The sequence below is a fragment of the Corapipo altera genome, unplaced genomic scaffold, assembly GCF_003945725.1.
Source record: "Corapipo altera isolate COAL_440 unplaced genomic scaffold, ASM394572v1 53, whole genome shotgun sequence".
NCBI classification, from domain to species: Eukaryota; Metazoa; Chordata; class Aves; order Passeriformes; family Pipridae; genus Corapipo; species Corapipo altera.
Genome location: NW_020884900.1, coordinates 1152017 through 1296195, shown reverse-complemented (window position 1 = coordinate 1296195; position 144179 = coordinate 1152017). Strand labels below are relative to the sequence as shown.

At 41.0% G+C, this 144179-nt stretch overlaps 2 protein-coding genes across 7 annotated transcripts; one reads left to right on the top strand and one right to left on the bottom strand.

The window, feature by feature from the left end:
* The first annotated feature begins 32582 nt into the window (after window positions 1–32582).
* PHYHIPL (phytanoyl-CoA 2-hydroxylase interacting protein like) lies at window positions 32583–91211 on the top strand. Of its 4 annotated transcripts, none has more exons than XM_027649570.1 (5): window positions 32583–32915; window positions 80589–80785; window positions 85649–85823; window positions 86297–86414; window positions 89923–91211. In XM_027649570.1, exons 2-5 carry the CDS (start codon window positions 80621–80623, stop codon window positions 90455–90457), a joined length of 993 nt encoding a protein of 330 aa, XP_027505371.1. In that variant the 5' UTR covers window positions 32583–32915; window positions 80589–80620; the 3' UTR covers window positions 90458–91211. The 4 variants fall into 4 exon arrangements, with proteins under 4 accessions (XP_027505371.1, XP_027505368.1, XP_027505370.1 ...); XM_027649567.1 differs by lacking the exon at window positions 32583–32915 and adding an exon at window positions 47836–48139 and having other exon boundaries at window positions 89923–90988; XM_027649569.1 differs by lacking the exon at window positions 32583–32915 and adding an exon at window positions 55746–56006.
* Window positions 90973–142376, bottom strand: FAM13C (family with sequence similarity 13 member C). 3 transcript variants are annotated; one of them, XM_027649564.1, is made up of 16 exons: window positions 141270–142376; window positions 136321–136377; window positions 134385–134583; window positions 128401–128522; window positions 120879–120942; window positions 115214–115367; window positions 114765–114830; window positions 109480–109690; window positions 108408–108546; window positions 106967–107048; window positions 104330–104541; window positions 99068–99151; window positions 96677–96772; window positions 95217–95416; window positions 93657–93758; window positions 90973–92871 (listed from the first exon to the last, which is right to left on the bottom strand). In XM_027649564.1, exons 1-16 carry the CDS (start codon window positions 141329–141331, stop codon window positions 92748–92750), a joined length of 1974 nt encoding a protein of 657 aa, XP_027505365.1. In that variant the 5' UTR covers window positions 141332–142376; the 3' UTR covers window positions 90973–92747. The 3 variants fall into 3 exon arrangements, with proteins under 3 accessions (XP_027505365.1, XP_027505362.1, XP_027505363.1); XM_027649561.1 differs by lacking the exon at window positions 99068–99151; XM_027649562.1 differs by lacking the exons at window positions 99068–99151; window positions 136321–136377.
* Window positions 142377–144179: the final 1803 nt, after the last annotated feature.

Genomic DNA, 144179 nt, shown 5'->3' with positions numbered 1-144179 from the left:
AAAATCAACTGAAAACCAGCTACATAAGCAAGCATATGCTATAGTTTCTTTTGATACTACTGTATTTTATACTACTGTAATTTTTTACTTCATTTTATTTAATTAATACATATTACTGTTGTTTTTAACAAATTGTTCAAAATTTAACTTCATTTACTTTGAGTATGATTTTACTATTCTTACTTCAAGTTCTTTTTAAATTGAAGTACCTTTCTATAACAAAGGAAAGAAAACCATTTGGCTTGCTATCTACCAGTCATCCCCTAGAAATTACACTAGTGTTTTCTGAATAGATACTGTGGAAGTAAGTATTCAAAGTAAACCTCTCCAATGATTATTTTCAGGTTGCCAGGGACCACGCTACTAATTACTTTTCTTTTGCTATCAAAGCTGTATCTGAAAATTGAGCAGTGTATTTATAGAGGTGTTTTTCTCCCCACCGTACGACTACATGAAAATACACCATAATTTGCGAAGGACAATTACCATGCAGGGAATCACCTTTCCCTGTGTTAGTACAGTGCTCAGAACAATTATGCACCTGAGCGCTACTATAGCCACAGGAGCGATAAGTAGCCCATTAAAATGACAATCGATGCCATATGAATAATTTCCTTCTCATTTGTCGCCAGTCATTGCAGGAACTTTTCTGTAAAGGCACGGCAGCAGCTGCCCCACATCCCCCAACACTGCTGTGCCAACCTGCCCCCTTGGGTGATCTTCTCTCTCAGGGGTTTTGGTGGCACTTCCGAATGCAGCCTTGGCTCAGCCCACTTCTGTCCCAGCACACGTATTTGTGCGTCTGTAAAAAACGCTGTTGTGGGTGGAAGAAAGGGATGTGCGATTTTGTGAGGAAGATGCCGGCTCTGGGAACAGTTTGCTGACCTGGGATTTGTAAAAAAGCAAGAAAAAAGATGGAGGTAGCTTAGTGTAAGTCAAGTAAGCCTAGTTTACAGCCCCTTTGCCTAGGCAGAGATGACGCCCTTTTTTCTGTGCCCTTCTGCACATCTCGACGCCGTCCCGGGCTCAGCGCGGTGCCCGAGGGCTCTGCCCTGTCTCCTGTGCTGTCGGAGACTGCTGGGCTTTCAGCAGTGCTGGGAGCAGCCTGGAGGTGTGTGCTGTACCAGCAGCACTCAGCTGCTGCACGGGCAGCTGCTCCAGCCCAGCAGCTCCTTGTATTGCCGGGGGCATGTTCCTAAAAGCAAGGCTGGTGAAAACGCAATTAGAACTCCACGGCACTGTAAGATCTTCGGCTCGTTTCCCTCTGTGAGTTGGGTGTCGTGCTTCTTCCCACTGCAGTTAGGCTGGCACAGGTAGGGATGGGAGCAGGAGCCGTGGTGGGATTAAGAGACAGTCCCTCTGACTGTGCTTGGTCCTGGTGGAGTCTCAGCACAGCATATGCCGAGACCTACAGGGGGAAAATGGTTAGTACGTTACATTCCTGACTTGTATAAAAACAACTTGGATATAAGAACCAAGCTGTAAGGACAGCCTGACTCTCCACAGTGGTTAGGATAATTTTGGAAGAAGTGGAGACCTTGCTCCAGCTGCTGTTTGACATCGTAGCTCATCAGAAGATCTCAACATCCAGGGCTTAGCAGGACCCTGGCTTCAGCTGCCCAGCCCCACATGCTCTCTGCTGAATAATTGCCCAATGGGGCCTCCCCTGCACTCACCCCAACATGTCAGACCATGCTCAGCAGGTGTAAGATACTGAGGCCATGCAGCCTGGGAAGCCTCTGGGTTGCATTTAATCCGAATAGATATATTTTAGCTCAGGGAATCAGCGCTTATCTATTGATTACAGCTCAGCAGCAGACACTTTCTCAGCCATAATGAAGCTATGGATGCATGCTGCTTGATTTAAAGTTTAAAAGCAATTGGCTCTGAAGCCTACACCCATATTTTGCAGAAATTAAGCACCTTTCTTGTCAGAGTTCTTCCAAAGGGTCTAATGGCGTCATTTGCCCAGAGTTACACAACATTAACAGTGTATGTTTTTTCCAGAAATGAGGGGTAATTATGTGAACATCTGATGCAATTAATTGATATAAACATGCCTTGTGGCGATAAAGAAAACCAAATAACATTCTTCCTTAATGTAATGAATCAGTTAAGAAATTGTAAAGCAAAAAATGTATCAGACTTTGAATTTAAGAGGACATACTGGGAAAGATGAGGCTGTTGAAGCCACAGTTCTAGAAATGTTACTTTTTTTTCTGAGATAGCAACAGAAAAAGAGGAAACTCAACTAAAAATAGAATAATCTGAATATCAACATGTTTCATACCTGATAATTAAGAAATCAGTAACAATATTCAATGATATGCCAGGCTCAGCTGCTTTTGACATTTCTAGGACCTAAACCTCCAAACTTTTATGTAAACAGGGGATTTTATTCATATGAGCATTGTCGTTGTTGTCAGGGAGACAGTCACTCGTCTGCCGTTGCCACACACAGCATTTTAATCATCCCTTCTCCAGTCAGAATTCCTGCTTTTAAAGTAGCAGACAAAGGTTCCTTTTCTCACTTGATTTGCATCTAGATATTGCAGCTAGACAAATCCTGTATCAGATCATGTGCAAAAAAGGGAAAGTCATTTCAGAGAGAAAAGAGGCACCTATTATTAGTGTTCCCAGATCCACTGTTGTAAGACAAAAAAAATTGATTTTTTTCATCCCTAATGTGCTCTCTGCCAATGCCTGTTATTTTTGCTGTTAGCTTTTCACATTTGCTTGACTGTTGTGTTACCTTTTTTTTAAAAGCAATGACCATCTCTCACAAAAACCCAAAGCAAAACAAAACAAAAAAAACCCCTTACTGGTAGGAAGACTTTTAAATCTCTTTTTGAATTCAATAGAAAATACCAAGTACTAGAATGCCATAGAATTGCAGGAGCCCTGACTGCTGCTCCTGTGTTTTTAGTATTACTGAATAATTTATATTTTGAGGGAAAATGTGCAGTCTTTGTCACCTTTTATTTTTGTCTTCTCTATAAATTTAAGTTACTCAATGAGACAGTGTGGAACTGCCAGAAACATAATATGAATTGTACCATAATTTCAACTCTCATAATTTAAAATTGGTGTCTGCCAGTGCAGAATAATTGCTTCTCCAAAGACTATCACAATTCACCTACAAGTTCAGCTGCTTAACCCTACCGCTGGCTCCCAATGGCACGTGGGCTGTGATGCAGGCTGTGCGTAATTCGGGGCTAAAATAAACACACAGGAAATATTCCAAAGGGTGGATTCACACATCCCTCTGACCTGTGTCACTGCTGCCACCACGGCGTGTCCTCACCCTGCGCTGAGCCCTCGGGTGACACCTGGCTGGGTCTGTGTGCCTGTGGTGCTGCAAGGACCCTGCACGGGCGGGACAGGGATGTTGTAATGGCAATTGTGCTACCAAAAGACGGGTGAGAGCTGGTCTCTCTGTGCTGATTGCCCCACCTTAACTCCTGTTGACCCACAAAAGAGATATGAGTCTTTGTTGTGAGCGTAAATAAATAAATAAGGGGCTCCTGGTGAATGGAGCTGGGAAATTCAGAGGTTTTGTTGGGTTTTGCAGCTTGTCTTCCTAGTGGCCACTGGCAAGTCAGACATCCTGTTTCCTACCTCTGTCTGCAAAGACCATCTATTACTTGCCTTGTGGGCACATTAGGAGGGTTGTTTAGCTAATACTTGTGAAATGCTTTGAATGGGAAGTGTGTTGGACAAGACTCTGTTCCTTTCTCAGCTCTGCTTTTGGAGATAACTCTAAGCAGGTATTGGAGTGGTTTTTCAGAGCTATGCAGTTAGAACAGGCAGCTGGTTTGTGGAGCAGCATTTACACTTTGTGGCTTTTTTTGTTTCTGTTTCTGCCCCAAGTTATTTGAGTAAGTTCTCCAGTAAGAGGACAAAGCAGGAGAATTGAGAGTCTCACAGGAAAAGCTTGCAAAAACAATAGGGAAACTGGGCTAAACCTTGGTATTAGTGTCAATATTTCTTTTTAAAATTGTGTTGGAAAGCAGTAATTCCAAGGATAAATTATTTAATTTTTCTTTCAGAGATGAATCTATGAAAAAAATTGTTTACTGCCTCAAAAGTATAAATTGTATTATCTTAAACTCATATGCAATGCTGCTCTGTAGACCACACCAGAGAGAGAGACTTGGCTGATACACTGAACTGGATCTGGGGCACTGTGGAACTTGGCCCTGTGGAATGTGCAAGTTCTCTGAGATCAGTTCCCCATATAAAGTAATCCTTTTTTCTTGTGTCCATTGTGTTTATCAGGCTGTAAGATTTTTGTGATGCAGGCTCCGTTTTTGCCTGTTTGGATTTAAAATTATAATTCTACTACCCAATAACAAATGTTCATCTCTGCTCACCTACCTTTGATGTGAAAAATTGGTGCCACAATTAATACCAGGTCACCATTATAATCTGTGCAAGTATATTCCAGCATTCATAGCAGATGGAACCCCTTTTCCCTTGACGGTAGACTCCCTAGGCAGTAAAACTAGGGTCAGAAAAAAACCTCACAGTTGTGCATAAACAAAGTTGTCTCCATATTTAGTCTGGATTTGATTCCTTGGGAAAATATATGTAAGGAGGGTTATGGACTGAGACTATACAAGTAAAATGAATTATTATCATTCTCTTAGGGAAGTGTTCAAATGAAAGGCAAGGAAAGATCTGATAAGAAATGAAAGCTTAATATTCAGGTGGAACAAACATTTCATATTACCTGACCAGGCAAGTATCAAAACCAAAAGATGCTTCTCTTCACTGTTCTCTACTTTTTATTTTTCTATTTTACCTTCATCTGGAAAGAAAATTTCCATCCTGTGGCACTCTGGCCATGACTTTTGCACTGTATACATTTTGATTATCACCTCTGGGGAGACTTGTGCCCAGGTTTCAGGAGCAATTTATTGCTCAAGGAAACAAAAGAAACTCGTGCTGTTTGCAAACTGCACAGCTTTAGTTATCCTGAGTGTAATTCATCTCACTCTAAGGCAAAACTTTCATGATGCAATTCTGAAATTAATAATATAGTCACTAAAATGTCTTCAAAAGTGCATGCAGTGGCAAATGTCTCTGTAGATTTAATATAAACTGAGCCTACTTTCAATAAAAAGCCACCAGAATTTTCCAGGCCAGTGGGGACCCACATACTGTGTAAAAGTGTAGAGCGTCAATAAAATAAACTTGGCAGGACCATTACTTTCCATTCCAGTATAAAATCCATTTTTGCTGATTATGGAGGTCAATAAGGAATTCTGAAGTCTCCAAACAATTGTATTTTTTTGCCTTTGCTGTTTGTTCTGAGTTGGTAAGACTGGCAGAGTAGGAAAGCAATGCTACCTGTAACTCATCATGTAACTGTATTTTACCGTGCAGTGTAATCACTAACTTTTAAAGTCAGGCTAAATTCTCCTCCTAATTACACTGGCATAAACAGTTGTAGCTTAATTGAATTATGTTGAATTGAATAATTGCTGTGAGAAGAAAGTAGATCTGGTTGAAGTCACAGTCCCAATTAATGTTTAAAAACAAACGTAGTACACTCAGAAGCTTTGCAAAGTGCTAAATGTTGTGAGTTCCTGAAGAAGTTCAAAAGACACTTGCATTACATTGGTGACAAATCCTCATTTGGAGCACATTAATAACTTGTTAATTCAACAATGCATTTTTGTGTGATGTCCTATAAGCAATAGAGATGTATAAAGTTTATAAATCAGATTAATTTGCTCATCTAACAACAGAATCTACTCCCCTTAATTATTCTGAGAAGCACATTAGCCCATGCACTGCTTTCAGGAGGGCTTAAGGCATAAAGTGTGCAGCTGAGACCTGATCCTGGGGCAGCCAGTTTTGGATATGAACCCACCCACTGCTTTCAGGAGGACTTCTTGGAATAAAACACATCTCAGTGAAAGCCAGCACAGTGTGGTGACAGACACACAGCAAAAATGCATTATCAGTCAAATGGAAAAGGAGTAGCAGACAAATCTTTCATTCAAAGTACTTTAAAAATACTAGCTCAGACTTGCAGCCTCCTTGATGAGTGAGGAAATATAATCATGTTAGAGACAGTTGTTTCTTGTTTAGGCTCATACACAAAGGGGTACAGTGGGGACTGGGAGTTGGAAACCCCAAGTACCCAGAAGGTTTGAGGATATTCCTGGTGAAACAGCAGTGAATCTCACCTAATTTAAGGAGAAAAAAAAAATCAGTCCAATACCACAGAGACATCTGAATGACTTTTTAAAGTTCCCTGGAGATGCCTCAGGGTCACTTTTAAAGATAGATATGGTATGACCAAACTCAATACCTTTAGTGAGGACCTGTTAGTTCCTCCTTAACAGGCTCAACTGAAGCATCAGGAAGAGCTATGAAGCTGCTGAGTTGCTGAAGGAATCTGGTGTGCTATCCCAGCACACATCTAGTTATGGATGTTCCCCTAAAGAAAGCTCATCAATAGGCACTGTGTTCCCTTCCCAGCTGTTGCACAGCAGCAGCAGTAGCCAGGATTCCTGTCACATGGCTGCTGCAAATCCTTTCTGGGGCTATACATACTCTGCATGCAATCAGCTGCCATTCAAGTTCTCTCATATGACATCCCCTGTGGAAATAAACAGATAAATTATTTACTGTGCAGGCAAGATGATACTGAATAGTATGGCAGCTAAATATTGTAGTTACACTAAGTTCCTGTGAACGGGACATAACTTATTCATGGTCAGAAAGCAGAAGAACTCTTCCACAAGCTAGATTTTTGTCAGTCATGATGATTTTCCATGTGTTCTGTACTATAGGAAGATCTCTTTTAAAAGTGGACAGTAAATTATTAACTGTGCAGGGATGATGATCCTAAATGGTACAGCAGAGAAATCATGTAACTGCAGTGGCTTCTCATGAGCATGATGTGCTGTTCATGAACCATTTATTGGACCAGACTTCCATGCTTAAGCTAGTGATTCCCAACAGCCCACATGTGCTTTTCAGCTGTGAAACAGAGCTGTCTTCTGGGGAGCAGGCACAGGTTAGCCCTTAGAGATCTGCAGCACCTTCACACCTGCCCAAGCCTGAGTAAATCCACAAGAGGTATCTAAGTCATTACGGTGTCTCTGGGTAGTGCTCTGCCTTTTTAATTTGGTGTCATCCGGGGCCAGACCCTGCCTCTGGTGGGTAGAGACTGAATCATCTCTCTGCCAGGTTGTGTATGTGCTGCTGAGTGCTGGCTGCAGGACGTGGTGCTCTCGGGGGTTGTTTTGAGGTGGAATTGCACCCTGCAGCTCATGTACAGCACTCTGTGTACAGGGTATAGTCTGCCATAGACGCTGATATAAGGTGGCATATCATTAACCAGAATTACTGCTTACAAAGGGAGAGAGAGGAGAAAAATACCAGCAAAGACAGCAGATGGCATCTTGAATACTGAAGTAAGTGGACTCAAGTGCTCATCCGCTGTAATGGCAGAATATTCATTTTGAACCCCAGACCATCTTTGAAAGGCTGCAAAGGCCTGTTGTCATCAAAAAGAATTTTCCTTTGTTTCATACAGAAGCATTTTGAGGTGTCTGTGATGATTGTTGTGGTTCCTGCACCATGTTTAGGGCACATGGAGCCTGGTTCACGGAGGGCACACTGCAGCCCCTAAGTCTGTGCTTTTGTCCCTTAATAGGGAAAGAATATGAAATATCACTGATCACAGAATTCTTAAGGAATGAAACAAGGAGGGAAATTCACTTTCTCATGCCTGTCCTTAGAGCTCCTTAGATGCTTATCTCTGTCTTAAGGACCTTGGCATCTCCTGCCTGCAGTCTGTGGTGTGGTGGTACTGATTTCCTCGGGGGGGCTGAGAGCTCCCATCTCTCACGCACAGATGAAAGAGGTAGCACCGTGAAGCTGAGCAACAGTTTGTGAGTATCTCTGGTGACTGGAGAAACCTCCTTTCCTGCTGTAGTGCTGCTGAGGAAAAGGACTCCTCATCCTCCTTATAATTTTATGTAGATATAACAGCATGAGAATCAGTGTGAATGCAAATTGGAGAACATTTACCTGCAGAGAGTTAAAATCTGCTTGTCCCATTCAGTCATGTAAGCCTACATATGTGTGTTTATTGAAGATAAATTAGCTATCATAGTTAATTTATTCTGCATGCTTCTTATTAGCTATGTTAATTCCCTTAACTCACCCCACCACATTTCTCCTCTTTGCAACAATTCTGTTCTGATTCTGTTAGCACTGGTTAGAATAGGTTTTACAACATGACTGCTGTGTTAAAATAATTTCCAGAAACAACCCTGTGCTTATCCTTGCTTGTGTAGCATTGCTGTCTTACAGCATTGGAGGTTTTGTGGTTTGTTTTCACTTTATGGACCCTCTTGCAAACACAATGGCTTTTTGGTTTTGCCTTGTTGCACTTCATAATTTCCGTAAGCACATGTATTTTCTTGCTTGTCACCTACTTTTGTACAGTGAAACTTCCCCTTTATTAAAGCCTGCACTGAAGCCCTGAGCCCAGCTTAGAGGGACTGTGCAGGCCTTCCTAGGATGCTGCAGGAAGACCTGTGCCTTGCTGTATATTTGTTAAGAGATGATGCCATTTCAAGTAGAATAGAAGACTGTGTAAAACAATGTTGAAGTCATTTTGTAAGAAGTGCTACAAAAACACTCCACACCATGCAGTACATGGAGGGAAACAGCATTCCTTTCCTGCTTTGGAAGTTGTAAACTGATTTTGCAAGTGTGCTTGTTCGGTTTGTGACTGATTGCCTTGTGGAAGCATATTTTCCCCGGACATTTCTGAGGAACTCTGTGCTGCTCGTTCGCCTTTGGGTGCTCCTTTATGGGTGTTCGTGCGTGGTTTACATCCTGACTCTGCACCTGAGAGCTTTGTCTGCTTTCCCATGGGACTGGAAACTCCATTTTGACTGTGAGGCTGCTTCCTATTTCTTAGGGAGCTCGCTGAAGCCTTGCAGTATGGAGTTGTTGGCCAAGTGCTGTACTGTCAGAATCTAATTGCTGTAACCAGTGAGAGTTAAACCGTGGCTCTCCTGACAGACGCTGGGCTGCTGGGGAGGAGGTCACCCTGGCAACGCCACTCGTGGGTTGCCTGCTGAGGGTGGCTGATGAGAGCTCATCAGGGAGCTCTTGCTGAGCAGCAATGGGTTTTTGGTCGTTCAGGCTATATCCAGCAGCTCAGAGAGAAACTCGGAGAGCCAAAGGAAATCCTGCTTTACTTAAGACTGTCAGACCCTCAGGGACTAGGAAAGGAGAGTTAGTGATAACCATTGCTTCTCCAAAGAGTGTCGTTTCTGTGATGGCCTGCCACTCCTTTGGTAAAAGCTGTGACACATTCAAAATGCCATGAAAAGTATTTTAGTTCTCAGCTATTACAAACTTACTGCAGATTTAGCTGGAAACCAAAATTATCCTCCAGTGGGAAGAGGGTGTTAAAGCCTAGCAGGAGTCTGAGGCTCAGCTGGGACACAGCTGTCTGGGAGTGCAGCAGCCCAGCACCTCACAGCAGTTTGGTGAGTGGCCAATGTGAAATGCACAGCCAGTGCCACCATAGCAGCACGTGCACATCTCTCGGTTCAACACCTGGACAGCCTGACATTTATGAACTGTAGTTTAGGATTTTGTAACTGTATTTCAGAAGTTTTGTTTTGCCTTTCTTCTTGTTTATAGCCACATAGGTGCTTGTCTCACATTCTTGCACAGTTTTCTATTCAGGTAAACATTATCCTTTTGGTGAAAGCTTGACTCTTCTGTAGTGCAAAGCTGTTAACCATGATCATTCCATGAAGGACACTAGACAGTCTTTCAGCCAAGAAAAGCTTTGAGCTATTTCTCTAGAAACAGTTAAACCAGTGCAGACTCTCAGCATCAAAATGGGGTATCTGCATAGCTGCTGTTTCAAAAGCATCTCCAGCTTCAGAGCAGAGATCACAGATGGCCCAGTGAGACACTTCAAGGAAAATCCACACTGTGGAGCAAAGCCCTCCTCCTCCTTCAGATCTTCTTTGTCGGGAATCTGCCCCTCCTTCAAGTCTGTTCTTACAATAAGTTAGAAAAGGCTGGTTGGGATGTCAATTCATATTTGCAAAATATTTCCATGAGAGACAAAAACAACCCAGGAAAACAAGCAGAACTTAAATCATTCCTGTGCCTATCTGGTGCCTGTCCCATCTGCTGCCTGAGTGAGCAGGTTGGGTGAGGAGAAGCCAGGGCTGGAGGGAAACTTTCACAGGTACAATGTCACACGTGCTTAGCTGGCAGGTGCAGGTGGGCATCTCTTGCCATTTGCCTGTTCTGAACACGGATCTAAAATCTCTAGCTGTGTTTAATTTGCAAAACTCTCTGCTGATATTATCCCCAGATGCTTCTAATGGAATTACTTAAGCTTCAGTTTCTCAGGTTGTTCTCTGTCTGTAGAAATGCAGCTTGAGAGAGAATTTTCCAACAAACCTACTGGTTTGATTCTGACATTTCTAAGCAAAGTGAATGGCACTAACAGCTCTGATCTATATAGTCCTTCATTTAAACACCCTCAAAGGTAAACTTTGATATGTAGGTGATGAATGACAAGTGCCATATTTTAATGAGTTTGCAAGGTAGAATTAAGGACCATTTGGGTAAACTGGAAGTTATTGTGTGCATAAAAAGCATGAGCGGATGAATCAAAAAGGATTTTTTTTTTATGAGATCAAAACCAATGTATGCCAGAGGCCTCTGACTTCACTGAAGAAACAAATTTTCATGCAGTAGTGATTTGCCACATCTCTTCTTAAAAGGCTAGGGTTTTACTCTAATTTTCATCAGACCTACAGCAGCAAAGTATTTGCCACATGGATGTTTGGAAAGGTTGTATTCCAGTAGTAAAACACTTCACAGGACATAGTATTAATGATACCTTTATTCCTCAGAAAGTTTACAATAGCATACCTTTCAGTAATTGAATATTTATCTGGACAAGGTTATGCACAGGCCCCAGCACAATAACTCTCTTCTGTCATGATAAAAAAGGAAAATAAATCCGTTGTTTGCTTTGATTCATGGGCACAGTGGGAAAGTTCCAAAGCAGGCACAAAGCATTGCAAAAATGTAAATTGAGAGCATTGCTTTGCAGGCTCCAGTTTTCACAAACAACACAAACTAGTGAGTTAGAGCAATTAGTAGCTGTGTGAGGGTGTCCTCATCTTTAATGAATCTCTGATAGCTGAGGCTTCTCCACAAGACCTCATTAAAGCCGTGTAGATTTGGAGCTAGGAAGAGATTGGCTTTTTGGATTGGAGTCCTTGCCAGATGACCGGCTGGTCACACCCCAGTAAAACAAATTCTCATTCACAGACAGAATGAACTAAACAGAACAGGGGGGTACCACCAACACACTGCAGAGACCTGCCAAAAGGGAACATAAGAGAACAGAAGAACAATGATTTTGGGGGCAAGGCATTTACCAGAACATTTTCAAGATGTGCAAAAACCATTTTCTTTCCCTTGTGGGTGCGAAACAAATTTATTTGTGTTACTAACACAGCTGGGTTTTTTTTACTGTTGTGTAATAAGGGGCTTTTTCAGAAAGTCCTTTTCTGCTGTCCATCAGGAGCAGGAATTTGGTCCTGTTCCTTGCAATCAGTGCTAAGTGGTCGTGCCTGCAGCTTGTGAAAGCAAATCAGCCTTTTCTGGTCATGGTAATTCTCCAGACATGGAGGAGGTGGGGATACAAGACATCCTGCTTAAAGGTTGTCATATCAGTTGAAAGTGTCCAATTCAATTTGAAAAATCATTGGCTGAAAAATTTCTGCAACAGCCAAAAGTAACAAGGGCCTTGGAAATAACCCGTGTAGCTTCTTGTTGCAGGGAGTGACTGTGAGCAATAGAGAAGAGTGATGTTTCAACTAGTCACTGACTTCAAAAAGGAAATATGCTTTGAGTAGTGCCAATTGCAGCACAGAGATTTCATCCTGCGTTTTGATCAGAGCATATATTAAAAGAAAAAAAACAACACATTTATTTCACCTTGGGTCTTCTCTCTGGCTAATACATAAACAAGGTTTGGAAAAACCGGGGGTTTAAAAATTGGATCAGATGTCTTTCTGCTCCAGCACATACATTTTGCTGAGCTCTGTTTCTTAGAACTTCCGATTTGTTGCTTTGGCACGAGTGCTTCACATTTTTATTGAATTGAATTGTGGTTTCCCAGCTAAAATGCAGACAGTACAGCAGGGTGAAAAATACACAAGAAGCTCTTTGCTGCAGCTTTCCGTGGCATACAAGAGTAGAAAACTTGATTTACTTGTCCAGGCATGGAGTCATTTGTCAACGTCCTTTCCTCATGATTCCTGGTGCAGGGCAAAGTGCTGATACAGTGATACAATGTTTTCCTACCCAATGTCTAGGATACTTCCTGTGGTATTCCCATGGCTGCTTTATTCGCCAATGTATTTTATTTACACACTTTTTAAGTAATATCATTTTAGTGCTTGCTTCCTTCCTTTGGCAGTTTTTGCTTCCAACCTCGTCCTGCAGGCAGGATCATTAATCTTGCATCAGGTGCCTGTACCTCTCTTGTCATGGCTCTCAGTGAGTTCAGCGAGTCTGCAGTCACAGTCACTGGTCTTGTGTTCCCTCACTGCTTTTTCTGCTTCAGTGCAGATGCTACTTCCTCTTCATTGTTAGCTACAGTAAAATTATCTGTCCCCCATAATGTTTTTATTATGGGTTTTCTGCTATTTCTTTGCCTTATTTTCCTTTTGTGCTGTCAGTTTAACCAGTGACGATAATCCCATGGCTTGGCTTGATGAGACCTGCCCTTGTCTGAAGGGCTGATGGAAGCTCTCTGGTCATATCAAGTGTTCTGAAATAATGTCCTAGTTGGTCCAGTCTCTGGAAAAACAGGCACATCATGTTTTATGTGCACCCTACTGCCTGTCTCGTCTGAAAAGGGGGTGGGTTTTGGTGCATATTTTTTGTACTTAACCACTAAGTTGCTTTCACTCACCTGGGTCTCAGAGCACACACTGATTTTCACTAAACATCCTTCTCTCCTGTTCAGTGCATTCCTTAGCTGCTGGGCTGGGGCATACTTGTAGTAAGGCTGGACTTTTGAAAATAATTAACTAGTTATTTTATGCTGGCAATTAGCAACGTAAAGGAGCTGGGAGTGCCACACCTTTTAAATGCAAGACTGCTTTCTCCAGGCTGTGAGATGGTTTTCATTCTCCCATGTTGACCTTGAGAGCTCATGGCATCTGGCTGAAGTAGGGGAGAAGCTGCTGCTCCAAGAGGGCTCCGGAGCTGTGTGTTACCACACCATTTGTGCTGATCAAAACACTCCTCCTGCACGTTAGTGATGAGGCCCCAACAACTGCCAGCACAGTGTTGGGAAAAGTCAGGGAGCTGACTGTTACAAATTAACTGTGATTGCCAAGGGTATTGTTTTTAATAGGACTGTTTTGTCAGGGACTTGGTAGTTAGGTTCGGTACATCAGAGAATTGATTGGGTTTCAAAAGGACGTTAAAGATCATCTAGTTCCAGCCCCCCTGCCATGAGCAGGGATGCCATTCCCTAGACTGGGCTGCTCAGGGTCCCATCCAACCTTGCCTTGAACATTTCAGGGGATGGGGCATCCACAGCTTCCCCAGACAACCTGTTCCTATGCCTCAGCACCCTCTGAGTAAAGAATTTCTTTCTAACATCTAATATAAACCTGCACTCTTTCAGTTGAAATCCTTTGCTCCTTGTCCTGTCACTATCTGTCCTATAAATAGTCCCTCTCCCTCCTTTTTATAATCCCCTTTAGGGTACTGGAAGATCACAGTGAAGTCTCCCAGAGCCTTCACTTCTCCGGGCTGAACAACCCCAGCTCTCTCAGGTTGTCTGTATAGGAGAGGTGCTTCAGCCCTCTCACCATCTTCACGGCCTCCTCTGGATCTGCTCCAGCAGGTCCACATCTTTCTTGTGCTGAGAACCCCAGAGCTGGATGCAGTGCTGCTCATGGGGTCTCACGAGGGCAGAGCTGAGGGGCAGCATCCCCTCCCTTGGCCCCACCTCTCCTGGTGCAGCCCAGGATGCACTTGGCTGTCTGGGCTGCAAGTGCAAACTGTTGGCTCTTGTATTCCTTTCTCTCTCCAACTCACATTCATCAGGTCTCTCCATACACTTAGTGTCACTCAGCACTGAGAATAAAAGAAGGCAATTACAGGCAAAAATTACCTTGCTAATAGGTAGTAGATCATGTTGTCTCCTGATCTTACCGTTACAGACTGATCTGAGCCTCCCTCTCCTCTTCGTTAGCTCTTCCCTGCTATCACTGTTTCCCTTGTTGATCTTCCAGAAAAACCTGCTTGAAAACTCAGTTTTCTCGTGTTGTATGTAAAGCTGTACCAACACACTTATATAATCTGTCAGCTGAAACAAGGAATAAAAATAGCAATAGTCATGCAACGTGTTAGTCACTCATAAAATGAACTACGCAGCTTTGCACCTGGGGATGGCATAGGAAAAGATAAATCCTCTGAAGGGTTCTGGCTTAGCAGTCGCACCTCCCTTGTTCAAAAAGCACTGAGCAGAGGTTGGGGGATGGCTGCAGATACCCAGCAGACAGCTGTGCTGCCAAGGAGGGCTGTGCTGGGACACACAGCAGCTGCATAAAAAACCCCAAATGCACAAATAACCAGGAGACCCGATTCTAGCTGCTACAATTGACACACATGGATTTCCTCCAGAAAAACAGTTAGATTCTACAGTAATCTAACACAACTTTCAAACTACGATAAACAGCTTATCTTTTTCTTCTATGACAGTGTCTCTAAGTCATTTGGATTTTTCAGATAGGGTTTTAAGCCATGAAGAATGGAGCAATCTGTACTAAGGTAACTGGAACCATTTAATTTGCCAAGTTTATCAAAAGGCTTTGGTCTGCACAGAATTCAGGTAATATTTAGTGAAAATTAGGAACCTGGAAGGGAATGAATCTGAATTAGTTTTCTGATGATGCATGTGTCTGTTACCTGGAGTATTATAGAGACCCTTGGTTGTATTAATTACACTGGCCAATGAGAACAGATTGGTTCTGATTCAAATGCATTACTGCTGCAAAGCACAGCAGAAGGTACTGGTGGAGAACCTTTTGTGCATCCTAAATAAAATGGGAGAACATGATACATAATTTCCTAGGTTACTCTCCAAAATGTGGCAAAAAAATCAGAGCTTACAGGAGAAGGTCAGTTTGACCCTTAAGCTCATATATCAAAGTTCTTAGGCACCCAAAGTGGAGCATTATTAAAGTTCCCAATTCTAAAGCCACAATTTCTATTTCAGAATTCCTGCTCTTTATACACAGTAGGTGAACTTTGAGTTTAATTTATAAGGAGTGAAAGGATTTGCTTCGTGGTCCAGAAATCAGTGTTTACTTACACAGAAGCTGATGATCATGCCCTGATTACATCAGTAATGGATGGGATCCAATGGAGAGAGGACCTGTCCCAATCACTGTTGTCTATGGTGACTGATTTCCAAGGTCTGTTTTATCAGAGCTGAACAAAAATAATGACAAATATGACATAAATACAAAAATGTCAAAGAAATCTCAAAGATTTCTAAGATTTTTCTACATGGCCAAAAAGCCAGTATTCCTTGGCTATATGAAAATATTGTTTTGGCTAAAAGCATGTCCTACTTTAGGAGAAAATTAAGTAAGGAATTAGAAATACAGAATGTAAAAAGTGGAGAAAAATCAAACAGCATACATTAAAAGTTTTGAAATGCAAAAGAGGAGCAGAAAAAAAATTAAGAATATCACCATCATTCTGGAAGGGGGGGGGGATTTGCTTAATGACATTTCCAAAAAATAGAGTAGTTCTCATTTTGTATAGAAAAGCAAGAAAAATCTTCAGAACAGAAAATTCTGACTGAGAGAACAGAAGTATAAAAGTGTATTTATTGTGGTCAGACAAAGCTGATTTCAGCCTCTGAGTTAAGGTTGCTTTTTGACCACGATGCGCTTTTCAATCAGCCTTGCAAAATAAAATCTGTAAAGTGCACTTTACAGACTCAGTTGGAGGTGCAGTTTCTCCATAATCTGAGAGTAAGCTTTAAAAATGGGATAACACAGTGGTTGGTAGAATATTAAATAACAGGATAAGTAGGGTATCAGAGATATCTGAGCCACTTCCTAAACTGATTAACTGATTCACTGGAAGAATTCATCTTCAGGAACAAGGATTGCCAGCTACATGTATGGAAAGGGGTGCTATGTCTATTGCTGAATATGACAGGCCACTAAGACAATATTCCATATGCAACTCCTAACATACATTCAGCACTGGGAAAAAAAAATCCAGAGATGGCTAAATGAGGCATAACAAATAGGAAAAAAAAAAAGTGTGATACAGTTTTGTATACTTTGGTAAATTGGTATTGGGTAAGATGGTCTGATCATGGTTTTAAAATAGGACAAATGAAAAAAAAAAAAAAAAAGCAGCAGTCAGGAAACAAGCAGAGAGTGGTAAAAAATTCCCAAACTGATTAGAGGGCTGGAAGTAATACCTTCCAGAGAGAAGTTTTTAAGGAGCTCAATCTATTTAGTGTATCAGGAAGAGGCTTGAGGGGCAACTTGATTACCACATGTAAAAAACTTCAATGTGTTCTAATGGGCTCTTGGATCTAGTGGAGAAAGGCATGAGAAGGATCATCAGCTGGAGGCTGCAGCCAGATGTGTGCAAATAGTAAGACAGGGATGTTTGACAGTAACAGTGACTTGCAAATGCAAGAGGATGTCAAAGAAAGTGATATATTCTGCTGAACTATCCAGTTCCTTACTGGCTGCCTTTCATCATAACATCCTTTAGTCTGACAAAAATTCACTGCATTCAGTTCTGAAGCTTTTAATAAGCAGGTCTGGCTACATCTGCTTGTTTCTCTTCTGGCTCTCTGTTTATATCTTTCTAGTATAGATGCATTCATATATTGAGTAAAGAACACTGGAAACCTCACTGTTTGGGTATAATGATGAACTCCAGCAATACAATATTGCTATATTCTGTTATTGTATAGCAAGATGAACTGGCTGAAACATGATTTTATTTTCTGGGAAAAGAAATATTGTCGTTAGAAAAATTTAGACCTTCCTTTAGACATTATTTTGATAAATTCCTTCTCCCTCTTAAAAGCTGTGATTAAAATGGGGTGACATCTGATGATGTATGCTTAGATTTATTTTTTTTTTAAATATTTTCAGAGCAAAGACACTGAGTAGGATTTTGAGTGTGCGTTGGAGAATCTCAGATAGCTCCTGATGCAGCTGTGCCATATGGCAAAAGATACTCGTGATGTGTCAGTTTTCAGGATTTGTGTATTCTGAAAGGTCCTGGTCTTCAACTCCAGATCACCTGAGTTATGTGTGTTTGCAGAGCAGCTGCTCTGAGTTAGCAATACTGTAGGTTTTCCAGTGGTTCCATCCTGACCACAATAAACCATCCACTGCACTGAGGATGTGTTACAGTTCCAGAACCAGTCACTGGCTACTGCAGGAACTGGCGAGGCAGGCAATAATTCATGATAATTATGATAGATTTCTGTGTCAGTATTTTAAAATAAGTGGTCTCAAATGTGCTGCATCTTGCATAAGCCACACAGGATATATGCAGACTGGGGGCTGCACCTTGCTGCAGGCTGGGAGCTCTGTGCTGTCCCCATCCCTTTCCTTTGCCCATCTCTCAGGAGCACCACAGCACTGCAGTGTGCAGCCCTCACATCTCAGTAAATGTAGCATTTTTGCTACATGCACTGTGAAGAGGGATGCCTGCCACTATGAACACACTGAAAAATTGTTCATCCACACCAGCCGCGCTGAGTTAAAAGGCTCCGTGTTATTGTCCTGGGTTAGCTCACTACAAAATGTGTTTGCCAGAGCACGCCTGTGAATGTGGGGACAGTCAGTCCACAGGCTCAAGTCCATCCAAAAATGAATTCTGCTTTTGTTCAGAAAAACCTGAACTCTGTTATTATAAGCCAGACGTATATTAATTTACCAGCCATTCATCTTACCCAAACTTACAACCAAAGTCTGCCTTAAAATGTGAACAGGGAAACACTGTTCCTGGATAAATCAGTGTCAGAAATCCACGTGCCTAAAGGCTGAAATGGATCCCCTCTGAATAGGATTGGAACATGCTCCTAAAACCTGTTGATGTTTCATTGCAAGGCTCACTTTGGTAGCTGGAGGTCAGCCTGTTTGCAAAGCATGGTACTAAATTTGCTAAGATTTATCTAAGTAAATGAAAATGAGTGTAAAAATTGATGGAGTTTGAACATTAGGTAAAATCTTCCTGCTAGTGAAATTAATGGTGAATAGTTAGCTTGTGCATGAAAATACACGTTAAAGCAATTATAGGACAGTAAAGTAAATGTTTACAGAGGTTGCCGGAAAAATCTGGCAGTAACATCGTGCTCTGCAGAACAGAGATTCATGGCAAAACTGTGTAGCAAAGTGATCTATTTAACCTGATTTATAAGTACTTTTCTGCTTTAAAAAGCAATCAAACAAACTATGAATATGATTAGAATCAAAATAAATGCTAAAAGGGCAAATATTTATATGGGCTTCAAGTCAGAATTTTAGCTGTGATGAGGCCAAAATGAACACGGTCTGAGAGCCAGAAATCTCCGATTGTATTTAGAACAATAGTTTTAAACAAAATAATCCGATCAATTTACTGTAAAAAAGCCCTCAGGATCTATCAGTGCCAACATTTTATGCTTGAAGAGACAGCATGTTTTCAAAGTACTAAATAATGGAGAGTTTTTCAAAAACATCCTAATAGTGAAAATGAGGACACAGAGCTGTCCCTTTGCAGGCAGAGGAAGGAACTCAGCAGCATTTAGGATGAATCAACCACAGCTGAACTCTAGAAACCCAGCAGCTCTGGCTGTGCTGGGGGGTGCAGAAAATGCCTCCCTGGGTGCATTAGGCACCTCTTGCACACAAACGGGGCTTTAGATGAAAGATTTTGAGGACAAGGTAGAATTCTGTCATTCTTCCCATGCACAGTCTTTTTCTTTTTTGTTGGAGCACAGCCACGGAGGGACATGGCCTGGTATCCAGGAGCTGCAACTGAAGAAGTACAAATACTCAAAACAAGAAAGCACAAAACCCAATTTTGTCATCAGAGTAGTTAGCCTTGTTGTGAACCTGACTGAACCTACAAAGCTTTTTGAACACCCCATGATCTGTGGCGAGAGGTGAATCTTCTCTTTTTAATCTTACTTTGGTTTTTGTTGTTATAATGAACAAAGCACATCTTGGTAGGGCTAAATTTTCAGGTTAGGCTGGTTAAGGGCTGTCAATTCTGGGACTTTCTCCAGCACATAAGCCAAAGTTCTGTCTTGGTGAAGGCAAAAAAGGAGATATTGGGCTCTTTCACCTGTAGGTGCTGCCCTGACAGCCTTACAGCTGTCCCCTGTCTCCCCAGCAGCAAAGTAGCAGCTCTGCCTGAGCTCCTGCACCTTTAAACACATTTCCGATATGTGTTTGTTTAAGATTCTCTTTAAACACTGCAGTATTTCTTTCCTGGGTCATTTCTGAAGGGCTGTGCTATCCTTACTGTTAGAAACATTTTTATTTCTTTATTTGTAAGGTGGTGAGGAAAACGTTGCAAGTGAAGTGACTAAAGGTGGCTTCTGACACAATTTTCCTCGTAATGTATTTGCACCTTGTTTGATATAAGAACACAGAATATCATTCCAGGATTTGAGGGTCATTCCTCAACAATCTCAAGCCAGCAAGAAAGGCAATTTCAGAGCAGGAATAAAGCCTGTCTTTGGCTCAGGTTTCCTGTCCCATGTCTGAATAACTACAAATCAAAATTCACATGCTCCTGGTGCAAAAATACAAACCACAAATAGCAACATGCAGGCATTTTGTTACTGTATGGGAAAAAAATGCCACAATGCCCTCAGTGGTTTTGGGCTTTTTTCCTAGTTCTGCCTCATGATAAAGGCCTCGTATATTAAAACTGACACATACCTTTTCATCTGCAGTTTTCTTCTTGTAGACTATGGCAACATTTTCAGGCTGAGCAGTGATTTCTTGCCAGAAAAGCAGCCAAAGTTAGGCTTAAGCTTGCATGGCTTGTCTGTTCCTATTTTCCACCAGTTGCTTGAAACTGTAACAAAACTACTGACCACACAACTTGAATATTTCTAGGACTGCTGTGCCTTTAAAAAACAACGTTAATAGCACTTTATGTAAATCACAGTTTAGTAACTGCTTTTTTTTAGACCGCATGTATAAAACATTTTGACCTCACAACATCCTCTATCAGCATCTGGCTTTTTCATACAAATTATCTCCTATTATGTTGTGTGAGAGGCGAAGAGGTCATAAACAGACATTGTAAGCACAGGGCTTAAAAGGCTGGGAGTGCCCTACAGGTAACTTCAGCTCTAAATCATTTCTTTGGGTCTGCTCAAGCTCAGCAGGTAGTGCAGCTTCTTCGGTAGGTTATGCGCAGTAACATGCTCCATGATGTACCATTCCACACAGTTCTGCCATAAGCCATGAGCAGGGAGAAGTGCTTCAGAAAAGTTTCATGTTGAGGTGGGTTTCAGTGTACCTTCAAGTGGGCAGATGGATTATACAGCACCATGACATCCTTGCCTGCCAGTTGATGTGGATTGGGGCACTGCCCTCCCCTTCTGCCTTTCTGAGTGTCCCCAGGAGCTGCCCCACCCTAGAGAAGTATTTCCAGGCACAGGGATTGGCTGTTTTTGTGGTCTCATCGAGAAGCTTGTACACATTGGCAGTTGAATGGTCCTTTTAACACTGCAGAGCATGTTAAATATCTTCCAAACCCTTTGTGATAAGAGATACCATATAACTGTAGTGGAATAGTGTGGAAAAATTCATATCCACGCTTCCTGTAGAGGTCTAATTCTTCTTTCTTAGTGAGTTCTCCAACTCCAGTAGGAGCAGGGCAGGACACTACTTTTGAGGAAGGTATTTGTGGTCCGTAGTGCTTGTGGAATGACACTGTTTTGACCTGCTCCGTTTGTGAAAACAAATAGTATGTTTCACCTTTATTCATTTGCTCCGAAAATTCCTTTTCTTGACCTTAGCAATGCACAATGATTTTAATATCCCAAGTACTGCTGCCTTTGCACTAAATCTTGCCCTGGATGTGGACTTGGACATGGATGATTCCCTTCCGAGTCCCACACTGTGATTGTCCTTACACAGCAGTTGGGATTCTTTTCAGCTACCGGCTTTTCTTCCCCCTTTCTTAGCTATGTGTTTTGTATATCCTCTTGTCTCTATCCTGTCACAACACCACCACAGAGCTGAGGGCAGCTTTTACATCTGAATGCTTTCCTCAAACAACTGGGCACTGTTTTCCCTCCCGATTCCACGAATTGGTACAATAAACTTTATCAAGCACTATAGATAATGATTTCCTTTTAAATGGCAAAATGTTTTTCCTGGCTCTTGTTTGTGTTACTCCTGGTGACTGAAAGATCTGTTAAGCCACTTCCCCTGCCAGGCTGGCTCTCGGTGGGACACTCCAGCATCCTGCAGTTTGGATGCATGTGAACAGACATGTGCTGTTTTCCAAGGCAAGCAACCATTTGTTAGGGAGAGCTGCTCACACTCTCCTCTCTACGGGAGTCCTTCCCCACTGAACTTTTGAACCACCAAAGCAAATCGAATTATGTAGCTCTACAAAATGGAAACCAGCATTTGAGCTGTGTGAGGGAAGTGTTCCAGCTTCAGCACAGTTGCCCAGGGAAGCAAAGCCAACAGAGAAACATTGTCCTGGATGACTAAAGAATAAGGGCCTGTTAAACGAGTTTTGTCTGGAGAGTTTGTATTATCTTTCTTGTGTCATCTCTTAGGCAAGACTGCGTATGCAAGGTGATAAATTTTTGCAAGACTTTTCCTGTTTGGCTGCAAGTGATGTAATCTGTGCAGTATCTGCTAATAGGGTTTCCAGGGTTGGTGAGACAGTGGGAACCAGTGCCAGAAATAACAGCTCTAAATTCATAAAGGCCATACCTACCTTCAGTCTTGTGACAAGGGAATTACATTCCTACATATGAAATACAGTTCCTACAAATGGGATACCTCTAGACCTCTGTGCTTCCCAAGCTCCCTACACACCAGCATTCCCCAGGAAATGATGGGTGATTCCATGAGCCTTCAAGTAGCTCCTCTGGATGCATCGGGCCACATGTGGAGACATGTCCAGCAGCCACAGAGAGGAGCAGGGATCTTGGAGCAAAGGGCTTGGTGGCAGGGTATCCATGGGCTCCCAGAGTAGTTCTTCTTCTCCCCTGGCAGTCCAAGCAGCAAGTATGGCTGAGCAGAGGAGGACAGGGGCAGTGGCAGGTACCCAGCCTGTGACAGCAGTGCTGAGCAGAGGTGGTGAGTGGTGATTCATACAAGCACACGTCGGTCCTGACAGGTCAAGTTCAGTGAAAAATGAAAGCAGAGGAAAACAAAAAGCTTTCCCTTTAAGCCTGCAAATAATAATTGAAGAAATCGATTGTTGAAACAAATTCTTAAAAATATTACCGTGAAACAAACTGCCCTTTGGTGTGTTTCAGACCTATCACTTCCCTAAAACGGGTTTGGAATGACCACACCTGCCCTCTGGAATGCTGCATAACTGGAGTCATAGTTCAAAAAGAAATACTAACCAGAGGTATTTCCGTGGCCAGGCTGAATTGTGTATTGAAGTAAAGAATACTTCTTAGCTGATATTTGGTGGATTTCTTTTCCAGCAACACAGTAGCTCGAATCTTGTTGCATTTCAAGTCTATCCTCCTCAGAACTATGTTCTCAAGCTTGAGAGGACAGCACTGATTCGAGTGGGCTTATCTCAAATGCCTTCATCTTTCACGCAAAGATGCTTACAAGCTTACACAACAGCAGTGAGTCACTCACACAGGATCATGGTTTTATTCACCCAGCAAAAGTAAAACTGCTGTTCTCTGTCCCCAGCTCTAGCATTGCTAATTTACAGGACACATATAATGGATGTGCTTTATGCCCTGGAAAAAATGGATTATTAGTGGGTGATGACATCTCCAAGTGGACAATTATGCTGTCATTCGTAAGTATTAAGTTATTTTCCATATACCTTTTCCTTGTTTCCAAGTGGAAATAAATATGAATTATATTTCTGCACTTCAAGGAAAGGAGCAGGAAAGATCAAAGGTGCTAAAATCCCCCCTCTCATATGTTAGAGGCGCTACAGCTGTCAGTTTGCTCTTTGTCCTTAATACTGTTAAGGATGGCATGTAATTCATATAAGCTTTAACAAGTGAACATCATTTTATCTTTAAGACTGAGGGCATGATTCAGCAAGTCCCCTGCATTTGCCTGACAGTAGGAATGCTCTAATCTCACGGAAGTCAGCTGTAATGCGTCACTGAAGAGAGGTATTGGGGCTGGGTCACACCGGGGAAATTAAGCAAAGATTATTTTAAGTAAAACCATCAGCTTTCACTGTATTTGTTCTGTATTTGGCTTTACACATTTCAGGTATGTAGCCAAGGTCAGCCATGTAGGTGGAGCTGGTCGCTGAAGTGGATCCCAAGCTGAGGATGGGTAGAGTGAGGTGCCTTTGCTACTTGCATTGTCTATAGAGGGAGCCTAGATAGTTGTTAGACTAAATCTCTAACATGTACATGCTTGTACTTGGCCAGTGAGGTGAATCCTACCTAATTCCTGACTCTAGTGATAAGTTCATGTCAGATGTACAATCAGACCATGTTGTTTAGGAAAAACAAGAAGAATAAGGCATATTGAGCAAAGGATATATGGGAGCAGAGTATGTGGGCTTTTTATTTTTTTAACCACCTCTTTGCTTGTTTCAGCTAATTATCAACACCACAAGTTAAATTAGCTTTTATTTTAAATTATTTTTAAATATCTAGAAATAGGACATCTTGTTTAAGTCAGGCAAGCAACCATGTCATAAACCCCCAGAGAGCAAGGACATTCAGATTCCATGATTTTTAAGGCTCTAACTTAGACATCTTTACATACTACAAAACTTGAAGACAATATAAAATAAATGTTTTGTGCCAATATCGTTGCTTAATCATGTTCCTGGTGTTACTCTGTTTTTGTTCTAAGTGACATTTGGATCTACAGATCTGCTGCATTGACTGTAGACAGCACAGAAAACACGTGTGCTCAAATTTGATACACAAATCAATAAATCGTATGTCCCTTTAAATATAATGAAAGTAAAGGCTCACATTGATCTACATCAACTCTGATTAGAGCTGTGTGGTATTCTCTTCTGAACAAAAAGCAAAAGAGCTGCTGATGAGTGAACTGTAGGTGTCAGATGTTACAAAGCTGGCTCTCACTGCAGTCAGGCAGAGGAACCAAAATGAGCAGGGAGCCACAGGACTTGACCTGGCTTCTATAAAATGGTGTCTGTTTAAAAGTAGGTTTTAACGGTGTGTTCTCTACAGCTCAAGGGTTCATTGCACTTTTCGTTGGTAAGAAAAATTAAGAAAATTTAAAAAAAATAGAAGGGAAACCCATCTCTGAGCTGTCGAAATATTGGCATACTTTGCCCATTGATTTAAGGTTTTGATTTTAGGAAAGCTTGCTAAGTGCACAGTAACAGGGCCCATGCTGCCAACATATTCTGAGCAGAAGAAAAACTCGGTTCCCAAGGTACATCTATCTTCACTTTTCTGTGACACATAAATTTTGAAATAAGGTATCCAAGTGCTTTGCACACTTACATACTCTAGTTTTCTGAAAGGTGGTGCTGGTTTTGCCCATGGGTGCTGCCAGTACCTGCCCTCCACAGCTTTCCTTCAGCTTCCCCTGTGCAGGACAGTCTGTGTGGGTAAGGCAGCCTCCTCAGCTCAAAAGCTTATCAGGTGCCAAGATATCCAGAAAGGCAGAAAGTCAGAAATCCTCTTTGGCTTCCTTCACAGCTTGTTAACTCATACTTCATTTTTATTTGTGCCTTTGGCTTGAACATCTTGTATATCCAGATTGTCTGGGTCAGGAGCACTTTATCATCAAAACTTGCTATTGGCAAGTGTTACTTTGCCCTTGACTGTAGGTTTGATTGTTGTCCCACAGTTTGTACAGTGTGTTTTCCAAAGTGATGCTACAAAGAGGACTGAGGAACAGAGAGAAGCCAGTTGTCAGACCTGTGGGGCTCCTGGCATACCGTCCTGTGTGAGAAGGGTCTCTGGAGCTGGGGATGCAGGGCACAGTGGAAGCCCTCTCTGTGGGCTTAGAGTGCTTCCTTACCTGGGAAATTCTGCAACTTCTGTATCCCAAAGAATCTGCAAATGCCCTCGTGCATGTTCTCCTCAAAACGGATATTTTGTTCCTAAGACAAGGAGAGGGTCCACTTTCAAAGTATAAACAAAAGCTTGGGGAGAAAAATGGGGAAGACAGGGGTTGAGTAGCACTTTTTTCCCTCTTCATTTTCTTTTTCTTGAAAAGTAACAAACCTTAGCTATGGAAGTGAGTGCTGCACTGACTTCATGAATAAGCTGAGTTAGCAATGTACAGCAATACTAGCATTCCCCAAAAATGGAAGACTGTGCCTCTTCCCCCAGACCAAACTTCTCCAAATCTCATCTAAGAGATTTCAAAGAACCTTTTCAAAGAACATGAAACAAGTCTGTAAGACGAGACTTGTGGGTAGAAATCAGATGAATAGCAAAGCAGATCTGCCTACAAATTCAGAAACCCCCACAACCTTTCCTTTGGAAGAAAACTACCAGAACCAAGCACTTCTCTTGAGTATTCTACCTGACCCTGAAGAAGATTAAGTGTTGCTTTCCCCTGCCATTGGATGAAGCAAGTTGCTGCAATAAGCTCAGCCTCTCCCCACTTCTTCTGTGTTTTTCTCTCTCACCCCTTCTCTTGCTGAAAGTTTAGAGAAGCAGTAGATTACTGTCACATGTAGAACCCTCACTGCAAGGGCTGTGCCAGGGGCCTTAGGCTCTCTCCCAGCCCTGGTCTGTCACACGAATTCTTACCATGGCTCAGTGCAAAGTAAGTGCTGCACTGGGTTAACTGTTGTGCCACCAGTGCATCTTGCTCTTGTTGATTCCTGTGGAAGCTCTGATTTCATATTGCTTGATATCAGGGTCATCATTTACACACCACCTTTTCACAAGTTAAATCTGTTCATTCCTCAAAAGAGGAGCAGAAAGCGTGTTTCCTTGACACATCCCAGCAAAACTGCCTTCCTGATATGGTGTAGGGCTACTAAAGGCATTTGTAAGGGTGGAACTGTACATTGCTATATTTTATTGGCTTATTTGGAGCTTTAAATGTAGAAGCGTGCAGGAAAGTGGGACACCAGTGGCTAAATGCTCCTGACATTTATACAGAAAAACACTCAGGGATTTACTTTAGGAATGGAGTGTGCGAGTAGGTCTCTTCTGTGTCCCTGAGAGTAGCTGAGGAACGCTGTACTGTTCATTTGCCACATCTTCAGATTTTACACATAATCCTCTAAAAAATGTGGGCAAATTGATTAATAAAAGCTGCACTTTGGAAACAGTACATCTTCTCTTCCTTATCAGAGAGAATTTTGTGTGCCATACCTTCAAATGTACTAGAAAATCCCTGCCTTTATAATGTTACTCACTGTTTGTGTTTATTATTGAGTTTCTTTTCACACCAATTACAAGGTGCTGGCTGCCCACAAAAGATTAAGAATCCATGTAGGTTGTTTATCTGAGCTCAAATCTTGTATACAAAAAAAATCCCTCTGCAGTTTTATTTACGCTTTGAAATTCAAATGGTTAAGAGAAAAGCTCCTTGAGCAGATTGCAAGTAGTTAGGTATGTTATTGTATATAAACTGTAAATGCATGCTTACAGACAGATATGCATAATGTGATAGTGGAGTTTGCTTTTCAGAGTCATGGGTGGATTTAAAAAGTCCCCAGTTCAAAACTAGCCGAAAGTTGCACAGGATCTCTCCCTCTGCTGCAGATAAGATCTGTATTTTGGCCTTGTTCTTGAGAAATCACAGATGCTCAGTGTTTGTTTAAACTCATGTACAGAGGCTGTGTTTCACATGTCATAGACTTCAGAGCAGCACACTGAAGTTAAGATATGGAATGCTACTGAAATTCAATAGGAACTGGGCAGCTAGCTCTTTCAGACCCCTTGGAAAATCCCTGTCCAAATGTGGAGGAGGAAAAAGACAGCTGCAAAATAGATTAGAACCTTACTTGGAACAACTTTTATGAACATCTGAATGTGAAATATTCTTAAGGCCCTTCCTGTCCCAACTCTCCCCTCTCATTCATTACTAAACTCATCCTCAGCTCTGTGGAGCAAGATGCTGTGCTTTAAAAGCCAACACGTTTCAATGTATAGAAAAGCTATTTTTACTTGGCCCAGGATTGAAACTAACTTCTCTTGGGCTTTGAAGCAGGTTTAGTTTTCAAGAAAAGTTCTATATTTTAATGTAGACAGCAGGCTGGAAATGCCAGCTGTCTGAACTTGTTCAGCAGTGTAAAATTTCAGAATAAGTCCCAAGACAGAATGGTTACTGGCCAGAGAATAGAATAGCTAATTTAAGGTGTTTAATAGGTGCATTTAACAAATAGCTCTGTGGTTTATCACATAGTTCTGCAGTTTATCACAGGAATATCACTTCCAGTCATTCCTGGCTGTATGTAAAATATTCATGCTAGCCCTAGTTGTTTTTTTCCTGCTTGAATATAATGTTTCATGGGAACAATAAAACCTATAAAAGTCAGAGATCAAAACTGAATGTTATTTCCAAAATACCAATGATACACAGAATGCTGTCATGGAAACCTTCCTTACAGAGCCCTTGGCATTATTGGCCATCATCCCACACTGTGCTGTGGAGGTAATTCATCTGTCACACATCGGAATATGTCGTCCATAAAGTGTAGTCACAATAAAAATACAGATGTCAGCCAATGATACTGCTTTTCATGGACAGATGGCAAAGCCTGCTTTTCATACCTGAATATCTGTCTGTCCGTTGCAAAGCCGTGTGGGATCAGATGAGCTTTGTTTCCTTAAGAAAACTGGAATTTCCTCTTTCCTCTGAAACCCATGTTAATATTAAAGGTTATGAACACTTTTTAGCTTAGGGTACAGCTCCTACTTGGTCATGTCCCATCAAAATCAACATTTCATTGCCACTCACAGGTGGTTTTGTTTATCCTTCACAGAATCCTTGGCATTATTAGTTATATTTCCTGAAGTAATTTATCCTTTTTCCAGACCATAACTAGAGAGACCATACCAAATTTCCAGGCAATACGACAAGCAACAGTTTCTTGTCTTTATCAAGTGCAAAGTATAGACAATTTAACCCATTACAAAGATAGAACATGACAGCAATATTTAGACTTGAGGGTGAGAGGCAGAAGTAGCAGAGCTTCTGTATTTATATGAAAGATGAGATGAAGTTTTGTAATTACATAACAAAAGGGATTATATTGTGCCATATTCATTTCCAAGCCACATCTCAGAGAAAATCCACATTTTTGAATGAGAGACCACAAAGCTGTGCAGATGGATAAGCAATGAGAATGCAGTATGAGCTTCCTTTGGGTTTGGTACCTTTAAGTGAAGTAGACAATGCATTCTGGCTTTGTCTCAGTACGGTTTTAGTTGCATCCTCAATTTTCAGGTGGAATACAAAGACTAATTCAGGACATTTGGAATTTATTACAGAGAGGAAAGAGGTAAATCATTGATCTTATCTTGATTTGTGTTTGGATTGTTCCCAGTAGCTGATTCCTACAATATGTAAGTGAAATTATTCTTTTTTGCCTTCCACTGCATGTGGGTCTGTGCCTAAAGGGCATCAATAAATATTTAAACAGATTGCACTAATGAAAATATATGTTAAACACAAACCCCAAAACCCTCAAAATTTGCATGATGGAAATATAGTGATTCATAAGTCTTAGTTATCATAAACATGATCAAAGAAAAATAGAAATATATATGCTCCTCTATGCCCACATGGACTCTGGAGTTAATCTCTGTCTCTTACAGAAACTGTATCTTCTCAAACAGTCGTAGGAAATGCTACAAGTCATTCCAACCTAAGTCATTCCTTACTGAGATTATCCATTATTGTAGGTCTACCTTTAAACAAAAAGCCAACAGAAGGTCAAACATTCGCTTTCTTATGCTGCATGTTCACAATCAAGTGTTAGAAATTAAGTCCTACAAAGTACATGGTTTGGTGAGGGGCTTTCCTAGTTCTCACTGCACTGTAAATAAAATTACAAGAAAATAATGAGATGGGCTCACAAAAATGATGATCATATAAGATCCTAACACAAACAAGAAATGAGTGTTCTGGGAGTTGTGCTCCAAAGAATAATGAGCTAAGGGTAGGAGACAATGGGCTTGGGAAATCTCTCAGAAGTTAATGGTACTTGTAGCACTGTGGTGTCAGCTAAGCTCTGTGGCCTTTTGTAGAAATTGTCACAACACCACAGGAGGGACAAGGCATCTGCACATGGAGTAGTGGGAACCACAACAAAGTCTACTTTTCATCTTGGATTCTTTTTTCCTGACACAGCATTTGAACAGATTTTGGGTGAATGAATGCTATTAAGTTTTATGCCAAAACTGTTAGGGGATGAGTTTTCCCTGTGTTTCTATAAAAGTTAAAGTAAGTGAATCTTGAAAAAAAGAAAACTCTTAATTTATTTTCAGGCTGAATAGACATACTTGCTCTGTTCTCACTCCATTCTGTGTTGCTTACTCCCAAGCACAAACCATTTCCAATCACGCAGCTTGAAAGATCTCACTATACTGACTGACTGCTGTCCCATATTCTCACCTTCTGTTTTAGTTGTGTTGTGATAACTGCAAGAAGAGGAATTTGTATGAGTTTCTCCTGCCAGATTTTTGAGGCTTTCCTCATTGTATCAGAGAAAATACTTGTCTTAACTGACTTAAAGGTGTACATGGGGTGTATTGGGAAAGAATGTCTCTTTCTCAGATCATTTTCCCCCTAAAAAGATCCCAAATATGAGTTTCTGACTTTCTAGCCAATATATAATTACTCAGAAGTTCCAGTAATTTTTGGAAGAGGTCTTCTGCCTTCTGCTTTCATTTCCTCCCTTTTATTAGGAAACTCTTTGTTTCTGCATCTGAAAGTGAAGAAAAGTACACTTCATTAAGTCTACAATTGTTTAGAACTCAGAAGTGTAGATTGATTAGCACATACTCTACAATAGCTCTTATAATTAACAGCTTTAAATAAATGGGTTTTAAACTATTCTTACAGTTTCTAGTGCTTTTTATACAGTCTAAACATGCTGTGTACACTATTCTTTGACTCTGCTGTGTTCCTGGAGGGGAATGAATCAGAATATTCTGAATGCCTTATGTAACGTATTTAGAGAACGTTTTTTTCGTGTCTTTGTTTGAATTTCTTGGACGGAATTAATTAATGGCAAAGTATAAAGGCCAACTTTGAAATCCCAGCTGACTTATACACTAGAGCTCAATTTGTATTCTACATCAAGGAAATGTTTGGATTTGAAAGGACACCATTATCAAAAAGATTTCTGTAGATGACTCTGTTCATCAGAGCACCATCTCTTTGCCACAGAAGTGCAATTTTAAAATTTGGGTAACTCAAAAAGAAATGGATTTTCTGATCAGAGTACATATATTTAATTTCTTATTAAAAATTAAATGCAGAACAGGAAATAGTAACTGAATTGGGATATGAAAAAAAATTTAAAGGTTGGCTTTGTTTAAAACAATATTAATTTCAGACAAACAGTAGAGAGAATAAAGTCTGTAGTCTGCACTTTTATAGTCCAGTGGAAACCTGGTGGGGATAACAGCTTTTAGGAAAGAGAGAGATTCTTTTTCTTTTCATACTCATGTTTGCATTTGTAACTGTATTTCTTTGTACAGTAGTACACTACTGCAATAATATGTAAGAATTTTTAGTTTCTTAGTATAAATTTGTCTGACTTCAGTGAAGGCAGTGCAATAAAGATAATTTGCATCAGTTTCCAAAGAGTTTGATCAGTGGATCACTGCAGCACCAGGGAAGTCGGCGGGAAAATCCTGCTTTTGTCTTTGTGGGAAAGGGGCTATTCATGAAATGCCGCTTTTTGATTTAGATGAGTAAAGCAGTAGCTGATAGTATATTGCTGTGTGCACTTCATCCCTCTGCCAGCTCCAACGTGGGACGGGCAAAGGAGAACAGACACGTCCTGCTCACACACTTACGCCTTCCCAGACTCCAGGTTCTACATACAGGGAGGGCATTCCTTGTAGGCAAAGCAGCTCTGCCAAAGTGCTAAGAGAGGAAATGAAAAAAACATCATTTGGGGCTATAACACAGTCACCAGCTTCTGGTGAAGCTGCTGGAATTTCCCCCGAGTTCACTGTAGGAGCAACATCAGCTCTTGGTCTGTAGGTGGTGTGGCCTGGGGGAAGTCGGACACCCCGAGTTTGTGGCAAACGAGGCCAGTGCCTGTGTTAGAGCTGCAGGAGGCAGAACACTCAGCAAGGAAGGGCCAGAGGGCTTCCAGTTCATGTGTTAAGTTCGGGAAGTACAGGGGAATGTTTTCCAGTCTAGAGGTCTCAAAGCTTGGAAGAACCAAACTTGCTGATTTTTACTGATCTATTTGTTATGTTCTCAGGCCTCAAAGTTTGTGTGGTCACGCAAATCTGTGCGAAGTCAGTGAAATGGTCCAGTAGCTCCTATACAGTGCCCAGCACTAGGGTGTTAAGACTTCTAGGTAGATGGAAGATCTTGTCTTTATGTTTTCCAGGATTATTCTCCCTGTCAAAGAGAAACTGGACAGGAGGGACTAGAGTTTTGATAACATCTTCTATGCTTTTAAATATTTGTAGTGTGGAAAAAGGGTTGATTGGGATAGTGTTTTCTGGTTTTAAGATAATTTTTCTTCTCACATTAGCAACTCTCTATTTTTCTTCTCAAACATTATCTATTTTCTGACTCAATTATTTATCTCTGTGGCACCTTGACGTGGTCTTGAGAAATGTTAAGCACTGTCCTGTGTTTAAACACTTCACAGTGGAGCATTAAAGACAACTTTGTAGCTTCGAGCTCTGAATGAGAATACTTATTGCAGTCCCATCATAATACCTTGTCCTATTTCTCTGATACCAGCAAACTTCCACATTCCTTCAAGAGACAGGGAGCTGGGATTGGAACAGTAGCTGGTGTACAGAAAGTAGCCCAGCTTCTCTGGCCTGTTTGACACTGGGCGATCATGGATTTCCTCCAGGGCTGTTGAGAGCGCTGTGGACAAGCCTGTGTTTATACTCCTGCAGTACAATGTGAGCAGTGGCACAGAAATGCTGCTGGGCTCCTGCCAGAGGGCCACACAAAGGCAGCCAGATCATGTCCCTGCAATGCAAATGCGATGACAGTGGCAGCACGGGAAGTCTGGTGGCGCAGCCACCTCCTCCTCTCTCCTGCTCACCCTCCCCAGTTCTGGTACTGGGAGAGCATACTGCTGAGGGGGAGGTTACCAGGAGCCCTGGCTGCAGAGGGATTTTGGTAGGCAGACTGCCTTCAGAACTCCAAGTTCGTGCCCATCTGGCTTTGGGATGGGACTAATTATATGCCAGGACTCTTATTGACCCTGCACTTCAGGTGTCTTTGAAGTCTGGCTGGTGGCCAGAGTGGGCAGGACTATTCCCTCATGAGGCCCCAACACAACTTCCAACAAAACCTCTCTTCTCTGTGCCCGAATGAGGGGACTGGCAGGAGCCAGAGGAGGAGCCCTGGGAGGGCAGTGCGGAGCCCTCAGTGAGGGGAAGGGCCCTCGGAGAAGTTCCATCTCCAGCGGGAGCAAGGGTGGCTCCTCCAGCAAGGATCCCTGCCGGGCACCCTAAGCACGAGGTACAGCACTCCTGGGGCACAGGGAGATTGGAAAGAGGGAGAGGAGGGAACTGGAAAAGAGTTGAGCAACTAGGAGAGGAAGGGAATAAAGAGAGCAGAGAAATGAGGATGAAGGGGCTTGGAAGAACATCACCTACTGCCTGCAGGAAAATAAGATTCATTGAGAGGCTCAGATATGCAGAAAGTAGGAAGTATTGGTGCTATGGGGAGCAGAAGGAGAAATTACTGTACAATTAATGGTTTGATGAGATCCTGAGTATGCAACGGCTGAGTAGTTTGAGTGGGAAGACCCACGTTATGTGGACAAATCTGACACGCATTTTTACATTTTTACTTTGCTTACATTTTTTGTCTGGTTCCCACGTCTCCAGAATTTATCAACATACAATTGTATTCTTCTACATTGCTGATCTTCTCCTAAGCTATGAAGTTGTAAAACTGTCTAAAAACAACTTTCAAAACCAGAATTTTCCTTCCTGAAATCAGCACATAAGGTATTCACTACATCTCAGTCCATCAGGTTTCCCATCTGTTCAAAAGGACATGGTTACTTCTGTGAAATGAATACTTTTCAAAATTTGTTTTTGGAGGAGGGGAGTACATGTATACGTTTTGGGAATAAGATGTAAGAGATGGTGCCCTCTTCTGAAGGGATGGTTAGACCTGCTCTTTAGCATGTGACAAAGCTCAAATATGGTTTGTTTTCTTGGTTTTGAATGCCTTTGGATCCCAGATGCTCAAGGATAAAGATTTACTTGTTTGTTTATTGCTTGTTTTCTGAGTGAAGTTTTATTTATTTATATTTGTGCAGAATGCTCTATTCTACTGGGTGGCATGTCAGACTGTTTCTTTTGGCACCTATTTTAAAAAATAGGTGCTTTTACTGTGCAGCTGGAGTGGTTTTGCTTCAGGTCCCCTTGTAGTAAACCCCACTGGAGTAGTGGCTCACTACAAAATGGAAAGTGAACAGTATTTGGCTTTATAAATTTCATGCATATAGCCTTCCATTTTCATGCCTCTCATATGGGCCAGCATGCTTGGATTTACTGATTTATTTTTTGCATTTTAATTCAAATTGGAAAGTTAGTTATGTAGGGTGTTAAGTTCCAGCTGTCCTTATTTTGATATAAGATTATTTACTGCTTGATTAAGAAAACTCGTCCAGAATAACACTGTGTATGTCACAGCGGTGTACTTTCTATACAAAATATAATTTTACAGTTTTTTCCTACTGACATTCCTCCTAAGACTTGTTTGGTATTTGGAAGGCACGCTGAGGACATTCCCAAGCTGGCCAGTACAGCTGTGGCTTAAGCCTTATCCTGTCATTACTAAATACACAAACTACACACCACACACAGGATGGATCTCCATCCATGGTTGGTTACAAGCCAGGCCTAAGTCACTAGGTAGGATTTGCTCAAAAAGAGAAGCCAGAGTTGGAAGCAGCAGGTACAGGGATGGATCTCAGCCATCTCTGGGAATGTCTGTGTGCACACGGTCCGGGCTCTCTCATGGGGCTCTCTCGTGTCCTCGGGACACTGGGAATGCCAAGGGAGAGAACAAGTCCCTGCAATTTCTCTGCTGTGGAGCCAGTCTGGTGATGGCAGCACGAGACTCTTCTTTCACCTCTCTGGTAAATACAAACGAGACAGCGCCACAACACAGCCTTGGTGACCCACTGGAAGAGCAGTGGGGACTCTGCAGAGGGGTCGGGCTCCCCACTCCTCTGTCCTTCACATGTCTGGCCCATCCCTGTGAGCTCTTCACTCCTCTCAGGTGATGGGCTGACCCCACACTGGCAGGAAAATGTTACACCCACCTCTGCCTTAGCTTTTCTTGGCCACCTGCTGCTAAAATCAGCCTGCTGATGTCTCACCTTCTGGAGCAACACTTCAAGATCTTCATTTTCATTCAGAAGGTGCAATTTTATGTTTTGAGTTGTGCTGTGAGGGAATGTTGCTATTTGATATTTCTCTACAGATATAAATTTCAAGCTTTAAGGCTTAAGACGTACGGTGGAGAAAGTATCTAGCTTTTTTCGTGCTTATGCCAATAACTGTGATGTAAATAACTACATTAATGAGGCTTATTGGAAGCATTTTATTAGGGAATGTGAAAGTCAGTATTTTTTCAGTACGAAAGTGTAAATGACCCTTCTTATATTTGCATTGGAAACTATGAAACTTAATTTCTGTGCATAGAAGAGCATTTTTGTCCATCACAGTAGCCAAAGCACTTCAGTAAGTCATTGTAGTTTGAAGTAGCACTGTCATTTAGCACTGTCATTTTTTCCTCCATGGCCTTACATTCCCAAATTCTTTTGTAAAAGACTTCGTGAATGTAAAATTAAATGTTTTTGTGAATGTAAAATTAAAAGCACAAGTGATGTTCTCTGGGTAGAATCCTTATTTTGGCAGCTGTTTGGGGAATGAATAGGCATCATTACTACTAAATGGAAAATTTCCTTTACCTGAGTAGCCAGCTGGTTTTGCTAGTGGTTTGGTAGGACATTTGTTTTAGAACTCCCAAGTGTTAAAATCCTGCTTACTCTGTGGGTTCTGTTCATGCCAGCAGCAAGATACTGGTGGACACTGTAGAAAGACATACAAATAAGGAATTGATTAACTTAAGGTGTTTTCATAGGTCTTAAAAATAATCAACAATTTATATCTTAAAAAATCTAGTGTGTTCATTTTGAGTTAAATAGACTAACAGATCAAGCCAAATATTATAGTATATATTTTGAGTTTGCTCCAGTTCTGTTTGCTGCTATTTGCATCTATAAATGAAGCTTTTTGAAGTTTCACAGACAAAATCTCTTGAAAATCTCAGTGGGTTTGGCTCTTCAAAATGGTGATGTTTCAGCTGGTGATGTCATGATAGATTTTTATTATAGAGAACCTTCTTCTAAGGGAATGCATCTGGCACAAGTATAGCGCTATGGGAATTATTGGAAGTTAGTAATTGTGTAAGGATAACACTCAGAAGAGTAGGAATGCTGGACCAAGGCATGGAAAGAAGGCCCTTTGAAGAAGGTTGAGAAAGAAGGGGTAGGCACACTCACAGAGAGGTGTGTTGTGGCAAAACGGAAACAGAACATGACTAGAAGACAGAAACCTAACACTAGATTTTTATTCCCTATTAAACAGTGTAGTGAATTGTTGTGTAGGGATTGTAGAAAATCCACAGGAGGAAACCTCCTACCAAGAAACAGTTGCAGAAACATACCCCTCCAAGGTCTAGTACCATCTTTATCTACGACATCGTTTCTGTTGTTTAACTCCAGTAGTTACAAAGTGTGTCAAATTCATGTGGAACAGAATCAATTTCCGTGGTCCTAAAATAATAATTTTAACATCCTTCTCATTTCTAACAGCAACAGCAAAAACAACAAAAGTTGGGAATAATTAAAGTGCTTCCCTTCTGTGGATGCACACATATATAGCACACAGAGTCCAAGTCACAGAGTAACCACAACTGTCACATGCACTGGACAACAGCAGGTCTGTGTGTTTTTCCTTAAGGCCTGAATCAGCTGAGAAGTGCCATGTTGAGCAGTACACTGCTTTTCTCTGGACAATTCAATGTGTGAATTATTTGACTATTATTTCAGTGTTTCCCTATGCACTAGATTTCAAAAAAAGCAATTTTATGCATAGAGTATTTATAAATACTTAAGGCCTGCTCAGATTTGCTGGGATTACACATAAAATCCTGCCATGGATGCAGAGAATACTCAGCTTCTCCCTCCAAAAGGCTAATCATGCCTTCACATATGAGGAGTTATTTATTGAGTGCAATGATAACAGCGACCATATTGCTGTACTCCCACATTGACACAAATGTTGGCAAAAGCTACTGTGCCAGCTGCCCACTTTACACACTCTAGTGGCACCTTTTCTCTTCCTCAAATCCATAAATTGCCATTATCATACCATTAATGCTCCAACATTGACAGTTTTTTTTCTGCCTCACATATTTCTCAGAAAATAAAAGATGAACATGGATACCCAGGAGTCTGTAAAACCAGACCAAACCCAGCAGTTAAGAATTGTTCAATGCCAGAAAATGCCCTGGAGTCCTCTGTGGGAACATTATTGTAGAGAACCAATGATTAATGCAGAGATTGAGGAGATTAAACCTTAATTAAAATGAGCACTTGTATGCACTACATACAGCAGACAACTATTCCTTTGGCTATAGTGGAGCAGGAGTCTTCCTGCAGTTACACAGGTCATACATCCCGTCCTTCCCAAGGAGTGGCTTCCTGCAGTGGCTGCAGTAGGTCAGTACAGGAACACACAGCTACAGAAGACTCCTCATGGCACAGTGGTTCTCTGGAACAAGATGAGGTGACTTCCATAGTCAGCATTTATGTCTGAACTGTACACATGGGTTCAGCCCTTCTGTTCATGGACTGTGCTGCTCCAGCCCCTAATAGTATGTTCACTATCAAGTCAAAACCTGAGAGCTGCATTTCCCACTTGAGTACACAGAACTGGAGGTGATGATCATTTCTGTTAAGTTTTCATCTTTAGAAGTATTTATTTCAGATCTAAGATAGTCTCTGCCTGCTGGCCTCCAAAATAGGCTGTAAGGGCATATTCAAGACTTGAATTTGTGTCCCTTTTCACTTCTAAGTATGTTGACATAATTTTCTAATGCAGTAACCTTTTTCATATTTAAAAACGAAATAAATCAAGATAATTTGGTGCATACCATTTTTATGATTGCATAATAATTTTTCTCTGTTCATGAGGGATTTTATACTCTGTACACTTGTGATGAACAAGAGGCATGTAAAGATCAAACTGTCATTTATTGATCATTGAAACAGGAGGAAAAAACCTGCAACGTTTTAGGTACATCCTTTCAGAACTCCAAGTTCTGAACTCCAAGTCACTTCAAGTATTTTGAAATAGAAACAGGGAATATAAAAATATATCTAAATGATGTGCCAACATCTTTCCAAAATACCACCAGTACTGTTCTTATCTGGAGTTTGTGTAAAGTCAAGAGGGATTCACTGTTTGAATGTTTTCAAAACTCCTCATGTTGTAGTCCCCTGTTATCCAATATTTTATTATTCTCAGTAGGACATTTAGCAGAGAGATGAAACCCGAGTAGGCCATAATGAATGCTTTCAGCAGTTCTCCTTGCATATTCACAGCTGTGTGGAACTAGTTACTCCTCAGTGGAAACCTTAAGGATCTCCACGTTGTGATGGTGTTTGCCAGTGTCCTCTTCTGACCTAGCCAGTGCTTTGGTGTAATGTTATTTTTGGGACATGTTTGATAGCTTAGAAGCAAAGTCTAGAAATAGACATCCACATGTACATCTCTTAAAGTATCAGGGCTTCTGCTGATCAGACTCTCTGATAACTTCCTTCCTTTACTTCATTTAGAGTTTGCTGCACTTAAAGCATTCCTCAGGATTGTTGTCAAATTATTTGTTTGTAGTTTCAGGGCATATTAGTTTTAAATTACTTGAGATGGTGTCATAACAGGTTTAAAGTAATCATTCTAAGCTATAATTAATTATTGATTTATTTTTTATTATTATTATTAATAATAATAATCTGTTGAAATACAGTGCCATCAAGTTCCATATCTCTTTTTAGAATGTTTTCCTGTGAAAATCCTTCTCTGCTGGTCCACTGAGGCTGTTTGGGCTGAGTTGCTCTGCTTGAACCCTTGTGTTGAAGTCAGTGAACTTCCTTCTTGGTATTACTCTGGGAAGAAAGAACATAATATCTGTTTTAGGCAACTTCATAAGAGATTTCATCCTTACAGTTTTCCTTACTCTCTATTTCTTACTTGGAAGATACAGAGGTGTTATATATAAATAAACAATAAATATATTGTATATGCTGTGTTATTAGGTGAGCAAATGAAAAAGGCAACTTGGCAAAAGAGGGTTGAGAGGAGAAGAACCATGGGTTTGGTGCAGAAGGAGAAGCAAAGGGTTTGCAGAAGCAGAGAAAAGATGTTTCTTCAGAATCCTAATAAGCAGTATTAGTGACTTTTAAAATAATAGTGTTTGCTGGGGCTTGTACAGAGGAGCACTAAGTAAGCCCAGCTATCTGGTGACCACCAAAAGTGGCTCCGCAGGCACTGCCTCCAACACAAACAGCCCAGCTCCATTTAAATGTCCCTGCTGGAGGCAATCAATCACATACGCAACAGAGCAGTGATAAATAAGGTCTGCCATTCATATACGTCCAGTTATTTTTGCAACTAAGCTATATTGTGTCCAAAAGAAATATTTGGATGGCTGAATGTCTCCCTCCCAGGATCAGACTGAAAAAAAGAGTGCACACTGTCAGCATAGGTCAAGAAACAAGTGAAACTCAGAACTGCATGCCTGGCTGCATTTTGTCTTCCAAACCAGAGCGGTGCCACCCTGGGCAACCTTTCGGGAGACGTTGGTGCCTTAGGCTTAAGTACTTCATGTCAGAGTGAATGAAGAGATCCAGACAGCCAGCTTACTGCTTAGGATGGAAAACAATGCACCAAATGGAAGGAGGAGGAGCACTCTAAGAACGTTATGAAAATTGCAGAGATAGTTTATAGAAAAGTGTTAATACAAAAGATATCTTTGAGCAGAAAGCTTCTTGAAATCCCCCTGGCTCTGTGTTTCTCAGTGTGATGACAGCAAAATAGTTGAAAAACATTGGAGTTTGTGGTTTGGGTTTGTTGGGGTTTTTTGTTTGTTCGTTTGTTTGTTTTTTGCTGTCACTGCCTGCCCCACAAAGAACATTTGTTTTAGAAATTCCAGTCAAGTATGTATCTGCACATTGTGAGTTACCAGCTCTCCAGGACTGTCCCGAGGAATCTGTCTGAAGTACGGTGAGCTCAACTGGAGATGTAGCACCAGTGGGAGACACAGATTCAGTCACTTGGTGGGCACAGGGCAGCAAAGCAGGAGACTTGCAGCTGGTGTGTGCAGCATCAGAGGCACAGAGCTCAGTGGGGCTCATGTCACCAGCTCACATTTAGGAATTCAGTAATAAATATGGGAAAGTCTCATTTTCTTAATTGACTGGATCTAGAGATGATCAGTATGTCATTCCTGGTTTTCCCCCATGAAACAAGAACATGCAATATACCTTCCCCTAGTCTTGAGGGTTTTATCTCCTTTCTCTCTCTCTTTTTGGACATTCTCTCTACCAGAGCCATTCTGGTAGGGTTTAGGGGAAGATGGGTGCATCTGTGGTGTTTGGATTTGTTATGCCTATGATTTTTCATTGTAAAGCCAATGTTAGGAGCTTTAACAATTTTTTCCTCGAGTTTGGCCTTGATCTTACTGCCAAGGAAATGTACATCAAGCAAGATTTTGCATTTTAAGGAGAAAAGCACAAACAGAAAAAAATTTGTCAAGTTTTTGATAAAATATGCATGTTCAGGCTGTTTTCCATTTGAGAGGCTGATGAAGACCAGCAGGAAAAACATTTAAATATTAACTAATTTCAGAATTACAGCTTTTTGAAGAGGACCAAAAGATCCCAGATATTCCTTCTCTTTATAACTAGTGTAGCAACAGGGCAGAGGTGAAATTTCCTTGCTTGTTTGTCTTTTAAGAATTCAGTCTTTACCAGTGCATTATTCCAAATCCTTTACTGAATAATCTTCATAATGATTTCAGTTTCTGTGAGTCTCATCACCAGCATATTTGTTCATTAGAATGTCTATGAAGGACAAACAAGGCTGAACTGAATTCATTAAAAAGTTTGAGCAAATGCTGGTGGGTTTTTTCACAGTATTTTCTCATCTCTGTTAAGAGCTGATACAAATCTCATCTCAATGCAGTGAAAAACCTCCATCACTTACCTAGTTTTGTACATCTGTGAGCCCTCTCTACCTCAGAAGTAAAGACAGGATAAACCCTCTCCTGATTGTGACCTTTTTTCTGTAGGTATGAAACCTCTCCCATTACTACAAACAGCCTCTACCCGTGAACACTGTTAATCTCTATGGCATGTTAAGGTCTTGCATGTGTTGGCTTTTTGCCATTTTATCTGAGCACAATGTTCTCAAAGCTTGCAGTATGACACATGATACAGCAAAGAAAGATAAGGAAAGGAACAGAGCAGACAGTAATCGATAGGAATGAAAAGGACAAAAGAGCCTCTCAGCATTTTCCATCCATTCTGCTACTTTTACTTCTTTTCCCTTCTCTTTATCTGTTGTGGGTTTTTTTTACCTTCTCCCCTCTCAAGATTTTAAGCATTTTAAGTCAGTCCCTATGTCTTTACTACGAGCATAAATTATGAGGAGTGAGCAAAAGGAGCTACAAGCAATACACTTACAGCAGGAGCTGCTGACTCAGCACATGAGGAGCCTGAATGGAGCAGCGCAGCTCAGAATCATAAATCAGCATGCAAAAACTGTCAGACAGCCATGTCACCATGAGGTGGCTGGTTAGGAAGAACAACATGTTTTTCCCTAACCTAAACCTACCCTAGGAACAAAGCATTTGCAGTCTCTAAGGTCCAGTTCTTGAAGCTTTTTGTTCAGGTGTTGTTGTTGTTGTTGTTGTTGTTGTTCATGTTTGGTTTTTTCACTTTTACTTACAGTTAAAATTTACTTTCTTAGTTATCTCCCATTTCATTCACTGAACATCTGATTAGCTGAATACCAGGCAGGAGATTATCACACAAGATTCTGTGGTGAGGTGCAACTCTTGTTTAAAAACTTCTTATGTAGATTTATAAGAGAGGGAACTTTATTTCTGTTGGCTTTTTATTAGCTTTGGATAGTCAGAAAAGACTTTTGAGATGACAACATTTGAGTTAAGCTCCAGATCCACTGCTGTTTTAATGTTCAAATTCTGCACTTCACATGTTTTCTTCCCCAGTCTTATGTAAGAAGATTACATAACAGAAGACTGTAATCTCCAAAATCATTTACCATATTAAATAGCAACTACCATCAATGGATCTTTATCAGCTGCCTGGAGCACAAGGGAGACACGTGGCTGTACATTTGGAAACTGGTCACTCACAGTACTCATCAATGTTTGCTGCCAGTCGTGGGCAGATGTCATCAACAGTCATTATGCAGCTCTGAAAATAGAATCAAACTTGACCTGGACAGGTCCTCAAACAATTGATAAACTGCCTCTGAATGATGGAAATGTATGGAGTCCATTCTCTCCACCAGCCTCCTGCTGCTCAGTGATCCTGCAGAGCTGGTGCTAGGGCAGCGTGGGGAGGGGGCACTCAGGATGTACAAGTCAAGATGAATTCTTCTGACCCCTAAGACTCATGGTTTCTCTAGAGGTCCCTGATCTGTCCTCATGGGGAGGAGCATCACCACCATGTGCCTGCTGATCCCTGCAGCAATGCTGTGCCATCTCTGGAAATGGAAAGTTTTATTTGCCCCTTGTTCTTCCTTTTTGTCTTTTCCCTCAGAACCACTGGTAGCAAAGACAGTGAGTGGGAGAAGCAACTTTGGGGAAGAGAAGGGCAAACTGGTTCTGGGAACACCTCTGCCATGTGTGTGCTTCTTTGGATGTCCCAGGCACTGTGCTGTGCCTTGGGAAAGGGGGAAGCATTATCAGGATGCAGAGGGATTCCTGTGCTGTCGTTTTGCCCACTTTCCCCAACTGTGTGCACTCTGCAACAAGAGCTGGATCATGGCACACACTCCCTCACTTGCTGTGTTGTGTGGAAGGTGACAACCTGCCATGGTGTCATATTCATACATTTTCCTACATCTTGTTTCCTCTGCTTAGCTCCCACCAGAGGATAAAGAGTACAGGGGGAGGCTTCCTTCCCCCTTCCTTCCCTGCCCTCACACAAGGCTTGGAGGAACACTGCCTTCTCCTTTCCTTTGAGAAGTGCTGGCGAGCACAGGCTGTTACAGTCGCTGCACACAGTCCTTGGCACCGGACGTGGTCAGCTGCTCCCGTGCTCCTGTTTGCTTGCTGGTGTGTGGCAGAGGGCATGACAGGAAGGCAGGCAATGCTGTACTCCTGAAATGAGGCATAGCAAGCACTGGGTGCCTGCAGCCCCAGCCAGCCTGCCAGTGCTTGTCTGCTCATTAGTTAGCAGGTAGAACATTACAAGTGACTTGCACTTAGTTGCTCCCCTGTGCAAGCCCCTCTGATCTCCAGCAGGCCTGGAAGACATGATTTAAGGCAGCGAGGAATGTGTTGCTGCTAGAGTTTGCACAGCTAGAGTTTGTGTGGTAATGCTACCTTTGAAAATAAAAGACTGCTTTGTAAAGGCTACCAATACTGCTAAATGTGATGACAGGAAAAAAATAATTTTTAAGATGTCTCTGCCAAGAATGAGAATCTGTTTGTCAGAAATAGCCACCAGCACTCCCTGAATGGAAGGGGAGGAGATCTCTTTGCTATTTGCTTCTCCTCCTTTACAGTCTCTAGAAGGGTGTATGCAAAGGGACTTTTCTCTTTGTCTGCTGTCCCAAAACGAGGAGGACACCACAGCAATAATCTTTTGGTGACAGAAATGACTGAATCAAAGTTTGTTATGAGCTATAAAGCAGAACATACTATTACACTTTATCTGTGCAGGGAGTGATCTCTTTATTTAGCAGCAGTTGCAGCAACAGAAATTCTTCTGACTACGGGTTTTGTTTTTATGCCTTTCCAAGCGTTCTCCCTTTTGGTTGAAGTTGTGACATAAGATCAGGGAAGCTTAAGAGCTTAAGTGACTTCTTAGCGTACCATCATTTCGAGATGAATAAGCATTCAGGAAGACAGCCTGTGGGAAGCGAATTGATGTACTATTTGAATACCCTGACTTTATAATTCATACAAAACTCTCTCTGCAGGAGTGTGCCCAGTGCCGAAAACTTTGCCTTAGGGTTCAGATGGATCAAGCAGTAATAAGACTCCATGGCCAGTTGAGGGGGAGGAAGAGGGGGAAACAGTTTAAAAGAAGTGAAAGAAGATACCCATGGTCATTGTTGTAGCAAAGCTTTTGCTCTCACAGCCTGTGGAAGCACCACACAATAGGCTGGAGAACTGACCCTGCTCTCAGTTCCCTGCCTGTGGGATTACAACCTCGGTTTGGGAACAGCTGGCTCAAGCAGAGGCAGCTGGCTGCTCTGCTCAGCTGTGTTTTGAGATGAGCAATTTTCTGTTGAGGTCAGGGAGAGTTTGACAGTAAAAGGAGTTCAGACCACCATCCCTAGAGAGGGTGGAGAAACCTAAAATGAGAAAATAGGGATAAGTCTATATGTTCTCTCTAAAGCTGGCTGCATGATCTATTCCAAGCTGGATATATTTGTTGATGAAGTGTTTTTCCCAGCAAGATACAGGAAGGAGGTTTTACTCCAAGATGAATTCACAGTTTGCATAATATTTCCATTTAGCCCTGAAGACATCTCAGGAGTACCTGCCTGTGTTTTGTCCCTGAATTATTTGCTGTCACATTTTTGCTGGACATCATTGCTTCCATGTTGGCAGCAAGAAGGTCGGTTTGCAATTCAGGTAGAGGCCAGTCATGTGCATTTTGGATATTTGTCATAGCTGTGTAATTAACTCCTGAGGGCATAAGATTAGTGGTCAGGCTATAGATAGCCTATGGATCTGATAGCTGCTAATCTCATTAACCCTTGAATTTAGTTTGATTTATATTTCATTCGCTTCACCTAGTTTATTATATATTACTCAACTTCAAGGAAAAAAATGTGAAAAAGTGGTAATGGAGCATTTTTGCTCAAGCCTCAAACTCTCTGCAGGCAGTGGAGGGTATGGATATAATTTAGTGTCAGTGGCACTCATTTCTATTGCACTAGTAGGCAAATGTGAACAGTCCTAGCTTGGTGATAAAGAATTTTGGTTTTCCGTCTCTCCTTAGGCCCACTCTGTGCCATATCCCCCTTTTCTGAATAACTTTGCTTGAATAAGTTTTATTAATGCAAACACACATGTAGTAATAAGTTTCTAGAGATTTTACTGTAAATGAACATTTGGCTGTGCTCCAAAAATACACATAGGGTTCAGTACTGCCTTAATACCAGGTCTAATTCATTCCTGGAAGGAGCAATTTAGGGGTACCCAGAAATTAAGGGGGGGGGGGTTTGCTCAGGTTTTGTTCGACATTAGCTATATCACTGTAGATATGTGTATAATTAGGCTGGTGCAACCTTTAAATTCATTTGATGGAGCTACAGCTATAAAATATGTTTAAAAGAGTAATGAATGTTCTAAAAATGGAAGGAAATAAACTGTAGTAGTGTAGCTATTGCCCCCACAAAATAGAAAGGCTAATCTAGATAACTGGCATTTAAAATACACACCCTTACTTCTGTTGCTGTGCTCAATCTGATATTGTAAAACTTTTCTGTCACTGATATGCACAAATTCATACTTCCACGGCATGACAGGCAATATGAGACTGATAAAATCCATGCAGACAACTTTCTTGTCTAGTGGCAGCTACTGTAAATAGCTTGCTAAGGACAAGAGACCAGAAGACGTGTGTGGCAGGTTGACCCAGGCTGGGTACCAGGTGCCCACCAAAAACACTCTGTCACTGCCCTCCTCAGCTGGGCAGGGGAGAGAAAATGTAATGAAAGGCTGCTGGGTCAAGATCAGGACAGGAAGAGATCCCTCAGAAATTACTCTCATGGGCAAAAGGGACTCGGCTTGGGGAAATTAGCTTAATATTTTACCAGTCAAATCAGAGTAAGATAATGAGAAATAAAAATCAAACCTTAAAATACCTTCCCCCCCACCCCTCTCTTCTTCGCCGGCTTAACTTCACTCTGGATTTTCTCTACCTCCTCTCCAACCAGTGGCACAGGGAAACAGGGAATAGGAGTTGTGCTCAGTTCACCACATTTTCTGTGTTGCTCCTTCCTTCTCAAGGGGAGGACTCCTCACACTCTTCCCCTACTCCATCATGGAGTCCATCCCACGGAAGACAATCCCCCATGAACTTATCCAGCGTTGAGTCCTTCCCACAGGCTGCAGGGAAATCACTGCTCCAGTGCCTGGAACACCTCCTCCTCCTCCTTCTCCACTGACCTTGGTTGTTTCTGCAGGGTTGTTTCTCTCACATATTCTCCCTCCTCTCTTCTAATTGCTGTTGCATGGGGTTTTTTTTTTTCTCTCATCTTAAATCTGATATCCCACAGGTGTTACCACTTTGTGGATGGGTTCCACATTGGCTAGTAGTGAATCCATCTTGGAGCTGGGTGGCACTGGCTCCATCAGACATGGGGGAAGCCTCCAGAAGCTTCTCACAGAAGCCACCCCTGTACCTACCAAAACCTTGCCACACACAGTCAGTAGAATTTCATTTCACTAAATAAAACCAAGTACTTCAACACAGAAAGCAATTTTTTTGCCTTTTTTGCTATTCTCTACCTTATTTCCCCTCCTCATCCCAGAAATGACCCAGTGGATGTCATGTGATCGAGCCCAAAAAAGGTACTCTCAATGGCTGAATTGAATTTATGCATAAAGATATTAATCAGAAGCTGGCACTGAGTCAGATGGGAGTTGGTGAGGTTAGACTGAAAATGGATAAAAATAAGAACAGACATAATCAAGAAGAAGAAAAGTACTGGTATTAAAAGGGAAAATTAGATAAATAAGTCTGGTAAATTTGGTTTTAAAACCTCATATAAGATATTTGGTTAGCAGCGAGCATGGGAGAAATAGAGAGAATTAGAGAAAAAGATTTTACAGATGATGGGCATTTGATGTGAGTTCAGCAGGTCCCAGAGAAGCAGCGGTCGGACAAGTCTGAGCACAGACCTGCGTTCCATCACACAGGAGCCACTGTCAGACCTCCGTCATCAGGCAACAGCTGTGCCCGGATAAATGACCACTTGTTGTGCTTTGCAGCCAGCACTGTCCCTGTCAGCATGTGTACATGCAGCCCCCTGAACTCTGGACAAGGAGCTGAGGAGCTGCTGTTAGCCCTGAAGAGTTTTGCCATATATTTGTTTGCTGTTCTCATTTCTCATTCCAGAATATCTTGCAGGTTATCAAAGATGGCTGCTGCACAGACACATAAGAATAATTTAGGGGGCATTCACAAAGATTGATTTTAGCCTCAGGATGCTTTTCTCCCCCAGCTTCCTGTAGAATCAAGAGAAAGCATTTCCTCTAGGGCAACTGAGCACCCACGAGGAGCTCCTTTTGAGACACAGATGAGGATTTTTTCACCCTCCACTGACTGTTGAAAGATCCTAAGGCAAATAAACTCCTTAGGCTAAAGATGGCCTTTGCAATTATCCTCCTGTGCAGCCTGGTTTAAGGAGCAGGAGCAGTATTTCAGTCACTAACAGATTTTGGAGTCAGTTCTAGGATTTTTCAAGGCTCACAGAATGCCATAATTCCTCCACTGACTTCAGGCACTCCAGGGCACTGAATATGTACAGCAACTGGAAATTTGTAAGGATTGCTATACTGTCAATAAATAACTTACTGCAGGGCTGAAATATATTCAGAACACAAATAACAGTGGCAGGACATAATTCAGAGCAGAAAATGCTTTAATTAAAATGCTTGTGGATGTTGTTAAAGAAACAGTGCTATAAACTAATGATCACTTATTGTCTGCTTGTATACTCTGCTCTCTTTATCTAATCTCCCTGTATATGGGTGCTAAGTGGACATGGATTCCTACCAGAGCGAAACCATGGAAAAGACAGCTTCTAATTGCTGTTTCTAATGCATTTCATTGTGAAATTCTAATTGTGGGTTACATATTGCATTGGGTCTGCATGGCAAGGTTCTGGTGGGCAGGGGGACAGGGGTGGCTATAGAAGTGGTTTCTCTGAGAAGCTGCCAGAAGCTTCCCCCATGTCCAACAGAGCCAATGCCAGGCAGCTCCGGGACAGACCCACTGCTGGCCAAGGCCGAGCCAATCAGGCACGGAGGAAACGCCTCTGTGATAACATATTTGAGAAGGAAAAAATGTTACTGCATCCAGGGAAGAGAGGAGTGAGAATACGTGAGAGAAGTAACTCTGCAGACACTAAGGTCAGTGGAGAAAGAGAGGCAGGAGGTGCTTCAGGCACCCAAGCAGATTCCCATGCAGCCCATGGTGAGGCGAGTTGTGCCCATGAAGGTCCACAGAGGAGCAGAGACCCACCTGCGGCCCATGGAGAAGCTCCACGCCAGAGCAGCTGGATGCGCAAAGGAAGGCTGTGCACCTGTGGGAAGCCCACACTGGAGCAGGTTCCTGGGAGGGACTCGCAGACCCATGGAGAGAGGAGCCCACGCTGATGCAGGTTTGTCAGCAGGACTATGGGGGATCCATGCTAGAGCAGGGTGCTCCTGAGGGAATGCACCCCGTGGAAAGGGACCCGCATTAGAGCAGTTCATGAAGGACTCAGGCTGGAGGAGTATGTGGAGGACTATCTCCTGCGGGAGGGCCCCCACTCTGGAGCAGGGAAGGACTCCTCTCCCTGAGCAGCAGCAGGAACAACCTGTGATGGACTGACCATAACCCCCATTCCCATCTCCCTGTGCCACTGCTTGGGGAGGAGGTAGAGCCTAGAAAGGAGTGAAGGGTTGGGGGAATATGTTTTTAAGATTTGTTTGAGTTCTCATTCTCCTACTTTGAGAAGTTAATTTCCCTAAGTCAGGTCTGTTTTGCCCATGACAGTCATAGCTGAGTGATTTCTGCCTGTCCTTATATTGACCCATGAGCCTTTCGTTACATTTTCTCTCCCCTGCCCAGCTGAGGAGGGCAGTGACAGAGTGGCTTTGGTGGGTACCTGGTACTCAGCCTAGGTCAACCCACCACATCTATTTAAGTAATCATAGATCTGAAAGACAGTCTAAGAGCCTGTAGTAAGTGACTGTGAGTCCGGTGAGGGAAATTTAAGACTAGTCTCACTATGTATCCAGGCTCTGAGTCAAGGAGAGGGAATGCCTTGGTGTTGCCTCTCACTCATTTAACATCATTTTCCTTGTGTTTCCTAAGCAGTTAATTAGCTGTGTTCATGGTAGCAGTGAGGGATGAAACAATGGTGTCTTTCCTGTCTTGCCTCATCATCTCAGATGCCGATGGTACAAAAACAGCAACAACCTAGATCCCATCTTTTGTGCTTATATACTTATTATAAGTCTATAGTTATAAGAAAACAAGATCAGTAGATGCCATTGAGGAACTGGTCACTTAGACTTTCTTCATTAACTTTATTAATGATCTGTAACTGCTTCTTGGCTGTCTTATTTGAAGAGTTTTGATGTCATCCAGTGAAAGGGTGTAGTATTATGAGGAAAATCTCATTCATAGGATCAGTTGAGAGAGTTTCATAAAGGGCTTTGTGGAAAGAGGAAGGGCAGGAGGGAGGGCATGAGAAGATACTGTAATGGAAAGCCAGCAGAAATGTGTCTTGTTCCAATGAAAATGGGAAACATTGAAGAGAGAATGGGTCACTGTGGGCTACTTAAGCAAGTAAAAGTAAAATATGAACTGTACTGGAAACAGAAAACTGGAGAACCACCAAAACAGGCTTTTATGTTCCAAGTTTAGTACACATGAGAAAAATAGGGACAGCATGAGGATACACTGAAACAGTTGCCAAGAGGTTAAAGATAATATGAAAAGACTGTGTTATAAGTCCTAAAGGAACAATAACACAAAATTACTTGACCAAGAAAATATTAATTATAATTAATTTGTAGTAAGGAGATAAATTTTGAGACCAGTTCTTATTCCCACTAAAACTAATTGGACTTTTGCCATGAAGTTTATTGAGAAGGCGATTAAACTTTAAATAATGGCTTGGTTAAGAAATCATTGATATAATTATGAACTGCTGGGGAAAAGTAACTAAGAAATACGTTATGAAATATCATCACTTGAACAAATGCATCTGAGGTGTCCCTTTGGATATTTAAAGAACTGATGGAACAGCTAGTTGCTAAAAAACCCTACAGAGAACTGAGGTATCAAGAGACTAATAAAGTGTCAGCATGCTACAAGTCTTTAAGAACTGAATAAAGAGTAACTATGGAAACTATTGTCTTGTGGGCATGGCTCCAAATTGAAATAAATACTATAAACAGTAAAGCAGAAGGGGTAAATGTATTCATATGGAGGTGAATAGTATAATGAGATCCAGATATGGCACAGGTGTTCTGCAGTAAACCAAGCCAGACCAATTAGAATGTTTATCCCTCCACATCTTTTATGATGAAACCAGAAGATTAGTGGAGTACAGAACAGCATCAAGACTTACAAAGGCATTTGATGCTGTGCCACATAATATCTTAAGGAAATTGCTGAAACAAATCAGCTGGGACTAAAATTCACTTAAAGTTATCACAGGCTGGCCACTGAACTGTAGACAGAAAGTAAATCTGAATAGCAGTCAGTGTTGTCAAGGATAAGCAGACAGTAGTATCCTTTAAAGGTCAAGATATTACACAATATCTGGAGGATAAAGCACTAATTAAATGTGGAAATGGTTACAAAAGTAGGAAGAATGATTAGCAGCACGGAGAAGAGAGGAAATACAGAAGGTTCTAGTTGTTCTCTGTGGTTACTCTGGATCTAATAAAGTGAAGCTAAACTTAAAAGCAAACTAATAAGTATTAATGCTAAGCATTAACAGTACTTTGTGCCCACTAGGCAACAAATAAATTTTATGAAGCTACAAATACTTTTTTTTTTGGTCCATGAAAGAATTTGCCTTTCTTAGATGCTTATTCAGACTCTATAAAGCTGCTCAGAAAACTGAAATTCAGAAAGCAGCACCATCAATAGCATTAAGAAAATGATTAGGCTGAGATTTGCACACCCAGCTGACACAGTTTGAGGGCTCCGTACTCTGGAGTGTTTGTTGGGAATGAGGATGGCATGGTGGGGGTGAGTGGTAAGGAGTGAAGGCTCAGATACCAGGGCATTTCCATGATTGTCCTGGGTCAGACCAAGGACTTGCCCAGGCTGGTACAATCTCTTTAGAAGTGGCTGAAAATGGATGTTTACAGTAGATGAAGATCATGGCAAGCACATAGAACAGTCTTCAGTAACTCTTCCCTGCACTCTAATAATTTCCAGCTTAGAGACCCTGATTCACTTGTGGTTTTAGTCATTCTAAAGGATTTCTTTTCCATGAACTTTTCCAGCCTCTCCTTGAATTAATGAGAACTTCTAGCACTGACAATGTTCTTTGGTCTTGCAACTCTAACATCAATTGCATGAAGTACCATCTCTTTTGTTTGCTTTGGAGCTGGTTGCTGTTCCTGTATGGGGAGACTTGGCAAAGAGTCAGACTTTGGCTACCCTGTTTGTGCTACTTATGCTTTAGTAAATCTCTGTCTCATATACCCTGAGCTGCCTTTTACACAGACTGTCTTTTTACCTGAGTAGTAGACTAGATTTTCTCTCCACTGAAGCCATTTTCCCATCACACTACACAAGAAACTTCAGATTTATGAGTAGGTTCCCTGGCACCAGAAGTCACAGGATTACCACAGAATTGTCTGTGATGTTTTAAACTATGCTTTTTGGCTTGGCAAGAAAGCCTGAATGCACGAGCTGAATGCAGTTGCTGAAATGAAGCCTTCCTACCAGGGGAGGAGAGACATTTTGAGATGTATAAACTACTGCAAGCATCTCACTGGAGAGGTCCTAGAAACAGCAAGGGCTTCCCAGCAGCTCCAACAACACCAAAGCAGCAAAGAGTAGACAGAAAACTTTCCAAGAGAGCTGCAGCCTCACTGCTGTACTTGGTGTCAGGGTGCCTGTAGAGAGTTGGAGAAAGGGGGAGAGACACTCACTGCAGAGCTAAGAATAAACCCTGCTGCTCAGCCCTGGATTTTCCTAGGGAAAGAAACGGGGACCTGCTTCATCCTTCTCCTTGTCTGAGCATTTGAGGAGGCACTTGCTTTGCTATCTGAGAAAAAACAAAGAGGCTCCCAGTGAGATCCTGTGCCTAGTGCTCTCAGTTGTCCTACCTCAATTTCTGTCTCAGTGCAGCAGAGGAAGCTGTGTCACACTGCACATTAACTGTACGGAGTCATGGCTTTCACTTGGGGTCTGAAGTCTTTTTTTTTGGTCTTTCTGTCAACAGTGTGTGGATTTTACTTCAGTCCTATGGTATTTCAAGAATATTTTGCACACAGCCTTCTCAAGTATGTGCCTTTGCACGCTTGAAACACTTGACATGTCCATTAAAGACAAAGAATGACTGCAAAATTGCAAAGAATTTATTTCCATGAAACTTCAGGGATTAGTTGCTAAGCTTAGTCAATGCGCCTTTTAGGACTGACCTAAAATGCTCAATACCGGTTTTGATCCTTCTGTTTATCTGTCCTTTAGTATTTTGCTTTTCTCCTCAAAAATGACATATTAATAGAAAGGGGGGGGGGGGGAAGGCTGTTTTTATTTCCTTCCTTTTTCTTCTTTCCTGAAAACCGTGTCTGTAGCCTTTTTGCCTTCTGCTTGCACAGTCCACTGAGCAATAACACAAGTCTTTTTTTATTCTCAAGTGGGAAGGAAGAGCTGGAACTCTGAGTCTTGATGAAGTCTGAGAAAGGAGGTTTCTTTTATAGCTTGCAGATAAAAACCTGCTACAGTGAAATACAAAAGCGTTTTCAGATAGTAAGAATGGGGTTGCCCAGCTCTGTGCTGTGCTTTGAGGACAGTTTTCCCAGAATGGAATGAAACACAGGTGGGACAGAACTTTGTAATATTGGGGGGTGGGGTTCTTTGTGGGGAGGAAAGGAGCACATAGCACCTTTTCCTCTTGCTTTTATGGCTTGAATGGGGTTGTGTCTTTTAGGAAAGAAGCCACACACCTGTCCTGCTGGTTGGCAGCCTCTCTGCCTCTCTGCTGTAGAGTGGTAGCCCTGCAGCAAATCTTGATGACCTACCAGGGGGACTGTAAATGCCAGACTAAGGCAGGAGAGCTGAGGTTGTTGAATTTAGCCAGGCAAGAGCTGTGTGTCACAGCTCACGTTTCCTGGTGCGTGTATCGTGCAGAAAATGCTGCTTCTCCCTCCTCACGTGAGGTTTCTGTAATAACAGACACAGTGTTGTTGAACTGCAGAAGTTGGTAATATTTTATTTATCTAAATGCTGAAAGTGTGAAAGGTTGCTGTTGTGGCAAATTCTTTGCAAGCTTTTGCAGTTCTAAACACATGACCCTCTGCTGTCTCTAATGTTGTGCTGCCATTGGCAGCCTTTCCATTACATAATGTTGACCCATATTTGTGATATGTGACATTTTTTGCTAAACACTGTCACGGATAATCTGTCACAGAATAAACTTTCTGATTGTATGTCGAGACTCTGTCATCCTTTAGCACAAACATAACTTGTGCCTCAGACAATGCTATTCCTTGTTAAGACAAGCAGAGTACTGTTCTTTCAGGTAAGAAAAACACCATGAGAGTATTGTGTGCTTTGAGTCTCAAATGCCTAGGACTAAATTCATTGCCAAGTGATTGCACAGAATCACATTTGGGAGTAATTTGAGCTTTAAAAAATGTTGATCCCTAGCCCAGGTGATGGGAGCAGTGATAGGCTGAGGGAAACATGAAGTGTGACTCTGCAAAAATGCTGTCTCAGATAGGTCCAGCTTTAGAAAAGCAGAGCTGTGGAAAAGGTTTCTCTGCTCTGCTCTTACACTGAAATCTGCCAGTATTTGGAGATTTAACCAGTCTTTTCTTCAAAAAAAGAAATGTAATGGTGTGGGGAGAGAAATAGATATAGCTCAGCCAGGGGTTATTGCTACAAGGCAGTTGAGAAATGAGAGGCCTTTGAGGAATGGCAACACCCCCAAAGCTGTCTGCTTTCAAAGAGCTATGCAAAAATCCATCCCATCTTAAAAAACTGATTTCAGTTGCATAGAATAAGAAGTAGAAGAGAGAAAGGTATAAAAGATACAGGCAGAGAGAATAAAATGGGAATTCTCTCAGTATTCAAGAACAGGCTCTGTTTCAAATGGACTTTATATAATGTTATAGCAAGGAAGTAACAAGATTGTGTGAGCTGCTGAAGCGTCTGCCACGTTGTGGAAGGGAGTGAATGTGGAACATAAGGCCAAGAGACTAAATACACCATCTTCAGAGAAAGAAATTTTCCAGCCTTACGTAGGAGATGACTATGTGCTAAGAACAGTTGCAATATCAAGGAGAAAGGTTTTGCTTCTGTGCAGGGAATTAATGCTTGTCAGAGACAAAATTAAAACCTGATGAATGCAGTCTCACCCACTTTCATTTCTTTCCTCTCTGATTCTGCATTTGTCCTCATTCTGTCTGTGCATTCATTCATATATTTCTCTCCCTTCCCACCTCCCCATTGACTCACACTCTCCCTCCCTGCTATTGCTTCCTTTTCGTTTTCTCTTCCTTTAGGTTCCCTTCCCACTCATTCCATTTCTCTTCTACCTGACCCCTCTGCACACATTTTCCATCACTGTGAAAAAAAGCAGAGAGACAAAGAGAAGAAAAAAACAAAAGATGAGCAAGAAAGCAGGGGGAGGTGTGTGTGTGAAGAGTAGAGAGTGCTGGAAGGGTGCTCAGCATTGCACTTTCTCCCCATGATGCGCTACAGATTTCTGAAGGTGTCAGAGGAGTCCGGGCTCCTGAAACGTGTTCCTTGCTCCCAGGCTGCAGCACTTGGGAGTGGCTCAGTGAAAGGTAACACCAGAGCTCATCTCCTGAGATTAGTGTCCCTAGAAATCATCATAAGGAACAGAATAATCCTGAAGTCCAGTGGAAAGCCATCTCTGAGTGACAGACATCTGGCTGTGTGTGGAGCTTACTAGTGTGTCAGATCAGTGAGGACTGGGAGGGGACTGGATGGTCTTGGGACTGCAGAAAGAGAAATGGGAGCTCTAGGGACTCTCTGGACTCACTGTCATGCAATGCTGACCAAGTAACATCACAGCCTCGAGCTTGTTGGGGGCCTGTCTGCAGTGAACTGCTGTTTCCCAAAGCAGCTGCTGCTGGAGTCTCAAGATCAGTGGCCAAATGGTGTCAATTTTGGTTTGGTGAAACAACGAATTGGTGCCAAGAATGCTTGTTGTAATGTGTGGTCAGCCTGTGACCTGGAGAAAGCTCTGTACTCCTGCAGCCCCCGAGGCCAAGAGGCTGCTCCTTTGTCCAGCCTGCGGTGGGAGGGAGCTGGGCTGTCACACCTGCTGATGGTGCAGTGCTGTACAAGTTTTATTTATTCTCCTATTACTCTTTATCTAAATTTTCTCCTTTTCTGGCCCCGTTCTTGTTCCTGAAATTGTGAACTGATAAATAGTTTTTTAAAAAGCTTGGTATGGATAGCACTGGTACAGCGCGGGTCGTTTTTCCTTCCCACAAAAAGGACAGGTGGGAAGCAGGCAGGGCAGGTAGCCAGAAATGGCTCATTTCTGTACCCTCTCCTGCCATCTCTACCCTCCTGCCAGCTTTTCTTGGTTTATCAACCTAAAACCGGCTAGTATTTCTTACTGCGAATTCTTGCATAATCGAAGATCAGAGCGGACGCCCGCAGCCCTTGGGTGTGACTGCGCACAGCGGTCGCGGTGGGCTGTGTGTTTGGGGAAGGGGGAGTCGGTAACCGTGGGTTTGGGGGTGGTTTGCCTCGGGAAGACTCTCTTCGGGTTATCGAATAACCTGGAAACAAACGGCGCCGCGGCGGTGGGCAGCTGTGCCCGCGGCCGGCCGGGTGGAGCCCAGCCCGGCCCTTGGCGGGGTCGGTGCCCAGCGGCGCCTGACCCGGAGGGGTTGGACACTCCGGGAGCTTCCCGCGGAGGCGCGGCCGCCGTTACATAAGGAGCGGAGGGGGAAGGGAGCGCTGCGAGGCGGCGGCCGCGGCCCCTTTAAACGCGGGTGCCGGGGCGCGCCGGGCGCCCGCCTCGCTGCTGCCCCCTCCCCGGCTCGCTGCGGCGACAAATCCGCTCCCCGCCCGCCTCCTCCTCCGCCGAGCGCTCCCAGCCGAGCCGGGCGGCGCCGGGAAGCGCCGGGAAGCGCTGCCGCGCGGCTCAGCACAGCCCCAGCCCCAGCGCCCGGCCGAGCCACAGCAGGCGAGGGGCGCGATGGAGGCTCCGCGCCTGGCGCACACCATGAGCAGCCCCACGAGCCCCTGCGAGGAGGTGATCAAGAACCTGAGCCTGGAGGCGATTCAGCTCTGCGATAGGGACGGTAAGCCCGGGCTCGGCGCGGCTAATCCCCGGAGACGTAAGATGCTGCTGTCCTCATGGATGCTAATGCAAATTAATCCGCGCGGCGTATGGTCCTTTGTTATCCCCCATGAATTTGTAGGTGCAGTTGCTCCCCATCCCTCCCGCCACCGCTGCCACCCTCCTGCCACTGAGAACAAAAGAAGAAAGAGAAGGTTGCACCTTGCTGGAGGGAAGGGTGGGAAACCTGCCGCTCCCTGAGCCGTGCCTGGCGTTGCAGTGCGATTACCCCGGGCGAGCCTGCTGCACAACCCTGCCCCTGCCAGGAATGGACGCTGGGGCTTGTTCTGGGAGAGGCAGCGAGGAGAGCCAGAGCCCGCGCTGCGGAAAGTCTGGAGCTGGGGGGACGGGCCGGTGGCCCTGGTGGGGTTTTGTTGCCCGCGGTCTCCAAACTCCTTTGTATTGTAGGGCAATTCCCGTGTTTAGGATACACTGGCGGATGTGCCGGCTGGCGTGGGCAAGCGGCCAGACTTGTTGCCGGTCGCTTGTGCGAGCGATGAGGCGGCGAGTGGAGCGAGCTGGGGCTCGCAAGATGCGGCTCGGGAGGAGGCAGAGAGAGGGAGATGGTTCAGCACCGCGGACAGCACCGCCCGACGGGCCCGGGAGCGCCGAGCCCCGGGCCCTGCCGCCTTATTTCCCTGCCCGTGTTCCCTGCCCGCCATCCCTGCCCGCCTTCCCCGCCGCGCCGCGCCTGGCGCCCGCACAGCCGCGGGAGACCGCAGTGCCCTGGGGACAGTGGCAGTCCGTCTGTCCGTCCGCGCCTCGGAAGGCACAGCGAGACCACCAAGTTTGGCTTTAGAGTTGCAGGTGCGGATATTAAAGACTGTGTGTCGAAGCAAGCAGATAAATGTCAGGGGGTGATGAGGGACAGCCAAAACAAGTGGTACGTGCTCGAAGCAACACTGACGGCTGACTGGGATACAACAGTCGTGTCGTTTGTACACAACTGTGACTGACAAAACTGAACAGGGTTACTGACTGTCAAACAATGAACAAATATTTTCTTGTAGAGTGGCATATAATTTGTATTCATATACCAGATGATTCCTATATTGTAATTTCAAATCAAAGTATTGAAAATAGCTTGTCATTTTTTGGATGCAAAATGTGCTTTGGGTGTGAAATTTACCTGGTAAATGCACCAAGGAATGGAGATACTGTGTCAGTGATTGGTAGAGTTGAATTCATGAAACTATTTCCTTGTGTGAGTATATTTTTGGAGCATAACTGTTGAAGGTGATGGTTGCAGAAGGAGTCAGACCAGTTTTCTCTGTTATTTTTTGCAAATTATTATCGAATACTTCCCTTTTTTAGGCAGACGTAATGTTTTAAAAGCTGAATTTTTGGAAGCTCTTTATTTTTCTTAAAATACTAAGGGAAATGACAAGGCATTAAAAAGTCTCAGTTGTTATTTTTATGGCTACATTAGAAATTCTTTGATTTATTTTTTTTTAATGTCTGAATTAAGGTATAATATGCACTTCCATCCATTCATGCCTAACTCACTGCCACAGGAAACTGGGCTATGTTTATAGTAGTGGAGGTTAGAGTGTTCTTTTGTTAAAACACTTTTTCACTTGTATATCTTTTTATTAATACTAGAGCTAAATAAAAACAGATAAATTATGCAATCCTTCATATTTGTGTACCCTAAGTATTTGCAGTGAAGTACTCCATGTTAATCATGGAAAACTCTATTTGGTTCCACATACTCTAGTTAAGGACTGCTTGATTTCTGTGGAATAATGTCACACAGGCAAGCAAATGGTTTCTTTTTGATTAGGCTTCCGTGGAAAACCACAGCTTTTCTGTGGATGTGGCTTTGCAAGCTAACCCTCCTGAAGCAATCCCCAATCACACAGGATCGATGCTTCCCCAATACATGGTTGGGTTTCCGAAGGTGGCCCCTACCTTGGGGATGTGGGAGTCGGCTCAGTGCCTCCACTGGCACAGGGCTGCACCTGAGCATACTTCAGGATTTCCTACAGGTGGCACTTCTGTATCAAGAAGCTGTTTTAGTGGGAACACAGAAACAAGGAAGCGAAGGTTAAGGCATTAATCCTTCTGGATAAGCGCCTATGCGATACATTTATGGCCCTGGTTGTGTACGTGGGTACGTTTATATTATAAACACTCACAATTTATTTTAGGGTATCTTTGTTACGAAAGATGAAGTTCTTGAGGTGATTGACATCAGTGAGGTTAATCAAAGTTTTTTGATAAATATCACTATATTACCCACAGTGAATTAAAAATATGCTAGATTTTCATATTCTGAAAATGTCCTTGGTCTTTAAACTGCAGTAACCATAAAGGCAACCAGAGAAATTGTAACATTACATATCCAACTATGAAAAATTCTGCAGCACACTTAGTTTGGAATTGCAAGCAATAAACATAAACGATAATGGAAAAATCATGTAGATAGCAAAATATTGCTTCTGAGATGGGAGAATTAGTATTAAGACATTTTCTATTCAGAAAACTGGATTATTCATCCTATGTAGGTATATGCAGGAGCCACAAATCTGGGAACAGGAATGAGCAATTAATAATATCACAACAGTTGCTCTATTTTTAGAGGGTTTTTCTAAGTGTTGTTCTTGTAAGCACTGTCATCTCTCTTAATGAATTAAGACCATTTAAAAACTTACAAATGTTAAAAGATTACAAATGTATGCATTTTGGAGATATTTTTTTTTAGATAAAAACTCCTGATAAGATTTAAAGTGAGTGCAGTATTATAAAGCCAGTTATGAGCTCTTATTTTCAGCGTTCTCTGTTATTTACAAATGTATCTTGCATTATTTGTTCTTATTCTCTTAGATGGGTCTGATAGCACAGCTCAGTATTAGTCTGTTGCACAATCCAACATGTAGTTCTTAGAACTCTCCTTAACTCACCCTGTAGGAAAAAACATTTGTTATTTTCCTTTGCCATATTTGAACACTGTAGCCATATTTTTGCAAACTCAGGGCAGAATGAATGTTTCCTTTGTGCTGAAAATTCTGGTGACCTTTTTATAAAATTTGTATTAGCCCCACCTAGGGATTAAACCTTTAGTAGATGGATGGATGCCCTTTGTGTCACGAGCCGGCCAATTCTATGAGAAAACAGCTAACGTCAGAAAATCATAAGCCTTGGGAAAAAAACCTGTGCTTTTCCCAGGCTTGGTACAGCAGCCTTAGATGTGAGCAGCTGAGTTTCCTGAAGCTCCACACTGTGGTTGTGCAGCACTCCCCCTACAGATGATGCACTTTGGCTGCTGGGGTCCTGCCAGGGTGAGAGCAGTGACGCTGTCACACACTTCCCCTGCTCCCACAGTTGGAACAGACAGATGGAAAGCAGAGGACACCTCTGAAAATGCAGAAAGAAGAGCAGAGAAACAAACCTTCAAAGAGGATGTTGGACCTTTGGAGGCACGGACTGGAGAGTGGGGCAAGAAAACTGGCTCCGAAGGTGCTGATAGACTTGAGGCAGTGGCTGGTCAAGGGTGGAAGAACAGGAAAGATTTACAAGCTGGGAGGCAGAAGCGGGCAAAATAACCCTGAATGAAAACAGGAAAAGAACGAGCAAGGGAGACAATCCAAGTTCAGGCAGCATGCCCAGGGTAGTAAAACTGGGGAGGAAAATGAGGTGTTTACCCAGGGTACATTAGTTTGAAGAATGAGGATGGGGAACCTATGAAGAGTAAACCTGGAGACCTGCGTGCAGAGACAAAAAGTACAAGAATGTGGAGGAGGGGAAATTGGGCAGTTTGGTCTGCAGAGCTGAGGAGTAAAGGAATGGAACTAGGATTTGCTGAGCAAAGAGACTGGGACTGAAAGGACAGCCTTAGGAATGAGGAGCAGGACTTCTGAAGTGTGACTGGGGAGTAGAAGAAGGGATGGGACAGGAACAGGGCAGAAGAGGCCATGTTTTGGTGTGACCACCAGGGAAAGGTCAGGGTGTATCAGCACGTGCCAGCTTTCAAAGCCACACACAACCCCAGGACAGCAAATTCTCCTTGTTCATTTGCCAGCAAAGAATGGTACCATGGTATCAGGGCTCCAGGGGTACTGGGAGTCAACAGCTTCTGCTGACTTCAGTGGGAGCAGGACTTTGAAAATACAAAGCACGGTACTAAATGCTTTGAGAAGAGAAATGTTCACCACCTTAAATAAGCACTTCAAGTTAGAAACTATATTTTAACTTCTCTGTGCATCAGTTTTCCATACGTAAAATGGAAGCAGTATTATTGCCTCTCCTCACAGAGATGTTTTCTAAATAAACTAATGAATGTTTGTTAAGCAGCCAGACACTGTAGTAGCCTGGAAAAACCCATGAGGTGCATGGAAAAAACCCATGATGAAATTCATAATTTTGTCTTCAGAGCAGAGGATGAATAATGTGTAGCAAATAAGTCCTGAGACTACACACTGAACAACAGCAAATAGCTGCTACAAGAAAGATAGTTCATTATGTAGGCACTATTTATTATGTATGCTGAATGAGTCTGGATTTATGTGGAAAAATTAGTATGTAATCATGCAGTTAAAGACTATATCATAATCTGAACAAAGTGTGCAATTTAAGGTTATTCAAGTCTACTTCATTCTGGCATTTTCCAGCTATTGATGGCTTGAACTATACAATCTCTCTAAAGTGCTTTTAAAGGTTTTTCGGTTTTCATGTATTGGAAGATAGTGTTTGGGCATCAGGATCAGAGCTGGAATTGGTGTCTTGGCCAATTCCAATCATTTTCATCACCTTCCAAACACTTGGCACCATCAAAGGTGTTCAGTCTTCCAAGCCTGTATAAAAGCATTACATCATACAAGCTAACATGTCATCTCTGTTTTATGTAAACAACTTGCATCTTTGGCTTTCCATGTTACTTAAGCATTTCTAATTTATTTCAGGAGTTTATTATTATGCTGGATTTATTGGAGGATTCGAAAAGATTTTTCTAGAGTTCATTAATTGGGACTTTCGTGGGCATATTGTGTACACATTTGTTTTTCAAACATAAGGGATGAAGTGGCATCATCCAGGCTCTGGATGCATTTTTCCAATCCCCTTTTTGGCATCATGGAGCAGTATCACTGCTATTTCTGAAAGGTTATCATGTACATCTGAGAGATGGGGAAAAATCAAATGTCTGAGTAGAATCCCACATGAAGGACAACTGAGGGACCCAAATTTCACAGTAATTCTTAGTGTCCTGAATGGTTGGTTTTGCACTGTTGTGTGTTTCTTTAAAAAACTATGAGACTTCTGAGCACAGGAGTAAGCAATTCGTATTTTTGTATCCAGCATAATGGAGAGGTGCTGTATCTGTGATATTTTCATAGGACACAAAATTCAGTTATGTTTATTGCTGGTTTTATTCTTCTTCCCAGCTGCAACTTTGGAGATTTAAATTCACTCTCTTCAAAATGCCAACTGTATCAATTTTGTAGGGTTTGACTTGTGGAATGCTCAACTAAGAAATGCATTTATTCCATAAAATCATGGCTAACCTGGCAGAACTTGAAAAGAGTGATGATTGTGGGTTTTTTGTTTGGTTGGTTTTTTTGTGACAAGCAATAGTGCAGCTTCAGGTAGGAGCTAAAATCTAGTGCATCACTTCAAAAGCTCTCCTGTTGCAACTAAAAATACTTATTATGGTTTTAGATTTACATTCTTGCCAGAGACTAAGATTTCACGTGTGATATTCCTTACCGTTAGAACACAGAAACATACTAAATGGAGCCAAGCAACAAGTCTTCCATAAATGATCTTTAGAATTGTGGAAGAGAAGATAGCTAAGGATTTGCCTGTCATTCACTTCAGCTCACCATTGGGTGTATTTTATCCTGTTTTGTTTTATATCATAAGCAATGATGTCACCAACTAGAGAGGCTTTGCTGGAAACTGGCTATTCAACATCCTAGTGTCAAGAAATGTAGTCATCCACATTCTTCCTTTATATTCATTCATTTTTGGAGTTATTTTCCATTCTTCCTTCTCATCTTCTTTTAGAGCTTTATGACACTCAAATCTGTATAATTGATTGTGAGCTATTTTGTCTGGCAATGACCAAGTTATATATTATTAGCTATTTCAATCTTGCCTGGTATTCTATTTGTACCCTTTTTCATTCAATTATTTTTCACTGAAACTCTACTAGATCCTTTATAAAGCAACTAAAATGTTTGATGTGTAATTATGCCAGATTCACCTACTGTTCTCTCTCAGTGCTATTCCCTGATATTGATAGGTTGAAACTCAAATATGTAGGTTTTGTAGTTAATTTCTACTCATTGTTATAATTAAAGCATTTAAATCATCACTGTCTCCTATGTATGTCTCTTCTTCTTTGTGGTTTTTTTTTCAGATTATAGTTCCCAGATACATTCTTTTATTTATTCCATAACAGAATCCATTTTAGCACTTCCTGCCCATGCTCCTCTTGCAGCTCCTTCTATTTTAATGTTGTCTGCAATAGCTAAATGTGATCTCTCTTTACAGATCATAAAGACACTTACACAGCCTGGAACTAGGCACAGGCTCTATGGTAAGCCAGTGGGCACCCAAACTCCTCACCTGTTTTGCTGTATGTCATTGTTTAGCCCTGCAGATCAATAGTTCCCAGTAAGTACAATGGCAGGAGGAATCATTTAGAGAAGAGAAATTCTGCCTCCAGCATTTGAGAATCAGCAATGCCAAGCCAACCCCTCACTTAAAGTTTCATGCATCTTATGCAAATCGCAAAGACAAAAGCTTTTTTTTGCATTTTATTTTTATATTGTTTTTATTAAGGAAGAGTTAAGCTGTTACTATCCTCTTCAACTCTTTCATCTTCCATCTTAAACTAGAAATTTCTGTTTTACTAGCAACCTCCTTCTAAGCCTACTAATCTGGTGGCTCTACCACCTCTGGTAAGCAGCATTCTGAGCTCGCATCTCCAAATTTCCCCTGCAGTTATGCCTGTAGAATCTAGATCAGAGTATGCCCAAAAAGCCATTTCAGCCATCAGCTTTCCAGTGAGGTTCCTGGTTCATGTAAGGTGTGTTGAGGAGTGAATCTGGCACATTATTTAAATAGAGTTCTCTTGTGTTTTATCATTCATTTTGGAATGGGTTCCAGTCAGGCACTGTTATGCTCAACTGTCTCTAAAGGCTTGCTGAAGCCTGTCTTCCTGACCTTGGCTTTTCATTCTGGGACTTCTTTGCCTCATTAGTTTTCCATTTCCCCCCTGCCTAAAATCTAGAAAGATCTCCTCCTTTACCCATTCCTTGTAATTTTATCCACCTTTTATTGTTCATGGCCTCTAAATGGCAGGTTTGGAGGCCCCGGATTTTCTGAATAAGGCGGTTTTCAGTTCCCTCTGTGCTGCTGAAGTAAATGCCAGTATTTTAACCACAGTTGAGGAGGTAAAGGTCTTTTAAAGATCAAAAAAGATGTCTGGGTTTGTTTTTCTTAGTCCACTCGGTACAGTAGGTGCACCTTCTGGGCTGCCAGCATGCCTGGCCTTTCATGCTGGAGGGCTATATTTAATTCTGGGTGAGCACAGCCTGCAGTCATACACTGCGTCTTCTGTTTCCTTTTACTTGCAGACTACTTTCTTCAAAAATTTGCAAACATGTCTGAAAAATTAGTTCTGTCATTGCCAGTACATGATACCTGTATAAAATATGTCACTGCTACAGGAAGTTATGAATAAATACAATGTTTATGGTGTTGGAACTGAAGAAAGCTCTGCTCCAGATCACTTCCTGTGGTTTCCTCACAATAAGTTTTGTTATACAGTGGAGCATCCTCTATTTGACCTTGAAAATATTTCCCTCAGCACAGAAGGTTTGGTTAGAATTCTTTGTAGTTACAGAATATTCTGAGTTGGTAGTATTTGTAGCTGTAGCAGTTTTTGCAGTGGTGTTTGTAGTTGAATCATTAGTCAATTTTATTTTATTGTTTTCAGAGTGTTCTTGTTTTATTTACGCTTGAATGAACAAGGTGTTTTGTGTGGATGTTTTCAAAAGCAATGATTAGCTGTACTGTTTTTATAACCTGCAACAGTTTCTCTGAGCCTTGGCAGTTCTCGCTGCTGCCAAAAACGGGAAATCTTAAAACTAGTTCAGTGTTGTTCTTTCATTCCTGCAGAGTGACAGAAAGTCAGAAAGTATTACCAGAGTTGCACTCTTTCTTAGTTCCAAGTGTGGAGTGGCGTCTGGAGTTTATTTCCCCAGTAGTGGAGAAAGTCAGACACAGCTGGCAGCTCCAGGAGAAGCATAGTTTGAAGAGTTCCCATAGTAAGCTTTGTATATCCTTGCACTGTTGTTGTAACTCTTCAGTTTGCAATCATCAGAAGCATCCCATAAATTTTTTCCCTGAGCTGTTCCACTGGCTTCAGTAAGACTTTGTGTAAAAAAACAATTTGCATTCGTAATGCGACTTGATTGAGATCTTAGAGCCACTGTATTTTCCTAGCTTTTGGTGCGTGTGTTCTATCTCATTTCATACAGATAGGCATCTAATTTGGAATTTTTCTCTCTAAGCTGCAATTTGTCTGGATTTAATCCATCTTTAGTTATGGACTAGAAATAACATTCTCAAAAGATTATTCAGGGTGATTTTTTACTGTTCATTTCTATGTGTACTCAGAGTTGAAGGCATTTGGACTTCAAAATGAGCAGGATAAAAAGATGTTAAAAGGCCCTTTCAATCTTGGCCAGCTGTAAGTACTAGTATACAAGTATCCATGGAGTGATTCATGCTGTGCCATTGCTCCTTTTAATCCAACTTATGTAAAGGGAAATTATACATGAGTTTATATAAAGGAAGGGATAAAATTAAGAACAAGATGTGCAGCAGATTGTATTTTAATGCTACTAAGGTCCATTTGATGACATGAAGTAAGTATTATGCACTTACACTTTTATGATGGAATTTATGCTGGTAATTTAATATAAATGTTCATAAGTAAACATGTGGCTTCTGATGAATTTCTAGCCTTTACACTTTCAGAGTAATTTCAAGACATATCTCTGATGAGAGGAACTGAAAATACCCTGTATGCTCACTGAATCCATTAGATCACATGGAAGTTTTGTCCCTCTTGTGTGGAACATACTGGAATTCTAGCCAGTGTTACCTGTGCTCTGATGACACAGCTACCACCTTACCCTTCACGAAAGGACAGACTTGAGCAGTAAGACTTCACATGCCATTTATTGGGATTGTCTCATCTCTGCCCGTGTGTAGAGGTTACTTTCTCTTCTCCCCGAGATGGAGGCACCTGAAACTCCAGGTGCATTTCTTTGTTTCCTTTATCTGTGAACTGCTTTGTACCAGGATTGGAACCCCAACACATTGAATATGTTGCTTCTGTACTTCACTTTGTCACTCTGTTTAGGTAGCATGGAGTTCTTCAGTCATATCTGATGTGCAGAGATCAGCAGCCTGTCTAGAGCATGAGAGTTTAATTTCAGGTTTTGTGACACATCAGGTGTCCCTGCATGACACAGCATGACCTCTGTGGCAGGAGCACGTCCAGTACTGTGTACTTTCTCATAACTCTACAAGTGCAGGGAAGACAGAATCAGAACCTATATGAGAAAAAATAGTGATTCTCCTTCTTCTGTTTTTGTATATTGTGTAATTCTCAGCTGGTTTCTGGGTCACTTCCTTGAGCAAACTATCAGGGAACCCCCTCAGCTGGCCAGCGGGGCTGTCAGCCCTAGTGCGAGTGTGCTTGAGATAGAAGCCACACAGGGAAACTAAATTCTTCAGTATGTCTTAGTATGCTTGTTAGAGTAGCTCATATAGCAGGAAGTGGGAACTGGAAAGCATTCCTTGAGATGCTTTTAAATGCTCTAAATCCCAAAGATGAAAAACTAATCTAAATATGAATTCTTTTTAAGTAACATACCCGAGGGGACTTGTTTGGCATAGTGAATTTGTAGAAGGCTGTGCAGCTATTGCTCTATAGCTGGTCAATTTTTGTCTTGCCATAGTCATGATTGGTCACTTGTTGCAATCCAATTGCTGTTTGATAGCCTGTGGGATAAGACTACATAAGAATTTGTAATGGAAACTATTTAAAGTATCCAACTGAGCTGTGCTTTTTTAAAAAAGTAATTCTGGAATTATCGAGGGCCATGGATTTGAATCTCATGGTTCATAATTGTAGGTTTCTTTTAACTTAATTACATCAAAACTTCCCTTTGAGTTTTCTCCTTCTCATCAGACAATCTTCATTACATAACCTGCATGAGAGAGCTGTCACAAATGCCATCAGGAAAGGAACATGATGAGCTAGGCTCGAGACTTTTAATAACCCCACACAGTCTATATGCTACATCTTGTCTGAGTGAGGAGTGAATTCCAGCGTGGTGAAAACTCTACTGAAAGATTTCTTTTGACTACAGTGTTCATAACTGTGTCGTTTTTTTCATTCTAGTAACTGTGAAAAGCTCGAACTCATTGTAGCCTTCCTCTTGATAAGGGAGTATTTAACAGGATACTCTATCATTTCTGCAGGCTTGCCTACCTTAACAAAACTGGCAGCAACCTAAGTTATCTGTGAGCCCTGTGCTCTTCTCAGAGGTTCAAAAGTTAGTAACAGTCAACCAGTGGCAGACCTGCATCTGAAGACCATGACAGTGTTTGGTTGCCCTAGGAAACCAGCTAAAAATGAAACAGAACAACTCCTGCCAAAAAAGGCTCTCAAAACCCCTATATCTTTTATTTCTCAGGGCCTGGGAGAAAGTCTGAAACCTGCATCCAATTTAAATATTAAAAAAAAAAAAAAAAAAAAACAGTACAAGTTACAAAGTAGAATTTCTGGAACTATTGTGAATATGTAATACGTTTCAAATCACAGTTAGAAAGCACAAACTGGTGTGAACCTGAGCCAAATCCCATTCCTTACAAGAGATCTGTGTGAAAAGCACACAGCAATTACCAGTGTGCTGAAGTAGAGAAATGCTCATTCATGCTGCAGACTGCCAGTGCATCCAGGGAGGTACAAAAGCCCTCTCATGCTGAGCACCCTACTTTCTCAGGGAAAGTAAAACTGTGTTCCCCAAACCTTGAGTTCTCTCTGTTGACCTTCAAGTGATGAGTTTGGCCTTTCTGTCCAGGCTTCCCTTTGTTGAAAGGAAGAGGGTTTTAAATGAAAAAAAATCCCTGTGTGATCAAGGCGGTTGCAGTTTTCAGGCGAGCTGGCACGTCGTGTTAAAGCTCATGTGAATACAGGGCTGCCTCCTCTTGCTAGGTTTGAACTCACATGACTTAACTTGAAGGAGAGAACACATTTTTGGTTGTGATTAAGGCACAGCTGCAATAAATGGCACAAGTTGCTGCCAGCCGAGGAAGAACGAGGTAAACCAGTTTGAGTGTGAGGTTCACAGTAATAAACAGAAATGGAAGTGTTTGTTTGTTTGTTTCTCTCTTTTGTTTAGTGACATGTGAAAGCACAAATCATGAAAGGCCACTCTAATTTATAGCTACGGCCTTCTCTAATATACAGTTAATATTAAAAGCAGTAGAAAATTAAAGGCAGTGCTTTGCCTCAGTTACACTGTTAGAAGAAGAGTGTTGGAGCAATTAGGCCAGTGACCCAGAGCAGTGTAACTTGGATTGGAATCTGGCCCCAAGCAACTTGTCTGGGGTCATACAGTCAGTGCCTTCATCTATGAGATTTCTTTTCCTTTGTTGTTAGTCTTGGAGACATAGGCAATTCCATGGTCTTGGAGGCAGCTGTACTTTTTATTCAGCAGAAGAGAAAAACCTCATCCCATAAGAAGCTCCACATCCCTTCCTGCTTCAATATCTGCCCCTTTAGTAATCAACAGAGTGAGAGTCTGCTGAAAAATGTCACTCCCAGTTTTCCAGCAGAACACCACTGAGATAGGATCCTTCCAAAAATATACCACAAAATGGGTCTGAGTGCAGTCTGAAGGATGGTCAGCATTTCATAAGGATGCAGAGATACCTGATAGCTCAGGCTTCTGCTAAATGAATGAAGTACATGCCCATAGATTGTTCTGCTTTTATAGTAGTGTTTCTGATCTAGTTATTTGCTTGGAATTCTGTATAACTGAAGGCATGCAATATGCACAAATTTCAGTATATGTCAGAGGCTGTAAAGTTCATTTTAGTTTTTAAATGGCATTTAAATTAAGCTAGAGGATGGTTTAGAGCATTTTACATCCCTGGTTACCTTCCTTCCCCTTCAGCATCTGAGAAATGCACATTTTAATTAAAATTTGTTTTTCAAATGTGTTTTGTAGCCAACACATGCTGAGAAGAGCCACTTACCACCCATGTGCTGCAAGCTTGCTGTGCTGAACAAAATGGGAGCATTTAATTAGTAGTAAATACTGTGGTAGCTTAATGTTTGTGGTCTATGATAATGTCCTGTTAGATTTCCAGAAGACTGAATTGCCCTTCCCTGGCTCTGGCGGCCAGAGCCACGAAAACCATTGGTGTGCCAGTAGGAGCTGTAGTGCAGCTGTAGCTATTTTTGCCACCCTGCAATTCTCATTCCACAGAAGGTTGCAGAGGAGCTTGTTTAGCTTCAACCTGACAAGGTTCAGTAAAAAAATAAAAGCCAAATCGGTAGTAGAAGCAGTCTGAGAACTTCAGTGGGAACAGTGTGTTGGTGTGAGTTGCTTTGCATAGGTGGGTCACTCAGGATGAGGAGCAAGATGCTGACGTTTGGTGGTGGCGCTTGCACTCAGTCTCAGCTTATCTGGCCAACTCAGCTTACTTGGTTTTGATATTCATGAGCCACAAAAGGAGATCCCACCACTTCTCTGCTCTGTCCCACAAGGATTTGGTCAGTCCTTAGAGCATGGTAGGATCAGTAGAACTGCATCTTAGATAAGGGGAAAAGTAGGCATGATAGCAAGTATGTCAATTTAATCTTCTAGGCTAGATGGTTTTTTAGTCTTACAGTTTTTCTAGTCCTTACTGAAGAAATGTGTACCTACGTGATTGTTCACAACCTTCCAGTTGAATATTTTCATCTGAAATTGAAGGTCCTCCTTTTTCATATTTTCTTCATATATTTTTAACACAGCGAGAATGAAATTTTGTGTGCACGTCTGTGTTTAGCTTCACATTTCACTGAGTTAACATTTTCATGTAATAAAATTGCAAAAAGGAAAGAGGAAAAATGGGGTAAAGAGTGGCCCAGCCCTGTGGAACACCAAGTACTCTATCAAAGCATGGAGGCATCCAGTTTTCATAAAAATATTCCTACCAAAAATATCCATAAGGAGTAATGGGGACCCTAAAAAGGTAATTGTATCAGCAGAGACTTGCACCTATTTCCATTTTAGTACTCAGTCGAGGGTTTTGGCTGCTATTGACTTTCTGGAAATGTGGTTTAGTTTTCAATGAGTGAGGTATAAATATTAAATACTTCCAAGATGTCAGGATACCAAATAAGAATTAAATCTTAGTGAAAAAATAAGGTCAGCCTTGCCAATTTAGTCATTGATCAGATTTGCAGTCAGGTTTTGTTTTATGCTTTGGGTTTGTGAAACTTGTGTGTGTAGTTGCAGTCACATTTTTAGAAGTTCTTGAGCAACTTAAATCCTGTTGATTTCAGTAAGACTCTTCTAAACCATTTAGGTACTTCTTAAGATATTACCAAATGTTACTTAAATTTTTACTTCAAGTAAAAATAGGTCAAAAATGAAAGGAAAAATTGTCACTGATTTGGACCAGTTGTCTGGTAACAAGAGAGTGCAGCTTACAGGGATATATCTGAATTTTCTGTATGGTAATAGTAAGAGAGGAAACAATTATTTTGAGGATTTAGTTTAATGATGCAATTAAATGCATTATTTATTTTAATTAAAATGAATTACAGTTATTAAATAATTTAGCTATAACTGCAGTTAGCAAGTAATAAATTCATCCACATTCAAGCTTAAATGGTCCTGAGAATTTTGATCCTATTAGTGCTTTCAGAAAAAATATTGTGGGGATAAGTGCTACACTCTGATGTATTTGACACAGAAATTCAGAGAAATTATTCTTTAAAAGTTTATCCCTTTTAAAGTATCAGTCCAGAGGATATTTCTGAGTTAGTGGCATGTAGATTTCTTTGCTATGGAGTCCAGAAACTACCTGCAGTGTAAAATGTACTTTTTCCCCCCATGTTCTTTTTTTTTTTTCTCTTTGGCTGGAATCTTGCAGATTATCAGAGGTTGCTGTTGCATCATGAGAATCAGTAGAATTGACAAATGTAATTTAGGAAATAATTACAAAGGGTAACTTCATCTCGCTCTTAACTTCTGTGACCTCCCTCTCTAGTGTCTAAAAAGAATTAGATTCCTCCAGGGCAAAGTTAAATGTGAGACATAACTGTGGGTACTCAGATAATCCCTTCTAGCAAATTGCCTTTCTTCACTGAATGGAAAGTGAGCCTGAGGAGACTGAGGAGACTCACTGCCCAGGGCTGGTGGGTTTTGTTAGTATTTTCTTCTTTCTTAGCATAGTAAAAGTATTAGTGGTTTCCACAGTAGTACAACATATCAAAATTGCACATGAACATCATTGCAAGTCATAGGCATAAAATCTTTTGGACTGTAGCTTTTGTTTTTGGAATAGAGGATGCCTCTTTTGTATCAGATTTATTCCAGGTATAATTCCAGAGATGTCTGTGGTCTTATTGCTGGAGTGAATGTTGTCCTTGGCTTTTTTTCTTGTTACTGTTTCTACTGTCATATTTAAGAAATATTTGGGCTTTTTTATCTTTAACTTAGGAGTACATATATATCAACAAATCCAGACTTGAGAATTTTGTATCTATGCCAAAATTTGTATTCCACAGGAATGTTATAATTTAACTTCTGCTTACTTATTATAGTAACCTTCTCCATAAAGATATACTTAATTTTCTGCTGAACATAATGTTGCATTCAGTGCCCACTGAGAGAATGACTGAGCTGTAGACCAAAGCCCTACAATCCTGATAGCACAGTCATATTCCAAAATATACCAGGGTTATAAAACTCTGCTTGCTGTCAGGTGTGTCAAGTGTGTCAAGTGTGCCGCTCTTGCCTTGTGGTGTGAGTGGAAAACATCCACAGCCGAGGAACCAAAGCCCCCGAGGTCCCACCTGCTTTGGTTCAAGGCCAAACAAGCGTCTCAGTTGGGTTGGTATTTAAGCAAATGCCAGAACTTCCAGCCTGTGCTGGAAGCTTTCCCGTGGTTCTGCCCCGTCCTGCAGCTGCTGTGCTGCACCTCTGAGCCGTCCTGCTGACACAGAACAGGTCTCATCCCGGAGCTGACAGCGAGAGACGAGGCTAGGAGGGAACGGGACGCTGCTCCCTGGGAACTCCGAGCCCGCACATTTCTCCCTGTCAGTGGCAGGATTGAGATACTGCTCCTGATTTGAATCATGGGAGCACTTGTGGAGTACGTTTATCCTCCGTGTGAGACAGAGGGAAAATCGAGTCCTTTGTATGACACTGAGACAAATTCTTCAGTACAGAAACAAGCTCAGATTGCTCAGTGCTTTATTTGTGCACACTTTGGGGTGCATTCCCTGCTGAAGAAGATGGCAACAACTAAAGGTATGATTGTGCTCCCAGAGCCTAGTTGTGTTCTCTTTGGTTTGCAGTGTGGAATATTCCTTCTGAAGTCAATGTCCTAGATTAGCAGGAAACAGCTAAATTAATCCTTGAGTTAAAACCAAGTAACAAGAGAATCTGAATGTATATGAACGTTTCAGAAACACTCAGTAAATATAAATATACGTATTATAGTTAAGTAATGCTTTATTTCTGAAACTATTTTTTAAAAAAATTTGGACAAAGTGCACATTTCTTACTAGAAAATGCACAACAGTAGTATCAGATCAGGGGAGCAAATAAGGAGAAGATTTAGAGGGGTTTATCCCTCTAACAGGATTTCTAGAGTCAGGCATTCCCTCTTTATCTAATTTAGGAATTGGTTTTAAAAGGATACTTGCTTAGAAAATATTCTTAAATATGCTTATATAAATATGAAAATCTATATTGAGAGGTAGTTTACCAGGATTCTAGGGGAGAGGAGAGAGAAGCATTTAAGAGCCTGAGACTCCTCACTCGTTTTTTTTATACATGAAAAGAAGCACAAATAAAACATAAATGTTCCTTCTGTGGTTATGGGTAGCAAGTTGGACCTGGAAATAAAATAGCTGTCCTAGAGAAGTGCCACTTACATGGCCTAATGAACAACAGCCTTGATTTGATAATTTTTTGAATGTTGTTGTCTTTGTATTTCATTGTCTCTCTTGAGCAAGGTGTTGCAGTGAACATTGAAATTCTTGGTATTCAGGTTAATTACTTGCTTGGTAGGGACATATTGTCCTGACTCTGTAAAACAATTTTAATTAGCTAGCAGTTGGACAGGAACCCTTTCATTTCAGAGCTTGGGAGAAAAATATGATATTTTGTTTTTGCTTAGTTAAATTTCAAATATGCAGCTGATATGTAATTTCCTGGCACTTCCAGGTGCCAGGATGGTTATACAGAATGAAGTTTTCTCTCTCCTATTGAATTTTTGAGGAAATGAAATACTTTCTCAGTAAGTTGGAGAATTCAGTCTCAATTACAGCACTCAAGTATTGTCAGTCTATATCTGATTTCTATAACAACAAACACAATATTTTACCTTTATCGATCTGATATATAACCTCTCAGCTGAATTATCAAGACACGGAAAGGTAGAAATTCTCCTGTTTGAGAAGGTGTAAGGCTGTTTCTGTTCTTTTTAAGGGAGTTACTATTTGTAAAGGAGTTGTTCTTAGTTGTTAGTATCCATATCCAGTAAGAGGATTTCTTATGTCATGCTACCTATGTGCTCTTATGAAATTGATCCCCTCTCATCAAACATTTCTACTTCAAAAGATCATAGCTTATGTCTCTCCTGGTACTGAAAATATTAACTTGAGAAAAACATTTTCCAATTTCCCTACTACATGTATTTTGAGATCTGAACAAGGTGAATTTTTTTTTTAAATGTGATTTATATCATAAAATTTTGTTTGGCTTTAATGTGTCTTTTACATGCACTGTTAGTATCTGTGTATGATGTAAATCTGATCTTTTGGGGTCTCAAAAACACAAATCCTCATCCACATTTTCAGATCTCCTCCCAGAATGTATTAAGGATCCAGTGTGAGCTTTTAATTTTGTGCTGCATGGGTACAGTCTCGCCTTGGTTATTTCTGGCTCACGAACCTGAGCCACATTTCCCTTATCAAATTCCTGGGTTTTCATGGAGCTGATGCCTCACAGAAGTACCTGCAGTGCTTAATATCTCGTGTGTGTTCCCAGAGACACAGCAGCATTTAGTGCACTCTCTTATGCGTGACAGCAGCCAGAGGATTGAACCAAACTGTGTGAACCACATGAAATTAAATCAGTGTAGGAGAATATTGTGGTGACACAGAAGTGGCATGACAACAGTTCCACCGACTTGCCTCCCAGTTGCTGGCTGTGGGATATCACCAGGGCTTCCCAGTACGTCTGTCTTTCCCAGTTTGTTCTGCAGCTTCGGGATGTCTTACCTGCCCTAAAAGATTGCAGCAACCCAGAGGCTGCTCTGAGGTGCTTTAGCACAGACACACAGTTTGGATGAATGGAGCAATTACCACTGAATCTGAGCTCGCTTTTTTGTAGCAAACTTTTGATCCTGGGACACAGGTCAGTGTTAGAGGTGGAGGTTCTTTGGGAGCTTGGAATGTTACACACTCTTACCTTTCTTTATTGTCTTTGTAGTTCCCCTAAGATATATATTTTGTATCACCTAGCTTTCCATCACTCTTTTTCCCATCACAAAGCCCTTTTTCATCATATAAGCATCAAAAGATCTCATTTTTTGCAAGCGTCTTGAACTGCTTTCTCCTTTGTTGCTGCTAGAGGTAAATTCAGAGAAGAGCCAGCCTTCAGTCAGCATTTGAGCAGGACCCATTATGTACTTTGCTGTTCATCTACCAAGTTCTAATTGAGCCTTAAATGAGTGCCTTGACTATAACGAGTAGTGACATTTCTGTATTTTCAATTAAATTCTTTGGGAAACATTAGGTTCCATGACTTTTAACATAATGTTTATTTAAAATCTCTGATTGCATGTTTGTCCTCTGGCAAATTAAACTGAGGTTTTTGCATATCACTGTGAAATCGAAGTTTAAGAAACTGCTGTCCCCAAGTACTTAGCTGTCAGCCCCTCAGTTGAGAATGTGGTAGCCAGACTACTGAGCTCTTGGGATGTTTCAGTGTAACTTCCAGCTGGGAAAGACAGGGTTGTAACTGGAAATAGCCATCACTAACAAGCCTTCCACTGTTTGTGCTGTGTTTTGTTTTAAGTCTAGACCATATTGAAAGCAAAGACTTTCATCCTCAGATAAAGAAACTTCTTAATAGCAATCATTTCCAATGCAAGGACAGGCTTGAGATTCACAAAGTACAAACTGACAGCCCAAAATGCCTCAATGTTTTTTTACAAATCCTTTGGGAACGTGTTTTCAAAGATCCTTGGCAATGGTGTTAGCAGCATAATAGTGATTTCTGAATGTCTGCTCCAAAAGCATCAGAAGTCCGTGTTTCCCACAACATGGCTCTAAAGGCACTGAAGATTTATCCCTGAGTGCAAAGAAACTTAGAACCAGATGATTTGTCTTTGTCCATACAACTGGAGATTTTCCAGGGTGATGCCAAAAGAGGGAAATCTATTTTATACATCTTGAGGAGGGTTCATAATAGGTTTAAATAAAACTGTAAGTTACACTTCATTAAGCTGATGTAATTTGCATCTTGAGGGACAGAAGAACAAAACCTTAGCAGGAAACACAGCTGACAAGAGATTTTAAAGCAGTGCAAGGAAAAACCATTTTATCTCTTTTTTTCTCTTTTCTGTTGGTTGTTCTCCTGACATGTTTGGGCTCTGTGATATAACGCACATTTACTTCACTTCAGGGATGTGGAACTTTCCACCAATACTTAGCACAGCTCTGAATTTTGTTGAGGATAGTTCAGACACCCCACACACACAAATTTATTCCACAATCTGTTTAGATATTTACATTTTTTCAGTGTAAAATGAACGCATAATTTTTGTCCAGATATTGGATAGATAGCGGAATTGGTTGATTCTAAATCCCGTGAAGGGAAGATAGCAATCTGAGAAGCCTTCCAAATTACTTTGCTGATCATGCCTCCTAGTATGTAAGTCTAAATTGCAGTTAAACAGTAATATTTTACAACTCTATTTTGTCATCCATGGTTACTGAAGGGATGCTTTCTCCAGTGGAGAAAAGGATTTCACCTGGCCCTGCCTTCTTTTAATTTCTCCAGCTTTGAAGGGCATCATTGCAGTTGAATGAGAATTTAACGAGTTTACTTCACACTGAGTACAAGCAATATCTGAGGGTTTTTTCCCTGTCAGTGGATGTCATTGTAAGCAGTGCTTTGCAGGTTCTGTTTTCTGAGATTTGGTTCTTGACTGCTGGATGATTTTCCATACTCTCGTAGTGCAGCAAGCTCCACAGTTAACACTGTGAAAGGTGGCATAGCAGTGTTATGGATGGAATTACGGCAAAGAGGGTGGGAATTGGTTTGCTGAATGCAAATCCAAGAGTTCTGAATACTTTGAAATTCTACTGCAGCGTGTCTGGTGCAGAGCCTTCGAGCATGAACCTATCTTTTTAACATTTCTAAACAATGAATTACATTCAAACGGTGGGGAGTACAAATGTGTGTGTAGGGAGTCTTTATCTTCATTACATGGAGAGCATACTGCTTCCATTGTTGGTGCTTAATAGCAGGAATGTATTTGCCAAGGTAATATCAGAGTCAAAACTTCCATAAGCAAGGTCACAGGAACCCAGAAATGTATTATTTTATCGGTCTAGTTTTATAAAACTCACTTCTCTGAGCTGAAAGTATGCTTAGGGGGTGGATTACAAATCAGCCCTTTCAGGATTTCTTTTGTGGATAACATAATCAGTTTGTCTGTGAAATGAAAAACCAGTAGGCACATACTCCCTTGCCCTGCTGTGATGTTCTGCATTTTTAGAACTAAGGAAAAAATATGGTCAAGTATTGTAGAATAATAAAAAATTGGTGATTGTGAATGCTTGGTATCCAGCAATGAGAGGTTGTGTTAAGGTTCTTTTTCACCATCCTTCCACTGCTACAGATGTCATGGTTCCATTTCTTTTGAGTGACGAGGCAAATTAAAAAAAAAATAATAATTTTCCAGACATTTTTGGTGTGGACTTACCAATTTCCAAGTCTTATCATTTGTTTCCAGTGGTGACAGATGAAAGCCATGAATGCTCAATGAGAATTTTCTGCCTTTTTTTTTTCCCCATTCAGAGATAATTTATGTAAGTAGAAGATATAATGAGGATACTAAATTAAGTGTGTCTATGTGCGTATAAATAAAATTGGTTTGTTACCCATTTGCCAGCATTTTGGCTCAGCTGCAGAAGTGTTGTAACTGCTTTAAAATTGATTAGACAATTTAACTTGAAATTTAACTCTGGATATGGCAGAGAGAGATAAGCCTGTGAGCATAAAACATTCATCTTGCAGTTCTTCAGCTGATCTCAGTAAGGCCGGCGTGTTGTATTTATTCTTTGGCTTTGAAGAAATTTAAAGTCTTGTGCTTCCAGCGTGACCTGTGAGCACATGAGTGCTCTTTGACTTGTTGTTATATGGGTCAAAAATGACTGGGCCTTTTTGCTGGATTTTTGTTAAAACTATTCCTGCAGTGCACAGGGATGACATTGCTTGGGTTTTTTTGGCAGGGGAGATCAGATTTATTTGACTATTAGCTCTTCTAAATGTTCCTGCCCAAAAGAGACCTGAAAGCAGCATTTTTCTGCTCCCACAGTGGCTTCCAGTGTTGAAGGCACACGAATGTGCGAAATGAAGTAGCCATTTTAACAGGAAGCTGATCTATTTTAATTTGATATGAAGCTGTTCAGAGCAACATTTCCTATGCTACTCTCAATCTTTTTTTCTGCACTGTGATGCTTCATCAAAGAAAGATCAATTTAGCCTCAGTGAAGTGCTGAGTGACTAACATGAAAGGCCTTCTCCACCTATTTTCACATCCAGAACAGCAGTAGCTCCCTTTCAGATGGTGTTTTGGAGTGCTTTAGGGCAAGTATGTGCTGGGTTTGAGTAAGTTCAGCTGCTGTTTCTGCTTTTAGTAGACATCCTATTTCCTGATGTTGATCTAATCTTTAAACTGACCTTTGAAGTGGATGTGCTTTCCAGTATGAAAACCAATTCAAAATATTCACCAAAGTACAAGTAGAAAAAAGGCAAGGTACAATATGTTACATTTTTAGTCAGTTGTTGAGCTCCATGACACTTACATTTCACTTTGCACACACCTGAGGTCTCCGGGTTTTAACTAGCAGGTAAATTCTAAGCAGCCTTCTTAGGAGACAGCATTTTTACTTGGTTTTGTTGACAATATTATCACACCCCATTTGAACCCCCACTTTATCAGCAGACAGTAGTATTTTCTCAAACACCTGACTTCCAAATTTAGATACAAGTTATCTTTCCGCTTTTGAAAATTCTGCCCATTGTTACTCATTTTTCATATAATAGATAATTGTATATTGCAGTAGTTGTAAAGCTTTTCTAATATTGATAAATTCTTAAAAGTTTTATGTCATATTCCAGTACATCTTAGGACAGAACATGTTCCTAACATTGAAAAGCAGTAGTTTTTGCAGGACCCAGACTGTGAGTTAGAACTTCTGCTTTAGAACAGAATGCTTCTTCAGAAGTTCTTGGTGTTCTGAATGCTGTCTGGGTTCCCTGGCTGGTCACTGGCGTGTTTGGTTCCCAGGACCTGTCAGAACTAAGAGAGCAAGAGCTTTTCATGCTCTGTCCTTTTTTAACTCATTCCTGTGCAATGGTACATCAATTACTATTCAAGCCTCACCACTTACCAATATATTGAATCAGTGTCCTCCTTATTAATAATGTATGTGTCATTATCAGCTTCCCTGCCTGTCAACTCAATGAATTTTGACATTCAGGGCTAAACAAATATGTACCAAAATCTATACATGCATTACAAATGTCACAGATATTCTAAACAGAAGGGAAATGGGAGTATGGTAATCATTCTGAGGTATTTTACTTTCTCATTTCATATTCCGTTTGTATTGCAAAATCTGTAAAATGATTTTTTTTCAGCTTTTGAAGAGCTTTAAAGATTTCAGGGAAGTGTTTACTTTGGATTTTGTTCCATCACAAAAAAGGGACAGTTTAGCACTTAGTAATGGAACTGGTTTCTTTTTCTCAGACTTACATTATTGCTAAAAACTACCTGGAGATTTTCTTCTAGACATTAACTTAATTTATAAATTAAAAGCCTTGGGAGTGCAGACATTCAAAGATGCAGAGATTAATTCCAAGAATTGTACAGAAAGCAATACCTATTTACAGAAGCAGTTTTGCTCTTTGCCATTGGTGTTCTCCAAAACCTTTTTTCATCTGCGGTACTTTTTGGCAGTGGTCATTGCTGTTTTGCACATGTCTCCTGAAGCTTAAACCACCTTGGTTGTTTGTACCATGGCCAAGGCCCTCGGTACTGGGTATAGAAGCTCACTTTAAGTTGCACATTAATGTCTTGTGGATGTACAAAGCTTGGATTTCCTCATTGCATGTCTGTTCAGGTCTTTAATTCAGTTTTCAGTGTGCTGGGATCTGAGTCTGTCCAGCTCTCCTGGTCTGAGAACCTCAAAAACTGACTACAGGGCCTCACTCTTGGAAGAGCAATCACATGTGGCCTTTTCAGCATCCCTGACAGAGCTTTCAGTCACTTTTCCAATACAAATTGCTTACAAAAGAAAGCAGTGCTATTTTCTTCCTGCTGGCTCTCTGAAACTTCATGTTGGGAAAAGCACTTACCACGTCTTTCCTGTGAAGAGAAAGCTTTCAGTAATGACTGGTATTTCCGAGTGTGTTGCAGCCAGTGCAGCTGTTGAAATTGTCATTATGTATGGCACAATTAGGGGGGCATCTTGAGCAAGGCCCTGCACTATCTGACTGAGGTATTAGATGAAAAAGGAAAAAAACCCACAACAATAGGATGTTCTAAGAATAGACAACCTGTTGGATGTAAATACTTAAAATGTAACAAAAATAGAAAAGTGGTTGTATTGGTTCTTGAAATTATCAGTAAAATTACATTATTCAGAATACTAGCTGGAGATCTGTGAATTTTGCAGGCTCTGTGATTGAATTTCACATATCTATGAGGAGAATTTTGACCAATCAGACCAACCTTAATATTCCTGCACTGAGGTGTTGGAATAATTCTTTGACAGCATATGTTGAGAGGTTGACATGTTCCTAATGTTTTCCAAGTCAAATTTTTATTTTTATTACTGACCAAACACCTTCTGAGTTCAGTTTTTTGTCAGCTTTTTACCAGTTATGATGGAACTATAAATACTATCTTCTTCTATAATTAAATTTGACTATGAATAATTCTGACAATGTGCTGCCTCACATCTCCACATGAGCTTCCCATCTTCCTCATCCAGAATTTGGGAGCTTTCCCCTCTTTCTTACACACATATTAGTCTTGGTTTTTTCTTCTTTATTTCTATTTGTTCTTACCTATGCTTGATTTTTTTTTTCTGTTTCTTTACTCATTCTCTTACATCATCATCTAGATTTTTTTCCTTTTAACCCAGTAATTTTTTCATATTTCTGCTTTTTTTTTTTCTGCTTGTTCACTTTTGACTTGGTCTTATGTAAGTGCAAGAACACCTAATGTTTCTGAGTTTAAATGTTCACAGAATGCTGAACTATAAGGTTGCCTTGGGAACTAAGGGAAGACCTAAATTTAGAACATGTGATGCTTTTTGGGGTCAATGGTCATTTGTTCATCTACCATATGCACTTATAGAAATTAGAAAAAACTTCCCAAGAAAACTGCAGGGTCTCAGCTGGGCAAATGGAAAGAATAAAGACCAGAAAATGAAGGTTTTGTGTATGTCCCTTTTGCTGTGGCTCAATAAATTGATTAATGTTAATTGTTTCATTTCAAAAGTATCAGTGTTTTATATATGTGTATATGTAGGTGCACATACATACACCATCTCTAAACCTTGAAGAGATTGGGTTTGCTTTGTGCCTGAAAAATGGTTTAGGATGATGATTTCTGTTTGTGTTTGTTTCACTGACAGATATGGATGGGGCCATTATGTTACCTGGGGACGTTGCTGGCATCTTAACTGAACATTGTAGCTTCAGATATTTTGTATTCTCAGCCTGCAAATGCACATAGTTGTGATGCCAGCCAGCCTATGCAGCCAGTTCACACCTTATTAGTGCTTATTCACCTGAGAAATTTCATCCCTTTCCAATGTTTTCCATCCCTGACATCAAGCTTGCATAATTGTACCTACTAGTTGCTGCTGAGTAGCACCCATGAGCCTTTGTGAAGGCTGCTCAGAGCTGTTATGTACTGGCACACACAAAACAGTTACCAAATAGGTCCTGAACTGAACAAATCATGCTTGTTTTCTGTACAGGGAATAAATCTCAAGATAGTGGGATTGCAGAGATGGAGGAGCTTCCAGTCCCACACAACATCAAAATAAGTAACATCACGTGTGATTCCTTCAAGATTTCTTGGGACATGGATTCTAAATCCAAGGACCGCATTACTCATTACTTCATCGATCTCAACAAGAAAGAAAACAAGAATTCCAACAAATTCAAACACAAGGTAATTTTCATTGAAAAATCAAAGTAGAAATACTTGGTTTTAAACAGATGAATCTCAGTGTTGTATTAACCTTTCAAAGCCAGGCCATAGGACACATGCACTGGACATCCAGAAAAGGTGGGGTTTGATTAATCTGATAGACTGTTTTTTCACCTGAAATCCCTTCTCTGTCTCTAGTCTATGTCTGTGTACACAAAAATACATTTATTTCACAGAGAACTGAACATTACCATTTCTGTTTCATTTGAAAACAGTTTTGGAACCTGTACAATGTATTGCAAGGCAGACATTTTTACTCCTGAACTAGTTCTATATGATTATTTAAACAGTGTATGTATTCTCTGCCTGTCCTTGTTCAGTGACAGACTCCTGAGAGCAACACATGTCATTTCCACAGAAGAGTCACGAATTCTAAAGCACTTCTAGGAAGGCTTCCAGCAGTTTTAGTTTGCAGCATTCAGCACTGTGACCTGAATATTCATCTGGCCTCTTTCCTCCAGCCAGTGATGCAGGGACATGTTGAAGGCATTGCAAAATCTGTACTTATTAAATCCAGCAAAATTTGCTTTGACCTCAGAACAGTCGAAATGCTAGGGTGTCTAGAGAAACATGGAATGAGATAGAACATTAAACAACACAATCATCTTCAAATTTAAAAATAATGTTGGCAATATCTCTAAAAGATAAGGTATGCTAAGGCACAAATAACTGTCCAGGCAAATATTAGGGCTGTAATTCTATCAATACCTAAATTACTATTGGTTTCTAAGCCAGAGAAATAACCAGAAAATATTTCCACCAGTTTCTCTGAGGCTTTTTATTGTGAGAGTATTTTTCATGTGATTTCTGTTAATAGCAGGTGTATAATTTTCACATCTCCTTATTTGGCTTTTTTTTTATTGCAGTTGGAAGTAATATATGCATCAAGTGTAATGAAACATCACTTACTACTGCTTGAAACCGAGAGTTTAACATGTTTGGCCAGGATGTTGCAGCTGCTAGGAACAAGTGTGTGAAGCACTATTGAACCTAATGTTATAATAAGCATTTATTATGCCCCATTTTTAATTTTAATAGCAAATAAAGCAGGGCTATGTTTGTTTTTTTCTTACTACTTTTGAACTGACAGCCTTTGAATTTGAATTCCCATTTTACACTGCAGGAATAAATATACCTTCTAATATAAATGCTTACTAGGATGGATTCTTTTTGATTTCTTTCATTTTATTATTTTACATATTTTTTCATTCATGTGCCAACCAGTGTAAAGTTGTAACATTTATTTTATAGTAGAGCAAGCACTATATGCACTTCAGAATCTTTATCACAGTGATAAGACTAGAGTTAAAATGGAGGGAGGAAAAAAGGATATTGATATCATAATAAAGATAGGCTGTTAGATTTATTTTGTGTTTCTCAACAATTCCCTAGCTTTTTACTGTGAAGAAATGTTTAGTCAAAAGAGAGAGGTAATTGGATTTGTGAGAACAGGAGACTAAAGTCTACCAATTCAAATGGTGAATAAGTTGGGTGTCTTGTCAGAATTGACTTAAAATTTCTTGCTACTAATTGTGTCAGTGATTTGGTAAAGAATTTTTTGCTTGATTTTTTTGGTTGTTTTATTCCCAGGCCTGACTGACAGAAATACAGAGAGCAGACAGGGTGGGCAAGAGAAGGGCACAGAGTGGATACTCCAACAACCCTGTGCCAGAGCACTTACATGTTTGCTTTCATGCATCTTTAGTACTAAGGAATTTTTAACACACCTTCTAGAATGAACTTTTGTTGATAAACTAAAATGCTTGAATTCAAAATGTGTCTCCCAAGTGAGGTTATAGACAAGCATCCTTCCTCCCTCTTAGGTTGGCTGTACTTCCCAGCTGAAGTTCAGCTTCAGGGCAGGGAGTTGATCCCTGGCAGCTGCAGCACTGGGGCTGAATCCTCACAGAACCCACAGGGAAATAAGTCCCTACCCATCCCTTGACTTGCTAACAAAGTTTTTGTATGAGAGTGAGGGATACCTCTGCCCCTTCTCCTAGAGCTTTTTAGACAGAAAAGAGTGAGCCCTACTGCTTGATTGTGAAAAACAGCATTGAGGCTTACTCTTAGGAGTCATCCAGCAGTCAGGCTGTGCAAGGAGATGACATCTTCAGGGGGAAAATACCTATCATTACTTAGCTTTACATGTAGGGTAAATCACTGTCTGCAAGTGCCTGTCTCTCTCACAGATGATTAGCCCAGAGGACCAGCTTATTTCTAACTTGAGTAAGTGGCTTGGAATGTAGACTTAACCTGATAGATGCTATACCTCAGCAAAGGCAGCTTTTTGTTTGTTTGTGCACCCAGGAGAGCATCCATGAATGGTTCATCCTTTCAATACTTTTTCTGTTGGCAAATATAAAGTATATTCAGCATACTTAGGGAGCCTATAATTTTATCATTTACAACTATTGTCATCATATCTGTGAAGGAGGAGGTTTCTGTCAGTAATAGTATGCAAAGGCTAGAATTGTAATAAGACTTTGTCTTTTCTTAAATTGCAATTTGCATGCCTCCTCTCTTTTTTAAGATATGGAAATATGATTATTCTATGTAATAGGAAAAAGGCTCAAATATTTAGCAAAACTAGGCTTAGAACCTGGCTGTGCTGAGTTCCCACAATGTGTTCTACAAGCAGACCTGGCCGAAGGAAGGAAAACGTAACAGGAGAAAGCTGGAAACTGAAAGCTGCCTGTATTCTAAAAAGGAGAGAGGCAGTGTGACTCACATACCTCACTGCTTAGTTACTCAGAGCTTCTTAGAAATTATGGCCATCTCGGTACCTTTTGGGTTGCCTGGTGGGTGCGGGTGCTGGAGCTCCCATCTGCCGCTCCAGAATCCTGCCTGTCCTTTAGCTGGCATAGCACCTGCTCTGCACTTCTTCGGTGGCTCAGCCAGGAATGAGGGCTGAGCAGGAGGGAGATGAAAGGAACAAATGGAGAATCCCCAGAGGAATTTCAATGTGAACATTAAAGGCCAGTATAGTGGCCTTAAAAAAAAAAATACAGTGTTTGCTTAGAAAAAGAACAACAGAGAGTTCTGAAAAGCATCACATCTGCCCCTCCTCCCCAGCTGTGCAAGAGATAAATCCCTCATTTTAATGTGGTAGTCTGCCCCTTTTTTTCCCCTTTTTTTTTAGGTAGTCTGCCCCCTTTTTGGTACAGTTAGAAGAGGTTCCCAATGCACAGCAGGAAGGTAAGGCTTTGACACCTGGGAGCAACAAGGCTTTTAATGTTACATGAAAACTGACAAAAATAATGGGGGCAAAAACCACCACTGGGGTGTGATCACAGAGATCTGACCCAGGTGGAAGCTGTTTTTACCGTAACCAAAAAAAAGATGACAGGAAGACTAATGATGTTGACTGTAGCATCTGCTGACTACATTAGCAGTAGCAAATTCAGTCCAGCGGGATGCCTTTGCAATATAGTTTCAGGGGGGTAGCTTTAAATGTCATTTGGGGTTTCTTTTTTATTTTTCCCTTGTAATTTTTTCCATCCTTTTTATATTATTTATTGTAGAGTGCACCACTGTCTCCTTTACAGATAAAGTTTTCTCCCAACTGTTATTTCATTTAAATGAGAATAATCAAAAAAGAAATCATGACAAGAAAATATTACCCTTGATTATCACTCACTCACATTTAACTTCTTCCACTGTCACAAGCTGCTAATTTTACAGTTTCTTAATACAGAAACTGAAGAATATTTTTTGCTGATGGGAAAACAATAGGAAAAATATATTTTTCCATAATAGAAGACAAAAAGGAAAAACAAATTCAGGTCTTGCTTACAGATCATGAACAGAAAATATCTCTTTTCTATTCCTTTTTTCCCTAAGAGACAGTTATGCTAGTATATGTATGTAGATGTGTATGGAGTAGTATTTATAGATGGACAGTTATGGATTTTATTTAAAATGCCCACTTTTCACAGGGCAGCCATCTTACTCTTCTGTTATTACTGATAAATATTCAGTAATAGATACCTCTCATTCTATCACAGCTCCTCAGCTACACAGTGCAGAGAATCAACTGTATCATGAGTCCTTTCACCCACATAAAACTGTAGCATAAACTGTCCACTTCAACTCTTTCTTTCCCTTGGAGTTCTGTACTGCAGTCTTTGGTACTGTAGAAATTAAGTATTTCAACTACAACAAGCAGTCATTCTCCTTTGTTGCACCATGGTGCTGTGATACACTGGAAGAGCAAAACAGAGGATCTGAAACAGTGGTGGGGTGGGAAGCAAGAGGCTCAATGACAGGCACAAGCTCTCTGTTTGACTTGTTCTGGCCATTCCTGTACATAAGGGTATTTTGATATATGTACACGTGACATAGTTACTCTTCAACATGTTTAATTTTCTCTGTTGAAGTTTGGTTTGAAAGATACCAACAGCAGAGTAGGTGGACTGATTGATGCAGGAGGAATTTTGTTTGATTACACTGACTGAAAGAAAACAATGGAAATGAAAGCACAGGAAGCTCCTAAATTAAGATACCCTCGTGCTCAGTAGCATGTCTTTGTTTGCATACTTAAACCCAAAGGGCTCTAGTCTGAATGACATATTTGGGCTATATATAATAGTATTAGTCTGTAGTCATGTGGAATGAATAATAAACTCATACATGCAAGATATCACCGTGTCTCTTAGCACACACCTTACACCACTGTCCTCAGCCACCAACAAACTGAGAAGTGAATCAGGTTTGCAGAGAAGAGCCAGGGGTTGGGGATTTGCGACAGCAACGAAGGAAAGGGTGGTGGATTGGTTTGGTTGCACTGCTGACTTGTGTGTTGTTTTGTCCTTTTGTTTCCATCAGGATGTACCCACTAAATTGGTGGCCAAAGCCGTTCCTTTGCCTATGACAGTGCGTGGGCACTGGTTCCTGAGCCCCAGGACAGAGTACACCGTGGCAGTGCAGACAGCATCCAAGCAGGTGGACGGCGACTATGTCGTCTCCGAGTGGAGTGAAATCATTGAGTTTTGCACAGCAGGTGATATTGCTGAGGAAACGCTCCACAGGATGAGTGCAATTAGTGCTGGCTTTGCTGCCAGAGGGGGTTGGCCATCTAGCAGTGCTGCCTAGGCTGGGAGAGTTTAATAGTCACACCTGGAAACCGGAATTCTAACTTTAAGCTTTGCATGTGCTGAGGTTTGGTGTGTTAATCAACTGACATCAGCCAGAGAGGGCAGTTCTCAGCTCCTCTGCGGTCCCTAATACAGGGAAACCAGCTCTAACACAGGAAATCCTGAGGCTTGCAAAGTCCTTGTGGGGGAAGGAGTGGGGAGAATCACACATGCATGTTCCTGCCATTTCTTTGTTGCCACCATTAGAAACTGGGGACATAATGTGATGTATGTTACCAAGACTCTGTTCCCAGTTTGAAGTCTGCGTGTCTGTGTAGATTTTGGTGAGTGTTGCGGTTTTTCCTGCCCCTTGTACTAGCAGTTTGTCTTTTCTTTGCAGATTATTCAAAAGTTCACCTAACACAGCTATTGGAAAAGGCTGAAGTGATTGCAGGCCGTATGCTCAAACTGTCTGTTTTTTATCGAAATCAGCACAAAGAATACTTTGATTATATCAGGTAAGAAAGCAAACATATGCAAAAATCGTTTGGAAAATTAAGGGAGTAATGAAAATAAGTAAATAGAGACAGCTGTGCTACAGCTAGAGCAGGATGTCTCTGTGCTTTATAGCCCATTCAGAAGGCAGCAAAGAATAAAATATAACTAGCTCGTTTCTTCCACCTTGCTTAATTCAGCACTTCCATTAGGCAATAAAAGTCTGTGTTTTGTGGCAGAATCTGGGGTACTCACAGGGTGTGCAGCCTGATTAAAGTGTCTGTTATCATAACAGAGTGTTTAGTGGCCAAATATTTCTACTGTACTAAGAAATTAAGAGTGAGAGTAGGAGTGTACAGCTGTGTCCATAGGCATTTACTTGCATATAAGAGTTCCATCTCAAATATTTGCTCTCCATGTAGAACCATCCTATTTCCATGTCCACATGTGGTAAATACAGGCTCTGCAATCTGTGTTAACTTATAGATCATGTGTGGAGGGAGAGGGGATGATTTTTAAACAGCTATAGACACCATGCCTCAGCTGGAATGAATAAATGGGATAGCTGGAGGTAGGTTCCCTATTCCTGCTGGAGAACCCAGTGTGCCCTCGCACACAAGAGGAAAGCAGAGTTTTTGATAGAAGGAGTCAAAGCTCATGTGCTGACTGAGCAGGACCAGCCACCACACAGGGTAACCTTTCACCCTTAGAAGAACATGGATGAGAGGTAAGCAGTGTCAGAAGGGTGGCAGCACTGACTGTGCTTCTTTAATATGCATTGGGAGATGGGGCTCCTGCTGTGCCACATAATTCTGTTTTATGTGTCACACCAGTACCTGTCTAGAATGGAAAGTTTTTTAAATCTGGTGAAGAAAAAAAATTACTCCAGGCAATCCAGCTTCAAAGAACAGATTCCACCACCCTTGGAAACATTCCCGTTTTGAAGTCACAAGTCTCTGATTGATTCCAAGACTATATTGTATATTCCAGAGCATGGGCTTGCTCTTCCCCTTCTGTGTTTTGGAAGGATTATTTTATTGCACATAGCGACAAAGCTGCAAAACTCAGTGGAGGTAGGAAATGACTTGTCATTGCTGAGGCTCTTTGAGGACCTTGTGAAGCTCAGCTGCCATCCTGGACTAGATACCACAGAAGGGAAATGCCTTTGGGGGTTCCGATTCTTATGTCGCTTTGTTTTCAGCAATGTAATCATAGTGCATCTGCCTTTGTGTTTATTAGTGTTGAAAATTGCCACTGAGGTGCATTTATAGCTGTGGGTTTGGCCTTGTTCTGCCAAATGTGACTCTAACTGATTGCACTGTATCTTTTCCCCTCCCTCCTGTTAAGTTCTTTCTTGCTTCTACACAAATAGAGACGAGTTGGACTCGATGATCCTTGTGGGTCCCTTCCAACTCAGCATACTCTGTGATTCTGTGAGTTTGTTTTCCCTCAGTTAGTGAGTTAGAGACAAAAAGCTGTGTTTTATGAGGCTAGTGAGAAGCTGCATCACCTGTAACTGGCTGATGGTTGCCTTTTTTTGGTCAGAAATAGTCTAAAATGGTCACAAGGGCTAGTCCTTCCACCAAACACCCTTCTGCATGTTATGTTAATAACCAACCACATGCTCCCTTTTAGGGAATATTCCTTGTCATACCATGCCTGCCAGTGGCCTCTGTGGTGTCATGACTAGCAAACAAGCTTGGAAAAGCTCTGGTAGCATTGGCAAACAAGCAACTGGTCACGGAGCTAAAGCAGCAGCCCCTAAATGGAGGGTCTGCAGTGTGATCTCATAAGTGGTATTCATGTCACTGCTGTTTACCACGCCTGGGAGAGCCACTAAGCAGCTCAGATCCCCTGAAAGGACGACCTATAATTAGCCTATTTGGCCACTGGATGTCAGTATCTTGCCTCAGAAATGGAACTGACTCTCACTGAGAGCCATCTGACTTTTCAGGTTGCAGATGTTTCAGGGGGTTATCCAAGCTGATTCAAGTTTTTGGGGTTTGGGGGTTTTTTTTCTCCGTAGTAATAACTTCATAAAATACTAATTATACCCCCCCAATCGAATCAATGTCTTGTGAAATATGGCTTGAGACAATAACTAAGTAGTGTTTGAATGGCCCAGAAAACTGTTGGAACTTCTCTTAGAGTCAAATGTGCTGACGAGAAGTTAGAAACAAGGAAAAAAACCCCACAGTTGGAGACATTACTGAGCTGATTTAGAGCTGGTCTGTAGGTATACACTGAATTTTTTTGCTTTGATTGCTACCTCCCATGTTAACCAAGTAAAATCTTCTCCCATGCAGCACCATTTTACCTGGACCTTTTGCAAGTCAAAAGCAGAGAGAACAGTATTTCTTGGTTAGTTTCCCCTCTCCTAAAAAAAAAAAAAAAGGAACAAAGGAAAAGAGAAAAAGAAAAAAAAGTAAAAGCAAAGCAAGAGGGGGATATAGGACTCTCCAGCCCCACAGATTCATGTATTTTTAATCTGTAATCTTCAGTGAGCATAAAGGCAATTTTCTAAGGGTGCATAGCAGATATGTTTTGCAGGACTTACAAAAGGGGATATTTCCCTTTCGGGCATCACATGGTTGCAGGTGCAGAGAGAGTCAAAGTTATCACTGGGGCACTTCCAGACAGGTGTGAGGCACAAGTTCTGGGGAATGTCCTGCTATACAAAACATCTCAGGTGCTAAGGAGGATTAGATGAGGTGTTTTGGAGTGTTCTCCAAAGTTTAGCAGCCTCATGCTGCTGAGTGCAATTTGAGATTTGGAGGATTAAAAACTCACTTGTACGTTTCTTTTCACTGGAATGAAATTGAGCTGAGCTTGCAAAAGAAAAAAAAAAGTTATTCTTACGCTTTTTTCCCCTTAGGACTAGTGACTGCAGGAGCTGGATACCAACCAAAATGGAAACTAACCAAATTGCCTCTGTGCCCAGCTCTGCTCTGATTGAAGTCAGCAGTAGACAAATTAGACTGGAAATTATCATTTGGGGGAAAATAGACTATGGCAGACAGTACATTCCTTCCCATAACCTCTCTGAAAAGCATCTTTCAGAAATAACTTTCATTGGCAGTTTTCTACATGAACTATATACTGCCTATGCTAAAAATACACATTAACAAACAGTATATTCAGCATATGGTGACTGACTTGCAATATTCAACATGTGTTTATTGTTAGAATTGTAGTGGAACACTGAACAAATGAGCTAATTAAAGATATCGGTGGTTTGGGGGCTTTTTTGTGTGTGCTGTTTTTTGCCTGCATGTAACATCCACAGAGCTGACAGAAAAGCCAGACTGGAAAAGCAGATTTTCCCCTAGAGCAGGAGTTACTGTAGCTCTTCCCAAGTCTGCTGTCACTTGATTTTCTTGGTCCTAAGATCATGACACTAACCTCGTTTTCAGTTTAACAGTTTTCCTTTGTGTCCCTTCAGCACTGTTTCCAAACAGCATGATGTCCTAACTTTCCACTTTTTCTTTACCATGTGTTACAAAATAAACAATACCAGTCATTCATTTGTAGAGAGCATCACGGGAATGCTATGCAGCCCTCTGTTAAGGATAACAGTGGCAGCCATGGCTCTCCGATCAGCGGGAAGCTGGAAGGCATCTTCTTTAGCTGCAACACTGAGTTTAACACTGGGAAGCCGCCACAAGATTCACCGTATGGAAGATACAGGTATGAGATTGCAGCTGAAAAACTCTTCAACCCAAATACTAACTTGTACTTTGGAGACTTCTACTGCATGTACACAGCCTACCACTACGTCATCCTCGTGATCGCCCCCGTGGGGTCACCGGGAGATGAGTTCTGTAAGCAGCGCCTTCCTCAGCTAAATATAAAAGATAATAAATTTCTGACCTGCGATGAAGAAGACGGTGTCATGGTTTACCATCACGCCCAGGATGTTATTTTGGAAGTAATTTACACCGATCCTGTGGATCTGTCCCTTGGCACAGTTGCGGAAATTACTGGTCACCAACTAATGAGCTTGTCTACCGCAAACGCAAAGAAAGATCCCAGCTGCAAGACCTGCAATATCAGTGTTGGACGTTAAAACTTCCCTCGTTCCTTAGGAGCCTTCCAACCTCTGTTGCCCATGTCCATAGTCAGACGTTTCTGTCGGAAGCATGCACATGCTGCTCTCACCAAAAGCAAACACGAGTCTTCAAAATCTCCAATAGCGTTCTTAGTATTTCTTCTCTCCCTCTTTCCCTTCTGTTGCCCCAATGCTTTTAATGATTAGAAGTCCTGGGTTTCTTTCTGGCAACCATTTATCCCTAGATGCTGCAAAAATTGTTTTCTGTTTCTTGCCAAACATAACAAAATCCTATATAAACTGCTTTAGCAAAATAAAAATAACGGCTTATAAATGGTGTTTAAATATGCATTCATTTTAACTACTGAACAAGTACTGGGATAACTCTGAACAGCATGAAAGGTTGTAATTGCAGCATGATTTGAATTTCAGAGCCTAGAGATGTCAGCACTTCCAATGTGTTGTTTGACAGTGTTATTTATGTTATTTATATTAGCTAACTGAAAACAGAAACTGTGTCTCGACATAATAAATATAATAGAAAAATATTTTATTTGTACTGTTGTATAAAATATTATACAATCATATAGAATATATAGATTACATTTTAATATCAATTGTATACATATATCATTAAATCATTTTCCCTTATCAAAGATGTAGTTTGTAAACTTCAAATAGCTCTGTATCTGTTCCTGTTGCTCTAGATGACTTCAATTAAAACAGATTTATGAAGACCATTTCTGATTCATAAAAGTTAAGTTATAAATTATTAAGTCAGTACACTGAAACAAACAACCCTCTGTGAAATAAAAAATTCCTTTTTTAGTGTTCATATTTTTCCTCCAAACTACTTGAAGATGTGTCCATCTTCAAAATCATGCCATTACACGCAAGATAAGTACAAACGTGGTTGGTAGATAACAGGCTTTATAAAATCAAAATCTTCTTACCAAGATAGAAAACAGATTGCTTATACTATGTGGTCAATACAAAATGACAGTTAAAGCAAAACACTAAACATGATTCAACTTACTCAAGTCCCTTTTTCTCTCTTTAATTAATTCTTCCCTCCTTTATGTCTGGGCTAGGTATTTCCCAGAATCCCACTGCTTTTCATTTCTAATACAAAACCTGCTGATAATCCTTCTGTTAAACAGTCCACTTTTCACACCAATGCTCTATCACAAAGAGTGACAAATTCTCTTTAATAATACAAAGTGTGGTGCTCTGAAAGTTAAGAAATACGCATAATTCCAATGGAAAAATAACTTTATAATCTTATTTTCAGTAAACAAGAAGTCTAGCAGTCCTCATCAGATAACTGTGACACTCACTTATATACCATGTACTTTACCTATCCAAAATATCTTAGCATAATGCAATCATCTAGTCCTGTTTTAATATATATATATGTGGCAATTTATAACACAAGAAGTACTTCAACATTTTACAAAGTGCATGCGTCTAAACGAGCTTTGGTAGTCAGAAAAGCGAATGTTATAGCATCAGGCAAAACAAAGTGCAAGGTTTCGTACAAAAATCAAAATTAGCATGTAGTTAGTTGATCTACTTATTAAGTTCTGTGAGCCAGGTCCTGTGAACTAGTGAAAAGGACAGCAGCCGGTACATTTGGTCTCTCTCTTCCCAGTAACCTCTATTTTTTTCTCTTATCTCTAAAAAAACAATAGTTCCATTTGGCCAACATGTTCTGTCCTTTTTTTTTTTTTTTTTTGCATAAGCAGCATCACTTTGCTCTACTCCCTGGCACTGGTTTTTTTCTATGCACCTTTCTTTGAAGCTACTGGAATTGAATGGCATCTCTGTCTTGAAAGCCAGAGTATGTCTGGAGTTTTCCCTTAATTTGTTTTAATTCATTTCCTTTAATCAGCACATTGAGAGCTGTCATTAATAGTTAATTCTAGTGCATGTTAATTCTGGAAACAAACGTAGTACATTATCATGTACTAAGATGTACTAAAAACCTGGAGAGCATTTCCTCACACTTTTAGAGCAGGTCAAACTGAGGAGCTACAACACTTCAGTGTCCTCTTCATTTCTTAACATTCTCACAGTGCACTTCAAGGCTTTCTCAAAAGGAAAAATATATACTATAGTCCACTCACCCGTGCTTAATATTCTTGCATATTGCTGTCCTCTCTCATCCCAGCTATTATAATTGGTAAAGTGCATCAAAAATCTCAGTGTGTCAAATAATTGTGCAGCAGACTAAGACCTGTAAAATTACTTTATCTTTTTCATTACTTGGTTTTTTGCTAGAGAACAATATCACAGCATTGCATTCACTTCAAATCGTTTTGGAAATATCATGCTTACTGATGAGAACCTCCAGGAGCCTGATTTTGGCTTTTGTGTGCTTGTATTCGGAGTATTCCTCGGCCATTGGCACCCGATCTTCTTTTTGAGGACTCCTATGAAAAGCAGATGACAGTGCCATCACTTTTATGAGTAAGAGGAGAAACTGTCTTTAAAATTAATTCTGCGACAACTAATGAGAATTGGATTTTTTTTGTTGTTTTTTACTAACTGTATATGACTAAAGATAATTTGACAGGACCAAAAAGCTCCAGTAGACAGAACCGAAATAGTATTACTTAAAATAATGAATTTTCATATGCCAGAAAATTTTCTTTCTTGACAGCTGTACAAGCATAATCACTTGATTCTCAAATATGCAGAGAAGTTATAACATAGTGCTTTGAAAACTGTTACCAGTAACCACTGCCCATACCCTCCACAGTTTTCAACAAACAGGTTTGCTAAATGAAGGGAGGAGGAAAAGCAAAGAGTGAAAAGTACCTGTTATTTAATTATGGATGAAAGAAACAGTGGCTTCTGTTTTTAAAACCTGGCCTTTTAAAAATGGCCCAACTGCCAAGTGTAATTCCTGCAGACTGACACCCTCAGAAAGAGTCTTTTAGCAGCTTCCCTTCAGCTCAGGGAAGATCCTGTGCTGAGATGGGGGTTATACCAATTACAGGCATGACCTGGAAAATCCACAGCTCCAAGTCATCCTCAGGGATGACCACATCCTGAAGGAACTAAGCAGGGAGACAGATGGACACCTCCACGGTATTTTCCAGTCTCCACCTGCAGCGTCTTTGTCCTTCTCACCCCCGAGTGCCCACCCTGGCAAACAGCCCTGCAGAGGACCCAGAGGGGACAGGAGAGGGCTTTTGCTGAGCTGGTGAGTTACCTTCCTGTCTGTTTGTAGAATTGCTCCTCAAACTCTCTCAGAGCTTTGCGAAGTCTTTTCTTATCAGCTCTTGTTTCTCTAAGATGTTCAAGCAGAACAGGCCTGTAAGAGACAAGAATATGAGACCCCTCTTGTGCTGGGAAGTGTAAAAGCCATGGCTTTGGGTAACAAAGAGCCTGCTGTGCTGGGCCATGGCAGGCACTGAGCTCAGCCCCCTGAGACGTTCCACCACACCCCTCCAAGGATACACAGCTGTGCTCCTCCCCTTCTGCTGGTACTCTCACTCTGCTAATACAGTGAAGGCAGACACTCTGTGGTCAACATGGGAGGAAAAGCATTCAGAACTGAGTCTCACTAGTGGCCTTAATTCTCTGTGGAATTAATGGAGTTGACACAGCTCAGCATTGCACAGAAGGAAATGCTTTGCGTCTCTTTTAACTGAATTAAAATCAACATCCAAGCCCTGCTCATGTTTGCAGCTGTTACCAGTCATTACTCTGATGCAGTGGAAATGCCAGTGGTTCCCAGACGCATCGTTTTTGGAGGCCATGTTTTAGGTAGTGTTCAGAGAATAAGGTTTTTAAGCAGAGAAAGAACTCTTATGATGGCATTTGCACCTCGTAATTCTTGAACTTCTGCATAACAACAAAATGCACAGAAATATCTTCCCAGCATTTGTGAGCAAACTATTGCACACAGAGTTCATTTACATAGAAATCTAAGTAATTTTTATTTATTCTCAATTTTGGTAGAGCCTAGTTAGCTTCCTTTATGCATCTAAGAACTCCCAATCAAAACACAAGAAAAAAGATACCATCCCCTAAGCTATCTGTTCCTGGAAGGCATAGTCTTCAACAAGTTTCTTGACTGAGTTATAACAGCATATGGGCATCTTGAGATCTGTTGTCTCATGCAACCTGAAATTCTTAACTACAAATCATTAGGGCTTTATTTTGGTTTTACAATGGAGGGTGGTGGTGAGTTTTCAGGGCAACCAGGCACTAATAACTAGGCTTAGGCAAGGCATAAATTGATTTTACATGCATTCAGTGGCCTCCCATGTGACCAGCTGCTGTGTGACCTTTTATGCAGCTCCCCTGTTGCTGTTTGGATGCCTAAGGTCACTGGCATTTTTACATCACTCACGCAGTCAGTCCCAATACACACACAGAGGAGCAGACTATCCTCCAGTGTTATGACAGCTTTGTAAGAACATAAGTAGTTAGACAGCTGCAAATTTTGCAACAATTAAAGGTAGGTTTGCATATCACTACTATGCCATTATGTCGTATCTACCACGTTGTCTTTGTTTCTCTTATCTGCTTACTTTCGTCTACCTTGCTCTTCCTGGACTTGACACAAAGTTGTTTGAATACATAGCTCAAACCACAGGTGTGCTGCCCAAACAACAAATCTGATCTGCCTCTTCTCTCACATATGAAAATGCTGAATCACTCCTTTTGTGTAGAATATCCCTATGCAACAGGTATGGCTCATGTTTCATTTACAAAGTCTACGTGAAACATTTTAAAAATACAAGGGAAAAAAGTGAGAACTTACATTGTTGCCTCGTGTAAATTGGACATCGACAAGGCTGTTTGCCTGTAAACTTTCTTTTCATCCAGAGGTGAGACATGTGCAGGCTCACTCTCCTCCTGAGAGTAACACAGGTGCTCTTCGACAGGGAAGCAAGACATTGGACCGGATGAAAACTCATGGCTGCTTTGAGAATGGTCTTCATCTGAGTCTTCCTCCTCCTGCTTGTGAAATGTGAGGCATTATTTAATTAATTGTTTAAATCGGAACACTCACAGTTCATAGGATGACAACAAAAAGAATTAGGATCTAACTTCCTGGATGTATTCCTTGCAATAGGTTACACACATTGAAAGCTTTACCCAGGTAAATCTTGGTAATCTTTATCAAGATTGTTCATGAAAGCACTCGTGGGGTCACTGGGTAACTGAGTATTGCCCACCATGAGTATAAAGGACAAAAATTGGCCCTGCTTCTGAGTATCCCCAGCCAGCAATTTATTTCTGTTTGTTCTAAAGCCCTTCTATATAGCAAAGATGTAACTAACATTCTGTATTTATTTCAGCAGTGCAGTCTGGCTGGAACTTGTAGTCCTCTTATATACCATCTACTGCGTGCACTGTGTCCAGAAATTCTGACTGTTACAAGAGTTGTAGGAGAGATTCCACAGTTTTACAGCTACAAACTTGAACTACCAAAATAGGTGATTACTGCTGTCTTCCTCACATTCCTCCATCCTCAGAAGAAAAGTTGAGCTATTGAAACTGAGGCTTAAATATAACACTTCCATGGGGCAAAGCTCCTACAAAGTAACGCAAGGGGGAATTTCAGTTAAATTTTCTAATAAAATACCTCTGTGCATGTGTACAAAGATTTATATTGGGATTTTTCAGAGAAATCTGAAGCTCCACTCTCATCTAACAAGACAATAATAATTTTTAAAGTCGACCTAGCTCCAATTACTATTAGATTAGTATTTATGATAGACACGCTAATTAACTTCAAAGTAGCCAGATGCCACTACCTTTACTGCCCATGCGACCAGTACTGTTACATTACAGTGATATATTATTAAAGTATTACTAATATTTATATGGTACATGATTGATAAAAGCATTGTCAATAAGTTACAGAAGCAAGACACAGTGACAGCAGAGATCTTCATGAAAAGAGAGAGCTTTCCTTCTGTGTTGCAAGTGTTAGCCATGATGGAAAAGTAATGCCAGCCTTTGATCTCTTACCCAGGCCATTGAAGTACTGCCTCAGAAACTGCTGCCATAAATTGCACACTGTGACATGCCTAGAAGCTGAATTTTACAGAGCATTTGCTCTTTTTGAAATATCAACACCCTGTATTAACTAGTGAGCAGATTTTTTAAATATCAGTAGTTGTATTGCTGCCAAACGGACATACGGGTACAAATCAAGCACAGCATTTTCTATGGGCTTTTTTTTACAATGGATATGAATTCTTTCCAACTTACAATTGTTGTGATCAAAGATGGAGCTGCAAGAAGTTTCTTGATAATTCTGTATCTGTCGTAAAGAGGTTTCATGAGACTCTTTTCTTGCTTAGTGACCTAAAGAGAAATCATAACAAAATGTAGTCCTCCAAAATTAAAAATAAAAGGTAAATAAAAAAGATTCTCATTTGCTCCTGTAAAGCTGAGAAAGGTATTAGAAGAATATGACCAGATGTGTATTTTACTTCCACAGATATTCTATGGGAACTGTAATTTAATTCATACAGTTCCCATAAAGGAAAATGGCAATCTGTTTTCTAATGGAGAATACCCAATGTGGTTTCCTCACTTCCTGGAGCCACACCAGCCAGGCAGAGGGGATATTATTCACTTTCTGAGGATGTTGGTGGAGCAGTAAGAGTTAAGATACATTGCTACTGTGCCTTGCATTGGTATCTCACTCACTCAGCTGTAATAATGGCAACAGGCTCCCTGCAGGAATGTGATAGTCTGCCTGGGACAATATGCTCATAGACTCAGTGGGATGGAGAGCACCAGGAACACAGCTTTACAGCCTCCACATGGAGCTGGCTCCATGCAGGATTGCTGCGTGCATTCCTCACTGGAACTGCCTTCCACAAACAGGATTAGCTGTCTGTTCATTTTGTTTGCTCTTGGTCTTTTATGAGCGCTAGAAGCATTGATTTGGAAGAGAGTATGATTTAAATTCAGCTGTTAAGAGCCTGATCAAGCCACAAATATTCACCAATACAAAAATAAACCTTATGGAAACTAGCTGTGCAGTAGACTGACTTACTGCACTAAGGAAAAAAGAGTGAATTCCACAAGGAAATAAAACAAGACAAAAAAGGCCCCAACCAACCAAATAACCCCCATCATCCCCAGAAAAAACATGTTCCTCAGTGATTAAATGCCAAAGCAGGGTCATTTGCAAGCTAGTCCACCATCAGCCTCTGCTCCTCAACTCCCATGCCTATGAGCACTCTCTGCATACAGTGTCACTGATTTTTGGCACAGTGAAGCTGAGGTCCACCCGCTCAGGTGAGTGAACACACAGCAGCTCTGAAGAGACACAGACTGGAGAGACAATAGTCCAGAGCTGCTCAGAAACAGCCAAATGCCTGGTTAGCGGAGTAAGGGTGACAGACAAACACAGGGTGGTGACACCACGTACATCTGGCTCACTGAGCAGCTGGGGACCATTTCTAGAGGCACATTTATTTCACCGCAGAATGTCACTCCCAGTGAGTCCACTTCTCTTCCCCAGTCGTCATGTCCCATTTGATTACAACCCGTAAGAGTGGCTCCAGGGAATGCCAAAGAGCCAGAATAGATCATTTTTTTTTTGTTTGAAACCTGGTCAGTGCCCTCTCTGTCTGACCTTGTTAAGGTAAGTCTGGATGAAGGTGATGCTGAGCCATACTAAACATCAGCAGGGCAAGCATCATCCCCAGTGTGCTCTGCTGTTACAGAGCTGCCTCAACCTTGAGAAGAAACACCCTCTCTGAACCCCATGCTATAAAACATACCCTATCATTCCCTTTTGTGAATCAAGTCTCTTTTATGTCTATATAGCATTAATAATTTCTTTTTTGTTCTGCTTCTTAGGAAGTATAATTTCTTCATACCCTCTCCATCCCTCAGCTCTCATTCCAAGCCCAAAGAAGATGAACAAAAATGGTTTTATCCAAGATGCAGAGATAATTTTAACAGCTGGCATATTTTTGGACACATGCTAGTGCTGCTCCCCTTTTCCTCTACCACTGGAATTACTAGTCAGAAACAGAGACAGTCATAAGAACACAAACATAGATATCAAACAGAAATTCCACAGTTGTGTATAGACAAATTTTCAGGTCATCATCTCACCAATGGTGGAATTTTTTTTGGTTTGCACCTACATTCAGGAATTAAGTCCCTTGAAAGGATTTAAATTAATAGTTTTAACTGCTGCTGTGTAGTAAAGGAAAAAACACGTGACAGGCCATGTAATTTTGTAGTTCATGTCCCAGATGGTGCCCTATACAAAACCTTTCTCAGCTGCTAAGCACTCTAACCATATATCATAGCAGAGCCAAGGACGCATGAGCCAGGTCTGCTGTGGATATATAATCTCCCAACTTTATCATCCAATCCTGCATTTTCCAATCATGAAGAGAGATACAGGGCCACAAGAAACTTCTCTTTTTATTTTAGTTTATTTTTCTAACATATAAACCAAATTCATCAGTATCAGGCAATAACATTTATACCTGAAAATTAGTTTGAAATAACTAAAATTATGTTAATTGTGTAAAACTCAGCTGAATATATTTAATATACAAGTCCAAAAATATTTGTTAGATAAGTTAGATAATTTTCAATGTACCTATCTTTCCATGGCATACTTACAGGCTCTCCATGAATACTCTCAAAATACAGTAGACATTTCTGAAGATTGATTTTTTCCAAAGCCATTTGCTTTTTTGTCATATCCTATTTAAAAGAGTTATTTATAAGATTATGAGTCAGGATTTCATGACAAGGGTACAGGTACATATCTATTTAATAATCTGCTCTCCCCAGATAAACATTAATAATGAATCCTCTTTCTGCCTGCACTGAGGTCAATGGGGACTTGGCATTAACTTAGCAAGAGCAGAGTCCAAAATTACATAACTGAATCTTTAAATGAATCAAAGGACGTGTTACCCTCTCAAGGCCTAATGCAGAGCTGATGGGAGCTATGGAGATACTTCTATGATTGGAGTAGTCTTTCTGTCAGGCTTTTACCAGTGGAAAATACACTGCATTTGCTTTGGCTGCCAAAGGGGAGCCTTTGGAGCCTGAACTTGTGCTCTGTCTTATGGAGAAAGACGCATAAATGAAAGTTTACTGAAAGCCTGGAATCTTATTTTTCTTAGCTGTCATACATCTAACACTTGATTGCCCTGGTTTCTCTCAAAATTACTATTCCACCAAAGCAATTTAACAAGCTTAAGGCCGGGAAGTGCTATTAGGCTACTGATGGAACACTGCATTCCCTATCTGGAGTGTTCCAAAGACAAAACCGTGGTCTTAGTCAGTAAAGTGAGAATCTTCATGTGGTGCTCAGAGTCTGCATCCAAAACAAATTTCCTGAGAATACCATCTGACAGAGGCACTGAAGAAGCAGAGTTTTTAGCTGGAATATCTCAGCCAAGTTGCATGAACATGAGGTGTGTGTCATCGGTTGGGTTTTGGAAAGGCGGGTTCATAAAAGATGATAGCAGCACATGGGTAGAAAGTGTTGGCAAACGAGGTCCCACAGGTACCATTGCAGAACTTTCTTAGAACAATTTAGGTAACATTAATGAATAATTATTATGACTGAAAAACTAAAGAAATGTTTTTCCTCATCCATCTAATGGAAAAATCAGAAAATAATGTTGTTAACTTCCATTTGCCAGTTCAGTTCATAAAAAGCATTCCCCGTTACATATTAAGTATGTTTAGTTGCAACAAATGAGAACAGCCACCATTCTGCTCAAAATACTCAGAAACTTGCAAAAATACAGAGAGGATTTTTCAACTTTTTCCCTCAACTTTTTAATTATTCATCAAAAAAGAGAAATGGATTTGCCTTGGCTGGTAAGGGGTATAGAAGAGAAAGCTTCAGCAATGCAAACCCAACCTGTTTGTGGAGTGGAGTGATAGATTCACAATGAAATCCCTAAATATTCAGCCATCGTGATACTATGATGAACACTCTCTAAATGCTGTGGCTACTAGGAAAAGGTACTGTCTGTAAAATGAAATGGAAGACTGACCAGGCAGCAGGAATTTCTGGCTGGACAGTGTGCGTTGGTAGAACCGCTGTGGGGGAGCTGCAGAAAGTGCATCTCACACTGGCACTTTATTTCTGTTCAAAAATCACAATACAGATCACTGGTACCAGAAGAATGTTGATTTTTCAACAATGCAATTTGTCAGTGTTGGTAACACACCAGTACATGTACAAGTGTCTGCTGCAGGGAGCACACAATGCAATGGGTATTTATCTCCTCTTTTCCCTTTTCCCCTCTTCCCAACAAGATCTGCTCCCGAACACCAAGGAGCTAAATGTCATTTTCCACAGTCTGCCAGATCATGACAGAGCTGTATGAGTCAGGGCCAAGTGTCCAAAGGTTTGGAGGAGATGAAGTAATGGGAGGAAGCATGGAGTTGGGGACACACAGCGTGCCTTTCCGCAGAAATTCAATGACTAAGGTTTTTCTACTGACGATTTGGAGAAATATTTTTACTAATTAAACTCTATTTTTAAAAATATATTGAACCCTGAAGAAGTAGCACTCTTGTGATACCAGAGTGCCTTGCTATTAACTTCAGCAGGAGCAAAACCTTTTTTGTTTGCTCCTCAAATGCAGAGCCACTAATCAGAACTGCTAATCACATTTTGCCTAAAAGGTCTGCATGAGTTAATCACTCTAAAATTGTCATTCATTTTAAGAGATGAGCTCCTAACTAGAATGCAGGAGTATTATAAATTAGCTAATTTGTTTATTTATTGCTAGTTCTGCAATTAATACAAGGTTAATTCTTTCAAAAACTATTAAGCCCAGAGCAGCTGAATGGTTAGGAAGACACGGGGAGTGATCATTAATATTGATTTATCACACAACAAATGATCTCCAGGGGGTTTAGCATTTGACTCTATTTCATTAGCTCATTTTATTAGCCATCTCAAGACAGGTTTGTATTCAGCTAAGTTTGAAATGGCTGATAATTTCAAAATCACAGCAGGCAGGTGAAATCACAAACTACAGAATTGTCTGAGACATCTTAGGACTGTAGGCTGAATACACCAGTGGAAAATCCAATGCTAATTAAATAAAAACATTGCTTCATAGCCTAGGAGAATATGAACAGAAGTAGGTCAATAATGAGAAGACAGATACATAAAGTGAACCAGCCTGAGAAAGGCCTTGGGGGACAGACTGCAAACATTCAAACTAAACATAAGGCAAAAATTGTTTGTGGCATATAAAGAAAAAGGAGACTTCACCTAAAGCTAAGTAGTTCGGTTTTCATAATTTGAAACAGAGAGCTGTACACAGTTGATTTCCTTACTAGTCTGTCCCCTGCATTGCCAACATCTCTCACTGTTATTTGTACAGATAGAAAAGACAAACTGAGGACAGAAGGACAGACAGTGTGACAGCAAGGGATGGACCTGCCTGGGGCCTCTCAAAAGAGGTGCTTTGTTTCCAGGCAGACACAGAGTCCAGGTTCCCAGGGCCAAAGTCTTCCTCTTGGGGATGTGTGGTGGCTCATTGCAAAGCAGCATTTAACACAGAAGTAGAAAGAAGGTGAATTATTACATAAACCACCATCTCCCTGCACATAGAGCTGATGACACAAACAGTGAGAGGTGGCCATCCCCTTGTGGGTTACTGAGCCGTTCACAGGCCAATCCCAGTTTTCTCTACACCTTCTCATTTAATAACTTCACTCACAGGCTCTTTTGCAGGAGGGATGTTTTGTTCTGGAAACCACATTCTGCTATTTTGTATTCAGGTCTTGTGGTCTATGCTCTTTAGAAACACTGGGATTTTACTCTGCACCTCTCTGAAGGACACACATTCTCTCATTTCTATTTCGACAGGGCCTTAGATGCTTTCCACAGCAGAACTTCAGGGGACAACTTGGCAGGCTTTTATAGAAACACCATCCTTGCCCAAAATAAGTAATATTGAAAAAAAAAAAAAAAAAAAAGAAACATTTAGCTGCTATTTACTATACTATTAATGTGGCTCAGATTCTTCTACAAGATCTAAATGTTATATACAAGATAAAATGTTGCACATAAAAAATATCTACAGTAACTGCAAACTTGTGTGTAGCTGAAATGAAGCCTTTGATCTTTGCTGGAACCATTAGGCATCCTTGATTCACTTCACATCTTCAAGTGCTATAAACCTCATTCTCCCCCAAAAGTCCAGGATGAGTCATAATCAAAATCCAATATTTTTTAATGTTATACTTAGGGAGCTACTAAAATATATAATTTTGAAATAGATCAATTTGATTTCATGTTATTCCTGCTCAAGCCTCTATTCCCCAGCAGTTTGGTGTAACTATTACTAAACACCTTTGCTAACGAACAGTTCTCTCAACACAAGTTCTCTCCACAAGAATACAAGAAAGACCTCTTAAAAAAAGCATTTGAAAATAATGACTTGTGCAAGCATTTAATTTCCATTACTCTTTTCTCTGTGATAATATTTCAAGACAGCACTGCCACTGCACAGATTTAGGACGTCCTCTTGGAAAATCAGGAAAAGTCCTATAAATTGAAAAATTAATGGAACAGAGACCCACACCCAGCTTACTTATAAGAGTTTTTTGGACAGAATTTCCTCACTGACATCTGTTTTGGTGTCATCTGATCTCTCTCCTTGCATAATAAAAAACAATTTAAAAACTGAAAATATTATCCTACAGTCTGCATTGTGGGAATTTGAGGACTATATACAGAACAGCATGGTTTTGTTGTCTTCTTTTGTTTTCTGGTTATGAAACACTTTTTCCATTTCAGGTTTTTAAAAAGTAGCATATAAAAAGAAACAATTTAAAAATCAGTCATGTATACAGAGCTCAAGATCTCGGAAGCATGGCATTGTTATGCACAGTTCTGGTTTTTATATAGCAACTAGTTGTTTAAGAACTAAGAATAGAAGCAAAACAAAAATTAAAAATTATCTCTGCTGGGTACTCTCTGCTACTGAAATCCACCCAGAATAATTTCTTAGTTCTCACATAGTTCAGCTCTTAGTTCTTCATCCCTCCTTGTCCCCCTTGTCCCCTTTTTTGTTCACCAGCTAGAGTCTAAATGCTACTGTCAATATTTAGATTTTAGATACTTTCGAGGGCACAATTTATTGCCTTCCTTGGTTCTTTAGCATCAGAACATCAACATCATTGGACAGAAAAAATAGCCCCCCAGAAAAGTATTTTATGGGTGGGATGTACTGCTTCAGACAACCCTACAGTGTGCTGAGAACGGGAAGGTGCAGCAAAACTTTAAAATATGTAGTAGTTCAAAATTAATTACCCAGCCAAGCAATCATGTCTCACAAAAGAGAAGAGTAATTGAGAACATGGAAGAGCAGAGACAGCATCAGCACAAGTAAACGTACAAGATCAGAAGGGCAAAGCTGTTTGGATGGTTGTGCTCTCCTCATGACCTCAGACCATTGACTGGGCAGAGACTTTCAGCATCTCTCAGGTGAGAGAGGACCTTTATCATCAGAAGAACTTCAGGAAGGTTTTTAGTCACACAGTTTCTGTGGGCTGAAGATGGGATTGCTTTTGCTGTCACCATCCTCACCACATGGGGATATGCAGCCTCAAGTAGGCAGGTTCCAGCAGTGCCTGGCAAACTGTTCTACACAGGCACCTCTGAGCAGAAGGTGCTTAGCACTACTTGAAAAAGCCTTCTGCACCTCTTTGTCTGAGAAACTCTTCTCAGAGAGATCACTTCAGGAACTTCACTAGAGCTCCCGTCTTATTAGAGAGAAGCTGCACTGCACTGCCAGACGACAGAGGATGCACACACCCCCTGAGACAGCTACGCACTAATAACCTGCCTCAGGTGATAAAGTCCTGAAGGAAACAGCCATGCTTGTTAAATACCTTAATAGTCTCAGGAAGGTGAAAGTGTTGTCTTTTCTCCTTTAGTCGTCTCAATACACTATCCATGGTTTCTTCCACTGAGGGAGCTGGTTCCATGCTCGTGGCCTCCTGTGTGCCAGCCTCTTTAGAGGTCCCAGTGCTTTCACAATGGTCATTTCTTTGGGGTGCTATGGAGGTGCAGTTTTGCTCTTCTGAAATTCTGAGTTTCAGCTCTGAAAGGGAAATTACATGGTAAGATTAGAAAAGATTTGAAAAGATTAGAAATATTTGCAAAGCAGTTTCCTCTGACGCTACCAGAAAAAAAAAAACAAACAAAACAAACAACAAAACAAAGCTTTCCTAGTTTTTGCATATGATTTTCATCATACCACAGATATATAGGAAAGTAAGTCTGCTTCACTTTAACATGTAAATCTTTTACCTGGTTAAAGGGAAATCCAATAGTCAAATGATGAGATGTGTCCATGACAATGAACATTACAGCACATGTGTAATTCTCTTTTTCCTCCAAGGCCATCTTTGACACAAAAGGTGAGGACTGAAGAGGCACTGGGTTATGGAGTGGGGTCTGGATAGGAATTAGTGCTGAATTTCAGAGGGAGTGAGGTTAGGAAAGGGGCTTAAAAGGAAAAACAGTGATAGAATATTTATGGGAGGTTAGGTGTGGGGGGAATATGAAGGCAGAGCTCTCTCATTCCTCTCCTTCTCCTCGCTAAACCTGCATACTCTCTGGATAAGTAAGAACATGCCTGTGCCTGCTGTGGGCATTGCTGTCCAAGGATGCATCTTTCACAGACATCTTCCCAAGCCAGAGCAGTGTCTCTGCAGCATCTGCTCCCCTCTCACCTGAGCTGGGCTTCCCTGCCCTCCTGTGCTGCTGCACAAGGGAGGAGGAGAATGAGAAGGGCTGTGGGGGCCAAGCTGTGCCACAGAGCCCTCCATGCCAGGCTGCTGGAGTACCCAGGTCTGCATAACCAACATTGCTCTCCAGTGCAATTTAAACCATCCACCTCCCTTCCAGAGGCTGCACTGCCCTAAGCCAGGCTCAGGTGGAGAAACAGCCACTTCCCTTGGCAGAAGAGCATCTGAGCAACCCAGAAGACAGACAGGTTACAGGGTGTCCAAGTTTCCCAGTCAGCAACCTGCCTGGATGTGATAAAGTGTGCGAGTATATTAGCTTGACACCAAGCCAAAGACCCCGGAGCTCCAGAGACCTGCACAGAGCAACGAGGAAATTGAATTGCAATCTGAATTATCTCCTGTAAAATCAGACTTTCTCATAGCACACATCTGGCTGGTGCAGCACCTTGGGCAAGGCAGGAGATTGATGGCTCCACATGTGTTAAATTTGTTGAAATCCATGCAGAAGCAGTAATAAAATTTTTTAGCAGAAGCAGTAATAAAATTTTTTAGCTGTAACAGTCTGAGGATATAGGCCAGTTTTGTAGGGAAAACTAGTATTTTTTAGTAAACCCACAGAGCTAGAAAGGATGGACAAGCCTTATGAACTTGGAGAAGGACCCAAGAAACACTTGAGTGTTTTCCATTTCAGTTGTACTTGTCATGTGAACCTCATGAATCTCGCTTCACTTAAAAGCAGTGCCATTATTCAGGATAATAAAATCAAGGGTTATCACAGGATTAAGCAGTTTAGATGTGAAGGCAAGGCTGATCTATGAGCACTAGACCTCTGGCTAGGAGAAGCAATGGTTGAGTCAAAAAGATAATTTTCAGAAAGTTAACTATGAAGATCAGCCATTTCTTCTCATTTGCCTTTCCTGGATTTGTAACACAAAGTTCAAGGAAAAACAACAACAAAAATAATAATCATAATGATGATGATGATGAAATCATACAGGATAGTACTCAAGGGAGAATTTTCCAGAAGAAATTTACTGAAAGATGGGTTTCTAATTCTTTACTTACCACAATCACAGCCTCTATATCTACATTATTAACTACATCCAGAACAGAGATGAAAGATAGTACTACAATTTGTCTAGTAGTGAGAATCCATTTATAACCGGGGAAAAAAAAGATTTAGATAAATTATGAATAGCCTTAAGAAAAAAATCAATCTGTCTTGGCTACATTCTCCCTGAGGGAAAGCATGTGATACACCCCCAGACGTTAATGGAGTGGTTCACAGACAGTCAAGGGCAAAACCTGACCCTCAAGACCAAATCTAATACCAAGGAAAGATCTGTTCTTATGATCAAAATAAATAAAATCTTTAGAGATGAGTATCCTCAGTCGTAAAGAAACAGTTGCACCTACATTTGTGCCATTACAAGGAAAGTTTTAACTTCTCTATTTCAGGCACTCATGAAAATATTCAAAATAGCATTGCCTTTGCATGAGTGTTTATAGTGATAAGGGAGAGACGGTGTCTTTTTCCCCTTCCCCTTTCTAGCCTTGCTGTGAAGGTTGAACTGGCTTACTTTAATCCCTGCTTTCAGGAATCAAGGCAAGTCATATCCCCTAATATCTCTGTTGCCTTTGAAAGCTTATTGGCATGCACTGTGAAAAATAAGCAGAGCAGTGAGGTTAGACAACTGACTCTAAAATATTCCAGGTACACTCCTACTTCCAAAAGCTTCAGCAATAAAGGGAAAGTGACGTGCTATTATCATGTACCTTTGAGCTGCTTCCGACCTTTGGCCAAAGCATTCATCCATTTCAGAACTTCAGGATTGGAAGTCTTGTCACCATGGGAAGGCTGAATGCAAAGAAATGTAAAGAACGTAAAGAAACAGAAGGAATTGAGAGTTATGTGATAAAACAGACAAAACCCTGTGTGCTCCAAAATGCCCGTAGTTCCCACTGCACGGTGTCACGGGGCCATGCAGAGCACTTGGCTTGATCGTGGCATTAATTTGTCATGACTTATCTGTGCCCCATTGTGGCACAGTGCTACATGGATCTGGGTGTTTTGTCTCTGATCCTAAAAAAGACCCAACAACATTTAAGTCTCTGACTATTCGGGTAAATAACCTCAGTGACTTCAAAAGGATTGATCAAATACCCAATTTTAGTCAAGTTCCTAAGTGATTTCCAGGATGGTAACTGAAGCTCTCTGTCCCTTGCAGGGATAAGCCCTTGCTTTAAGACAGGGATTCTGCTGGGAAACAGCACTTAAAAAATTTCCACTGACCTGCTTAAATAATCAAATGAAAAAGTCCTGTGCTAGAGTCATCTCAAAAGTAGCAAATGACTAAATCTATATCAGTTCTTTCTTTGCATTTAGAAATTGTCTCCAAGTTTAAATAAATTTACACTGGATCTTCAAAACTCAAGATATTTAAAATGGCATAACAGTTTTGCAAAATTAAGCCTCTAAAATTTTATTTTTTTTCCTGGTCACAGCGTGAGGATTATGTATAAAATTTTTCTCCTGGGAGCATATGATGACCACTGGGCCATACAATTCACAAGTTTAAGTTTTCAGTCATCAATGGGATTACAAGGTAATATGTAAATAATTTTAATATGGTCAGAAAATATCACAAACTTCCCTATTTCATATTGTAAACATTCTTTGATACGTTTAAGCTGCACAATTCACATTACACAAACCAGTTCGATATGAACAATCCTGCACAGAGGGCACAGCACTCACCACTGACCTCAAACAACCCCCCACAAGTTTTATTTCTCTTAATTTCTGCCATCAGCTTCTGTTGAGCCCCACACTTTGGAGGTTTACAGGAGTCTGCCTGAAAGAAGGAATCTGCACAGAGGAGCAACAGTTTCCAAGCAAACGAGTTCTACAAAGTGAATAAGCAGCTTTTCATCTTTTTTTTTTCCATTTTTTGCATCATTTTGGTTCACAAGCCTGTCAGCTACATTTCACTGGTTCACACTTCTCGAAGATGGATATTTTGCAACAAAGGTAATCCAAAGAAAATGTAAGTTAGTCTCAGAACTACTGCTTACACTGGAAGATGCTAAAAAGATATTCCCTCATTGAAGTTTTTCCCATTTCATTTCACTAAAAATACCCTTTCTTGTATTGTTTTGCATAAGTTTAAATACACTGGGATCCTTGCCTCCCTCTTCTTTTCAACTATTATCTTACCAGGTATTTTTTTTCTTGCTCAAACTTTTCTTCATACTTCCTAATTTTTCTCTTGAGGCTCTGCAGATGCTTGGTAAGTTGTGTTACTGTCTGTGGTTCTTTGCAGTCTTCACAGTTACATCTGGAAGAACTTCTTGGCCTGCAAAAGCCAAAAGAATAGTTGCTGGCTATAATGGCCCCTGCCTTGTTTCAGGCACACTTTAACCCTTTCTTAGCACTTCAGAATTCACAGCTAGGTTGTTTCACAAGATGGAGACAGCTTAGTTTTACAAAGTAAGAATAAAATAATTGCTTTCGCTTGAAGGTACCCCCAGGATATATTAATGGGTTCACTGTCTGTCTTTCATTCTCTCTTTTTATAATTAGTTGTGGGATTTCTGAATATTTTGGAAAAAAAATTAATCTCGTAAGTCAAACCCTGATCCATTATTTACATTTAACACCCATATCTTAATTCACAAATCTTCCAGCTATAACAGGAGAATGTAATGACATGATTTACAAAACTAAGTGCAGGGAGTTTTTCATTACTGGGAATAATCATTATCATTCTGAAGGCAGTTTAGTTTCTGATTATTTACAGTTGCAAATCAACAGATCTGATTATTATCCATATGGAGATGAAGCTATGTATATGAGCTTTTAAGAAAGTCTGATTTCTCTCTGTAACTCACAGCTTGGTTTCTGGAAATCACATATATGAATAGTTCATATGCTGTTTGACATTGTCACATCCAGTGAATGGCTCAAGCTGTAGTTCGGTTACAGCTGAAATTTTTAGTATTATGCCATGATAGTCCTCTTTGTCTTATCACACTGATTACTAACATTTAAAACTGTCCTTGCTAACTGTAGTTAACAAAGATTTCAAACAAAAGTCCTCTCTTATGACTGAGGGAACACTAGTTCCTATTTATGGTACTGCAAATTATCCATGTCAAAATACGCCACAATATGAAAAATTTCCTGTTTATGACATGACAGTGACTAAAAAAAACCCATGAAGAGTCAAAGGCTGTGGATTGCAGAAAAAGTTTTAAAGACACATAAGAATTAAAATACATTTTCTTACACCATGAAAGGCTGAGCACTTGGTGGAGAAGGGGCAGACTCTGTGTCTAGATTAAATCTCTGGCTTTGGCTAAAGATAGAGCAGCGTGGTGACAAAAGAGGATTGTCTCCATCTGTAATGTGATACAGCAGTCGACTGGTCCCTAGGGAGTGATGTTCCTGTGGGCTGCTCTCCATGTCGTTCTGCCAGTCTCTGTGGGCTGGCACAGGCTCTGGAAAGAAAGTACAAATCAGTGTGGACCAGGGATCACTCACAAGGTACTGAGCTACCAAGGTGAATGCAAATCTTTCCTTGCAGAAGGGCTCAAAGTAAACAGCAAACAGTTCAGCAAAGTGTCACATGCAGGATGAACACGGGACTGAGGATGACAGAAGAGAAGTACAGTTACTGGCTTAACCTAAATCATTTTTGAGTTCCACAGGAGAAGCTGGATGGGTGTGTTTATAAATAATGAAGTATAATATAAAGATGGAGAGTTTCCCAGAATGGCAGCACTACTTGTATTTTCACAGATCTGTTTGCTTTGAGAGCCACATTTCTGGAGTAGATGACAAGTGTGCAAAGTAAGATTAACTTTGTGATTTATCATTTACTGCCTTGGCGAAGAGAAAGGAAGATCAAAAATATAATGTGTCCTGATGCTAAGAACCTCCAGGGCTGCTTGCAGATTTTTGTTAAGGTTTGAAGGAACATACCTATGGGTCTAAAGAACACAGGATATGAAAATAGCAACCACCACCAGTAATATTCCAGTTAGTTATTCAAGGTAAGTGGGCAGTGACTGCTGCCTGGAGGAGTCATGCTTGTGATACTGTGTTAACAGTGTCTTGGACTGTGAATGGAAACCTCACCTCAGGTGCCTCAAAAGGTAAAATTGTTTTGTAGTGGCGATCAAGCTAGAAAAAAGTAGGAACTGGTGAACTTCATCTCACTGGTTCTGTTCATGGGTGACATGAAAACTAAAGGGAACATTACAGTGCCTACCTCCAGGGAAATCCAGAGTTCATCTTCCCTTTGCTGTACATGAGTACATTACAGGAAATAATCATTGTATCGTATTCCTCACCCTCAGCAGTTGTGGGTGAGGATGATGCAGCCTAATCCACATTTTTGCTATCAGATGATTGCAATTTAAAGTAGATTATACTTTTTAGGGAGAAACTCCACATTCATAAAAGTCCTTGCCCAAAAATTCTCTCTGTTTTGCTTTGTTAAAGCAAAGATTATGCTCTGTCTCAGGTCCCCCTACAGCAATTTCCACAGCACATAATATTTTACACCAGCTATGTTATTTTTTTGTTCTAAACCCATTTATATATACAGCTTTTTAATTCATATATTTTAATTCATATATTTAGTTCATTTATTTTTGATTTCCAGGCAGCATGCGTGTGATTTCTGATCAGTGTTATATTTTCCATATGGTTTGCATTCTAATACATTTCACAGAATCTTTTTATTCAATTAAAGTCTAAAACTGCACAGGAAAACAACTGTACATGGATTTACTCACAGAAGAACTGGCAGGTTTAGGTAAGTTCTTTCACCTTCACTTTCTTTTGATTTTCTCCTTTGCACATGGACATGACATTCCTATGCTGAATGGGTATTTCTGTCAGGATTTTAATGGAATCTTTGCATTACATTTTATTTGCCCTCTGCTCAAGAGATACCAAAGCTGCAAATCCCTATTGCTACACTGGGATAGTGGGGGAAAAAACAACTCTGAGTGGCAGCCTTCACAAAAAAACAACTATTAATTTAACATATAGTAGTTACAATGGCCTAAAATATCGTTTTATTGGGCACTATCCACCCGTTTTTGCTTTACAGACAACAAAAAATCCTACTGTATAATCACAGTTTAGTCTGTCATGCAAAAGTTGCATGTGACCTTTGTATCTATAAACTCATCTACTCTTGGCAGCATCATCAATTATAATTATGTTAAGCATTTTCATGATGAGACAATGTGGCTGATTATTAATTCCAACCTTGCACCTTTCCTCTAAATACTTCATACTATGAAGGTCAAATTCCACTCTCCAAGGTACCAGAGCAACACCCAAATCTCCTAAATCATGTGTGAGATTCAAATCCTCCCACAGACAGATCCAGAAAGGCATCTGGGAGAAGCAAGGGTAGAGAACTGTAGGAGCCATGAGAAATCAGGTACTGACAGCACACAGTGATAATGGCTGCAATAACTGCTGTTCTGCAAACAAAAGTGTTATCTCTTTTTGGCAAGTACTGTCTCCTTACCCTGTAAGATTTTTTTTAAAAATTACAGTTTTGGTTGGGTTTTGGTCTACTGTTGTTGCTGGGGCTTTTTTATTCTGAAGATTGTCAATGAGAAGAACCTGGCTTCCTTTCTTTAATTTCACCATCTTTGAACTTCAAGAAATATATAATCACTGTGAAGTGGGTTGACTAAGAATAGTTTCACAGATTTCTCATGCTCTGTTATTATTAGGAATAAATTCTTTTATAGTCATATTAAGTAGCAGTCCTCTCACTGTGAAAGGAGAATGATGTGATAAAAAGATCTGCTGGTCTGTGTATGACAGGTGCAGGAAACAACTTTCCAACATTTGAACTCTGATTTCCTGTGGACCTAGAACTACCCCTCTTGCAGGAGACTGTATTGCTGATAAACCATAGGGTCACAGACACTTGCTCCTTTTCACATTTACAACCAGGCGATTTTCCTGGGGCCAACCCAGTCTCAGAAGCGGAAGAAAAGCACACATTCAAGACTGAACACTCCTTGAAGATAAATGCAAAGGACAGGTAGTGGCTGGTGCAGCTCCAGCGTGAAAACACACAAAACTCAAGGAGGTTTTTTTATTCAGAAAAGGAGACAACCTGCATGCCAGATGAATTTGGGAATATTTCCCAAAGGCCAGGGCACTTCCATTTCCTTGGCACCAGGGCTGTGCACACTGGTGCAACCTTGGTGTGGCCCAAGAAGGGCTTTAGTTCCAATCCTACTACAGGTGCATTAAATTACTGCCTCTGTTCTTAAGTGGTCAACAAATAATTCAAACTGATTCATTCACATGGCTTGATTACTGTCATAGTGAAACACCTCGGTGATGACAAGTTCTAACCAACCACATTTTTAATTAAAGCTTAAGGCTATCATCCTGGTTCCAGTTCTGCTTAGATCCTAAACAAGACTCTAAGCATTATCCTGAGAGCAGCCCATGAACTGACCATGTGTTCATGTGTCTGGTCTAACTTTAGCCTCTATTTTTGACAAAACTGAGAATTAAAGCCACCTCTACCCAACCCAGTAAGTTGCCCCTTGGCATCTACTCCACCTCATCTACTGGACAGGACTTAAAGGCAGCTTTGCTATCTTATGCAATATGTTCATAAGATGGACTTCATATCCAACAAGTCCTATGGTACAACTCTGTATTTATGCCTGTGATATTCTCTAAATAAAACAATAATACACTGAAATCTCTTGTATAGAAAAAATAATATGCATCTGTAATGTGTTCAGCCCTCAACATGTAATGTCTGTGAATGCTGCAACCAGGATTTTTAATTTCAAGGCCATTTAGAACTTCTTGTAGTTAGGTTCAGCTGCTCACTGCTCAAGTCATATATTTGATGTGCACTAATATCCAAAAGCTATAGAAATTACACCCTGCTCTTCTCTGTTTTCCCCTTTAAGAAATTAGCTTAGTAACCCCCAGAAATTCTTTATGGTCTCACTTTGGCAGCTCCAATTCTCTTTTTACATATTCAAAAGTAAACTGGAAATTGCTGACTTTGGTCATCTGTTGCTGTTCATCCCCTTAAAATTTGCATCCTGGAATGCCCTGTCATTTTACTGGACTGTTCTCTTTTCATTCACCATACATATGATGCATACCTTTCTAATTTTTGTTGACTGGGATGCAAATGAAAGGATTGTGTTTATTTTGCCTGATTCATCAAGGAAAGGCTAATAACTAGAGACTTAGCATAGATGGCACATCCTCTAAAAACTCTGCCTAGGCTGGTACAAATCTCTGGATTCCATCCAGGTTTGAGCTGAAATAGCCAGTAGTCCCATGTGACAACTGCACCGTAACTCAGGGCATCAGAAGTTCTCAGTAGTAATTTAAAAGGCAGAATTAGGGCCAGCTCTGCCTGTGCAAAATGGCAAGTTGCTAAAAATACCACAAACCACAAAGCAGGTTAGCAGGAATGACTGCATGTTAAAACCCATTAAATAGGGAAGCTTTAACTAAAGCAAGATTTGGAACTGCTGGAGTGACAGAGCATGCTCTGAACTGTGCAAGAGAAATGCTACATCATGCAATATTTCCCTAAGTAGCTGCATATGGGCAAATGGGAGCAGAGAGGGTATTGGAAGTAGAAAATCTAATCAAAACAGCAAAAATAAGTACAGGAAACAATTATGGACCATCTAACAATGAACTATGAAGCTACCAGAACAAAATAATGCGGTAAACTACTGGAAAGGGAGGAAAACCCCACCCTGTCACAAAGGAAAGGGGTCACTGCAGATTTCGGATGAGCTGCAAAATGTCTCTGCCTGTGCAGCACACACAAGACCTGTCTCTGCCTCAGATGCACGCCCAGGCTGGCACCAGCCCAAGTTCCATACCTGTATCCAAGAGCTATTAAAGTATTTGCCTTGCTAGGCTAAAGCATTCCTGGTTTTTTGTTTTGTTTTGTTTTTTTTTTTAGCTAAAACCCAGGACATTTAGCATTTTCACATTCCTTCATTTTTATAATAATTTGACTTCTGCATACCTTTTTCCTTAATTTTGCAATGCAAACCTCCAACTTTAGAATTTCTTAAGCAGAACACTACCACTTGTGATTTTTTTTTTTAGGTAAATAACGTTATTTTCTGCTGAAAATTCTTGAGCAAACAGCTTCTGAAGTAAGTTCTTCTGAACCCAGTTTTATTCTGATATGAAACATCAATTGCAAAGGGATTTACTGACCTACCTGCCTTAATTTGAACCACGAATGGTGCACACTTTAGGTATTTGTGTATTCATGTCACTAGTCTGTGAGATGCATTAGTCATACTCCTCTGACCTATTTTTCACGAACAGTGACTCCTCTTCTGCTGAGCATCACGACTCTGCCAAGCCCTGGGACTGCAAGCTATGAATTGACAAAAATAGTGCCGAGCCTTGGGGCTGTTTATTTCCATATTGAGGAAAGAGGGAAAGATAACACACCACAGTTTGCCCATATGTGTAATAATACGGGTTCATGAATTATTAAAATCCACATGCTGTACAACTCACCTTCGCTATCTCTCTGCTGATGCATTAAATTAAAATCAATAATAGGAGAAATGAAGTGATATTGCTCTGACAAAAAGAATGACAAAAATAGAATTACATGATATGGCAGGTGATCTCACACAATACAGACATAGGAAGTAAAGAGTGTAAATTTACTCGGAAAAAAATAGCAGATTAAAACTGAAAATAAAAGAGTCAGAATTCTTAAAACCTATCTGAAAAGCAAGACTCTCCCTCAGAAAACCAAAGGGTTACAGCCATTAATTTCTGTCCTTTTGAGAGGTATCACCCCCTTTTCACTTTACGCGGCATTTGCGTCAGGAAATGGTGCTTTGCATTAGCTCTGCACCGTTTCCCGGGAGGACTGACTGCAAACCTGATTTTAAACTGCAAGTCACAAGGTTCTTTTATAATTGCAAATGAGAACACACCACGGCGGGACCGCTTACCTCCACCGCCGCCGGCCCCATCAGCCTGCACGCCGGTCTGCACTGATGGAGGGGCTGCGTCCTTGGGCGCCGGCAGCTGGGGAGTTTCCTCCTGGTTTGGCAGGAATGCAGAGCACAGCTCGCTTTCCAGGGCTTGCAGCTTCAACAAAGAATTCTGCAGACAAAAGCAGAACATTGGGAATGGATGGAGAACGACAGGAATCGGCAACAGCGCTTCAACTCCCGGAGCCCATGAGCGGTGCCTGCGAAGGGGTGTTCCACCGGCAGCTCCGGGAGGACGTGCAAGGGAACAAACGTGCACTGTTCCACGAGTTTCTTGACTCCTGGTTATTTAAGTCCCAATTTACATGGATTATTCATGACACGTGGGAAAGATGACTTCGTCAGCAAAGGACGATTTATTCTAGGGAGCCAAACTGAGGTGGTGTCCCTTTTCTTGGGCTTGGAGCAATACATTAGGGAAGTATTTCATTCATTGGCCTGACATCACGATCTGATGACATTATGTCCCTCCCCATTTACCATTCATAAAAAACCAAATCTCCCTCTCCAGCTTGTGAGTGCAGTACAGAGCAGTGAACAAAGAGTTACTGAGAACACGCTCCCTCGTGGGATCCTTGGAAGAAGTATTTTTTAATTGGCTTTTTTAGAGGTACTTCACTATGTACACATGGCTTTTGTCTAGGTGCTGCTGATTCTACAGAGCAACTGGGTCATTTGCCATCCACTGTAAAGGTAAAATCAACACACCATTGTCACCTGCTGCAGACAAATCAACGAGGACAAGGCTTGTTATCTATCACAGCACTTCCAGCTACTGTGTCACGCTTGGTCCGTTTCTCACTTTAATGCTGCATGCAGTATTAAACTGTACAACCTGACACAAGCATCTTGCTGTGATGTAAACGCCGTGAAAGCCCTAATCACCATCTGACTGGGCAAAATGAGTCACTACCCCCACGCATTCAGATCCTCTATCTCAAGGGAAATACAGCTTACAACATCATAAAACACAATCACACAAGGCTGCCACACACAGAATATACGTATAACATTAAGTCACCCAAGTGGTACTTATTTATGAAGAGCATTTTCTTAAGAAAATAATAAGAGTTGCAACAGAAAGAAAAATCCTCAGGTTTATGCCCTAAGAAGCTCTTTTCCCCACTCTGAAACCAAAGTATTGATTCATTTAGTGAAAAATGAATTTGTTTATCAGCCTGATTTCCTTTGTGTAACAATGTCACCTATGTAGTCAGTAGTTTAATATGTCTTTGCATTATCTTTATTGTAAGGCAGCCCTTTTATAAACCCAAGGATGACAGTGGCTTTAGGTTAAAAAAACTCCCACCAAACAAGTTTGCCTGAAAACAGCAGGGAAGACTTTCAGCCTTGATCCTTTCATTTCTTTTACAGAATTCAAGAAAATTATGGAAACCTTCTCACCCCCAACAGCTTTCAAATGGCAGCGAATTTCCTTACCAAGGGAAGGGTGCCGACTTGAACCATACCCACAGCACTGTTTTAGGAAGGGTTTTCATGATATGACAGGCCTTGTTTTCCGCTGTCTCTCATCTCAGATAAACCCAAACAAAGTGGCTGTGGAGTTGTCAGAGCAGATGGGAAGCATTTTACAGTCATTAATGTCATCTAGCAAAAGATGACTATACCAGTTACAAACCAGTGAGGACTCTGCTCCCAGTGTGGACCTTGTCATGAGAACAGTTGATGAAAAGTAGGGAGAACACAGATGAACAAACCAGAAGAACATACCAATTAGGAGAACATGAGTGAATGTCTGACAGAAGTACCTAACCTTCAGGGACTGTTACTTCAAGCATTTGACAAGAAAAATCCCCTATCAAGAAAATACATTCACTTTGCATCACTATTTCTTATGACACATTAATATTTATGGGAAGTTCAGTATAAAATCAGTCACACAGACTACATTGTTAAATATTATACTTCAGCAATGCTTCTGCTGTAATTCACCAGCTGGTTTATATTCAGTTGCTCTAAATGATATTTTTCACCTATCTGGGGAAGGTGGGTGGATGGCAAATTTCCAGTCACTGCCAAACACTAAAAAAATTCATATAATAATAATAATAGAAATAGCTTATATATTTTCATGAATGTGCCCTTGACAGGGATTTGATGTAGGGAGAAAAAGACTAAGTAGCTTTGATCGTTTTGATGTTGCCAGGGAGACGATGAATTTGGAGTGTACCATCAACCCCACCTTACTCCTAAACCACAGCTGAGTCCTGTGGTGCTGCCACAGCACATCACCCATGAAAAGTCACCACACATTTACAGGAACACACATAAGGAGACATGGCTTTAAGGAAAGGCCAAGCACAAAGCTGCCCAGGGTGAACCAGGTAAAGAAGTGGCTAAACATGTTAGAAGCCAAAACAAACAGCTAAAATACACAGAGGGAAGAGTTAGGCTTTGGTGGGTACCACCAACAATTTTAGTAAGCTCTTATATGAAGAACCAGTATAACAGAAGTAATTTAAGCTATGGCATTCTATATCTGCTAATGAACTCAGCTCAAACAGATTTGATGCTCATTCCAGCTGTGCTCTGGTGCCCAACATTAGTGTTTCTTATGCAGTAATTCCTGATCCATGATAATGCAAATGAAAGGACATATTAATATTTAAAATTGATCCCGAAATTTCTTGTTGCCTCTTAAGAAGAGTATCCTGAAAGTATTGAAAAAGAAGCAATTGTAATTGTCTTGGACAAAGGCTTCTTATCTCTTCTTATGTTCTCTTAAGGCAGCTGACAGTTCAAAGATCTTGAGCTATGCCAATTCCACTGAAGAAAAAACAAGGTTCACTATTCCAAATAATGGAAAAATAAATACATTCACAGGAAGCTGGAGGAAAACAGGGAGAGAGACAGTGTAGTGCTAATGACCTGTTTGGTATTTTTGATAATGCTTTAAGAAACCACAGTCATTAAAATATCGTACCCTTGCCTGCTGGAGAAGGCACAGTACAAAAGGACTGCCATTTGCAGAGGAAGCTCAGCCTGTGGTAAAGACACCATCTCTACAGACAAATAAGCTTGTAGCCTGTACCCCACTGACCATCTCTGTTTCCAGCCAACTACTATCAAAAACACAGAGTGGAGGCCTTAGGGCAAGGAATTACTGAGATGGCAGATAATCCCTTACAACTAGAGATAAGCACCACCCGCTATTAAATCCCTCTGGAGAATGGGACACTGAGAGAACAAATTCTCCCAATGCATCACCAAAATGCTGTGGCAATGAGTGGCAGTGCCCTGAAACAGCCTATAAACTTTTTCTTGGTGGGTGCCACCAGTATCCCCCTCTCCCCCTGGGACCCGGCAGGATCAGCACCACCGTGGGATGAGGAGACCATTCCTGGCCTTAGAAATAACTTCTGTCTCTGACAAAGCACTACTTTTATCAGCATCCTTTGTTTCATCCTTGTGGACTTCCTAAGGTCTGGTAAATTTAAGAACTGAGGGAAGAGGGAAAGGGAAGAAGGAAAGGGAACAGGATTGCCCCAGCCACGAACTCTGCCCAGTCTCAGTCAGGAGCCTGACAGAAGGGACGAGAGGCAAAGCCCAGACGTGGTTCCTTCTGCAAAAACTGATATCACCCTGAACGTCACACAGTATTTCTGGACATAAAGAATGCCTGCACCCTGCCCTTGGGCCTGCTCCTGCCCCTCCAGGACACGAAGGCAGCTATTCTATTACATCCAGTTTGTTGATGGATTTACTGGATTTATGAAATCAACTGGGGCAGAGAAGGAGAATAATCCAAGCTTTCAGCATTTAATGGCCTTTGAAGAGATTCATATAGAAAAGAAACTGAGTAAATTTCAACCTGTTCAGCTTCTTCACTCTGAGGAAATTAATGCTTTTATATGTCACATTGGAACAGCTTTTTAATTCCGAGAGTTCAGGTTAAAATAAGATAGTCATATTTTATGTGAACATAAATAAATCTCTGCAGTATCTGTTATGGCAATATTTGTGTCTTGAGGCATATGACATTTTCAATTCAGAACTTCCTTTATGGGGAACGAACAAGCAACAATAAGATAGAACAAGATATGCCCTGGGTCTGCATAATGCCACGGGTGAGCAATGAAGAGAGACACCATTTTCTCTAATCTTAGAAGAGAATTTATTTTCTTATGACACAAGTCCATTTTGGTTTGCAGGAGATCTGATCTACAGATCTGATCTATAAAACCTAAGATTTGGCAAAAGAAAACACCAGGTTGTAACCCTTACTCATTCCTCATTGATTATTAATGATTTATTTTAATATCTTATCTTTATTTTAATTATCCAATCATCTGTTTTAATATCTTACACTGATTTATTTATTATAATATTTTATCTTAACCTTAAAGTCATCCTTTGCAACGATTTTAAATGGAAGCTTTCAAGTGGAAGCTTTAGTGAATATTTGCAGTGGGGTTTCTCAAAAGAAAGGATAACTTCATTACTTCCCCCAGGGCCTTAAGTGGCTCGACAGAGGCTGAGTGCACTCCCTTAGATTGGTCACTGAGCAAGCCTTCCTTGTTAGCACTGGGATTTTCAACAGGGAGCTGCACAACAGTGACACAAATGCAAGGGAAATAATTCATTGCAGGGAGAAGATTAAGTCTGAATTCCTTTAAAAGGGCACATTGTGGTTTTCCCCTAATGAAAGTCAGGCGTCTATTAATAGACATAGATGTTCCGTGGCTCCTTTTGAAAACAAAGCTGTCTTTTCCACGATTTAACAGGAATGGACTTCTCTTCACCCCTACTCTCTTTTCCCGCTGCTTCTGTTGTTCTGTTGTCTTGTTTTGCACTAAAAATGTTTTCTGCTCCTTGTTTAGGTCCAGTATCATCTGCTGCCCCTGCAGTGTGTGGGTGTACTCTGTGCTCCTGTGCAGGTACCCCAGGCTGTGGGAGACGCTTTACAAGGTTTCCCACTTTGCACAACTGCAAAGCTTGGTTTTATCCCCCACTCCCACCCAGTACGTTGCTGATTGTTAGGACCTAGCCCAGGCTCACGCATTGTTTGATATGATCACACAAACAGCTTTTTTGTGCTCCACTCACACTGTGCTCCTGGCACAATCCCTGTGAAAACAGCTTGTTTCAAGTGTCACAGGTGTTACTTTGGCTTTCCTTGCTTCCCCTCTTCGTCTCTCCCTTCCTCCCATCTAACAACCAGAGCACTTTTTACACTACATTGTACTGTTCACAGTTTATTTATGCAGGTTGTAGCAACCTTGAGAACTCTTTATTTTTAAACAAAACATATTTAATAGATGAACACTTTTGAGCTGTAATATGAGGAAAAAATCAAATGTTCTTGAAAGGTGGCCTTTCACACAGTCAATATTGAGCATTTGATTCTTTCCTGAGCAAACAGAAAGCAGCAAGAAGTTGATTTAAAATATTTTTAAATCTCTAGCTTCTGGCTTTTAAACTATTATGGCAGTCTCATATCATCTTTTTAAACTATTCTCCAATAACATGGCTAGAAAGATTCACTAAAAAGCCAACCCAAGATTCTCAAGCAATTACATTATTCCAAGACCTTAAAATCAACAAAACCCAAACATCTATTTAAAATTTATAACATCATATTTCAACTTTTGGTTAAGCTTACCTCATTTAAGCTGTTACATTGATCGGTTGCTTCCTTTGGTGAAATGCTTGTGTTCTGATCTATTCTACAAAACAAAATAAGAACTTTCACTCAATAGATTGCTTATCTGTGCTGCAAATGTTTCAGACTTTTTATCATGTCTGTACATAAGTTACAAGTTAAGTTATTTTATTAAAATGTAAACAAGCAAACAAAACCTTTCTGTGAAAGTTACATCTGTATTTTGTACCTCATTCAAAACAGCTGTGATTTTACTGGAATCCTAACTAATATATTTAAATCGTGAATGAAGTCCTGCAAAACTACAACATTACAATGTGGGTTTATTTTGTCATGCAGAAGAAGTTCTACAGAGGCATGATCGGTGAGCTAATAGGGTTAAAGCCAAGAAAAATCTCAGACATATGCTTAAATCCAAGCACAATTTGTCCCACATGCTTTAAATCAGGAACAAGAACTTTCCTGTATCAGAGACATAAAGAATAAATCTTCTCATATTTGAATTTGATGGCATTTCAGGCTCCCAATCTTCAATTTTCTGCTTAAGCTCCCTTTTTAAAATTTCACAAAGACCCCAGTGCCTGGAAATCCTGTGAGAGAGACGTCCACATTTTCTAATGAGTGTCACTTTGCAGCCACCAGAGATGTTCATACCTTTGGTTTTCTTTCAGTATATTGCTGCTTCACCACATGGAAATAGGAAAGGAAGGCCCTGGACTGGCAAGGGGGAAATCTCTGACTGAAATGCTGGATGTGCCACTTTCCTTATCAAAACAGACACATTAGGTAGCTACACCAAGGTGAATAATCACTTGCTTTCAAATAGGATCCAAGGTGTGCAGTTCACGTAGGAACAAAAATGAGCCATTTTGGGAAGTGCTCATGTGGCACTGGAATGGGAGGTCTCACAGCCCAGCCAGCCTGCACCTCTTTCAGGCACACAGGTACGGGATCAGATGTGAGTGATTTCTGACAGCACTTGGGCAGCAGGGTGCCTTGGCTGACTGCTAAACAAGCACCTAACTACACCCCTAATTTAGCTCTCCACATATCTATTCTTTGTGCCATCTTGCCTGAAAGCAAATAGTAAATGTCTCCATAATGCGAAGGGAACAGAAGAAAAACAAAATTACAGATGCAAAAAGATCAATGCCTAACAACCAAACCATGCTTTTAGCCAGTGGAGAGGACAGTAGGAGACAGCAGAAGGCAGTTTAAGAAAACTGAGAAAAACATGGGAACAGCAAAAGGACTAATTTAATAGGAAAGAGAGAAGTATTTGTAGTTTGTTTTACTAACATGTCGGGAGGGTACTGCAAGGTTACAAACAGCTGAAGAACTGATTCACTAATGAAGAAAAATTATTTAGAGTGATTTATTGAATTGAACTAGAGCTAGACGTTAAGGAAAGGATGAAAAGGACACATGTCAGATTTGAACACTTCTGGTATTCATTTGGATGGCTCCTTTCAAGGTGCATAACATAGCAAATGTGAAATCTCCTTAAAAAAGAAAAACAAAATAAACTTTTTAAAGAAACCAAACCAAACGAAACCCTAAATGCCAGCAGCAGTTCATACCAGCACTATATGAAGTTCTACATAATTCACAGCTGTATCACCCATGAGTCTTGCACTCTGGAAATTAAAATGTTTACTGCAGCCATGAAGTACCACCTGCATCTTGTTCAGGTTGATGCTCTTGTCTGCTGGTTTGGGGGTGCATTTAGTCATGCATTTTACTGTTTCTTTTTCACTAAAAATACTGGAGTATGATGCTCTTAGTTTTGTATTCTTTGGATTCTGGAGGCACTGAAATCATTAAGGTGAGTGACCATTTGTGTGTGAAGAGCATTTACATGAACAGCATGTGCTGAGCTGATCTTACTCTATCCGGACACTTTTGGGGTATGCTTTTTCCTTTTCACCAAGATTAATTGCTCTGCTAGGCAAATGCAAGTTTTCTGATTGTCACCCGGCAACACAGGGCTTACAATTTAATAACTATGGGTTGGATCTTACTCTCATTAAAAGTCAATCACAAAATCTCCATTAACTTCAAGCAGCAGGAACAAGCCCTAGTTTTCCATCTGTGCTGAGTACATTAAAATTATTTCAGGCCTTAGCTAAAATTTTGAATAATTGCAGGCACCTTATTTTGTATAATTTACATCATGTAAAATAATGAAAATGGAATTTTCTCTGTGGCTCCTACTCAAATATGTGTTATATGGTCCTTTAAAAAACATGAAAGGCCTGGTCTCTCACTCTCCCTTACAGACTCTGGCTTTGGCAGAATTATCCTCTTCTCCATGACAGAGATGGCAAAGATGCAATGAGTAATATGTACATTTAAAGCTTGTGGAGATAACAAGAAAAAAAAAAATCTAAATACTAATTATCATAACAGAGCTCCTACCAGACTTCAAGAGGAAGATCAATTTGTATGAGCAGTGTGCTATTTGAAAAACAGACCAGAACATGTGAATTTTTTGAATTATGCATGACATTACTTCTAAACTTGCATAAAATTCAAATAAAACCACGTAATTTTAAAAGCTGGGCAAAATGTTTGAAGATAACCTAAGCAAACTCACATCACAGTTCCTAGATGGAACCCAGAAAGAAGCATTGTATTCTGTAAATTGAAATTTACTCCAGTCCAGCTCTGGATCACAGTAGTCCCATCCTCAGCTGAATTATGTGTTTATGCATCACAGTGCCACACGTGCTCGGGGTCTTGGCACTGGTGATGCCAGGGTAAGTCCTCCCAGCCAATCACACAGTATTCTGTGGGATGAAACTCCTTTTCCAGATTCACTGTCAGTCTATCCTGGCCCAACACTCCTTCCCTGTCTCCAGTCTAGGAATCAGTTCCACTCTTCCCACCATTAGGGTGGTCCACAGGGGAAACAGCATCTCAGTGCCGTGTCAGGAGACTGATTCAGCCTGTCCAGAGGTCACATCACACAAGAAAGGCAGAACCCACAACTAGCACATCTCAGTGCCAGGAAAACGAAAAGGGTCCTTTCTGAGACCTCCACAAATGGCAAAAAGCATTCTGAAATCCAAACACCTTCATACAGGGCTGCAGATGGGTGCTTCAAAAGCATGCTTTTGACTCCTTGGAAAACAGTGTAGAACTGCAGCAGGCTTTGGGGTGAACATAAAGAGAGAAAAATGAGAGGAAAAACACCATCAAGGGACCAAGGCTACTCCCTGGGCAATCCCTGAATGATGGAATGAGCACTCAGACAGAGAGCCAGTGTAGCACTGCCTGTCTCATCAATCACAGCCCTTATGTAACACAGCCAGCACTTGTTTTTCTTACTATGAAAGCCTCTCATACTCACCAGGAGCAGATCTTACTTGGGCTACAGTAAGATGCTATTCTTTTCTTGCTCCTCTATCCTCTCCGCCTCCCCCCTTTTTCTTTCTTTTTTTCTTTAGTTGTACTGCAACCCAAAAGCTTGCTCAGAGAATTTTCCATGCCTTGGTACAAGAAGTCTCACTGAAACCAGAAACACCAGTATTTTAACATCAAGATTTCTGAAGAAACAGTTTTTAGGAAGTGGTCAGTTATTTCCCAGATTTCTCCCTGCTCACTTGGCTGCCTGTACAGGTGAGGGGATGTAGCTTCACGAGCTCTGCCTCACCCATGCAGGTCTGCCATATGGTACGGGGACATCAGCACTTCTGCAGCTTTCCTGCTCCATCCCACTCATCCCTGAGTTGTAGCTGTTCAACAGAAAGCCTGGAAACCAAAGGAGTTCCCGCCTGAACAGCTCTCTAAAAACTTACTTGCCTTGAAAACTTAAATACCAAAAGCCTTGCTAGAGCTTGGCGTCCCCTGGGGGATCCGAGAAACCCTGGGAGGCTGCTGAACCACCATGGCAGCCCAGGGCTACTGGCATTTCCAGTTTTCCTGGAGAATAGCCATAGGTCTGACAACAACTGCCACCCTACAGCCTCTGCAGAAATTAGGGACCAACCCAGGGACCAGCTGAGTCCTGTTAAATGAAACCACTCCATTCCCATTTTATTTGGGGAATGGGAAAGATGGAGAAATTTCAGGGATTTTTCTTTGGCAGAAAACTTAATCCCAAGGTGTAGTTCCCACACTGAGATGGAATGCAGCCGTCTCTGAAGCACTGACCTTCCCACTGCCTGAGAGTGCCTTGTTTCAGCCTCCTCCCTGTGTAACAGGCAGCTGAAGGAAACACCACCCCCTGTTCAGGTAAGTGCACACAGCTTGCAATCCACACCAGTTTTGCTGATTGCCTTTGAGAAGGCAATTGGCAGGAGCAGCTTTTTGTAATCATATGTATTGTTCCATACTGGCTTTCCTACTCTCTGCTAAAAAAAGGCAATTCTCTTTATTTGTTCCCAGGACCTACATATAACTTTTATCTATCAAAGATGCAAATTGTGTTACTGTCTTATCCAAACCCAGCTACACACAATGACCAGAGCAGCATTCACTGTAATCACTGGAAATAGCATTAGAAATTCATGTTCTGGGAATAAAATGTAAAGGTTTCCTTCCATGCAGATGGCATTCCATGTACTGAATTGATCCTGATGTTCATGAATCATGCACGATAAACACCTCTTGAAATTGAAATCCTTGATTCACAGGCCAAGTACAGCTTAGCCAAGAACAAGACAGCATTCCCCATTCTTCTCACTGCAAACCTCTTCACCAAGTCTATTCTTCCATTTCTCTCAAATCCCACAAAACCTTTCCTTTACTGTTTTGGTGGTTGTCCTAAAATGAAAGTACTCCCTTAAAAAAAACAATCCACACATATATGCTTGTAGGTCGTATTTTTGTGGATTGCTGCTCTCACATTGCCTGTTCTGTTCTTCTCTGTCACATATCTGTTTATGAGCATCCCTTGTTAGATTACCCTTAATTTAGATTTCTCTGTTTAACAGGGACTGGACTGAAAAGTTTTTCATATCTCAGTAGTTTTTAATCCATATTTAGACAAATTAAAACTACCCTGGTTTTAGCTGCCCCACACTCACCGGAACAGATTTCTTAAAAAACTCGGCACGGGTCAGAGCTATTTAGACCTTTAAACTCCAGTGAAGCTAATGACAGAGCTATATCAATCTGCAGACTCTTAAAGCAGAAGTAACAACAAGCTGCACCAGAAACAATCAATCTTGGTTCTTCCTATGAGACATTTAGAAATAAATGCTTTACGTATCCTACACACACATATCTGATACACCGAGAGAGCCTGCCCAGGGTCACCTCTGCAGCAATGTGCCCATCTCCTCCTAAAGACCAGAGAGCTTTTAGTCTATGGGTTAGGCAGATACAGTGTACCAAAGCATGGTTAATTTTACCACTAATCTAGCAAAAACAATGGAAAAGAGTGAAATTCAAATTTAGTGGGGGTAGCAGATGTGTTCTGTCCAAATCCAGCTACGATTGCTGGCAGCTGCCAAACCTGAATACTTAACCTTTGCCATGTCCACAGCAGAGAAGGCAGAAAACAAGGCAGGACGTCATTCCCTGGCAGCAGTGTCCCATCATTCCCTGGCAGCAGTGTCCCAGGCTGTTGAGTGAGTCAGTGCTGTGGTCCCGGTGCCAGAAGCCCGTGCGAGCGGAGACAGGGACACTGAACTGCCAAAATAGGGCCCTGACAAAGCTGGCTGACAGCAGAGGGATGGGCCACGCTGGTGGTGGCCCTTGAGGGGAGTCACTGACACAGTGACCCTCAAACTGAAAGTGGTAACTCCAGCATATTTGATTCAAAAGTCCCTTGCCCTGGCTGGGTGGCAGGAGTGTCTTTTGCAAGGGCAGTTAAGGCAGTTAAAGTGTGTGATGCCAGGGGCCATGTGTTAATACTTGTTTACTCCATGTTTAAAGTTCCTTATTTGAGAGTAAAGTCACCTACTTTTTTCTTTTTTTTTTTTTCTTGTGATATAATCAAACTAAAACACAGAACTGAGATTTGATCACTGTGCTTTCACAGCTCTTAGGATGGTAAATCCAGGTACCATTATTTAACAGATTTAGCCCTTGTGGATAGCAGGCTTTCTAAGGAGCTACCCTGTTAAGCAGGAACAAATAGCATAGTGAACAATGGTTTAGTACCAAGCAAACTCAAAATGCCAAACTGTTGAAGAGGACAGGGGAACTTTGCTGTGGTTACTGTTTTATTCATGCACACTCTTCTTACCTATCTTCCTTTCATCACATTCCTTTCAAAATTACCAGTTACTTTATTATCTACCCATACACAGGCATCCCACCAGCAGAGCCACTAAGTAGGGTCTAACTCTAGGATACCAAACTCACCAAGCTCCTCTTTACAAGAAAACCATGCAGTTCTTTCCTAGCATAAAGAATGCCAGAAAAAGAGAAGGCAGGCTTCCTAATTAGAAATTCTTTCTGAGATGCAGTGTCTCAATTGCACAGACAATCACTGTAGGGCAAAAGCAGTTCTTTGTCCAAGATAATTATATGCTTGGTCATTCTGCTAAACCTTCCTTTGAGAGCACAAATTAATATGATTTACAATGTTGCCTGCTAAAGGCTGTGGTGAAACCAACTAGTTCATTTCATATAAAGCACGCAAATTGCCTTTGGATGGCCACTGTCTCTACTAACCTAATCCTGACTGGAAACAAACCTTGGAGCCAAGGTGCTCTAGATGGCAAAGAGCTGTGCCCTGAGCATCCCTGGGATGTACTGCTGCTGCTTCAGTCCCCCCACAGAGCACCAAGGCTGTCATGCCCCTTGAGACAAAGAGGAGAGACCTGGCTCACCTGCCAACAACTCTGTGCACAGAAAAGCAGGGCCAAACCAGCACCTCAGCATGCAAAAATTGTAAAGCAGTGCCCTCAAATTTAGTAAGAACTAAATCTTATCCTTAGGACACACCTTCACTGGTTGCTGGGTAAGTTGAAACCCCTTTTTTAGCCTTTTGAAGAACCATGAAGGATCAGGGTAGAAACTGTGACTTTCAATAGTTATCAGAGCTGAGTTGCTCGACTATCAGCTGAGTTACCTGCCACCAAGACTTTTTAATGCCTGACCCGAACACACTGTACCCTTCCCAGCACTGGAACAAGCACAGTTGCCACAGCACTCAAGAGTCTAAACTATACATAAATGCATACCCGTGGTAAAATTGGGTGTGCAGGTTCCCACTCCCATTTCACAATTAGAATACAGCTCTGAGAAAGAGTGAGGCAATTCAGCACTGGGGGGAAAAGAAAAGAAATGGCAAGATATTTTTGAAACTTGGCACAGAGGAACTGAAGTTTCTGAACTGAGGATGTTCTTCCCGCTTGAAATGTAAAGGGGTTTAAAGAATGATGAAATTTGCATTCTTATCTTTATCCCTTTTGCTTTCTCCAAACAGCCCTAGCCATATAAATATAGAATACAACTACCACTGAGAGCCAGGAGTTGGAATATTTTATACAAAAGGCAGCAAATGAATTAGCCTTTCCTGCAATTAATCAGAAGTGAAATGTGCTGTCTGATCCCCAAGGCTTACCTTGGTTGAAGTCTCACGACTGTTTCCTGGCACCTCAGAGCCACGTTCTGTGTGTAGTCATTAGCTGAGGATCCAGCCTTCCCCTGCCACTCTGGGAGGCCTGGCAATGCACATTCCAGCTCCTGCACAAAGCACACCAAAAAAAGAAAAAACTTGAATGTGCCCTGTCAGTACCAATCAGGCTTAGCTGAATGTTTCGCTTTGAGAAAAAAAATGCTCCATGAGACTGGATGCTGATTGGGGATCTTTGTTCTTTTTTTTTTTTTGGGTAGTAATCTGGGAACATGTGGAAAACACAAAGCACACACTAGAAAATGTTCTAAACAAAATAGTATGTTCTTTCTCTGGAAAACAGTTTTTGAAACCAAAGCAGACTGTAACCCATTTTCTGTTTGTTAGTTACATAACAGATGTCAGCTTCTGAGCTAAGAGGTACTATACACAGAGTTCATTTGAATTTATTTACTCATATGTCAGTAATTTTACTACTTGGCTATCACCAGAAAAATTCTGGCTGACAAAGGCAAATGCAGTTCACTTAAATAAGATTTGTAAGGTTTAACCACCTTTCTCTTTTCCTTCCCTAGAATATGTGTAGCTTTACAAATAGAGTATTACTGTTGAAGGAGGGAAAGGCATTGAGGGGAAAAAATGTCACATCACCCAACCTGCAACACAGAAAATAGAAAAGCCAATTCAGTCCAAAAAAATGAGTAAGGGAAGAGGAATGAGAAAGGTACCCATTTTACTCCAAGCTTTCAAAAAACAGTTGTAGGGCTGTGACGAGATGTGTTCAGGACATGTTAATTTTCCTGCCTATAAAATGGTCTGCAATATTTCCCTTGCATTGCAATGGGGTAAGTTAATGAAGTTCTTTGAAAATGATAATCAAAGTGGGACTTTTTTCCTGCTTCTTTATTAGCTTTTATAATCCAGTATTTTAGTCTAAGAGCTCATCAAATTAAAATACGATGTGCTTTGCAAAATAACAGTGTTCACTTCCCTGGTAAAGCAATGTGTCTGATTTTGTCTCAATTTCAAAGCTTAGTTGGATGCATGGAAGTCAGAAGTTTGGGTGGGAATGTTCAGATGGCAACTCAGAGGGCAGAGAGAACATGGCAATTCAAGATGGTTTCTGCTAGCTGAAAGGGAAAGCTGAGGACAAGAGTATTTGCTGGCAATAAACGCTTGCAGGCTTGATGTTTGAGGACTTGGGTGGTTTGGGGTTGTTAATTTCTTTTCTGTTTTTCTTTTTTATGTCTTTGTTACTGCTCATAAGTCGTGTCATTAGGGTGTTAAGGAGTAACCCTAGGGAAACACCCTTGATGGAACCTCCATTTCTAAAGAGCAGTGAAATCCATTCCTGATTTGTCAAAGGCATTCAACAGTAGAGTACTGTCTTCTATTTTATTTTTGTTTCTTTTTCACTAGAAAGGGTGAAGCTTCTACAATGAAGTTGCATCTGCTAAGCAGTCTGTGAAGAGGGAAATCTCCAGGCATTGCTGAGAAGTCTCAGTGCTGCATAATCACCATCATGATATCTGCTTTGTACACAAAACACTATGTGGTTTGGAAGCAGTAAAAAATTAACATCATGGATACACACATGTTGAGATAAACTAACTTTTGTTTCACAAGTTAAATTTTTTTTTAAAATCTAATTCCCCTAAAAAATCACAGCATGTCATAACCCATCTCTGTCAGGGCACCTGAATTACAGTACATGCATACTTGCTGTAATTACAGAGCAGTTTAATCTGTCCTTGAACTCCAGAAAGTGCCTTGCATCCTTTATTCAACACACAAACACTCCCATTTCTCTGCAAACGGAAGCACCATGCAAATATTGAACCAGCACTTGGGAGCACAGCCTTGGTTACCTCGTGGTGCTGTGTCAACATAGAAAATAGCCAGAAATGAATCCTGGGCAGAAGTGCCTCCTACACCTCCTGAAAATTCCAGTCCATACAAGAAAATACGCAGGTACATTTAATGGACAGTGAATTGAAGAGATTTAACCCGTGATGGGAGCTAAGGCCTAGACATAAACAGAGTATACCTGGAAACTGAGCAGAACTTGCAGACTGCCTGACACATTTGTGAGTTTGTGTAGCTGATGTGTCAACATCAGCTCTGGTTTTTGGATTCCTGTGCACTTAAAAACAAATTTTGTTGTCAAACTATTGGAAGCTCGCTGACATCCAAGCAATTTGCCCCTTAATTTATACTCAAAATACTTTCACTCTACAGTCTTCAGCATTTCCAGCTCTAGGCATTGATTGTCAAGCCACCATTTCATTTTTATAGTCATTTACCTTGATAGCAAAACTTTAAAACTGAACTTTTACTGTCTCTACCTATTAGCTAGCATTGTTAGTGTCCTTTTATAAATATGTCTCAGTATCAATAAGGAATTTGAGGATGACTCATTTAATAATCTATATTCGTGACTGTGCATCAAAGGTGAGTGACAGGAGAAAGGACTGGGCAAGGAAAGCAGACTTTTTATTCCTCACCATCTGTTCTCACAGTGACTCCCTGGAGTATGTTCTGGGCATATGCTTCTTCACCTCTTGAAGTCAAATAAATGCTAATTAATTTGATTTTCTATAGATTAATTTTGCAGAATTGCTAAAGAAACTCATGAAACCACAGGAAAGAAGAAACCAAATAGCTGTGCAATAGGAGTGCAGCAGTGTAATCACATTCCAGCAGCCTGCCTCTCTCCCCATACTTTGTTTGGAAAGGTTACAGCTGCTTCCATACCCAGCTCTGCCCCCAGAGAAATAACTGCACACAATATGCAAAGCACAGTTTTACTCTAGTGACATTTTATCATCTGACAAGTGGTCAAGTGAAGCCACTTGATACTGCTCTGTTATTGCACTTGGTTTTGTTAATCATCAGTGTAAATTTAATAACCTTATCTTCATGAAGACCTAGGGTACATGACCACAGCACTGCACTTGTGCCAAAAAAGAATCAGAGGCACAGGAATTGCACTTCAGCAGACTGAGAGCCTTGTGAAGCTCCAAATCCCCAAGTTGGCCACCTTTCCTCTACTCGACCACAGTGGTCTGTTCCCTCTCAGTGACCTTTCTACGGTGGAAATCCCTTGGATTCTCTCTACTAGAAAAGCACATAAAAATGGTTCCCATCCAAACAGACTTTAATCCTTCCAACACATGCAGCAAACTTATTTCCCAAGAGACTATTCTAATTTTAAAGGCACAGTTCTCTAAAGAAACATCTCACGGGATTATAACACACAGGAGCAAACAGCAAACAGTTCCTTGGCTTATCAGAGCAACACCTTTAAAAGAGATAGTGTCACTGCAACATTGTCAGTGTTTCTGATGTCACAGAGAAGTCAGGCTGGGGAAGTGAGGACACTGTTGAAAAAGCACTCTATCAATAAACTCAGGAAAATGAGGATGAACTGTTTTGTCATGATGTGCAGTGCATCATGCTTTTCATTCATAAATGTAGGTACTCAGAAAGTGCTATTTCTCAGCTTGACATCAGCTCCTTGTAAGTACATTATTTATCCCATGGAGTGGCTTGGTGGCAAGCTGTGTCACCAAAGGAAGGTTTATGCAGTTGCACAGTGTTTGAAAGCATCACCTGGCCCATTTCTAATCATAAAAACCTGCCATGAACAACAGCCACTAGAAACAACACAGCAGCACTTTGCTTGCAGCTTCAAAATGGAGAGAAGCAATTGCTGCCAGTTCCCAACTAGGGCTGTTAACACAGGGAGCTGCGACAGGGTTTGGGAGGTCACAACACAGCAAGGATCCCAATGAGAGCCCACACACAAAAACAAACTCTTCTTGAGGCTCTTCTGCAAGAAGAATCTTGTTTTTCTTGGGCACTGTTGATGAAGCCATGGCAGATGGTTGCTTCCTTAAGAATAAAAGCCCCTGAGGTAGCTGAAGATGCAGCAGGTGAACACTCAGGGTCAAGGAGCATGTGCATCCTTACTAATGAGAATAAAGGCTTGGTAGATGTTTTCTCCAAAACAGCTTCATTATGCAAACCATTCCCAGGGGCAAACTCTTTCCATAACAGCATGCACCACTGAACTCAGTTTGGATATAGGATATCCATCAAAGAGTCTCCCATGGTACTAGGATACCATTCCCACTATGAATGAGTGGAGTTACTGTTATGGAGGGATGTTTGCTTTGTGTTTATGCTGCATATTACACTCAAAGCTCTGCACTACTCTCATCCTCAAGTACTCCCATAAATCAGAGCTAAAATGGTTCCTACTCATCTTACATCTTCCATTATGCCAGAGATGGGAGCAAGCGGTAGCATGGGGGCCCAGGACCACTTTCGTCTTTCCTAATTAAGCCCTTGAGTCATGTGAAAATTATCTGCCTGGCACTGTTTTTCCTTCCAGAGGCTGCACACCTAAGTTGCACTGGCATTTTATGGCAGTCTAATTATATGCTCAAAAAGTTTCCCAGGAAAGAATATCAACATTTTCAGATAACCACATCAGACCATGTAAAACACTGCAGAGCAGTAAATCTGTGCTGTGTTGGCTTTCATTGGGTGAGAGATACAGGCAGGACACACACAGGGAGCAGGCAGACAGAGGGCTTGGAAATAGCTGAAAGAACAACAGGTGATCTATGAGACAGATCTTGCCCTGTTTACGACTTCTTCTTGATTCCTATTCCTGATATGCCTCTGCTTGCTCTTCATAGGTCAGAATTCCCACCATTTTTCTTTTCAGTTGATAAACATGTACACCTCATCTTCCTGAAGTCTAAATAATATTTCCTAGTAATGCAATACAGTTGCAAAAAAGCCAGTTATTGCTTATCTCTGGGATGAGCTCCAGAAGAACATGCAGGAAGATAAGGGGAAAGAGTTTGATATTCCTTCTGTAGGAGACTGTGATAATACCATTGGGATGCCATTTGCTTTTCATTTTCCTTCTGGGATTCAAAAGAATAGTTCTCACTTAGAAGGTAAGACATTCTGTCCAAAATGATGAAATCCCATTATAAACTTGAAAAAAACTGTCCAAAATAATTCCTACTTTATGACGGGTTTGAAGCCCTGCAGAAAGCGCTCTGCAAATTTCTATTCACAGACAAGAAGAGAGAAGAGACAAAATGTAGCCAAATACATTATACATCAAAGAAGATATGTAAATACAGACATCTGTATTTACAGATATCAGGCTTTGTGCCTACTGCAGACCAGCAAATCTCCCAGCATTAATATTAACTCTCTTGGATGTGGGAATATTTCTAGCTGAGGAGTTAAATCTGCACAAGACCTCTACCCCTTGCACCGCACATCAGACATGACTTGGGAAGCACCAGGGAAGAACAGAGGCATTATCAGCAGCTGCTGAGAGGTGGTAACTCTAGAGCTGACATAGCAAATGTACCTCCACAGACAGCAGCAGAAGCTTCTTCATTTCTAGTCTTCTTTTATACCCTTCAGAAAAGTTATAGTTTCAACCTGGGAAGCTTGTGAGCAAGAGCTCTGCTACCAGAATCTGCATTGGAATAGACTTGTTATTTAAAGATGAGAAAAACAGAAATTAATATAAAAGGGAAAGTATTAAAACTCTCTATAGGCAGCCAAAATACCAGCACAAGAGATCCTCAATCAAACAAACAAAACAGAAAATGTCTAACCAAGTGCTGCAACTACCAAGGTTTTTATATTTGGTGCAAGGAAACACAGAAAATATAAAGAGAGATATCTTCAGCTATGCTGTGCACTCACTCATGACAGTGGTTGCAACATAGCCCTCTCTGCAATTCCCTGGCTGAAAGAAATTGTCTGTTGTTACAGGATGGTTCCAGGACTGCAGGTCCCTGAAAATCATGGTAGATTATCATGAGGTCTTGATCACATCATGAATCACCAGGGGGTCCCACTTTGCATTTCAAAAATTATGTTTGCTCAGACACCATGCCAAAAAATGACCCCTGGTAAATTTAGTTCTTTACCTGACTTTCCTCATGGCTTTTTCCATTTTCTAGCTTTGCAATGGGCTTGGGTTTCCTCAGCTTTAAGTTGCCCATTTCAGGCTTTAGAGCACAGTCAACCACAGCCTGCTGCCTGTGCTGCTGAGCGTCTGGCAAAGGCAGCTGCCTTTCCTCTAAGACAGCACCGTTGTCCGGATAATTTTCTTTGTTATCATCATCTCTGTAAGAAAGTAAAATTGAAATGCATCAGGCAGGATTTCAGACACCTGTCAAAACATTAGGGAGGAAAAAGAACAACAAGTGCTTAGCTATTCATGGCATATTGCTTTTACTAAGTTGAGTGGTCTACACATCAAACACTGCTTATGTCAGTAACATGAGTCTAAACTACTGTTAACATTATTACACATTCAACTGTGGAGCTACTTAAATAAGACTAATCTTAGAGGCACTCTTTGGCTTCAGCCCTGTAGTTCACATGCCCCAAATAAAATCTGAAGCTGTCCTTTTTATGCAGAAGGCCTTTCACCACCCAATGATTCACAGTAAGTTGTAATCTCACAAGAATGTCATTATATAGAACAGTTCCTCTCTACAGTCTCACTTCCCTTCTGACAGGCTCTGGTTTTGAGGGCTTTTGAACAAAGTGAGGGAGGTAGCCATTCAGGTAGGGTCTGAACAGCCAGAAGTGTGTTTGGGTGGAAGGGACAAGTGCCATGTGCTCCCAGTTCGGAGAAAATGTCCTCCTGTATAACAGCACACCTGGGGGTTTAAACAGACGCTGTTATTCATGGATGCTCAGGTAACCACTGAATCTGGGACAGGCATTTTCAATCTCCACCCAGTCTGCAATGTGCAAGCTGTCCCAAGAAGACCTTGCTAGTCCTATCCACACCCAGTCATTCCAGCTTTAGATTGGCCTAATGCCTTCCCCTGGTGGTGTCTCCCTGGTACCATTAGGAAAGTTTCTGCAATGCAGGATGCTGGGCTGCCTGCTCAGCTGGCAGGATGAGCAGGTCGGCATTACTGCTCCAAAATCCGTGGCTGTAGCTTAGTTTGCAGGTGGAATTTCAGATGTTAGCTTCAGCTGGTAAAATCCTTATGGAGAGATGACCTCTCTCCTGGTATGAAACTTTCCCAGCTGAGGGAGTCAAGGACTATTGAATTAAATCCCCCTGAGTTTTTTTTTGGTTTGTTTTTTTTTAGAAAGCATAACTTTCTAGTTCAATGTTTTCTCCCAAGGATTCCGAGCTGCCAAACTCGCTTTCCATCTGTGGCCCATCACCATCCAGATGGATGCTCACAGGGTGCCTGTGGAGCTGAACACCATTGCTGCCCATGCCTTCTGCAAAGTGTGCTCCAAGGCAGTTGTTATAGTTACAGCGTAGAGTGCTTTATAGCCCACGGGCATCTCAACAATGTGCACAGGTGCTGCTAATTTTAAGGTATGATCTGACTTTAAAATCTTTCTGAAAGGTTAAGTTGCACACTCTAGCAATCAACATACACTAACATAGCCATGAGAGAGATGTGCCTCAAGAATACTTCAGGTAAATTACAATTTGAAGGATTTTTTTTTTCACAGAGACACTCATCAATAAGCATATCCTTGCACAGTTGCAAAACTCCACTTACCACTACTTTGAATCAGCTGCTGTACAGTAAAATTATTATTAGCAACCAAAGCCGCATCTGAATGACAGTAACACAATGTGAAGTTAAGAATACAGACCATAATATATTTACTTACATAATAACATCAGTAATTAATCTTAATATTGATTACACAAAAGTATACAAGACAAATATGAGTTTCCCAGAAATACTAATGGCCTTTGCAGGTAATACCCCAGAAATTCTTCATTCCCTTGAGAATAAAGGTTTCTTTCTAATGCTTTAACAGAAGCACTCTGGCAGCTCCTTTTGCTGCCAATGGATTTCAGACAGAGTAGGATACCTGGGACTGGAACTGCCTGCTTGATCTTCATGGACAGAGTCTGAATCCCCGTCACACCTTGAAAATGAATACAAGGTAATTGCTGACTTTCTGCCAGCTGCAGAAGCTTAGCTTTTAAATAACATTACAATGCAGCTCAAAGTATAAACACATTTCTTCTTCTCACACCTTAGAGTCACTTAATGCCATAGCTGCTCCATGATAGTCTAAACCTCAGAGGAAGAGGAAGATTTGAGATGTTAAGTATGCACAATTCGGTTTACCATTTTCAGACAGATGAAAATAATCACAAGGGATTCAGATGTTACCATAAAAATAAAGGAAAATTACAAGAAATTCTGTATTTTAATTGCATATAGTATACTTCACTTTTAAACCAAAAATTACTAGGTACAATTATCTAAAGGTGTTTTTCTCCTAAACTCACAAAAATATAAACTATGATAGAGCAGTCATTCTTCATGCAACAAGAAAAAGAATCCCCAACTAAGTTATAAAGTGATCATTAAATCTTAAAGAAGTGAACTAGCAGAATTTTTTAAGATGCCTGAAGAATCATAGTCATTTACATGTCCTTATGTTAAAAACAACAGAATTGTCCTAAGGCTGCCTAATCAGAAGAGAAATCTGGATAAATATGCTAAACAACAGCCACTCAGAGCTGAACATTGCACTGTGGCTGCATGGCTGAACTTCACAGGGTGATACACCTGCAAAGCCTAGGAGCAGTCTGCCCTCAAATAAACATGCATATATATGCATACACTCCTAAAATATGCATACCCTGCCTGGTACTCTTTCTGGGGAAAAGTCAGGGCTCTCTCCTCACCCTCAGTTCATACTCACAGGGCACAGACACTAAGCAGGCCTGGATCTCTTGGAGTTTGCTGGCAGAGGAGTCTCTTCATGATGGGGGAAGCAGCCTGTACTTTCGCTGACTTCTTAAATTTTGAGCAGAGCTGCCCTGCTCAGAACAGAGCACATTAGGTGATACATCCATAGCTCTGCATTGCAATTTGATGGCAAGGTTTTTAATACGTTCCTCTTTCCCACCAGTCTCGTGCTGGTGTCTATATCAAAAGTCAGACTGCAGCAGAAAATATTTAAAGGGACACTCAAGTGTTTACACTTCCTGAATACATCAGCATATGGATGAAAGCATTTGCTGCTGGCAGCTGGAACACAGAGCTACAGTTGAAGATCCCCCTTAATCACACAACATTCCTGCAGTCAGTGCAGTTCTCCCCATAAGGCAAAGTGGGATGATGGATGGAAGATAGGGGCTGATGTACAAAATGGATAAATTCACTGAAGAAATCTGGTTTTCTTTGCCTCTGGATGCCAGTCACACCTTCCCCTCTTGTCTGTCACTGACCACCTGATGGGTGTCTGGCACCAGCAAGGTGTGAGTGTGGACATACTGGGGGTATGAAGAAGGAAACCCAGTGTGAAAGGAACCAGGAACCTGGATGGACAACATGATGGAATGTTTCACAGGGAGTAAAAAATAGAAAGGAAATACGCTGTGAGGAGACAGTGTCAGGGTCAGAGTCGGATCGACAGGGCTCCCAGCACAGACAGGAGTAGGGTAGGATACCACCAGACATGCTGTGCATCATGGGCCAAGCAACAGTCAGCAAAGGCCAGGGACCTCCTAAAGGGACAAATTGTTCCTCCTGTGTGTGCCTTGGAAAGAGGGGCTGGGAGGAAGCATCTCGGCCAGCGGTTCCACTCAACTCCTCCTCTCACAGTCACCGCACTTGGCAACCTTCGGTCCTGAAATACCATCTTGGCCATCAGGAACACTCTCTGGAGGGACAATGGATGACTGAACACAGGTCCACCCACCAAGCCTGTGTGTGCACACTTCTTCACTGAAGGAAGTGCCCCGGGGGTTACCTTCCTGAGCTGACTGTGTATAAGGTGATCATGAGGAGCAGAGATCCTAACTCAGCATCCAGCGACTGACAGGAGTCATAAAACAAGACAACTTATAGACAACCTAAGTGAGCATGACAAAATGTTTTTGAGCAACTGGATAGCAGTACATAGGAAAGATAAGCAATAACGGATCAGAGAACAACACGCCCAACATGTAATTTTAAAAGATTGTGAGTAAGTTCAGAAGCAACACACTCTGAAATTGTTAACAGAAATTTATGTCAGTGTAAAAATAAATATTAACCAGGAATCTCACTCATACAAGGTTGTGTTGGAGGCTAGGACCATAGCAGGACCTTTAAAAAGATGAATTCCTGATATAATGCAAATATCCATCATTAAAGCAGAGAGGGTTTTTATCTTGGCTTCGGAAAGAAATGAATCTTATTGTCCATGGCACCTGTCTGCACATATCAAAACAGATACGCACACATTCCTCCCCTCTCACCAGTAACTTGTAAATCTTGTTGTCCAACGTTGGCTGTATTTAACAGTGATATTCAAGAGTTTGGTAAGTTTGGTGATAGCTTGTGGCCATGTAGTAGAGAGAGTTCCCACCAACCAAAAACTGCAGCAGCATCTCACTCATTCCTAAAACATCAGAGAATATGCCAGGACAGCTTCAAGTCATAAATCCATATGGGCTGAAGCTTACATTGGGCAGAAACCAGGCCTTTTGACAAAACCAGTGGTGTGAATCCTTTTCCTTCAGTACCAATCTAACTACTGACTGATGGACACATCTCTCAAAATTAAGTACATCCAGTACCAGACCAGTAAGATCTTGTGGCATGGGCCAGAATCAGGTCAGAGGTGGGATCCCAGTCTAGCTGGACTGCTGCTCTGATTCTGTATAGTACTGCCCCTGTATGTTTCTTCCAACTAGTTTAACAAGATTAAACCAGTATAATAAGATTGGTTTAATGAGATTAACTTCTTTAACTTCCATTTTCACCTTTCCATAGGAGCCATGGGAAAACTGCTCCCGTTTGCTGACTTGACCTTTGAGATGCTCACGTGAACAACTTCCAAACCAGGCTGCAACCATGGCCTGACGGAAGCTTTGCACCCCCAGGCACTTGCCTTGTCTGAAGAAATGTTCCTGAAAGTACTGTATCACTGATTGTATATCATTTGGGAAGCCCTGATCTTGCCTTTAGCAATGCATTAACATTTAGCAATTGTTAAATGATGCACAGCAAGCTCTCTCTTTCTTCTTCTAAATAAAAGTAACCTATTTTCAGACATGGCCAGCACAAACAATGAGTGCTGAAATCAGTAAGAATTGTGTATCCTCAGCAGTTCTCAAATATGGGCTCTGGGGGCAGGCTCTAAACAGGACTTAGGAGAATTAGCTCTGGAAACCAAGTTTGTTCATTTGGACAATGCTTTTCAGATGTCATTGTTCACTCGCTTTGTTTTCTAAAAGCACGTTTCTATTCCTATTTGGAAATATAAGATTAAAAATGAAAGCCCCCAAAACAGAACCAACAACAGCTTAAATGAGGGAGATTCAGCCTTCAGGCAATGCCTGGCCCAGCCTGGCTCTGCCATTCTGCTGCCTCCCGGTCTGCACTCCTCTCCCTCTCCCCAGGGGCAGGGCTGGCACCACACACTCAGCTTTTATACCTTCTGGGCTCTTGGCTCAATATTAAGCCCCACAGAGAAAGACCATCACGTCTGGGTCCCATGGGCGAGACAGGCCTGGGGGCTGCTCCAGGGGAATCTCTACAGGAAACAATGGATGTACTTGGGGACAGAGAAAAGGGAAGGAGAAAAAAAAAGTAAGACAAAACTACTATCTGTAATCTGGCTATTTTTCTGTGAAGGGGGAGCATTCCACAATTTTAGAGACCACAATTCATCTCTTAACCAATAGGAATATGTGAAAGAAAACAAACAAACAAACAAACAAAACTCAATGATTTATTAGCTTCTGTGCAATCTTTCTTTATCTGCCACAATCGCACAATGTAAGCAAATAAAGCAAAGCCATATAAGAGATGGAAATTCTTTGGATCACTATGAAATCTTACTTTTTCTGTAGTTATTAAAATAACACCTAGGGATGGTTCAGACGATTACAACTTGGCCTGCTTTCAGAACATATCCTGTCCCCATCACTTAGGCAAACAGCTCACTGTCCAACAAGGGTGTTTTAAATTATGAGCATTTTAGCAGTGTAATACTCACCTAATGCACAAACAAATCTATAAATCATTTCCCTCCTGAAAAACTGCTTGGCACCTTAACTGCTGAGGAATCTTCCCCAAAAACTTTTGAAATAATAAAAAGCATGCAAAATAATATTGTAGAGAACACCAATATTGAAGTGGTTTAGACTAAAACAAGGCATAGACTATTTCATTTGTAATAGTTCCTAAAGCCTTTGCCTTTCTAACTTTCTAATGTTCTCTCTTGTTCTATCCTGCTGTCTCTGTAAAACAACAAGAAAAATCAACTTACATATATATCCTTATGATCATGATATGTGCAAAAGGCCTTCTAATGAGTTTATGGAATTGATTATGAAGAAATTACATATTTGTTACTTGGCCTGTCTAAGTAATGTATAAAGGTTTTTTTCAAAATATTTGCAAATAATTCTTTTCTCTAATGATGCTTGTGGTAAGTACAGACCATGTGTCCTTAGAAAACTGACATACTTGTGTTTGTCAGGATCCTCAGTGCCAGAAATGAGCAATATTTTGACAGGAGATTTATCCTACACTGAAAATCATGCATTTAAACATGTGTGATGTACACCAAGCATATATTCACCCCAAAAAAAAGAAAATTCACTGGTAAATGGTCACGGAGCATTTAAAAGCAGCTGCTTCATGCCATCCTTCCCATAGTCACTAATATACTTAGGTTACAGAAAACTGAATCGAAATATATGACACATAGCTTGGGGCTTCTCACATACTACTTACAATTATTCTTTACAGCAACTAAACTCATCGTTCTTGTGTAAAAACAAGGACATCTTTAAAGTGTTCACTTACTCTGCTAAAGCTGTCGAGCTGAAGGAATTCTCCTGAATGCTGAAACAGAAACAAGAACACATCAGATAAATCAGCAAGGCAGGCAGGCTCCCTGTATCCTTCTCAGTTGTGGGAACACATGCAGCAACGTGGCATTGCAAGGCACGTCTCTGTGTGTTGGCTCTGCATGCACGGCTGTACCTTGGGCTGCTCTGCACATGCTCATAATCAAGGAACCGCGGGGATTAGTCCTGCAACACTCACAAAGCCCAGCCAGCAGCGTCCTGAATTAACACAGGGATGCAGGTAGGCTGGGAGGCTCAGAAAGGGATCATATTCTTTTATAACTGTAACTGCTGCTCATAAAGGCTTAGGTTTACGGACAAGTGTTTGGCGTTCTGTGCTTTAAATGTTTGCTTTACGTTACTGGCTCGTCAAACGCAGCGGTTTTTATTACTTAAATAAGGTTGCTCCGCTAAGCTCTCTGGAGGTTTTCTTGTTTAGTGGTCTCTTGCACTCTCAGCTCATGGCCAAACCCCAGGGGATTCCATGAAAAGAATAACCTGCCAGAAAGGACAGTTCAAGTAGGAAAAGGTTATTAAGCTAACAGCAAGCAGTAGATGAAACCATTCCTGTGAAAAGAATAGGCTGCTGTGCTCCTGCAACAAAAATGTTTCTGACCTGATGTAATACGTTCAGTAGGGTCAGCTCAGGATATTGAAAACTGCTGGTTTTGAGGCAGCGGTGGAATTCTCCCCCGAACAACACCCCTCAAATCCAGTAAATACACTCTTGGATCATCCTGGAATCTTATAGCAGCGGGGAAAGGAGCAATAATTTCACTGCTACATACCAGAGACCGGATTTTGCTGTTGTTGTTGTTGTTTGGGTTGGAGGGGGGAGATGGCAATGCAAACAGCAACGTTTTATGAGCACTCCTGTTTGTCACAAAGGCATCTCGCAGACGGCAGCATCAAGCGGAGCAGGGACAAAGAGAGGCGCGTCCTCCTCCTCCGCACAGCAGCTTGTGTGGTGTTGACACACATTTCCCAGGCAGCAGCCGCAGCCAGGAATCACAGCCCTGACAACTGTCTTTCTTTCACCGACAGCGCTCACAGTGCATCTGATCTTCACTCCTTCCCAGCCTCCCCACCTGCTCTCACACACCGCCGGCTTTTTCCTTTCCCTTATTTGTACACATATGTCAACTCACACAATGGCCTGAATTACTTGGGGATCGGAATATCACAGCCACTCTAGTGCCCTACAGAGTAGCATGTTTTGTGAGAGAAGGGTGTACAGAAAAGCTAACTCCAATGGTTAGCAATCAAATCCTGCCTTAGAACTAAAATTTCAAATTTTTCCTCCTCCTCCAGTTTCTTGGGTCTGAACATACAAATATAAATTTCTTTATTGCTATTCTACTTGCAGGAGAGCAACTGAATGAAAGGTATGGTCCTAGTTGTTGTGGCAATCAAAAATTCAATTTACATGCTCAATAGGTAGAGTTCCATTAAAAAAAAAATATTTTTAATGAATATACTCCAGAATGCTTAAGTGGTTGGCTCTTGATTTTCAGTGCTTAGGCTAGGTCTACAGCTAGCATTCCAAGTGGAGGAATCACTACTTTTTATCACAAAAATCGTATTGATAAGAATGGTTAGAGTAGAGCTTAAAAGAGGGACTGAGTATTTATCCCCACTCCGCTACCTACACCCACATAAGAAGGGGAAAGAACAGAGAATGCTCTTATAAATGTGACTTTTCCATTTCTAAGTGCAAAAGTTAAGACTAAATTCTCTGCAAATTCATGCCCTGTGCAAACATAGTGCAGGGCTTTAGTGTTATTACTAGTAAGAGAATATGTCTGAGGACCAGTTTTTAAAACAGGGATGCTTTGGACTGAGATCAAGTTTAAAATGTTACCGCTTTTCTATTGTTTGTCTGAAGTTTGGTGCTGTACAGCTGTTGCCAAATCTCCTTTAGGGAAACACTTTACAGTTATTTCAGCTCACTCAAAAACTTTCACTTGTTTTAAAGAGGGTACTTGATCAGTGTTATTGGATAGTCTCTTCTTGTAAGGTTGTGAAACCATTCAACAACATAAAAACTTCATGCAAAACAGAATAGCATTAATAAATACATGAAGGTGAAGGCCAGCCAAACTCAGAACTCAAAACTATTTCAGAGCTCATGGCCCGAGCAGAGACATGAAGCCATTCTGCTCCTGGGGGAACCCAAGAGAGGAACTACAGTAGACCCACTGTACTTTCTTCTTTTCCTTGCAGAAGGAAGTAATTTGTCTTTAGTAGCAAACCCTTGTTTCAATAATGATGCCAGTTTGGGCCTATTGGCTGACCCCAGTTCCTTCCACCTGCTTCCTGCCCACATGCTCTGGGTAAGACTGGAGCAGGCAAAGAGCCTCTGGCCCTACAAGGGAGAGCCAAAGATACCTGAACCTGCATCTCTGTTTCCTTCTAAGCCTCAGATTCAGAGAAAATATAACACTGCTATTACCTCCTTATTTTCAATAATGATGTTCAAGCCAATTAGGCTTGTAATGTTACAAAACATCACTCTTTAACAGGCTGAAATTCTCATTGCCAGATATATTTCATCACCACATTCAGATGACATGCCAGGTCTCTCATCATCCTGAACTCTCAGTGAAAATAGTGCTACACCTACGTGTGAAGTAAGCTTTGGACTTTCCCACTGAGTAGCAGACATAAGGACTTTTTATTTTGAAGTCATTAGAAATAAACATTTCTGAAATTCTGAAAATAAAGGGGTTTTAATCAGTTTTTCCTTATTTATTCTGAACAGTTTCAGGGATTCATATTTTTGCAAATCTTATCTATGGAAAGGTACTTTCTTTGTTGAAAAGCTTCCCATTTTATACGCAGTTTTGTTCTTACCCTCTTTTGCCAA

Bases quoted from the DNA above. Each gene is read 5' to 3' on its own strand.
- PHYHIPL (XM_027649567.1), top strand. From the start codon at position 47,941: ATGCAGCCCATGGTGAGGCGAGTTGTGCCCATGAAGGTCCACAGAGGA. The intron at 80,786-85,648 runs GTAATTTTCATT...TGTTTCCATCAG, and splicing joins CCAACAAATTCAAACACAAG to GATGTACCCACTAAATTGGT. The intron at 85,824-86,296 runs GTGATATTGCTG...TTTTCTTTGCAG, and splicing joins CATTGAGTTTTGCACAGCAG to ATTATTCAAAAGTTCACCTA.
- FAM13C (XM_027649564.1), bottom strand. From the start codon at position 141,331: ATGTGTTCTTGTTTCTGTTTCAGCATTCAGGAGAATTCCTTCAGCTCG. The intron at 108,547-109,479 runs GTAAGAAAATGT...TGGCTTTTGCAG, and splicing joins AGTGCTCAGCCTTTCATGGT to GCCAAGAAGTTCTTCCAGAT. The intron at 93,759-95,216 runs GTAAGTTCTCAC...TGTCTCTTACAG, and splicing joins AATTTACACGAGGCAACAAT to GCCTGTTCTGCTTGAACATC.